This window comes from Girardinichthys multiradiatus, chromosome 8 (assembly GCF_021462225.1).
Source record: "Girardinichthys multiradiatus isolate DD_20200921_A chromosome 8, DD_fGirMul_XY1, whole genome shotgun sequence".
In the NCBI taxonomy this organism is placed as follows: domain Eukaryota; kingdom Metazoa; phylum Chordata; class Actinopteri; order Cyprinodontiformes; family Goodeidae; genus Girardinichthys; species Girardinichthys multiradiatus.
In genome coordinates, this window is record NC_061801.1 from 41009309 (window position 1) to 41151396 (window position 142088).

General features: G+C 42.4%; 6 protein-coding genes and 3 long non-coding RNA genes across 15 annotated transcripts in view; 3 read left to right on the forward strand and 6 right to left on the reverse strand.

The window, feature by feature from the left end:
• Positions 1 to 2486: 2486 nt before the first annotated feature.
• On the reverse strand, positions 2487 to 20589 carry LOC124872049 (leukemia inhibitory factor receptor-like). 2 transcript variants are annotated; one of them, XM_047371704.1, is made up of 19 exons: positions 20451 to 20589; positions 20207 to 20330; positions 16562 to 16713; positions 16331 to 16484; positions 15951 to 16229; positions 15736 to 15862; positions 11214 to 11246; positions 9803 to 9939; positions 9577 to 9716; positions 9334 to 9484; positions 8198 to 8259; positions 5862 to 6084; positions 5420 to 5599; positions 5213 to 5323; positions 4965 to 5126; positions 4617 to 4745; positions 3393 to 3486; positions 3232 to 3295; positions 2487 to 2895 (listed from the first exon to the last, which is right to left on the reverse strand). In XM_047371704.1, exons 2-19 carry the CDS (start codon positions 20292 to 20294, stop codon positions 2494 to 2496), a joined length of 2688 nt encoding a protein of 895 aa, XP_047227660.1. In that variant the 5' UTR covers positions 20295 to 20330; positions 20451 to 20589; the 3' UTR covers positions 2487 to 2493. The 2 variants fall into 2 exon arrangements, with proteins under 2 accessions (XP_047227660.1, XP_047227661.1); XM_047371705.1 differs by lacking the exon at positions 11214 to 11246 and having other exon boundaries at positions 20207 to 20517.
• A 3895-nt stretch (positions 20590 to 24484) lies between these two features.
• On the reverse strand, positions 24485 to 42254 carry crata (carnitine O-acetyltransferase a). Of its 3 annotated transcripts, none has more exons than XM_047373205.1 (14): positions 41870 to 42251; positions 39729 to 40019; positions 39082 to 39200; positions 37672 to 37725; positions 37344 to 37509; positions 36260 to 36434; positions 35668 to 35846; positions 35330 to 35430; positions 34961 to 35080; positions 34766 to 34888; positions 26681 to 26816; positions 26413 to 26475; positions 25778 to 25915; positions 24485 to 25704 (listed from the first exon to the last, which is right to left on the reverse strand). In XM_047373205.1, the coding sequence occupies exons 1-14, from the start codon at positions 41894 to 41896 to the stop codon at positions 25489 to 25491; spliced, it is 1908 nt and encodes a 635-aa protein (XP_047229161.1). In that variant the 5' UTR covers positions 41897 to 42251; the 3' UTR covers positions 24485 to 25488. The 3 variants fall into 3 exon arrangements, with proteins under 3 accessions (XP_047229161.1, XP_047229162.1, XP_047229163.1); XM_047373206.1 differs by lacking the exon at positions 41870 to 42251 and adding an exon at positions 41371 to 41580; XM_047373207.1 differs by lacking the exon at positions 34766 to 34888 and having other exon boundaries at positions 41870 to 42254.
• An 818-nt stretch (positions 42255 to 43072) lies between these two features.
• ptpa (protein phosphatase 2 phosphatase activator) lies at positions 43073 to 67933 on the forward strand. Its single transcript, XM_047372519.1, has 10 exons — positions 43073 to 43174; positions 47543 to 47646; positions 47799 to 47885; positions 48209 to 48334; positions 48418 to 48535; positions 48812 to 48911; positions 49586 to 49710; positions 51105 to 51205; positions 58285 to 58392; positions 67301 to 67933. Exons 1-10 carry the CDS (start codon positions 43150 to 43152, stop codon positions 67373 to 67375), a joined length of 969 nt encoding a protein of 322 aa, XP_047228475.1. The 5' UTR covers positions 43073 to 43149; the 3' UTR covers positions 67376 to 67933.
• LOC124872473 lies at positions 55491 to 92566 on the reverse strand. The gene is made up of 3 exons (XR_007039298.1): positions 91292 to 92566; positions 91117 to 91189; positions 55491 to 56256 (listed from the first exon to the last, which is right to left on the reverse strand). It is a non-coding gene; the product is annotated as an uncharacterized LOC124872473 (long non-coding RNA).
• On the reverse strand, positions 76620 to 79196 carry ier5l (immediate early response 5-like). Its single transcript, XM_047372520.1, has one exon. The coding sequence runs from the start codon at positions 79044 to 79046 to the stop codon at positions 78222 to 78224; it is 825 nt and encodes a 274-aa protein (XP_047228476.1). The 5' UTR covers positions 79047 to 79196; the 3' UTR covers positions 76620 to 78221.
• Positions 92567 to 101294: 8728 nt separating the features above from the next.
• On the reverse strand, positions 101295 to 110070 carry LOC124873009. 2 transcript variants are annotated; one of them, XR_007039417.1, is made up of 6 exons: positions 109983 to 110070; positions 109777 to 109907; positions 103828 to 104154; positions 103196 to 103273; positions 101411 to 101731; positions 101295 to 101338 (listed from the first exon to the last, which is right to left on the reverse strand). It is a non-coding gene; the product is annotated as an uncharacterized LOC124873009 (long non-coding RNA). The 2 variants fall into 2 exon arrangements; XR_007039416.1 differs by lacking the exon at positions 103828 to 104154.
• Positions 108394 to 110101, forward strand: LOC124873010. The gene is made up of 3 exons (XR_007039418.1): positions 108394 to 109535; positions 109697 to 109930; positions 110001 to 110101. It is a non-coding gene; the product is annotated as an uncharacterized LOC124873010 (long non-coding RNA).
• A 20639-nt stretch (positions 110102 to 130740) lies between these two features.
• Positions 130741 to 136272, forward strand: ntmt1 (N-terminal Xaa-Pro-Lys N-methyltransferase 1). 3 transcript variants are annotated; one of them, XM_047373237.1, is made up of 4 exons: positions 130741 to 131769; positions 132629 to 132798; positions 132865 to 133117; positions 134968 to 136272. In XM_047373237.1, exons 2-4 carry the CDS (start codon positions 132640 to 132642, stop codon positions 135222 to 135224), a joined length of 669 nt encoding a protein of 222 aa, XP_047229193.1. In that variant the 5' UTR covers positions 130741 to 131769; positions 132629 to 132639; the 3' UTR covers positions 135225 to 136272. The 3 variants fall into 3 exon arrangements, with proteins under 3 accessions (XP_047229193.1, XP_047229191.1, XP_047229192.1); XM_047373235.1 differs by having other exon boundaries at positions 130752 to 131769; positions 132639 to 132798; XM_047373236.1 differs by having other exon boundaries at positions 131769 to 131905; positions 132639 to 132798.
• Positions 136273 to 136422: 150 nt separating this feature from the next.
• ndor1 (NADPH dependent diflavin oxidoreductase 1) overlaps positions 136423 to 142088 on the reverse strand; it is a 7592-nt gene continuing 1926 nt past the window's right edge. Inside the window, exons 2-15 of the mRNA XM_047373233.1 lie at positions 141843 to 141982; positions 140597 to 140674; positions 140361 to 140458; positions 140025 to 140123; positions 139819 to 139920; positions 139532 to 139735; positions 139278 to 139405; positions 138914 to 139125; positions 138702 to 138809; positions 138500 to 138614; positions 137406 to 137552; positions 137213 to 137331; positions 136979 to 137073; positions 136423 to 136696 (exon numbers count right to left, since the gene is read on the reverse strand). Coding sequence (XP_047229189.1) covers positions 136552 to 136696; positions 136979 to 137073; positions 137213 to 137331; positions 137406 to 137552; positions 138500 to 138614; positions 138702 to 138809; positions 138914 to 139125; positions 139278 to 139405; positions 139532 to 139735; positions 139819 to 139920; positions 140025 to 140123; positions 140361 to 140458; positions 140597 to 140674; positions 141843 to 141977 — 1785 coding nt within the window. The 5' untranslated portion in view covers positions 141978 to 141982 and the 3' untranslated portion in view covers positions 136423 to 136551. The remainder of the gene's footprint in view (positions 136697 to 136978; positions 137074 to 137212; positions 137332 to 137405; positions 137553 to 138499; positions 138615 to 138701; positions 138810 to 138913; positions 139126 to 139277; positions 139406 to 139531; positions 139736 to 139818; positions 139921 to 140024; positions 140124 to 140360; positions 140459 to 140596; positions 140675 to 141842; positions 141983 to 142088) is intronic.

The following is a 142088-nucleotide window of genomic DNA, read 5'->3' on the forward strand; positions in this document are numbered from 1 at the left end:
TTTTTTAATGGGATTCTAACTAACTGGATATCAATTCAGTTCCTGTCTCAAATGGAGGAGTTCAGGTTATCTGTTCCTGGGTGATGGCAGAATGGAGTGGGGGATGGATGGATGTTTTCGCTCTTAATCTGGAGTAATGAGGCTGTTGGGGTGAAGAAGGAACTGAGCAGGAGGACCTCTGGATTTACAACTTTATGTTCCAGGCGTCACATTGATGAGATCCTGGATTACAAGCGGCTGGAATGAGCTTCCTCTTGGTGGCCGGGCTCTGCCATAAAAATAAGGTGAGGAGCTCAGTCTAAAGGAGTCATGTGAGATGGTTCATCTGATCATGATGACTCCCTTTTAGAGCTTTCAGGTTCCACTAGATGGAGACAGAGAAGAGTCAGAACTCACAGAGAGGACTTTATATCCCTCCTGGCTTGTAGAGCCTATAGGTTCTTCTCAGAGGTGAGCCGGTACGGTCCAGTTCTGCGTACCACTAAAAGATTCAGTGCCGGTACGCAGTAACGGCTGTCTGCTATGAAGCCGTCATCCAGAACCAGTTACAGCTGCAAAAATTCACGAGCAAACAAAGAAGATCAGATCCGCTTGTTATGATTTGGGGTTGTTTGGTTTTTGGTTTCTGGTTTTTTCTTTATGTTTTTTACTGCTCCAGTCTTTAATCATGTCTCTGTTTATTATTTTCCTAGTCATGCTTTAGATTTTGTCTTCTAGTTCATGTGCGGTCAAGTTAAGTTTTTGGATCTGGTTATGCTTTCGTTTCATGTTTTTCTAGTTATGTTTCTATTAGTTTGTTTCCTTGGATTTGCGTTCTGTTCAAGCCATGTTTTGCTCCAGTTACGTTTTGTTCTGTCAATTAAGTTTATTCGGTTCACCTGCACCATGTTAATCAGTTTTGTGTTCCACCTGTACGATGCTCCATTTAAACACACCTTGTTCAGTTAGTCGGCGCGGAAACATTTTTCATTTTCATGCTCATGTCCTGCTGTTCACACGAAGCCTGTCTTGCCAAGCCTGCCCATGTCTGTTTTTGCCGTCACCTCCTGTGAGTGAGTTTTTTTGTTATTAAATATTTTTCCATTTAACATCATGCTGCCTGCTAGTCTGCATTCTGGGTTCGTCCATTGCTCAAGCCGTAACACCGCTACCAATAGTCAGTCTAAAACACGACTTAATCTGTTTATAAATATAATTATTTTCCCCTCATTCCAGATAGTTTCTGAACTGTTCTGCTATGCTAGAGCTTCAATGCTCTTGCTTTGCTTCTCTCCCCTCAGAGCTCGAGGTTTTTATGAACGACCAGCCTTTAAAACGAGCACCGCTACGTTTAATGTCTGTCTGCTCGCTGCTAAATACCCCAGTTAAAAGCAAAGGGAGAGAAACTAGTTGTGTTTCATGTTATTTTGGAGAATTACAACAACACAGTGCAGCTCGAAAACATCGCTTATGACCAGAGATTTCACATACGATACATGAGAGCGCATGCGCGCTTACCTCCAAAACAGAACGGTTACCAAAGAGATCAACGCGTTCGATTTAATGGACGGGGAGATTTTACACAGGCGGTGCACAGACATAAAAAACCTCCGCTTGCATTAGGACAGAACAATAAATCACTTACCATCTACAGACTTTTAAATAAAAACTGTGAAAACAACCGAACTGTCCAATTTTTAATTTAAATGAAATCAAAACTTGACCAAAAAGAACAGAACAATAACTTCTTTATTCAAAAGAAAAGACAGAAACTGAAGATGAAAAGTTATGCATCAGAAAATGGTTTATCATTGTTTCATACATGGAAGTTCTTTAACAATTGAAATATATATTCTACATTGTCAAGTGATTCTAATTTCTGCCTTATACAGACAGCCTACAGTAAACTAAAATATTGATACGTTTTAATTAGTTTGAGTTTGGACTTTGCTGAGAGAGAGAGATCTCGAGGGGGCCACAGATGAGAGTAACAACACACACACACACACACACACACACACACACACACATCGAGAGGAGTCAGTTGAGGTGGCTCGGGCATCTATACAGGATGTCTCCTGGACGCCTTCCTCGGGAGGTGTTCCAGGCACGTCCCACCAGGAGGAGGCCCAGGGGACGGCCCAGGACACGCTGGAGGGACTATGTCTCTCGGCTGGCCTGGGAACGCCTTGGGCTCCCCTTGGAGGAACTGGAGGAGGTGTCTGGAGAGAGGGACGTCTGGGCGTCTCTGCTGAGTCTGCTGCCCCCGCGACCCGGTCCCGGATAAGCAGAAGACGACGAGTACGGGTATATATATATCTATATAGATATATATATATATATGTGCATGCATATATGCCCCCAGTGCCTCCCCAGCCCCCCCTCTAGCTCCGGCCCTAAGTACCGGCAAGAATTTAAAACTACTTTCACCCCTGGTTATTCTTTAGGTCCTCATTTTGTTTTAGCTGTAATGTTCCATCATCACTGATGGATCCGACCAAACTTTAAGCTGATTCATGTCGTCTCATTGTGACGTGTCATGATGTACTCCGAAACAAAGGAGATAGGATCCTGGTCCGTTTGGTTCTGACGAAATATCTCAGCCAGACTTTGAGGCTGGTATTCATTCTTCACCTGAAGCTTCAGCTCCGAGGTGGGGGTCCGATCCTCACCCAGCATCGGCAGGTTATACATCGGGTTGGAAAACACTGGCAGAGACGGGATGTTTGGGTTGGACGTGTCCAAATGTAAGTTCTGGTAACCCTGGGGAGTTTGTGAAGAAATCAAAGCCATTTGCTTCCGGTGGGTGTTATTGTTCAGTGGTTCTCCAGATTTATAAAGAAGTTGTGGGATGTCCATGTGCTCCTCAGCGTGATGACTTGAGTCTTTGAGCAGATAAGGATGAACGTTTGTAACCTGGAAAATATCACAGATGATGACTCTCAATTATCTTCATACTAAACAACAATGAAAGTTCACAGCATCTTCGAAACATTTTGTCACTTTACAGCCATAAATCTGACTGATGAAAAATGACCAAAAGACCTGCAGCTGGACCAGGCGGTTCTACCAGATACTGACTCAGGGTGCTGAACAGAAAGGCATGCCACATTTTTCAGAATTGTATTTGTAAATATTGTTTTAAACCATAAATCATTTTCCTTCCTTGTCACAGTTCACTACTTTCATGCAACGGGACAAACTGCAGAACTGCTAAAGGGGAGTAAATACTTTTTGTCTGTGAGAACTTACAGATGATGTGAGCCAATCAGTCATGTCTGGCTTGGGGATCTGAGGATAAACTTTCTGCTTGATGCTGTTGGATCAGAAAAGAAAGTCAAAACTAAATCAAAAGACAATTAGAGACAAGTTCCTTAGAAAGCAGACGGGTCAGGTCGGGTCGGGGCGCTTACCATGACCAGTGTCTGTAACAGAGGACTGTGATGAGAAGAAGGAGGATGGATACCGCACCCAGGGAAATGAAGAAAGTCTTGATGAAGCTGTCAGCTGGAGAAGAAAAATGGTTCAGGTCTGCAGGTTAAGTCAGTCAGGTTAGAATGTGAGATACATGATGTTAGCAGGACGAACATTTTACAGTTTAAACAACCTGATTATCTTTCATTTCAGGATCAGAAAAGATGAATCTGGTTTTCTTATAACTGATGTACAAATCAAACTAATTCCAACTTTTCAGCTTCATCTTTAAATTAAAGGGGCCGATTAATTCAGCTTACAAAGTTTACTTTTAGCCCGAACTGATGAGCTAACTTCATGTCAGTGCAGTCATATGATCAGCAGAGGTTCTATGAAGTCCAGCTGAAATCACCTTCATCCATCTAATCAGCAGGCTGATGGCTGTAGAACAGGAGTAGATGAGCTGAATCATTCTCTTCCAAAGAAAACCTGCTGCAGCAGCAGTTTGCAAAGAAACCGCCTCACATGCAGGACAAGAACAGTTTTCTGGATCATCGAGAACTTCCAGCTGAGAGCTTCAGCTGCAGAAAGGAAGGTTTCAGGACGTCCAAGATAGTTAGCTTCAGGAGCATCTCCTCCTTAGAAGGCCACCAAAAAATCATGCTGCCGTTAGTGCAGAGCATCCCCAGCATGGGCAGGAGGTGGAGTTGAGAAGAAGGGCAACAGAGAAGCCACTTCTGTCCAAGAAAACCATCAAGGACAGAATGAAGCTCTGTGGGAAGTACAAGGATGGACAGCTGGAGGCTGAAGCTAGGCTAATTTCTCAAATGAATCCTCCTGGTTTTTGGTATATCTGGAGAAGGAAACCTGAGAGCCACCATGAGTTTAACAGTTAAACCTCCTGATACAATCAATGCATGGTGTTGCTTCTCCTTCATGGGTGTGGGCTTCCTCCCAGATCCGCTCCAAGGACACTTCCATGAATGAAGAGTGGGATCACAAGGTTCAAGAGTAACTTCTTCTGACAACCCAGGAAGAGTTTGATGATACACTGATTTTCCAGCTTGATGGAGCATCTGGTGACAAGGCTAATGTGATAAAGAAGTTGCTCAAAGTTCAGAACGGTCCTGTAGTCAGGAAACCCTCCAGATCTGAACCCCACTGAGACCATGGAAATAGTCAAGACAACAATTTCTGTCTGAAAGAAAAAGGAAGTGACGTACTCTGGAAATTTAAGGCGGCTGTGATAGACGTGTTGCCACATTCTCCGACTGCGGTCCGGGCCACCACTGTGAAGGTGTAGGAGCTGATCTTCAGGTTCTTCGCTGTCAGGCTGGTGTCCTCAGGGTTGTCTAAACCAAGACATAAAAAAGCTCCTGTTAAAAACTCAACAGATTTCTAAATACTGGATTTCCACTTGAAATCCTTTTAGGACGTATTCCTGTTCATGGCCTTATGGGCATCTGCAGATGTTTGAAATGCCTTGAGGAACCATGATGTGTAGGTCCTCATCTCCTCTGTTCTTGCAGAAGCACAGCATGACTCAGTGCACTTTCACAGGGTAACATTACCTGAGGTCACGCGGATGCTGTGGCTGCTTTTATCCTGGCAGTACAGAACATATCCACGGATAAAAGCGGACTGCTGTTTCAGAGGAACTGGATCCCAGGATATCTCCACATCAGCTCCGTTCCATTTAAACTTCAGTGAGTTAAACAGATTCTCTTGGATTCCTGGAACAGATTGATGAAGGTGAAGCATCAATGGACAAATTCTCCCAGCTGTTCGGCCAAAACACTGCAAATAAATGTAGCCTCACGTGTCTCTGAGATGTAGCCCTCCTTCTTCTCCAGAAGCACTGGAGATGTTTGGGTGCAGGCGTAGATTGATAACGAGTATCTCAGCCCATCTACGAGGTTCTCTGAGGATACTAAAGAGGATATCTAAACTGAGGATGAAGTCATAGACACTGGTTTGACACACCAGAGTAGTGGTGGACATAAGTGGATTATGGACAGAATCTCACTTGATGTTATCCTGATGCTGGTCTGACTGGGACGCAGTTTTTGCCAGTCCACAGGCCCATCCCCGACTGCAGGAACCCAGTCCACAATGTAGCCACAACTCGCTTTTGGACTGCCAAACCAGGACAGGTTGAATCCCCCATTACTTCCAGTGATCCAAGAGGTGTTCATACTGGTTTTATCTAAATATAGACTGAAGGTTAGATTTGGAGAAGAAATAACTTTGATCAGTGAAGAACTGGTCCGACTAAATGAAGAAACGAACAGCCTGGTCATTTCTCTGCAGTCACAGCTGAATGACTCGAATCCTGTAGAAAGTGAAACTTTTTTATCTGGATATAAAACTGCCTCTCAACACAGGAACATCTTCATCAATAGTTCCCTTTAATCACATTTTAAAACCATCTGAGGTCTGGTATTCCACCATAGGTGTTTCTGTCTTACTTGGACTGATGACAGGGATGGTGATGTTTGACGGTGGGGAACTGCCATGTTTGTTCCTCGCCGTAACCGTGACGACGTGTTCTCCACTGGTGTCCGCACAGAGGGTGTATCTGTGAACGCTGGGATGCACTCTGGTCTTGTTCAGTTGATTTAGGTCCCCAGTTGTGGCCCAGGTTACTTCATATTCTGTGATGTCTCCGTGGCTCTGCTTGTCCAAAGGCATCTGAGAAACAGGAGGACTTCAGGTGACCACATGCAGGAGAAACATCCCTTTATAGATGCAGCTGTGAGCTGCTGCACTTATGTTCAAAGTCAAGAGAGTTTTTAAGGTTTAAAGGACATGAAAGGGTGAAGTGAGTTTGGTTTGTTGGGGTTTCACCACTGCCAGAAATCACCGGAGGGTTTTATAATGACCAAAGGTGGTTGTGTAGACATGCAGGTAGAGCTTCAGCTGGCAGAGAAGTTACGACCTCTTTAACGGAGAAAGCCTGATCTTTGTCACAGAAAGGCAGCTGTTATTAGGGTCTGATTATGATTTTTAATGACTGGGAGGAAACGTGTGAGCAGTCTAAGTATGTTCATAGAGACATTCAATGCTCTAAAAGTGAGAAATATAAATATAAAACTAGCATAGAGCCAAAGAGGGGAGATGGGTTTTTTAGTCCTGGTTGGAAGTTTAGCAGCAGGTGGATGGATGGGAGGATGAATGGACGGCTGGGTGGGTGGGTGGGTGGATGGATGGATGGATGGACGGCTGGGTGGGTGGGTGGAGGGATGGATGGATGGATGGACGGCTGGGTGGGTGGGTGGAGGGATGGATGGATGGATGGACGGCTGGGTGGGTGGGTGGATGAATGGGAGGACGGATGGGTGGGTGGGTGGAGGGATGGATGGATGGATGGACGGCTGGGTGGGTGGAGGGATGGGAGGACGGATGGGTGGGTGGAGGGATGGGAGGACGGATGGATGGATGGATGGACGGCTGGGTGGGTGGGTGGATGGATGGACGGCTGGGTGGGTGGAGGGATGGGAGGACGGATGGGTGAGTGGAGGGATGGATGGATGGATGGGTGGGTGGCTGGGTGGGTGGAGGGATGGATGGAAAACAAGCCTCAACATGTTTGTAGAGTAGAATAATTCTCTTTAGGTTCTACAGTCTGGATGATATTTGGTGCCGTGAAAATGCTCTGGTTCTGTTTTTTTTTAAAGGGGCCTGAAGTTTGCAGGTCTGTGTACCATTTATTCAGTCAGTCATTTTCTACCGCTTATTCCATAGTGGGTCACGGGGAAGCTGGTGCCTATCTCCAGCAGTCTATGGGCGAGAGGCAGGGTACATCCTGGACAGGTCGCCAGTCCATCACAGGACAACACAGAAACAACCATGTACACACTCATTCATACACCTAAGGACAATTTAGAGAGACCAATTAACCTAACAGGCATGTCTTTGGACTGGGAGGAAGCCGGAGTACCTGGTGAGAACCCACACATGCACGGGGAGAACATGCAAACCCCATGCAGAAAGATCCCTGGCCGGGAATTGAACCCAGGACCTTCTTGCTGCAAGGCAACAGTGCTACAAAATGCGCCACCGTGCAGCCGACCATTTATTCAAATATCTTTAATTTAGAATCAAAAATTAAAATGACTTATTTCATTTTTCATTTTCACTTGATTAAAAAAATAAACACATCGATGTTTTTTGTATTTTTAATTTATCCTCACATCAAAAATCAAACATTTATAAAGGCACAAAATTACATAATTTATGTTCTTGATGTTTTTCCCTTATATTTGCCCTCACCAGTTATGTTTTAACATGTATTTACAAAAACATTTGAGAAGCATGTCTGTACTGTAATCCAGAATTATTTGTAATCCAATAGAGGAATTTTAGCCCAAACGCTTAAAAACAGTTGATGAAGACAGATTGAGCAAAATGCAGACCTGCCATCTTCTGGTGGAAAACCAAATTACTTCGGTGATGCCTGCTTGCAGGGGTCCCCCTCTGGTGGGGAAACAGATTATGTTGGGGATACTTTCCTCACCATGGTGTGTGTGTGATACGCAAAATCACACACACAGTCAACCTCCGGGTCACATATATCAGTGAAATATGAAAATCAGAATCAAATGAGGTCGCAGGGCGTTTTATAAATCAAAAATACAAAAAACATTGATGTGTTGTATCTTTTAAAAGGAATTTAAACATTTTTTGATTCTAAATTAAAAAACAATTGAGTGAATGGTAGATGGACCTTTAGAGATCTTTGTGTTGAAGAACTCTAGGCTTTAGGAGAGCTTCACTCACCGATGATCAGAAACGACAGACTCACCTTCCAAACAATCACAGTCTGGTTTTCCTCCTTCTTCATCCACACATCAAGAGCATCTGGAACTGTGTTACAAACAGGGCAAATTCAGATTTTAGCATTATTTAAGTTTGTTTGCCTTTTCTTCACTGTAGCTGTTGGACATTAAACTATCTTTACTGGTTAGAATTAAATCCACTAAAATGAAGGATACATTTTTATACCCAGGGAAGTGAATCATCAAAATAATATTAATTAAACTTAAAGATTTAAAACTAAGGACTTATCAAGAGTTTATCGGCTTCCACCAACACAGCACCAAGCGTTGATGATGATACTTGATTCCCAAAACTGGTGAGAACACACATCAGTGCTCAACCAAACACCAAAGTTCGAAGGCATCTGAACAGAATCGGTTGAAGAACAAGAACAAGTTCTTTCGGTGGAAAAACGCTATCAGTAGCCCAAGGACACTCACAGCCCAATTTAAAGTTTAAATCTTCGTTCTAATATATGAGGTAAAAATTAATAAAAAGTTAAGGGAAAGACTCTGAGCCACTTTGGATCCGTAAACTTTCAACACCAGAACCGACAGGGATAGAATTGCAAAGAATTTCCTTCCTCTGGGTCAGATAGGGCTGTAACTCGCAACCAAGTAAAGGGGGACCAAAAATGTCGACAGTCTTTCAATCTACATCTATCTCACTCACTTAACACAGCAATAATCATCTCATGGTGGATTCTGGGTTATTTTAAAGCCCTTTGGCTTTCTATATTGCCAGAATAAAATAATTATTTTAGAGAACATTTTGACATTTATTAACAATCATTAAAACAGCATCGCAAAGGCAGGTTCATAAAAACGTTCATTACTTGAACATAATGCATCTTATACTGCTCTATATTTACTCTCACTCACTTAAAACTGTGCACATATATTTATATTATATTGTAGATATGTTTATACTGTTTCATTTGTATTGTATTGCACCGACTACGCCAAAACAAATTCCTTGTATGTCCAAAAACGTACTTGGCAATAAAGCTTTTCTGATTCTGATTCTGATTCTGATATCAGGACAGTGTCTGCTGAACAAGATAAAAAGTGAAGTAAAATGGCTGAATCTGAGGTGTTTGTGTCCTCTACATCAGATGCCCACCATCACCCTCGGTGTGGAAGGTCACACTTTGGCTCCAGTCGCCCCATTTCCAGAAATGTTGAGCTGTTCTGCACCGGACTTTCACTTTATATTTCCAGTTTGGTCTCAGATTAATTAGAACTGTAGCATTCAGTCCGACTCCATGTTCCATCTGGGGAAACAATGTGGACAAAACAGAGTTTAAATGTAACATTTCTACAAATGGATGTGTCATCTTCCATTTTTCCATCACTTAAGACGTACATATCGCTGTGTGTGTGTGATGTTTATTTGGCACGTTAGGTCCAGGTTACTGTACTGCTGCACCCTCCACCTCCAGGTAAGGCTGGCATTCCTGGCATTGACATCAGCAACTGTGAGTTCATGTGGAGCCAACATGTGAACTGAAACAAACAGAAACTGTGACAGTTAGCTGAATTTGTTTTAAGAAGTCAGAAGATTTCAGCTTCCAAACGGCTGTTAAAGGTACCTCTTTTTGTCAGATCTGCAGCGTCTTGGATCTCCACCTTTCCAAGCTTATTCCAAGCTGTTAAAGTCCAGTTCTTCTTACCACCTTCAACTTTGAACTTTTTCTTGCATGTTCTGTTGGATTTGGAGTCACATGTGCTGCAAGACAAAAATATGAGTCTAATCTGAGATGGTTTTAATTACAGCTGTAAAACATGAACAAGGTGAGCAACATATGACGCATTACATGTTCATTAACAACAACTCCTCAAACAGAGTTCAGAAATATCGTGTAAAATCCAAAGCCAACCCCTTGATCCAGTAGCTCTTAGAACTACGTTTAACAGCAGTAACTCTCAGCAGTAATTTATCAGTTTCTCACATCCTTCTGGATGATTCTTTGACTTTTTTCATTCTTTAGTTAACTGAGGTTTCTATACAACTCCCTGAAGGCTCCACTGCTGCGTTTCAATCAGGTTGAGGTTCGGACTTTGACTGGGTCATTGCAAATGTTGGAATAATTGTATATAGATTTATCTTATATTTTTCCTTTTTTATTAACTTGACTATTTGATCTTTATAACCTTTCATGATGTATGTGTGAGTAAGGATGTGATGAGTTGTCTGCAGCCAAGGATCAAAGGTGGAGAAAAGAAATGGAGTAAAAAGAGAAGGTGGAAGGTTTTTGTTTTGTACTGATGAGGCTGTGACAGGATTGGATGGGCTAAAATGAGTCCCTTTGGTTTGTATGTTTTATTTGTGTTTATTGTTTGAGACACTGGAGGCTATTGATACAACTTGTTGCGGAGGTTCATGGCATGACACGTTTTTTCTGTGTAACCTTAGAAAATATTTAACTCTTTTAAAAACAGCACAAATACTGGAGATTTCAGAGTATAAAATGATGCACTACATGCTGGTTCCAGGGATGCAATTAATACCTGGGTAAGGAGACATTTTATAGGGTTCCCCACAGCAAATCTAGAAGACTATGTTAATCATGCCCTCCATGCAGAAAAAGTTATGAAGTATAACAAACAGAAAAAGATAGTCAGCACCTTTTTTCAGCAAGAAGAAGAAGAACAGATTCATTATCAAAACAACAGAGGAAGAGGAGGATCTAGAGGCAGAGGACAAAACCGCAGGGGTCAGAGAGGAGGAGTGAGCAGAGGAAACTACACACAATACACCTCAGGGTGTTGGTGTTGTGGGAAAGAAGGACATCTGGCCAGAGACTGTCCTGAGAGGAGAAATAATAATTCAGAATGACTAGGACAGAAAACAAGTGAAATTGTTCCTAGTACCTCAGACTCTGATGAAAACAAAAAACCAAAAACACAGGGGCAGGATGTCCTCCTAAATTTCTAGGACCTTCTCTCCCTAGATAGCATAAAACCTGAAGTTACCTTACTGTTGAATGGAATATCAATTACTTTTCTTTGTGATACCGGAGCATGCAGGACCACCTGTAGAGAAACAACCCCAAATTCCAGACTTAGTGATCAGCAAATAACAGTAAGGTCAGCTAGTGGGAAATTGACACAAGTCTGTGAGTCTGAACCAGTTTGGATAAGAGCTCCCAATGGACAGTCATGTCAGCTATCTATTCTAATGTTCCAAACAAACCACCCCTAGACGTAGGGACAGCTTTATTAACAGAAGGAAGAAATGTCATTACTCGACTACAAGATCAGATGACACCAGATGATCTACATATTACCATGTGGTATAAAAATACTCCTGGACCAGATAAAACTTATGAAGAAGAATTAACTAAAGTAACCCCTACCAAAGTCATGGTAACTTATGTTTATACAGATGGGAACAGTACGTCAGTTGCTGAAGTAGTGTTAGAGGAAGACACTAAGAAGCTCTATAAAATGTGGACACCTCCACACATATCTTTATTCAAGGATAAAGAACTCAAGTAGCAGGATATGAGAAGAATAGTGCAGAAGGTAAAAGATGCCACAGACTGGTTTGCAACAACAATGAATACAGAAACTAGTGCATCCACAGGATTAACTAGGAAACCATTATTCTGGACAGTGACAGTGCAGGAAGGGATACATTTGCATACAAAACAACAATGAGAAATATTCCTTACTGAACAGGAGGAACAGTTCTTGAGTAAAGTCCCTGATAAGTTATGGTCAAAAGACCCTACTGACGTAGGCCTAGTAAAAGCAGCGTTACCTGTTTAAATTAGAGCAAAAACAGAATACAGGCCCAGTGTAAAACAATACCCTTTGAAACATGATGCACGTGAAGGAATAAAACCAGTAATAAAGGATTTAATAACTGCAGGGGTGATAATAAAATACGAGGACTCACCATGTAACACCCCCATTTTTCCAGTTAAAAAACAAGCTCCATCAACAGGATGGCGCTTGGTACAAGACTTACAGGCAGTTAATAATGCAGTTGTTCAGAGAGCACCGTGTGTTCCTGATCCTTATACATTATTAAATTCCCTAAGACCAGATGCTAGAATATTTACTGTAGTTGATATAAGTAATGCATTTTTCTCTGTACCTGTAGATAATGATAGTCAGTTCTGGTTTGCATTCACCTTTGAGGGACAAAGATATACTTATACCAGACTACCTCAAGGTTACTGTGAAAGTCCAACTATATACTCTCAGGTAATGAGTGCACGTATGGCCAAGTTTGACCCTCCAGGAGGTAGTCAGGTTTTACTATATGTTGATGATGTGCTATTAGCCTCTCCTGATGAGGAGACTTGTAAAAATGACACAATAGCATTTTTAAAACATTTAGCAGAAGAAGGACACAAAGTCAGTAAAATAAACTTCAGTTGTGTAAAAATGAGGTTAAATACTTAGGTCACAATCTTAGCGCAGGGGGACGCACAATTGTAGAAGAAAGAAAGACTGTAATATTACAAGTTCTAAAACCAGTAACAAAAACGCAAATGATGTCCTTCCTTAGACTAACTAATTATTGTAGAAACTGGGTGCCAAATTATGCAGAAATAGTAGCTCCATTAAACAAACTAATGTATGAGGAAGAGCTGAAAATGACGTCTGAACTGAAATGGAGTGTAGAAGCTGAAGAAGCATTTACCAACATAAAACAAGTTCTAGTTTCCAGTACTGCTTTAGCATTACCAGATTATAGTAAACCGTTTGTTCAGATGGTAGATTGTAAGAGACATTTTATGACTTCAGTTCTGGTTCAACAACATGGAGATAAAATGAAACCAATAGCCTATTTGTCTTCAAAACAGACAGTGTTGCGTGTGCGTAACCATATTATGTGAGAGCTGTAATTGCAGCCTCCATGGCAGTTGAAGTCAGTGCTACAATAGTGTTGTTTCACCTTTTAATCTTAAGAGTTCCCCATGCAGTTTCAGCATTATTACTGCAAACAAATATGACCTTTCTATCACCTGCCAGACATTTGTCCTGCATGTCAACTTTACTGTCACAACCACACTTAACTATAGAAAGGTGCACCACTTTAAACTCAGCAACATTGTTACCCACACATGAAGATGGAATTCAACATGATTGTCAAGAATTAGCAGATAAGACAGCAAAAGCAGTTGCAGCAGGACAAATCAAAATATTAGTAATGGAAAAACAACATAATATAGACAATATTGTGTTAAAAGAAATGCAACAACAAAGCCCCCCACAGGAGATAGAAATGTGGAAAAAACATGGAGCTGCATTAAAAGATGAAATCTATATTTGACCAGATAATAAACCTGTCCTACCAAAGAACCTATATAAATGGGCGGCAATATTGAGCCATCGTGTTTCATAATGTCTCAACAGGGAGGAATGGTAGGACAGATATATTAATATTACATAACATATGGATTTAATTCTTATTCAAAACATTTTTGTAAAACACGTTTAACATGTGTAAAACGTTATCCACAAGGGAATTTAAGACCACGAAGGGGACAATTTCCAAAACCAAAATACCCCTTTCCAAACAATTCATATGGATTTTATTGAGTTAAATCACAGTGAAGGGAAAAAGTTCTGTTTAGTCATTATAGATGCATTTTCTAAATGGATAGAACTATTTCCAACTAAACATCCAGATGCCTTGACTGTAGCAAAAGCACTGTGTAAAGATATTATTCCCAGATATGGGATTCCAGAGAAAATATATAGTGATAATGGAAATCAAATCAAATAATAAAGAAAATAGGAATTATGTTTCTGAGAAACTATTGCGCTTACCACCCTCAAAGTGCTGGATTAGTGGAAAGGATTAATGTGACTATAAAGAACCGCCTGAAAAAGTGTATTGAAGAGACAGGAAGACCATGGACACAGTGTCTGGATCTAGTAAAACTATATATAAACATTACAAGCACCTCAGGGCTAACACCCTATGAAACGTTATGTGGAAGACCATACAGATTACCACAGTTAAAAAATAAGTGGGAGTTAGATGAAGAAGCTAACCTAGTTGATTATATGAGGAGTATGTTAGAAACCAACAGAAACAAATTTAAACTAATGAGGAATGTTCTATTTCCCAGCAGGAAAACCAACTAGTGAAACCAGGAGACTGGGTGTTAATAAGGAGTGTAAAGAAGAAGCATTGTTATTCACCTAAGTGGGAGGATCCATATTAGGTATTATTAACCACTCCTTCAGTAGTAAAATAGCTGAGAGATCAACCTGGATTCACCTTACACATTGTAAAAAGATCATTTCGGTTGAAAGCTCCGTCAGGGGAAGTGATTTATAGACTGATAATAGGGTGGACCCAGACATTTAGAGGCTGGAGAGACCCGAAAGTCAGTGAAGACAATTAAGACACTGGAACCACTTAGAGGAGTCAACATTTCAGCCAAAATGACTTTTAGATGGATGAACAATGCTTTCCGATGCTGGGCATTTATATTTTTTCTCATATTGATTTTCTTATTTTTCTGGTACTTCTGGGAACCAGTCAAGATAAATAAGAATGTAACAACATCTGCTATGAGTCATATGAAACAAGTAGCGCTAAATCAAGGAAGGCAAGATAACCTAACTATGTGCACTAAACAAACTTCTTATACTTATGGTATTCAAGTGTGCGTGAAATCTAAAACCATAGCTGTGGTGCTGATCCCACTCATTAGCTTGACCAAATGAGGAAGGAAAGGACAGGAGCGGGGTTGTTTGAACCTGACAGCAACAGCTTGCTTTTTGTTTTTAGGCATTCTGTTGCAGAATTGTTTGGGATCATTTTTCTGTTTCACGTTACCGTGGAAACTTTGTATTCATCGGTTTAGGTTTCCATGTCAACATGCTAACATGCTATTTTGCAAGTTTGATATATTAGTACATACCTAGTTAGGTACTGATGGTTTTGTCCATCATGGTCAAACATCTCAACTTTGGTTTCTTCTGTCCAGAGGATATTGTCTGAGACGTTTTGTCTTACGTTCAGAAGCAGCTTTGCGAACCTAAGTCCTGCTGCCATCTTGGTTTTAGAGAGAACATGCTTTCTCCTTCAACACTTCCAAACAGTCATAGTGGTTCAGTGTTTTTTAACCTGCCAAGTGAGGCCTGTAGAGTCTGAGATGGAACTCCTGGGTTTTTGGTAATTTCTCTGAGCTTCACACTGTGACCTTGGGCTGAATCTCCTTGGATGTCCACTCCTGGGGAGATTGGCAGCTGTATGAGATGTTTTCCACTTGGGAATAATCTTTCTCTCTGTCGGATGATGGACTTCAGATGGTTTGGAGATGACTATATAACCCTTCCCAGATTGATGAGCAGCAATGGTTGGTTCTCTGAGTTCATTGCTGATGTCTTTCTGCCTTGGCATTATGTTAACACACTCCTGTATGCTCCAGGGCAACAAACTGCTAGAACTCTTGCTTTCATAGAGATTCTCACACTGATTATAATCACTTAAGACCCTGTGGTTCTTTCTTGTTTTCTACACAGATTTATTTAGAAAATTTCCTTTCACCTTTCATTCAGCTGATAAACTGTCGGACTCTTGACTTTCACCATTGTGTCTCTTCCTTCCTTCCAGAGGCATTCCACTGATTCCAGATCACGGGTTTCACACTGAAGATCTCTCACATCAGGAGGGTCTAATTCAGAGAACATACTGATCAAACATCTCAGTTTATTCACCCGTAAAAACAATTTCATAAAACCTATATTCTACATCCAACTTACAGCCAACATAAACACAAGATCCGTATTGTCTTTTTGTAGGTTCTTTGGTTTCACATAAGACGTCCACACAGCGATCCCAAACTTCCTCCAGCTGCACAGTCAGGGTGTATCTCTGCTCACTGATCTGGGTGGTGCTCATGTTTCTGCCTGTAGATCCACTCAGATACATTTTGTCGAACTGTTCACCATCTGGGACAATACAGCAGAAGGTGGCCATGCTGCCAACTTCAAGCACCGCATCCTGGGGGAAGACTTTCTCCAAACCAGAGCCGGTTTCACCTGCAGAAGCACAAAAGTGACATTACAGCATGGTAATTACAGTCCTACAGCATGACGTCTAGGACTGATTAGCTGAGATGTAACCTGAGGTTGTTACTGACCACGGAGAGTGTTTTCTTGTTCCAGCAGGCTCATCTGGCTGTTGATTTGAGATTTAAGCCTGAAGGTGTGAGAAGCACACTGCAATGGCATATGAGACGTCCAGTTCCAGGAATGAGTCGACCCGATGTCGCCTGGCGTCACTGAGACTTCATCCTGAAACATTTCCACAGCCATGTCAGAGGCAGAGTATTTATGTGGGATTATTGGTAAACCATGGCAAACAAACTCACAGAATAAACCTCCTTGTTTTCAATGAGAACCGCCATCTTGTAGAGGATTGGTTCATTCAAAGTCAAGCAGGAGGCATTGTCTTTCCACTCTGCCAGGAGCATCTGGTCCAGACTCCTGACTATTAGATTCTGAGGCCCGCATTGTGAAACACCTGAGAATAGGACAGTTAATGTTGCAGAGCTCCTTCTTTTGATCATGAACAGAAAAAAAACTGACAGACACGTGATGATTACTGAAGCATCATCCATTTTGGGGGCAGGTGGAGTTCGTCCTGTAACTGATGGGTTGCAGGTTCCATCCCCAGCTCTGTCCATCTCAGTCATTGTGTCCTCGGGCAAGACATTTCACCCGACTTGCCTGCTGATGGTGGTCAGAGGGCTCGGTGGTGCCTGTGTATGGCAGCCTCACCTCTGTCAGCTGTGGCTACATTGTAGCTCCCCACTTTGACTGCGTGGATGGGTGGATGACGGATTCCAGTGTGAAGTCCTTTGTTGTCTCTGGGGACTTGATAAAGCGCTATACAAGTGCAGACCATTTACCATTTATATTCAGCCACTTTAACTCTGATGTTGCTAGGGTCCATCTGTCTTAATTTAATCTGGTTCCGGTCTCAGAGGTTTGTTAGAGAACATTAGAGAACAACCAGCACCATGAAGACCAAGGAACACAGCAGACAGGTCAGGGTGAAAGTTCTGGTTCTGTTCAAAGCAGGGTTAGGTTCTTCAACTACATCCCAATCTTTGAAAATCTCCCAAAGCTCTGTTCAATTCATCATCTGAACATGGAGAGAGGGTGGACCACATTCAACTTCCAACCAAGACAAGGACGTCCAACTGAACTCACAGGCTGGACAAGGAGAGCATTGATCAGAGAAGCAACCAGGAGGCCCATGGTAACTCTGGAGGAGTTGCAGAGACCCACACCTCAGGTAGGACAATCGTTCCATAGGACAACTACTAGCCATGCACTCCACATATCTGACCTTAATGGAAGAGTGGCAAAAAGAAAGTCACAGTAAGTTCTGTTCAGTGTGTTACAAGCCACGTAGAAGACATAGCAAAGATGAGGAACTTGGAGCTCCGACCAAAACTGGACTTTCTGGTCTGCATACAAGATGCATGCGGCACATCACCCTGAACATACCATCCCCACAGTGAAACACAACAGTGGCAGCATCATGCTGGGGGAATGCTTTTTTTCAGCAGGAACAGGGAAGCTGGTCAGAGTTGATGGGAAGATGGATGGAGCTAAATCCAAGACAATCCTCGAAGAAAGCCTATTAGAGGCTGCAGAAGACTGGAGGCTGGGGTGGAGGTTCATCTTCCAGCAGTACAACCACCCTAAATATACAGCCAGAGATACAATGGATGGTTGAGCTCAAAGTAGATTCATGTTTTAGAATGACCAGTCGAAGTCCAGACCTAAATCTAACTGAGACTCTGTAGCCAGACTTGAAAACTAATGTTCACAGATGTTCTCCATCCAGTCAGACTGAGCTGGAGATGTTTTACAAAGAAGAGTTAGAGTTGTCAGTCTGTTATGGAGAGCCGTTTGATTCAAAATTAAATAAATAAATACTGCTATTGATAAATTATTCATAAATATTCCATGAAATAAATAAATATCCCCATGAAATAAAACAAAATAATTATGTTAAAATAAATGTTCATCTTATTTTATTTAGTTCATTTCAAAATTGATTTAATTTACTTAAATATTTATTTAATTTACTTAAAGATTTATTCCAAATGAGGGGGCGGAGTTTTATCTGTGGGCCGAGCTCAGTTCATGGCTGAGGCCGCTAGAAGCATGGCGCTGCCTGCCAGAAGACAGCATGCCGGAGGGAGTCAGGGGATTCTCCGAGGATGCCCCTGACTCCCTCCCCTGGCTCCGGCCGTAGAAGCCTTTCACGGCAGTTGCCGCTGTTTTTGTGGAAGCTGTTTGTCCAATAAGTCTTCGTCATCCTTTCAGCACGTCATACACGCACTATTTATTTTCCATCTCAAGTAAATACAGCCACCTTATGTTATGGGTCTAACGCTGTTTATTAAATAAAAACCAATAAAGACATCATAACAGCCTATAACAATAATGACATCCGGTTTGCCGATAATCACCATTGGTTTCCACAAAAACAGCGGCAACCGCCGTGGCAGCATGTTAAAGGCTTCTACGGCCGGAGCCAGGGGAGGGAGCCAGGGGAGGGAGCCAGGGGGAGGGAGTCAGGGGAGGGAGCCATTGGAGAGAGCCAGGGGGAGGGAGTCAGGGGAGGGAGCCATTGGAGAGAGCCAGGGGGAGGGAGTCAGGGGAGGGAGCCATTGGAGGGAGCCAGGGGGAGGGAGTCAGGGGAGGGAGCCAGGGGGAGAGAGCCAGGGGAGGGAGCCAGGGGGAGGGAGTCAGGGGAGGGAGCCAGGGGGAGGGAGTCAGGGGAGGGAGCCATTGGAGGGAGCCAGGGGGAGGGAGTCAGGGGAGGGAGCCAGGGGGAGAGAGCCAGGGGAGGGAGCCAGGGGGAGGGAGTCAGGGGAGGGAGCCAGGGGGAGGGAGTCAGGGGAGGGAGCCATTGGAGAGAGCCAGGGGGAGGGAGTCAGGGGAGGGAGCCATTGGAGGGAGCCAGGGGGAGGGAGTCAGGGGAGGGAGCCAGGGGGAGAGAGCCAGGGGAGGGAGCCATTGGAGGGAGCCAGGGGGAGGGAGTCAGGGGAGGGAGCCAGGGGGAGAGAGCCAGGGGAGGGAGCCAGGGGAGGGAGCCATTGGAGGGAGCCAGGGGGAGGGAGTCAGGGGAGGGAGCCATTGGAGGGAGCCAGGGGGAGGGAGTCAGGGGAGGGAGCCAGGGGGAGAGAGCCAGGGGAGGGAGCCATTGGAGGGAGCCAGGGGGAGGGAGTCAGGGGAGGGAGCCAGGGGGAGAGAGCCAGGGGAGGGAGCCATTGGAGGGAGCCAGGGGGAGGGAGTCAGGGGAGGGAGCCATTGGAGGGAGCCAGGGGGAGGGAGTCAGGGGAGGGAGCCAGGGGGAGAGAGCCAGGGGAGGGAGCCATTGGAGGGAGCCAGGGGGAGGGAGTCAGGGGAGGGAGCCAGGGGGAGAGAGCCAGGGGAGGGAGCCATTGGAGGGAGCCAGGGGGAGTGAGCCATTGGAGGGAGCCAGGGGGAGAGAGCCAGGGGAGGGAGCCAGGGGGAGGGTGTCAGGGGTGTCATTATGAAATAAATAAATTAATTTATCTCTAAGTAAATTAAATAAATATTTATGTAAATTAAATTAATGTTGAAATGAATTAAATAAAATAAGATGAAAATTTATTTTAACATAATTATTTTGTTTTATTTCATGAAATATTTATTAATAATTTATCAATAGCAGTATTTATTTATTTAATTTAGAATGAAACGGGTTTCCATAGTCTGTAGATGTTTGAAGCTGGTCTGGATGTTTTTCATTCAGTGTCAAGGATTTAAAGAAACCTGACATCAGTTCATTAATCAACTAGTGCAAACATGTCTGATCCATTTTAAACTCTTCGCTGGTTTGTAATTCTGTCACTCTGAGCATTTCACTGAAACCTGAAAAGATTTTAATCCATTAATGCAAAAAGCTGGTTTTGTGCAGAAAGTTTAAAGTTAGAAATAAACCCAGAGTTAGAGAGAAGGAAACTCACCTGTTTGTTGTCCATCCTGTTCACTTAGACTGAACAGAATCAGAAACAAAAAACACCACATGATCATTTTTATCCTCCCGATCCTCATCTACTCCCAATGTTGTCATTCCATAACAGGGAACGCCTGCAGGGATTCAGATGTTAGTGGGAAACATGTGGCAAGATAAGGAAGGTCCATTTAAAACCAACCATTAAACCATCTGATCCTGACCCGTTTTTGATCAAATTAAATACAAACGCTCACATAAAGAGGTCCAGATCGTTCAGGGGATCCAGCTTACAGACTGTGAGTCAAACAGAAGAAACCTGGACTACTCCCTGAAGCAGCCCTCCCTGCAGAAGTAGCCAATCAAACATTCTGTGGAAATTTATGTGACTTCGTGTTGATTGTGAAATCCATGAGGACCTCAGTGCAGGAAACAGAGCAGCTGCATTCCAGTAACTGTTAGTCAGAGTGGCCAGATCAGACATGCAATCAGAGCGCCCGGTTGCTTGGAAATTACTTCAGAAGAAAAAACAACAGCAGCAGGTTTAATGGGGGCTGCAGCTGAAACAAAACCACAAGCAGAAAGTTTTATTCCATGGAAAGCACACTGTGGCATAATCAGGGCAAACAGAGGCTGGGAATCAAAGCATATTGTAAATTTGTATATTCTGTAATGCAAAAACAGAACAAAAGAGCAAAGTGTACCGGAGGCACATTCCTTGTTTGTATGTACGAACTTGGCAATAAAGCTGATTCTGAGTCTGATTCTGATAAAGCGTTTAATGAATTCTGCAGTTCAGGATCAGTTCATCCAGCATGTTTTTCTAAAAACAGAAAACCAGAAGAAGAAGCTGAGGTCAGAAAAGTACATTTCCTCCTACACACTGATGATGGCTCAGGAAAACTGAGAAAACTGAAGATAAGCAGAACCTTTAAGAACATTTCCACATTCTGTCCTATTTTTCTTTTCAGTTTACAGCAAACAATTAAAGTTCTTTGAAATTCAATTCAATTCCGTTTTATTTATATAGCGCCAATTCACAACGCATGTTGTCACAACAGTCAGGTTCATACATTCCTATTAATCCTAATCATTGAATAGTTCAGACGGATTCAGTTATTTATTCAAATTGGATAAAACGTTTTTCTATCTAATGAAACCCAGCAGATTGCATCCAGTCAGTGACTTGCAGCATTCACTCCTCCTGGATGAGCATGTAGAGACAGTGGACAGTCACTGGTGTTGACTTTCAATTCAATTCAAAGATACTTTATTGATCCCTGAGGGGAAATTAGAAGTCCAGTACAACCCATCCAAACATACATCATGACACAAGACAATGGGGAGACGGGTCACCGAGGCTTTGCTGCCCACTCACAGGCGCTGCCCTTGCTAGATGAGAAAAGAGGCCACATTAGGTAAGTAGAGGGAAAAAATAATATTTCACACTTTATCCTTAGCAGGATACAGTTTGAGATTGTAAAAAACCTCAACACAAAGAAGCAACAAGTTTACAAAACAACATCATGCCGGGAACGGTGAAGGTGGTGTGAGGGGTGCATATGTTTATCTTGAGGATGTGTGTGTGTGCAAGTGTGTGTGTGGAAGTAAGTCCATGAAGCACTGTCACAGAGGCCATTGTCCTTGATGGTTCGTTGGAATGTACATCAACCGGCCACAAAGTTCTGAGCAGGTCCACAGATGTCCTCAGGGAAGGGAGGGGGCAGAGGGAGCAGAGCGTCATGGTTACATAACTTCCAGGAGAAGTTGAAGATAACCAGCCATCAAGGCCGTGCAGGGGAGCCAGATTCAGAAAAACAATAATTATTTGGGTTAGGCTGACTCTTAATTTTCCATCAGCCTTGAGAGTCTCACTGGTGCTTCTCAAAAACGAATCCAAACAGCCAAATTATTTGCAGCAATCCCTCATACTGAGCATACATGTAGCGACAGCGGAGAGGAAAAACTCCCTTTTAACAGGAAGAAACCTCCAGCAGAACCAGAACCAGGCTCAGTGTGAGCGGCCATCTGCCACGACCGACTGGAGGTTTGAGAGAACAGAGCAGAGACACAAAGAGAACAAAGAAGCACTGATCCAGGAGTACTTTCTATGGGAAGGAAAGGTAAATGTTAATGGATGTAGCTCCTTTAGTCGTTTCATCTAGAAAGAAAGAACAGATAAACTCTGAGCCAGTTTTCAAGGTTAGAGTCTGAAAGAGAGAACATAGAGTTAGTTACAGTAGAAGCTCAGTCAGTAGCCATGTCTAGGAGAGAGAAAGGGTTAAACACTGAAAGACAGGGCCATGTGGATCATCGGTAGAGGGTGAGCATTAAGTTGTTGCCAGCAGAAGCTTGGATGATGCTTCTCTCCAGAAAGGTGTCACAGGTAGACACAGAGTCAGGCCAGGTGTAGCTTCTAGGAAGAGAAAAGAGAGAACAAAGTTAAAAGCTGAAATAACAGCAAATAATGCAGAATTGGAGAGTAGTATGAGAATGTAGTGAAGAGGGTGAAAGTGTTCATTATGTCCACCAGCAGCCTAAGCCTATAGCAGCATAACTACACAGATAGTTCAGGATAAACTAAGCCACTCTAACTATAAGCTTTATCAAAAAGGAGAGTTTTAAGCCTAGCCTTAAAAGTAGACAGTTTGTCCATCTAGAGCCCACTGATGGTCATTGTTATACTAAAAACCACAAGGATTGGAAAAGAGAGGGGGTCACATTTATGCATCATATCAGTGCAGGAAGTTAGTTTGATATTATTCAAAGTTTATTTAATGACTCTCGACTAGGGCTGAGCTGGAAAATTTTACATGGGAATTAACACGAGTTACAAGCCCAGAAATGAAAATGTTGAAGGTTGGTATTTAGGAGTGACTTTAAATATAATTGGGGAAACATATTTTCAGCATAACTGTAAATAAAACATTTAATTTTGTGCAAGTGCACTGGAGTATCTGTGCTATCCCTCCTTTACGGAAAGAGATGATTTCTGGAACCCTGGACTGTTTGAGTCCAGAGCACCAGGTTGTTGATGGATGGTATTAATGTCACAAATGTTGCCTTGCAGCAACAAGGTCCTAGGTTCGATTCCCAGCCGGGGGTCTTTCTGCATGGAGTTAGCATGTTCTCCCTATGCATACATGGGTTCTCACCGGGTACTCCGACTTCCTCCCATAGTCCAAAAACCCGACTGTTAGGTTTACTAGTCTCTCTAAATTGTGAATGAGTGAGTGCTTGGTTGATTGTCCTGTATGTCTCTGTGTTGCCCTGTGATGGACTGGTGACCTGTCCAGGGTGGACCCCACCTCTCACCTGTAGACTGCTGAAGGCTTCAGCTTCCCCATGACCCACTATGGAAGAAACAGTATAGAAGATTAATGAATGAATGTTATTCTCAGATGGCCAATATAATTTACAGCAACATTATATATGTACACTGCACACTGTTTGGAGATGAAAAAGTTAAAAGTTAAACGGTTGGTTCATCAGCATTGGTGTGAAGATTAACGCCAAGTCTCCTGCTGATCTTTCACAGTAGCATTATGTTAAAATGAAAAAGTTTAGGACCTAAAATTGGGCCTTGCGAGACTCCATATCCAACTTGTAGATGCAGAGAAACAAGGGCTTACCAAACGCCCATGTCTGTCAGATATGATTTCAAACGTGAAGAACACAACACCGTAACGTGAGTCTTTTCAGTAAAATGTTGTGGTCAACTGCATCAAAGGCTGTATAATTATACTCGTACCGATGGTTTGTTCAGATCCAGGTTACACTTTTAAACATATTAATGGTGAGAAAATAGCTGAATTGATTAAAATAAAATATTTAGCTTAAAATGGTCAATTAGAACTTTAATTATAAGGCATGGAGTAACTGAGGTTACTTTAAAGCAGTGGGAAAAATCTCTACTGGAAGAAAATAATGCTGAGCAAAACCTTTGTAGAAAAAGGCTAGAGAAATGAAAAAATATGAAGCTAAACAAGCTGTTTGTTTTAACTTTGATATTGGATTTGAAGAATCCAAGGCAGTAAAATATCCCTTCTGGAGCTGGGTGGCATGAAACCATCTGCAGTGAGCAGCAAACTCTTTAAACATTTACAACTGGTGAACATAATGGTGGATATTATGGGAACCAGTTTAATTTTAAAGCTTTTAAAAACTGAGAACAGAGTTTGTATTGTCTTTATCTTCAGGATCTTCGTAGAAAAATGAGACACAGATGATATTATTCTGCTCGGTAGTTTCCATGTTTTCTTAAAAAAATGAAACAATAAATGCAACAAACTAGTAGAAATAATGCATCTGTTTATTTTTAGCAGAAAGGGTCAATCTATGAAATGATTTTCAGACCAGACAATCTTCATGTTCAAAATTTCTCGTTAAAATAATAATTGCATTAAATCTGCTGCATGAACAGACAGGCCAACCAATAATTTACTTCTTGATGCAGTTGTGCTACAACCTGTCATTAAGAAGAAAACATGGTGGTTGTAAACCAGGAAACATTTTCTAAAAAGAAAGAAAGAGAAACCTTCATGATTAACGGCAGATCTGAGCTCTGACTGGCGTGAAGCAAACTGTCTGAAGGCACCAGGAGAATCCAACTAAAACACAGCAGTGGCTGGTCGGATCAGGTTAAAGATCATCAGGACGCAGTCAGAACACTGATCACATCAGGAACAATCTGTGCTTTTCTCCTGAAGGCCTCCTAACAGAACTCCAAATTAGTCCATCGCTTCATAGAAACAGTATTCCCCGATGTCCGTGTCCATCTTCCCTGCTCCAGTGCAGAAGAGCTTCCAGAACAGTTTGAGGAACATAAACAGATTGAATCGTCTGTTTCAGATTCTCCAGAACCCTGTTCAAACCAGCCACTGGTGGATGTTAAATGAAAGGATGATTTCAAACAGAAAATATCAGAAGGTTCAAAAATGTTTATGGACCAACGGTCCTGAAGGCCAACAGTCTTTTACTTCGAAAATGATCAACTTTATCTGATTGTTTTTGCAACATTTAAATCTTTTTATCCAAACAATTATTAAAAAACAGGTTGAATAATTCATTGTGTTTGTTGAATTTGAATCGTTTCCAGCGGATGGTTCTGTTGTGCTTCAGAGTTAAAATTTGAGAATCATATTCATGCGATTGTTAATATCAAACAGAACCTCCCAGCCAGGGTTACTGGATCTTAAAGTGCACAGTGGTGAACAATAAGATGATTAGAGAGCTAAATACTCCGAGTCCTCCTGCAGGACCTGGAAATGTCTCGTCTCAAAGCCTTGAGGGATTTCACAGTTTGGATCTGGGAGTTTGCTCCAATAGCCTCCTCAGATCCAGCAGAGCTTCCTCCACGGCGCCAGCCAGATCTCCTGTGTCTGTTTCCTTGCAGCTGTTGAAGGACGACACGGCGAAGTTGATGTGATCCTCCATGGGGTTGTAGCAGAAGCCGTAACCGTCGGGCACCACCGGACCGAAACACATGACGCAGTCGGTCTTTGACGGGACCTTGGGAGGAAAGCAGAGAGCAGTCAGGCTCTGCCAGAGTTCACAACTCTCAGCAGTCTGAGTCCAGCAGTACCTGGCTGGTGGACAGATGGTAGTGTAGAGCTTTAGCGTAGGCTGGATCCCTGAAGATGGCGGGGACAGAAAGTTTCTCCTCCGCAGCCTGCAGCTTCAGACCCAGCAGGTGTCTGTCGATGGCCTGCCCGCTGATTGCCTGGATAAAAAACAGAAATCATCACGTCAGGTCATGTTGAGGCTGAACTGGGAGGAACTGGACTTGTTCAATTCTGACTGGTGAACAGTTCAAGGTTCAGACGTTCAGATCGAAGCCAGTAATTAGTGAAAATGTGACATATTTGTGAGACATGGTGAAAACGATGTTTAATCTATGATCTGAGGCACGATGAGGCAGAGTTTCTGCTGTGATGTTTAAACTCTTCCCTCAGATTTATGAAGCTGCAGATATGGAGATGATCAGAATCTATTATTAAATAAAAACTCTATTTCCCAGTCTGCCTTGTGGTTTTATCTGATCATTAGATTTAAAACTGCGTCTGAATTGATAAATTAAAGACTTTTTCCCAAATAAAAACATATTTAGTGACAACAATAAATGATATGAAAAAGCATCTATGGAAGTTAACCCCATTAAAGCTACAGGCAGAAAACACATCAGTTTCCATGCAGAGAGAAAATGTCTGTGAAACTCACCATGTTGGTGTAGGATCTGTGGGCCTTCACAGCTTTCTCCATCAAATCTAGTTTCTCCAGGTTCTGTCCAGAACAGGAAGCAGATGTTTAAAAGCTTCACTTCAGTTTATTCACATAAATACATGATTAAACCATAAAGATTTTTGGTTTTATCTGTTATTAGGAACGGCCTGACCAGCTGAGCTACAATCACAACCAGATGGATCAAACCAATAAAACGAGGGAGTTTGGATCAGACGGCCCGCTTAGTGACGGCCCGGCTGCAGACCTGTTTGCTGGAATCATCGAAGCTCTTAACGAAGGAAGCCGAGGCGTTCGAAGCGGATCGGATCGTATCCGTCCGACCCAGTCTGAACATCCGCAGGGAGGCGCTTTCATACGTGGCACAGCAGCGCCGGTACTTCCTGCAAACAAGGAAAAGAAAACTGTGAGGAACCTGTAGAACCTGAACAGCACAGAGGTCCAGTTGGATCAGCTGAATTCTGGCAATGCTAAAACAATGTAGAGGTAAATACTTTAAGACTCTGTCTAATCGCAGCAGATGTTTTTCTCCAATGAACCAACATCAGACCTTCAGTCAGATGATGCAGATATCTGAGGAGACTTTCTAAAGGTAGGAGGTGTTTGTCCAACTAAAACATCTCAAACTGATCTGTTATCACCTAAACCTCAGGATCGCTGGTTTGATATAAGACCAGAACTTTCATTTTGGGTTTTTCTTATACTATCTACACATGTTTGAACCTATCTAAGGCTCAATAAAGGCCTGTTCTGTAATTTGGTTTAGACTTTAAGGTGGAACCAACTGAACAGAGTCATGCGGTTTAAGTTTTACAAAAGTAACATTTAAATTCTGGGAAAACAACCTTTAAAGTCCAGATTTTACCCAGTAAGTTCTAGAAAATGACCATGTCAGTTTTAAGAAAGGCAATATGTAAGTGAACAAAAAAGGTTTCAAGACTGTAGCCCTCATGTACCAGAAACTATACCTTAAGAACAGAGAAAGTATCCTGTAATCAGAGAAAAAGAACCCTGTAAGTAACTTGTGAATTTTAAGTCACATTTAAATCACCAGTCACCAGATTTTCAAAAGTATTCTGTAAATTCCCAAAAAGTACCTTTAAAGTTCACATTGTAGCCTTTATGTTATGGAAGTATTCTATCATTTCTGGTAAAGTACCCCTAAGCAGCAGTGAAAGTACTCCAGGATAGTAGAAAGCAACCTTTAAGTTTCAAGAGCCTAACCTTTAAGTTCTGGAAAGTACTCCAAGGTCAGAGGCCTGTAGAAGTAATTTGTGGAAAACTATCCTGTAAGTACCAGAATTGTACCACAGGCTGCTTCGGTCCTGAAGCGGAACTAAGACCCAGCCACTTTCATGCCTGTAGGAATTAGACTTTTAAATGACCTGCAGTGATTTGATGGAGATGGTGTCATGCATGTTTGTTTCATGGTTCTGCCAGCTGTGGAACCAACCACCCCTGGGGAATAATGAAGCTTCTTGAACATGAACCTAGGTTTTAGAAAGGTACCCTGTAGGCTTCTGTGGTTCTCCTGTAACAGAGGTGTCCAAGTCCAGTTCTGGAGAGCTACCATCAGGGTTCCTACACTTTTCTCACAGTAAAATTCAAGCACTTAAACATTTTCAAGGTAAATTTTCAAACTTTTCCAGCACGAAACGTCGGAGCAGTCTGTATCTCTGTGCTCCTTTTCTACTTTAAGCTTTATAACCCCGGCACACGGCTATGTGAAGGAATGCATCAATCTAAAATACTGGGCAACGGATTAAACTTCTCCAGGTTATAGTATTAATATGAAATGGATGTATACAGTGCCTTGTGAAAGTACTCGGCTCCCTTGAACGTTTCAACTTTTTGCCACATTTCAAGCTTCAAACATAAAGATATAAAATTCAACTTTTTTTGTGAAGAATCAACAAGTGGGACACAATCGTGAAGTGGAATGAAATTTATTGGATGTGTCAAACGTTTTTAACAAATAAAAAACTGAAAAGTGGGGCGTGTAATATTATTCAGCACCTTTACTTTCAGTGCAGCAAACTCTCTCCAGAAGTTCAGTGAGGATCTCTGAATGATCCAATGTTGTCCCAAATGACTGATGATGATAAATAGAATCCACCTGTGTGTAATCAAGTCTCCGTATAAATGCACCTGCTCTGTGATAGTCTCAGGGTTCTGTTCAAAGCGCAGAGAGCATCATGAAGACCAAGGAACACAACAGGCAGGTCCAAGATACTGTTGTGGAGAAGTTTAAAGCCGGATTTGGATACAAAAAGATTTCCCAAGCTTTAAACATCCCAAGGAGCACTGAGCAAGCAATCATATTGAAATGGAAGGAGTATCAGACCACTACAAATCTACCAGGACCCGGCCGTCCCTCTAAACTTTCATCTCGAACAAGGAGAAGACTGATCAGAGATGCAGCCAAGAGGCCCATGATCACTCTGGATGAACTGCAGAGATCTACAGCTGAGGTGTGAGAGTCTGTCCATAGGACAACAATCAGTCGTACACTGCACAAATCTGGCCTTTATGGAAGAGTGGCAAGAAGAAAACCATTTCTCAAAGATATCCATAAAAAGTCTCGTTTAAAGTTTACCACAAGCCACCTGGGAGACACACCAAACATGTGGAAGAAGGTGCTCTGGTCAGATGAAACCAAAATCCAACTGTTTGGCCACAATGCAAAACGATATGTTTGGTGTAAAAGCAACACAGCTCATCACCCTGAACACACCATCCCCACTGTCAAACATGGTGGTGGCAGCATCATGGTTTGGGCCTGCTTTTCATCAGCAGGGACAGAGAAGATGGTCAAAATTGATGGGAAGATGGATGGGGCCAAATACAGAACCATTCTGGAAGAAAACCTGTTGGAGTCTGCAAGAGACCTGAGACTGGGACGGAGATTTATCTTCCAACAAGACAATGATCCAAAACATAAAGCCTAATCTACAATGGAATGGTTCACAGATAAATGTATCCAGGTGTTGGAATGGCCAAGTCAAAGTCCAGACCTGAATCCAATCGAGAATCTGTGGAAAGAGCTGAAGACTGATGTTCATGAACGCTCTCCATCCAACCTCACTGAGCTCCAGCTGTTTTGCAAGGAAGAATGGGCAAGAATTTCAGTCTCTTGATGTGAAAACTGATAGAAACAAACCCCAAGAGACTTGCAGCTGTAATTGCAGCAAAGGGTGGAGCTACAAAGTATTAATGCAAGGGGGCTGAATAATATTACACGCCCCACTTTTCAGTTTTTTATTTGTTAAACAAGTTTGACACATCCAATAAATTTCTTTCCACTTCATGATTGTGTCCCACTTGTTGTTGATTCTTCACAAAAAATTTGAATTTTATATCTTTATGTTTGAAGCCTGAAATGTGGCAAGAGGTTGAAAAGTTAAAGGGGGCCGAATACGTTCGCAAGGGACTGTACAGGAGCCTAAAGACATCAGAGGCTCAGAACGCATGACAGAAAATTGAAGAGCCACAGCTGCTTTTTGTGTAATAAACCATTAGCTAACCACCTTTACTGGCATTTTCAATAAAATATTTTGTTGTTGCACATTTTAAAGTACAGTAAATAACATAAAACCCCAGCTCAATCCATCCCTTAAACAATCAATTTGCAATTTACTTGCAAAGTTGTAAACTAGCTTAAATTTAAGTTTGTGTTTGGGGTCATTGTCCTGTTGAAATATAAATGATGGTCCAACTAAACGTAAACCAGATGGAATAGCATGCCGCTGCAAGATGCTGTGGTAGCCATGCTGGTTCAGTATGCCTTCAATTTTAAATAAATCCCCAACAGTGTCACCAGCAAAGCACCCCCACACCATCACACCTCCTCCTCCATGCTTCACGGTGGGAACCAGGCATGTAGAGTCCATCCGTTCACCTCTTCTGTGCCGCATAAAGACACGGTGGTTGGAACCAAAGATCTCAAACTTGGACTCATCAGACCAAAGCACAGATTTCCACTGGTCTAATGTCCATTCCTTGTGTTCTTTAGCCCAAACAAGTCTCTTCTTGTTGCCTGTCCTCAGCAGTGGTTTCCTAGCAGCTATTTTACCATAAAGGCCTGATTCACACAGTCTCCTCTTAACAGTTGTTCTAGAGATGTGTCTGCTGCTAGAACTCTGTGTGGCATTGACCTGTTCTCTAATCTGAGCTGATGTTAACCTGCGATTTCTGAGACTAGTGACTCGGATGAACTTATCGTCCGCAGCAGAGGTGACTCTTGGTCTTCCTTTCCTGGGGCGGTCCTCATGTGAGCCAGTTTCTTTGTAGCGCTTGATGGTTTTTGCGACTGCACTTGGGGACACTTTTAAAGTTTTCCCAATTGTTCGGACTGACTGACCTTCATTTCTTAAAGTAATGATGGCCACTCGTTTTTCTTTACTTAGCTGCTTTTTTCTTGCCATAATACAAATTCTAACAGTCAATTCAGTAGGACTATCAGCTGTGTACTGTATCCACCTCCTACACAACACAACTGATGGTCCCAACCCCATTTATAAGGCTTGAAATCCCACTTATTAAACCTGACAGGGCACACCTGTGAAGTGAAAACCATTTCAGGTGACTACCTCTTGAAGCTCATCAACAGAATACCAAGAGTGTTTGGAGCAGTAATCAAAGCAAAAGGTGGCTACTTTGAAGAATCTAGAATATAAGACGTATTTTCAGTTGTTTCACACTTTTTTGTTCAGTATATAATTCCACATGTGTTAATTCATAGTTTTGATGCCTTCAGTGTGAAGCTACAATATTCATATTCATGAAAATAAAGAAAACGTTTTGAATGAAAAGGTGTGTCCAAACGTCTGGTCTGTACTGTATGATCAGAGATATAACTTTCTAAAAAAACTTTCAGAATAAACATCACATGAGTAATATCATTAAAAACAGAAAAGAAACAAAGCAAACAGCTGTTTTTACTGAAGCATCTAATGTCAGTACTGATGAGAACAAGCACTGGAATATGTGCAGTGATGGTTTATTTTCATTGGGTTTTCTTCCACATTTGAAGAAATGTGCCATCATTCCCTCTTTTGACCAAACCATGTGTGAACTTTGCATAATGTGGAAAGAAGTGTTTGGGAAGACATGGTTTATCGGTCGGGCCCATCCAAACACCATCAGTGCATTTCGCTCTTGCAGAAGCCCACAGGCGCCTCTCCCCCACAGAAGCAAAGCTCTGCAGCGCTTTCAGGTCATACAGGTGGTGGGGGAGGAGGGGTATCCTTGTGTGTGCAAAGCAGTGAAAAGAGGAGCAGAAGAAGCTGCTAGTCTCGCTGTTAAATCCGCTCGGCTGTTTCCCTGTGAAACAACATCTGTCGAAGGTGTGTGTGCTGCGCATTAACACACAGAGATGGCTTTTGGTAAAAGAATTGCTCCGAGCAGGTTAGAAACCTGAACATGGTTCAAAATGGGTTTTCCATCGGTTTTAAGAAACTTTCTGTGTTTCCACAATGCCCTGAAATCATGGACTATACCAAATCCGTACCTCGAGTCTGTGTAAATGTTTACAGTTTGATTTTCAGCTAATTTGCAAGCTTCAGTCAGGGCCACAAGCTCAGCAGCCTGGGCAGAAAATGTTTTGGCAGTGAGCCTGAAACAAGTGTTTCATGGGAAGAACACACTGCAAAACCCACCTGATTCCTACCAGTGTCAGGGCTTCGAGAAGCTGAACCATCAACAAATAAAATCATCTCTGGATTCTCCAGAGGTATCTCAGAAAGGTCAGGCCGGGGTGTGCAAACTTCCTCCAACATTGAAACACAGTGATGAGGCTCCCCATCTTCTGGCGTTAGGAGAAGTGTTGCTGGATTGAGCACAACACCTTTTAACAGTTATATTTGGCATATCCAGAAGAATTGATGTTTAGCGAGCAGCAGAAAGGTGTGATGTTTTTTGTTCAAGCAGAATAAGAGTGTGGAACCAAAACAGTGAGGTCTGCATATCGACAATGTCTCTAGAAGCCAACACAGCTTTTTCTGCAGCTGCCAGAGCACAAAGGCAGTTAGGGAGTCCCATAGCCACGGGATCCAAATTTGCAGAAAAATAAGCAACAGGTTGCAGATTATCTCCATGATCTTGGAGGAGAACTGATGTCATGCATCCATGCTTTTCATCAACAGCCTGAAAAAAGGTTTGTTAGGATTCAGTAATCCTAAAGTAGGAGCCTTCTGCAAAGCCAGCTTAAGTTGTATGAAAGCTGCTTCTGCTTCAGGTGTCCAAACAATTTTGTCCTGAGATTGAAGACCTTTACCATGCATGAGAGCACCCAACGGGGCTTCCATACAGGAATAATTAGGAATAACATTCCTGCAATATGAAGTCATGCCCAAAAATGACATCAACTGTTTTTTGTAACAGGTTTTGGAATGTTTTGCACTGCATTCACACGCTTTGAGGAAAGAGTTTTACCTTCAGCAGAAATAACATGACCTAAAAAGGTTACTTGTAGCTGGACAAGCTGAAGTTTAGAAAGAGAGGCCTTGTGCTCCTCTGAATGCAAATGTTTCAACAGTGTTACAGTGTCCTTCTCACATTGCTCCTTAGTAGGACAGAAAAGCAGAAGATCATCAACATACTGCAATAAAGCAGAGCCTGAGGTCAACTCCAATGACTCAAAACTAGCTTTCAATGCAGCATTATATATATTCGGACTTTCACAATAATCTTGACACAGACGAGTGAAAGTGTACGGTTTTCCTTCAAACTCAAAAGCAAACCAAAATTGGCTCTGCTTATCAACAGGTACACTAAAAAACACATTTGAAAGATCAACAACAGAAAAAAACTTTGCATTTGGAGGAACTTGTGACATAATAATGTGCTGGTTTGGAAAGGTAGGAGCTCTGGCTTCTACTGGAGCATTTACAACTCGTAAATCTTGCTCCATTCAACAGGTTCTGCTTTACTCCTGATCTTTTTAACAGGAAAAAGAGGAGTTCTTACAGGAGAACTTTCACAAGGAACAATAATTCCTTCTTTCAGAAGTGATTCAAAAACAGGTTTGATTCCTGCAATGGCTTCTGGTTTGAGTGGTCATTGTTTCACACACGGTCTGTAGTTTGATTTTCGAGTCACAACAACAGGTTCATAACCTTTTATGAGTCCCACACCATATTTACTTTTTGCCCACAGGCCAGGAGGCACCTGGACCAACAATGGACGTGAAGTGATGTCAATTTCAACAAATGAGCCATTTTGGGAAAACAGTTCATTTTCTGGGATCAACTGAACAGTTCTTTGGCAGCGCAGTGTGCTAAGAAAAGGTCTTTTAAATGCAGAAAGTCTCTTAGAAAACATAAAATTAGAATTTGTTGGTACCACAGTCCAATCAGGTACTTTTTCACACTGCAACATAAAATAGTTCACATCTGTCCACTTTTGTGTTACAGATTTTGCCAAAGCGATGTGTGGGACAGTGTCTCTTGTTTTGAAAAGCTGCAGCTCGTGTGAGTTCAGACAAACAGGAACCACGGCTGTATTAGCATTCCAATACAACATAGACGTGGTTAGTTTTTCACAAGAAATGCAAAACCAAGCTTCCTCATATTCTTTGTCAGAACCCAACAACATATGAGCAATACAGTTTAAATCAACAGCTTGCATAAAATCACAGGAGGGGTTAACAACTGATCTAACATCCTTCAGCAACTGTTGTGAACACAATGAATTTTGGACTTTCCACTCATAGTTTAATGCTTGTGGACTGAACTGTACTGCAGTGAACACTATGTCAGCCTGAGTAGAAACCCTTTACCCCCTCTGAGGCGGACATTAGAATGATCCCTAGCTTGCACATCAAATCTCTACCCATCAAATTTACAGGACACAATGATGATAAAAGGAAACAATGTTTGAAAGTAAACCCATCAGGTGTTACACATGCGATGGGCTTAATAACATGTGCCCTGATGCTGACAGAGAAAAAACATGGTTTCTGCTGAGTTTTGGGTGTGTTAAAAATTCCTCTGCCTTAACAACAGAAGAAGTTGCTTCTGAGTCTACCATAAATGATATTTTCTTTTCTGAGACTATAAGATCAAACACTGGGAAAGCTTTATATGCCTCTGAGGTAAAATGAGCATAAGTTGGTTAAATTGTAATATCAGTTCATCACCTGTAGGTTCCTCTGAAAGTAGCCTATAGGTTCATGGGAATATGGACAGTCTGATGGAACGCTATTAAAACTACATCTTAAATAAAGGCAGTGAAGTCTCAGGAGAAAAGATGTTTCTGGTTCTTCTCTGCTGTCTTCATGCAGCAGAATAAAGAGGATTATTGTGACAGCTAACAGATCTAATCCTGCTCTCACCTGTAGTAGGCCAGCTGCAGGGCAATCTGTATAAAAGCATCTGGACTCATCTTGTGAGCTTTTGGGACATTTTTGCCAAAGTGTCCAAACACCTTCACCCTCATGTCCAGGTCCTGCGCCAGTCTGTGGAGGGACACAGGTTGAGTCCGTATGGCTGTGGATCAGATTTAAAGCAGGTAAACAAGCTGCTCTCACGTGTTCATGCTGAGTTTGGCCTCCTCGATGTCCTGCTTTATCTCAGGCGTGATGTTGAAGAGCAGCCTTCGAGGGACAGGTAGAGACCCTGCAGGAGACTCGGCTGTCTCAGCTTTCCTCCTGTTTCCAAGAAAACAGAAGAAAAACACACAAAACTAAGATGATAAGATTTACTTTAAATATTTGCGCCTAATTCTTCACACATTCTGCTAGAATTTCCCTCTAACGGCTTAAATTCTGATCCAAGTTGGATGTAGTCATTTCAGAGCTTCATCTCAGTCAGCTTTTATGTTTGTTGCATTCAGTCAGCAGCTGCCTCTGTCTGTCTGGGTGGGTTCTGGTTTTAATGCGGGTCAGGGGATCACTGACGTGTACTCCACCACGTGGTCGATCAGCGCCACGATGGGCGGGCCCTCGGCGGGAGCGTGCTCGTAGTTCGCACCACATGTTCCATCTTCTCCAACGATAAACTGAAGGAAAGACCAGAAATAAAATAAGTTTGCTTCAGATCCCAAACAGAGAAGAAAAATCAACTGTTCAGGGCAAAATTTAGTCCACTTTTAGACACTTCACTGCTCAGTTTTCTTTCTTTGTTTAATATTCCAGATGAGCTGCAGTGATTCAGGGTGAAGAGACGGTTCTCTGTGATTTCAGCCTTTTAATAAACGCCTAAGCCTGATTTGGACCGTGTGGTGTCGTACGGCTACCTGCAGCGTCTTGTCGAACCAGCGGTTTCCGCTGTAGCTCTGGCCGCCTCCTCCATGCAGCATCTGGACGGCTGCACAGCTGCGGTAAAGCTCACCAGCTGCTTCAGGCGTGGCTCCATCCAGACACAACGTGAAGATGCTCCTCTGGATCGCTGAGACCGACTCTTTGTTCGTCTTATCTGGACACATGAGGCCATGGAGGTACTTCAGATTTAAAGACTTTATGGTAATTGTTTGCATGTTTTAGAAGAAAGAAACCTCCTGGTCACATTTGTTCAGTAACTGAGGTCTGAATTCTTCAGCTGCTATGAAGACAGACTTCACTAAAATGTTTGGACACAGTTTAGCTTCAGTTATGCCTTTTAAACATCTGAGTCCTCATAAATCTCTATTTGTCTATATTATGACTGACCTCTAGTGGTAGGTGCTGTGCATTACAATATATTGTGGAAATTAACCTTTTCTGTGCCTTTCTAATCAAAGTGTGATTGGACGGCTGCAGAGGAGCTTCTTTCAAATATCTGAGTAGACAATAATCCAGGGTTTAGAGTCCATGCTGTGTCATGGATGTTGCTCCTCTCTGTGAACCCACCTTTAATGAGATTGAGGTAGGATTTTCCCCAGACGTCTCGGTGCTGGGTGGTGAGGATACCGACAGGTTCAGTGTTGGTCTCCTGTGAGGCTCTGCAGATTTTCTCCAGCTGAACACAGAGCTGATCTGCTGTCAGTGGAGTCCCATCCCTGTTGTACACATCCAACTGGAAGAACTGGGAGGAACACAGACAGGTTGCAAACACCAGTCAGGTTGTTCATCATGTAGGAGAATCTTGTATGGTGCTTATTGTTTCCAAACAGAAATCAGAGAACTTCTGACACTCTGATCCTCATTTACTCTGATGCCCCAAAATAAAATACAGTGGAACCAACTACCATTAAACGCCCCTTAATTAGTGACCAGACTGTTCTGTTTCCTGCCTCAGAGGTTTGTTGGACAACATTAGTGAACAAACAGCATCATGAAGACCAAGGAACATAGCAGACAGGTCAAAGGTAAAGCTGGCCTCACATTGTTTGTCCCCCTTAGCAAACCAAGATAAAAATCACAAGGTGCTCCAACGTAAAACAACACAAGATGCAAAGATAAAATATGTCTAATGATATTAAAACTTTGGCAACACAATGAGGTTCAGACATCATAAAAAGCTGACTGTTCTCAGCATAGCAGTGAGACAATACAAAACCGACCTTATAAGGAGATATGAGGGGCACAAAAATAGGTCCAAGAACAGAACCCTGTGGAACTCCATGCCTCTAATCCAGAGCTGCAACAAATAGGAAACCAGTCCTGAAACTAGAAGCAGTTTGGTGAAAAGAGCCCAGAATGGCAGCAGAGGTCCTACATTTCACCTCTTGTAACAAAGGTTACAGAGGAGGTACCAGTTTATGCCAGTAGATGGCAGTGTTGAACCAATTAGAGGGAGTTTATCTAAATGTTTAGATAAATAAAAACTAGAATTATTCAGACTTTATTAACGTATTTTCTATTCTATTGTATACATGTCTGTACCAGAAACTAGATCTATCAAAGCCCAGAAAGAAATGACACCCAGTGTCAGCAGGTTTCCAGTAGCCGTGTGTTTTCCAGTAGCCGTGTGTTTTCCAGCAGCGTTCCTCACCTGGAAGTTGTGAACCACTGTGATATGTCTGGGGGGCTGTGAGCTCTTGGCGTGGTTTACCACAGAGTCTCTCTTCAAACCGGGGATCCTGCAGGATGACAGCACCTCATAGTACTGGTTCATACACAGGGGCTTCTCTCCCAGGTACTCCACCGGAAGAGTTTCACTGGAAAACAAATAGGTTCTGTCTTTAAACGGTTGGTTTACGACAGGAAACAGGATGGAGATGCTGAGATGGAGGCAGGAAAAGTTCCAGGAGGTGTGAATCCCAAACAAATCAGTAGCAAATGTAACTTCACAGTTTAACCTTCAGGGCTGCAGCACTTACTTGTCGATCATCGTCTTAAAGTCTAAAACACCTGCGATCAGTTTGGAAGCAAACCTACAGACAGAGAGAACTGGGTTATTCACAAAGTCCGAGTTATAGTTATATTTGGTTCTGAAAGCTTGGCAATAAAAATTACAGGTCCGCTCACAGTTTGAGTCTTTATTTCCATTTAAACATCAAGCAAAATTGAAGCTTTAAAGGGTGTTTTGGAGTCTGAGAAATATGGCAGAAGATTAGGAGATGACTGGGAACACAGGCTGAGACCATTTATAACAACAGGAAATGTCAGCAGAACCTGCAGGGACCGGTTCTCTGAGTGGATCAAATCATTCAAAGGCAGGTTTTATAAGAGGCTAATTTAACCATTTCTGATGTCAGGATCACCATAAACTTCCTGCTTGTGTTTCCTTTGGTGAATAATTAGGATGTTTTAGTTTCCTTAAAGATCACAGCATGATGCTGCCACCACCATGTTTCACTGTAGGGATGGTGTGTTCATGGTGATCTGTAGTGTGTGTTCGGATCTCCTCTGATCAGAGTATCTTCTTCCATGTGTTGCTGTGTCTCCTGCATGACATAGCAGACTGGACTTCTTGTCTTCCTCCAACAATGTCTATCTTCTTGCCACTGTTCCATAAAGGATGGATTTGTGGAGAGAAGGAAAAATAGCTCTCCGTGGAAAAAGATTCTGTCACATGACCCGCGGATCTCTGCAGTTCCTCCAGAGTTACCATGGACCTCTTGGTTGCTCCTTTGATTGACGCTCTCCTTGTCCAGCCTGTCAGTTTAGGTGGACGTCCATGTCTTGGTAGGTCTGTAGCTGGTCCATCTTCTCTCCATGTTCAGATGATGGATTGAACAGAACTCTGTGAGATGTTTCAAGCTTGGGTATTGTTTTAGAAACTAACCTTGGTTTCTCCAGAACTTTCTCACTGACCCGTCTGCGGTGTACCTTGGTCTTCATGATGCGGACTGTTCTCTAAAGAATCTCTGAGGCCTGAAAAAACATCTGCAGCTAGACTCAGATTAAATGGCACACAACTGGACTCTCTTGAAAAGAACTGGCTGCACTGGATGTTATTTAGGGGTATGAGAGTAAAGTGGGCTGAATATAAAAAACTCGCCACCATGAATCATTTTCCTTCCACGTCACATCTGAGAACTGCTTGGTGTTCATCTGGAACATGAAATCTATACATAAAGCGCATTAAATTTCCGGGGGTTGGAACGTGATGAAATAGAAAAGGTTCAAGGGGTGTTAATACTTTTGACTCATAAACCAGTATGATTCCAGAACCAAACCATCACACTGATGAGTCTGATGAAACTGCAGGGACTGGCAGAACCACAGATGTGATCAACAGAGTATCTGAGAGCAAGAAGCATGTTTGCATCCATGTGTTCGGTCACCTGATTTGGCCATCTTTATCTCTGAAGTCCATCCTGGGCAACACCAGTCCTGGACTGGAATGGACCACCACAGGCATCCGATAGTCAAGGTAAGCGACCTGAACCCACCACTGGGACAGCTACAAAGAGATGAGGAGGAAGTTTAGAAGGGTCCAAGTACGTCTGGATCACAGCAAGCAAAGTTCTTACACATGTAGAAATTCAAGCACTTTCAAGGTCACTTTCCAGGATGGGTTCTGTCATTTCAACACAAACCGACAAATATCACCTGCAGGGTCTAAAGTTCAGGTGAAAATAAAGCAGCAAGGCAGGAACTTATTTGATTTGTAAGTGAATCTATTATTTGTTGGAGTTTAATGAATTGTGATGAAAATGTGCGTTTAAAACTGGTTGGAACTGAACCTGTTAATTAAACGTCTCTTCTATCAGTGAAACTCTTTAAAACGAGAAGCTGTTGGCAGGTCAGGATGTCAACACAAAACTAATTCAGTAACAGTTTCAAGGACCTTTAAAACCGTGACAAAAACCACATTAGTGTTCAAGGATTTCAAGCACCTGTAAGGACCCTGAGCAAGGAAAACGGAACGGATCTGAGCAGATTTAAAGACACTGATCCAGACAGACATGTTACCGGCTTCGGGTCGTACCCAGTTCTCCGTTTCACCTGCTCTCTTCTCCAGGCCTCTCTGCAGCTGCTCTCCAACTCCTCCAGCCTCCTGGAACTCCTGAATGACCCGCCTGGTGTGCGTCAGCTCGTCTGCCTCCAAGATGGGCTCCAGGGCTGTGATGTAACGCTCACAGGTCTGCTGCAGGGGGGGCACAGGCAGACCTGGCAGCCCTCTCTGATGGGTCAGGTATCTGCCAGCGACCCGGGTTGCTGAAACGGGCTTCACCAAGTGACGGGGCCTCCCGAGGGCACATGTTTTCACCATTCCCGCCTTGCCAGAGAGGAAACAAGACGTTCTGGCTCAAGGATTGGTGGTGCAATACAAAAATAATACCTGACACTGAGATCAGAGCTACCTGATGTGGTTGATGCTTTAAGATTAGATAAATCTGGAAATTATGATTCAGTTTTCCCAACTGCAGGTTTAAGGAAGCATTTGGCCTGAATTTTCTCTGCACTTTATGTGCAACGTTCCAAGATTAACCTTCAGGAAAACTTTAGGAGTCGTTCCCTGAAAGCTCCTGGCAACTTCTTCATGTCAATGCCAGGAAACCTTTTGAGAACCTTCACTGAAGACTAAGCATGATGTGACCTTTAGTGAACCTTTTCCTAGGGTGCAAAAGGTGAATCACAATTATCCTACAGGAAAAATTCATAGAAGGTTCCCTGAAGGTTAAAGAATAAAGCTTAAGCTATGAACATGTTAACATTTCTACTGTTACTATTGGTATCATGTGTTCAAATAAACATTCATTCATTTATAAAAGTACTTAGCTGAGAACATTCAACCTTTAAACGATGTTTCCTGAATCTTATAGCCTGTGGAGTCTTTCACCGAGCGTTCCCAAAAGGTTCCCTGATTGCCAGTATAAGCAAGTAAACATTCAGGGAACTCCTTGAAAATTCACAGGAAGTTATAAAATGTTCAACATTTGTTTTAAGAAACTTTCAATTAACTTTCAGACAAATTTCAGACATTCATTGAAACATTTCTGAATGTTAAATATGTATCACCTAAATAAATCAACCTTCAGACAATATTCCCTGAATTTGAGGTAACCTTCTGGGAATGTTCCCTGATCATTTCCCAAAGGTCATGTAGCTGAATAAAACTTTAAAACAAATTCAGTAAAATTTCTATAAATGTTGAATGAATGTGCAACAAAGAACATTTATGAGACGTAACCTAAATGTTGACCATAAAACATTCCCTAACGATTCCCACTGTGACCTCTAAGTAACCTTTCAGTAACTATGAAAGCAGCTGAATGTTCTACAGATGTTTAAATGGTAAATGGACTGAACTTATATAGAGCTTTTCCAGTCATACAGACCGCTCAAAGCGCTTTACACTAGAGCCACATTCACCCAATCACACATTCATACACCAATACGCAGATTGGTAGGCAACTTGAGGTTAAGTGCCTTGCTCAGGGGCACATCGACATATGGCAGGAGGAAGCTGGAATTGAACCCATAACCTTCTGATTGCAAGACGACTACTCTTCCTACTGAGCCACAGTCGCCTTAGTGAAGGTTATTCACATTAATTCAAAAATACTTTATTAATGCCGAAGGGAAATAAAAATATGAAAGCCTGAGCTGAAGAAGGGAACATTTACCTGAAGGTTCCTGTTTGATGAAGACTGCAGAGGAATTAGATTTAAAATAATCCAACAGGAACTACATCAAAGTTCCTGTTCTTAAAACCAGACAAATATTTGAAATGATTATGTTATAAATGCTGCTGTTCTTAATAGTGACGCGTTTTGGACTTTACCAACACCAGCCAGATAAAACATAAAGTTCTGGAGGTGTTCTAGCTATTTATTCCCAGCTAACCCAGTTTAACTGACCTTTCACCCAGTTGGGCTGGTAGCATGAGTTAATCATTAGCCACCTGAGCTAACTAGCTCCGTTTGCTTTAAAGGAAGCTAAGCTAACAGCTAGAAAACTGTTTCATTCAGAAAACATTAAAAACCAAACTGTCACATAAAGCTGCTAAAATCAACCAGAACTACTGAAGAAATGTCACAGACGCGGTTCATGTGGGTTAGCCGCAGATTTTTAAGCAGATGTCAACGTTTCTCTGCTAAATTAGTTTGTTCTGGTTTTACTCACCACAGTTCTGCTGCAAAAAGCCAACATTCTGACTTAGAAACGCCCACAAACCGTGATCTGAATCCGGGGAGGATCAGCTCCTCAGCTCGGTGTTTTATCTCTGATGAACCTTCAGAGCAACTGTGAGACATCTGCTGAGCCAAAGGCAGATGAATGCTCCTCAGCTGTCATCATATCATCATAGGAGCTGGACGGGACCGAGCGCAGATCCTTCTCGTTGCTTTTGTTGTTTTTACTTATCTGAAAGATCATAAAAAATATGTTTGGATTTCTGTCTGTGGATGGACAATGCCAGATTTAATTAGTCATTTTAGTAAATGAAAATAGTTTTTTCATATATATGTAAATATATCCTGGGTTTGATTCCCGGCCAGGGATCTTTCTGCATGGAGTTTGCATGTTCTTCCCGTGCATGCGTGGGTTCTCACCGGGTACTCCAGCTTCCTCCCACAGTCCAAAGACATGCCTGTTAGGTTAATTGGTAACTCTAAATTGACCTTAGGTGTATGAATGAGTGTGTGCATGGTTGTTTGTGTGTTGTCCTGTGATGGACTAGCAACCTGTCCAGGGTGTACCCCGCCTCTTGCCCATAGACTGCTGGAGATAGACACCAGCTTCCCTGCGACCCACTATGGAACAAGCGGTAGAAAATGACTGACTGACTGTAAATATTTTATGGTACATTCATAAACCTTTTCTGAGTTTTTTTTATTACAAATTAATAATTAACTTTTGCCTTTTGCCTTTTTTTTTGTCCATACATTTTCCAAGTTGAATCTGTTGTTTTTTTTTTTTTTCAGTTTAATTTTAAGCGGATTTCTTTATTTTGTTTTTATTGACTTTTCTGGAATATTTTAAAATGATTGATTTATTAGTTGTTGGTTTTTTGTTTTTTTTTATTGTTGGGGTGAGCTTCAGTTGTTTCACCAAGAGACAATGACACATTTTATTACATTATTTTATTACATAAAAAATCCATACATTTTCTTGGGTTCATACAAAAAAATCAAGGAACGTCCCCTAAGCTTTGTGAGTTTTTTGTTTCTTTCTATACTTTTGTCAGTATTTTGCACGGTAATTTACTGTGAGACCTTTAATCAATTATTTAGCCAGGATCTATTCTGAGAATATTACTGAAAAGGTTTTGCAGATTTAAATTAATGTTTATTTGTGCAAATCTTTGCGCTTCTAGAACTAGTGGCGGGTGTTTACCACTTGGGGGCAGTGCTGAGCTGTTTAAAACTTTGTGACCAGACCGTAGAAGAAGAGTGCGGCTCGCCATGGCGGAAACAGGGGAGCAGTCAGGTAAAGATGTGTTTCTGCTGTCTGTTAAACTGGGAACACTGGTTCTACTCCCAGCAGCTCAAGAACTTTACTGGGAATAACTGACCGCTGAAAGCTAAAACTGGTTCATTTGGAGCCGAACCTGACTTCATATTCCCAGTTTTAGACTCCTAGATGTTTTGACCTGAACTGGTTCAGTAAATATTTAAATTTTTAGCATTTCTTACAGGCCATTAATAACTCTTTCCGACCAATTAGGAAGTATCGATGCTGAATATGCGCTTTTTATTCGTTAGTACTGTGATTTTAATATCTCTGGTTTGTAAACCGAGCGGCTGCTGCAGCTTGTAGGAAAACAAACAGCTAATGGAGAACATTAATAGTTTGGCTGGAAAGAAACGCTTTCAGCTTGAATTCTGCAGCAATTAAAACACCAACACAACATGCATTAAAATAACCTTTTATACACATTTTAATTTTATATGCTGCCTTATTTATTTTGTTTTATTTTCTGTTAAATTGATTGATTAGGCTTCCTCTGGATGGAAATCTTACTTCAAACTGCTAAATATATTAGTTTTGTTGGAATTTTTCTTCAGATTTCCGGGTTATTTTTGATGACATGCTTGAAATGATGATTACAGATGGAAACTTTTACGAGTTGGCTCTATGTGACTCTTCCGGTTCTGTTGGGTTATAATTAAGGTTTTATTGGACCTGGAACTGGGTCTGAATGGGACTGTAGGATTGGATACATTTGAACTGAACATGATCCCTTATAAGCAGATATGAATTGGATATTTGTGGTATTTTGATGCTATATAAATAAAACAATCAAAATGAAACCATTTAGGATTTATTTGTAAAATAATTTTTATATCACTAAAATGTTCTGACTCAGAACCTAAATGGCTAAACTGGCTTCCCATCCTGCTAATCTGTTCTAAATATTCAAAACCCTTTTAGAAAATAGAGAAATATAAATGACACATAAAAATCCCTTTTCAGTAGAAGCATCAATGATGTCTAATGATTTTTAGCAGGCTGAATGTTCTGGTCATCTTTAATAAAACATTTAGAATTTAAATATATGTTAAATGGGATCAGAAACAATCTTTGGCTTTAAAAATAACCAAATGGCTTATTTATTTAAATAATCTTTGTTCTTTGTGTTTTTCAGGTTTTTATGATACATCTAAGTATTATAAAATTCATAAAATCAAAATGTTCACTTATTTAGAGTTTTGTTCAAAATGTTTTTATTTCTTCTCCAATCAGGTTTCTGAAAGCTCCTAAAAAATCTTAAAATAATTCTCTTCAGAATCAGAATCAGAGAAGCTTTATTGCCAAGTACGTTTTTGGACATACAAGGAATTTGTTTTGGTGTAGTCGGTGCAATACAGTACAAATGAAACAGTATAAACATATCTACAATATAATATAAATATATGTGCACAGTTTTAAGTGAGTGAGAGTAAATATAGAGCAGTATAACAGTGCAGGTGATCATTGTGCAAGTAAAGCAGGAGTCCAAGCTGAGCGTTAATGTAACGCATAGAGTTACAGGTTACAAGTGTCCTGTCAGCAAAAAAAGGGGGGGTGTGGGGGAAAGGGGGAGTGTCAGGGTGGTTTCTGGGCTTTGTTAACCAGGCTGGTGGCAGATGGGAAAAAACTGTTCTTGTGGCGTGAGGTTTTGGTCCGGATGGACCGCAGCCTCCTGCCAGAGGGGAGAGTTTCAAAGAGTCTGTGACCGGGGTGGGAGGGATCAGCCAGAATCTTCCCTGCCCGCTTCAGGGTCCTGGAGGTGTACAGTTCCTGGAGCGACAGTAGACTGCAGCCAATCACCTTCTCAGCAGACCGAATGACACGCTGCAGCCTGCCCTTATCCTTGGCTGTAGCAGCGGCGTACCAGATGGTGATGGAGGAGGTGAGGATGGACTCAATGATGGCTGTGTAGAAGTGCACCATCATAGTCTTTGGCAGGTTGAATTTCTTCAGCTGCCGCAGGAAGAACATCCTCTGCTGGGCTTTCTTGATGAGAGGAGCTGATGTTTGGCTCCCACTTGAGATCCTGGGAGATGATGGTTCCCAGGAAGCGGAAAGATTCCACAGTGTCAATTGTGGAGTCACAGAGGCTGATGGGGGCAGGTGGGGCTGGGTTCTGCCTGAAGTCCACAACCATCTCCACTGTCTTTAGAGCGTTGAGCTCAAGGTTGTTCTGGCTGCACCAGTCCAACAGATGGTCCACCTCCCATCTATACGCGGACTCGTCACCATCAGAGATGAGTCCGATCAGGGTGGTGTCGTCCGCAAACTTCAGAAGCTTGACAGACTGGTGACTGGAGGTGCAGCTGTTGGTGTACAGGGAGAAGAGCAGAGGAGAGAGAACACAGCCTTGGGGGGAACCGGTGCTGATGGTCAGGGAGTCAGAGACGTGCTTCCCCAGCCTCACGCGCTGCTTCCTGTCAGACAGGAAGTCAGTGATCCACCTGCAGGTGGAGTCGGGCACACTCAGCTGGGAGAGCTTCTCCTGTAGCAGAACTGGGACGATGGTGTTGAAGGCAGAGCTGAAATCCACAAACAGGATCCTGGCATAGGTTCCTGTGGAGTCCAGGTGCCGGAGGATGAAGTGAAGGGCTAGGTTGACTGCATCATCTACAGACCTGTTGGCTCTGTAGGCAAACTGCAGGGGGTCCAGGAGGGGGTCGGTGATGTCTTTTAGGTGTGAGAGCACAAGGCGCTCAAAGGACTTCATCACCACAGAGGTCAGGGTGACGGGTCTGAAGTCATTAAGCCTTGTGGTCCTTGGCTTCTTGGGAACAGGGACGATGGTGGAGGACTTGAAGCAGGCTGGCACATGACATGTCTCCAGTGAGGTGTTAAAAATGTCTGTGAAGACTAGAGACAGCTGATCAGCGCAGTGCTTCAGGCTGGCTGGTGAGACAGAATCCGGACCAGCAGCTTTCCGGGGGTTCTGTCTCCTGAAGAGTTTGTTGACGTCCCTCTCCTGGATGGAAAGAGCCGTCCTCGGCGTGGGTAGGGGGCTGGTGGGGGGGAACTTCAGGGTGGGGGTTGGAGGTGCCAAGGCCCCTCTTGAGGTTGGGGAGGTGGGGGTGGAGGATTGTGGCTGCAGCTGTTGGGGGGCGTCGTGGGGGATGGTTGCAGGACTGTCCCTTTGTCTTCATTTTAAACCTTAACTACGCCCATCGCTAGGTCTCAAATTATATTTGGTTACTGTAGAAACAAGACTAATATAATAAGAATGATAATAATAAGAAATAGAAAAGTAAAACAATCGAGTTTGTTCAACCATTGCATTTTATGTCAGAAATAATTTGGCAGCATTGGTTTATTCTTGGTTTTGTAACTCAGGATGATGAATTCAGGTTTAATTATGCTGGGGAAAAGAACTACAAGCCCCATAATGCATGGGGAAACAAGAAACCCTGTCAAATGAAATCCTTCCACAGACGTTTAGCTTTCTGCAGAAGAATCTGCAATCAAATAAACCGTCCTGTTATATTAGAAGCCATGTCCTGATGGGAAACGGCAGATTTAACCTGAAACCAGTAAACCGTTGCCTGAAACCAGTGTTCAGCAACTGCTTTGAAACCTGCTGCAGCTGCTGAAGGTTGGGAACCTGGGGGTAAAAGTATTGAAAAACACTAACTTAGGTTAACAGAGTTATTTCATTTCCTTTGCATGTAAGTCAGGAAAAAGTTATCAGGTTAAACGAGTTTTCAGAATTTATGTAGGTCTTGAATTTAAAGCGTGATGGTCCTAAAACAGCCTCAAAAGTCAGAAACTAATTAGTATCAACAGGACCCCACTTTAAAAACTCTCTAATTCAATATCATTTCTAAACCTTTTTCATTAAATGAATGAAAAACGGACACAACATTTAAAGAAATGTTTGACCACAGATGAATCATCAGTAATCAGCAGTTTTACAGCAGTGAACCACTTTGTTTGGATCAAAGTGATGTTTGGGGTTAGCAGTGCTGAAGGGCCTTTTAATGAGACCAGTAACGGGTTCTGGTTCTTCCAGATGTAAATCTGAGTCCATTATATCAGATTTAACACATTTATGAAACATCTTTGCATGACTTTATAAAACATGATCAGAAATCAGGAGGAAGAATCTGATCTGGGTACAGTTTGGTCCACATGCAGACCAGAGACGTTTGTTTTACAACCAGAAGTTCAGTCTGATTTAACTGTTTAACTGTTTCCTGTCTTCTTATACGTTTAAACATCTGTTTTCTTCCCTGTTTATGTTGTTTTCAGTCAGGCTGAACCTGTTAATGAGATAAAGTTCTGTATAAATCCAGTTTTGGATCCATTTTTGCCTGAATCCTCTGATAATAAAGATTAAATGGACCTTTTTAGCATCTAGTCCTGAAGATGAAGCACCTGAAGCTGCGACCATCTACATCATCCCCAAGAAGGAAATCAGCATGGTTCCGGATATGGGGAAGTGGAAAAGGTCGCAGGTACGATTCCTTCCAGAAACCAGAACCATTCAGAATCTTACAGTGAAGTGGGTTAAAACCCAGAGACAGCAACTAAAACAGCTGGATTTAAAGGGTTCATATCCTGGTTCTGTGTGGTGACCCATCCTAAAGCGCCTCCATGCTCCTTCCAGGCCTACGCTGACTACATGGGCTTCATCCTGACCCTGAATGAAGGAGTGAAGGGGAAGAAGCTGACGTCTGATTATGACGTTTCTGAGGTCGGTTTCCTTCATTATCTGTGGTTTCAGATGTTCTTCAGGAAGGTTTGGAGACTTTTTCTGAACACATTTCATAATTTTATTTTTCTATAAAAGAGATGGGGCACATCTTTGGGTCCATCTGCACACTCCAGAAACAGTTGGTTCTGAGAAGTTCTTCCTACTTTCTAATGTTTCTGGTCCTCCTCTAAACACTAGGAGGGCAGGAGGCCATGAAGAGTTTCATGTGTTATTTATTCACTACCAGGTTATGGGTCAGAACTGACCCCAAACCTTCCAGACAGGGTTCTGGTGTTCTAAAAGCTGACATGTTGGTGTTACAGACAGTGGAGAAGCTGTTAGATCTTCTGGGAACTCTGGACCAATGGATAAATGAAACACCTCCCGTCGACCAGCCGTCTCGCTTCGGCAACAAGGCCTACAGAACCTGGTTCTCCAAATTGGAGCAGGTTGGGTCCATACTGGCTCACAAACATCTGTACATTTACCCTGCTCGATGCTGTGCACGGATCATGTTCTGTCTGTGTGCCAGGAAGCCGAGGCCTTGGTGTCGGCCGTTCTTCCTGCAGAGAAAGCTGCTGCAGCTCCAGAGATCGCCGTCTACCTGAAGGAATCTGTCGGGAATCCGACCCGGATAGACTATGGAACAGGTAGCTCCCCTTTAACTGTCCTGATCCAAACTTTGGTTCTTCATACTTTCCTTTCAAACTGCCAGAATTGGCTGATCAGAAGTTCTCAACATGTTCTGATGGAGTCTTTCATTGCATTTTGGCTGCGGTGTTGTTTAATATATTCTTCATATTTGTAGCCTGAAACATTTTCCATCCTTCAGTCTTTCCTCGTTAAAAGTCAAAGTAAATGTAAGAATTCCTGCATGTTTCCAGCTTCAGGACAGAAACCTCCTGAGGGTTTCTTTGTCTCCTCAGGTCATGAAGCGGCCTTCGCAGCGTTCCTCTGCTGCCTCTGTAAAGTCGGAGCTCTGAGAATATCCGATCAGCTGGCTATCGTCTTTAAGGTTTTCAATAGGTGAGCCGTCTTTCTGCTACCGATGCGTGATTACTGCACACTGATCCAATCGGACCAAGCATCAGTTTATACGTTACAGCTGTGATAAAGTTCTGACTCCCTCAGATTTCTGCTGTTTTTACTTTTTGTCAAACTAAAATGTTTCAGATCATCAGACGAAGATAACTTGATTATTAGAGATTAAATACTATCCAGACCAACCTGGATCTATGTGAACAAGTAATTACTCCCTTGTTAAATCACAAATAACGTGAATCAATCAAACTTTTTGGACAGCTGAGTTCTGTTTTTAAGCATGACCTGTCTGACACCATGAAGTAGGTTGATCTCAAATAGCCACACATCCTGCTCCCATCTAAAGAAACTCAAGAACAGATCAGAAACAAAGTCAGTAAAATCTTTCAGTCTGGAAAGGGTTACAAACCCTAGAGAACCACAGGGAGAACCATCATCATAGTAAATGAAAATATTGTTTGAAAATTATTTCTTAGGTTTACTCAGATTATCTTTGGGATTAACATTTGTTTGATGATGTGTGACAAAAAAAGCAAAGAGAAATTAAATCTGTGTGGGAGTGAATACTTTTCCACAGCTTTGTATGTTGAGTTTATTGTGGGATTAGATTCTGCTTTAACATCCAGAACATCCGTCTGCGTCTGTGTGGTTTTTTCCAGATATCTCCAGGTGATGCGGAAGCTGCAGAGGACCTACAGAATGGAGCCGGCTGGGAGCCAAGGTGTGTGGGGACTGGACGACTTCCAGTTCCTGCCCTTCATCTGGGGCAGCTCCCAGTTTATAGGTAAGAACATCAGGAGTGATGACACGCTGGAGGGAGGCTGTCTGCACAGGAAGATGAAGCATGGAGGAAATGACATAATTTAGGGACACAAACGGAGAACAACAGAGCTTGTCTGAAGCAGCTGCAGAGGCTCATATAAAAACAGAAACCAGGTTTTATCCCCAATCAAAATGCCCCTGATAGGCCAGGTTAACATTTAAAGTAATGTGTCTTTTCAAGCTGGAGGTCCTGGAGTCTGTATTACACACTCACATGGGACACCATGAAGGTCTGCTGAAGGTAAACTCCAAACTGAGAAGAAACATATTTTTTTGATGATTAATTAGACTGCACTAGGCTGGATTGTTTCTTCTGTTTGCCCTTGAAGATGAAAACCGATGTAGTAAATGTTTCTGTACAGTAGGGGGCACCAGTCCCATGCAATTCACACACTGACGCCAACATCTTTGCAGCTGCTTGTGCTCTAAATATCAGTGGGTCAAAACTCAAAGTTATATTCATCAAACTCAACCACAAACTAAGTACACCCCATGATCCACCAGCTTGTGGAACCTCCAGAAGCAGCAGTAGTAACTCTCCACAGTGGACTTTATCATCTCTCACATTGTGTTGGAGGAATTCTGGTCCACTCTTCTTTCCAACATTGCTTCAGTTTATTTAGGTTACTGCACAGCTTTCTGGAGGTCTTACCACAGTATATCAATCAGGTTGAGGCCTGGACTTTGATTGGACCGTTGCAGCACCTTGATTCTTTTCTTCTTCAGTCATTCTGCTGTAGACCTGCTGCTGTGTTTAGGATGGTTGTCCTGACCAGACGTCAGCCGTTGGACAGATTAACCCTAGAATACTTTGGTCTACCGAGGAGTTCATGTTCAACTCAGTGTAAACTGTTGTATTGCCAGCCCAGATCATGAGCCCCCACCATCGTGCTTGACAGCTGGTATGAGGTCATTTTGCTGACGTGTTTGTGGAGAAACCGAACACAGCATGGTGCTGAGCATTATGGTTGCACATCTCTACTTTGGTCTCATCTGACCAGAGGACTTTGTTCCAGACCTTTTAACCTTTAACCTGCTGTCTGAGGCCTGTAGAGTCGAGCTCCTGGGTTTGGTCAGTTCTCTAAACTGTAATTATCTAAATTTGTACTTTAACACAGTTATTTCTGCCATAAAGACAAAAAGTGTGCCTGCCCATTAAATACAACATCATTACCACAATGCCAAACCCAGATTTAATGGCGGCGTTTTAAAACATATAACCTTTTTAATTCAAACCAAGTTAATTGAAATGTAACAGAGGGACCAGTCGTTAGAAAACTGAGCCTAGATTCTAGATCTGCTGAATGGCGCCACCTGATGGTGACCATGGAGACTAACATGGTGATCTCTCCTCAGATCACCCAACGCTGGAGCCTCGGCACTTCATCGATGAGAGGGTTGTTAACGAGCACCATCAGGACTACATCTTCCTGGACAGCATCAGGTTCATAAACGAGGTGGGGAAATCACACTTGGTCCATAAAACACGACTTGTCCCTTTCGGTTTGTCAGTAACCTGTGTGATCCGGGACTGGGCCGTCATATTTATTTAGCCCCTAAAAATCCTAAACACAGATCAGAAATTCTGTTTATATTTCAGATCTTCACAGACAACCTCTCGATAGGTATTCACAACTTCAAAACTAAAACCTAAACTTATGGTTGTGTTTAATGGACATTTTAGCATTGAATGCTGTGGTCCAGTCAGGTTAAACGAACCTTCAGGTCCAGTTTCTACAGAACCATTCAGAGCTGAATTCTACTGGGAGTGGATGAGATTGGGGGCGTGTCTCTCTGGGCTCTGATTGGTCAGAAAACTGTAAGTCCTCCAGCAGAGGGAGACAACCTGGCTGGAAGGAGACAGAAACACCTACGACTGGATGGAGAACCTGGACACATGGAGATGAAGCTGTGGCCATGAAAGGAGGTTACATCCAAAAGGTTCTGGATATTTCACCGGGTCAGAACCATCATCACACTCTAAACGGAACATTCTGTAAAATCTAAAGGTTAAACCGTGATTGTGTCAAAATTATAAAAGAGATCAAAAATGATAATTCAGTCAGAACCATCGTTCATCATCAGTTGAATGATGGTTCTGCTGGAAAGGGCGGCTGAGATATGGTGGTCCAAACAGGGCTGGGTTTATCACTGCTTTCATCAGAATCAGAATTATCCTGTAAGATATTGGTATCTAAAGTGATATCAAACTTTTCCAAATCAAACTGTTTTTCATTTATTTTTCATTATGGTCCAAACCAAAAGTCTTAATATAAACTGAAGAATAAATATGAAATATGTTTTATAGTAATCTTTCAGTACTCATTGACCCCCCCAAATGAATCTTAATATTAAACCAATTTATTTATCGTTTGTTTTTATTAAATACAAGTTTTTTCTGCTGTTTCTATGTGAGCTTAATTGAGCTCATGTTTCACAGTAATTATTTTATTTCAATTTATAAATATAAACATTTTATGAGTGAACTTTCTACAGATTCAGATGGTGGAAATGAATGGTTGGACCGCAGCTGAATGTGGTTTTATCCAGGAAGTGTGTGTGTGTGTGTGTGTGTGTGTGTGTGTGGGCAGATGGACTGTGTTGGTAGTTTGCCAGAGCAGGAACTATTCGCTTTGTTTTGGGAATTTTGGAGGAAAAAGGAGGGGAGGGAAGTCGGAGTGGGAGTCAGTGGAGCAGCTACATCCTTTTTCCTTTTTCCCAGTGCACATGGGACACCTCCCTCACCTTTTTTTCTGCTCCTCCTCCTGCCTTAACCTGACCTTTCCCCTTGTCTCGGTCATGAAAATATATTTTTGTTGGTTGATTCTTGTTATCAAGGCAGATTTATTTCCAGCGTTAATAGGCAGTTTAATTCAATCACACTTCTGTTGCTGTTTTGACTTTTCTTTCACAGGTAGTGTCCTGCCTTTTTCTCCCTAGTGTGTGGCTTTTTCCAGTTTTACCTTGTACAGACACAGTAATTCAATCAAGCTTATTTAAGCTGAACAGATTTACAACTGATCATTTTAGCATTTTTTCCAGTTTATTTAAAATCTGATTTGGATGTAATCTGATCCACATGTGGACCGGTGATGGGAGTTGTCTCGGATGGCCACCAGAGGGCGTGAGTGCGGGCATTAGGAGTGGAGAGATATTGTTATCAGGCAGTAATCATAGCCTCTGACAGTCAGTCAGAACAGTGCGATATTTTACAGATGTGTTTGACGGTATTACCAACAGCTCTCAGTGTTCTACAGACATCCCACTTCTTCATGTCTTACCTGTCCTCAGACTACACCGTGAAACAGTCCACAACAAGACACCCATGCATCTATGAACTGTGTGAACCATGTTGAGGTCCTCCTCACAAAATATCTGAGAGATTAGCTCTGACACAGTAGAGGATATAAACAACTCTATGACTCAGTTCTGCTCAGAATCACTGGGATTGTGATGAGTTACGGACGGTTAGAAGGTCCGTTCCTACGTTTGTCTGTTCATCCATTCATTCAGCTTATCTAAGATCGGGTCACAGGGCTATAAGGTCCAGCATGAAACTCCAGACATTACTCAGCCCAGCAACAATGTTCTGTTCATTCTGCATGAACCTTGGCGCATTCCCACTCAAGGTCTTTGCCAGAAGACACTAATAGAGCCACATTATCAATAAAACACCAAGATTCAATTCAATTCAAAAATACTTTATTAATCACAAAGGGAAATTAAATGTTGTTGTAGCTCATTATGAGGGTTTCTTGAAAGAGCAATTCAACGATAACGGCAATTTCTTCAAAGAGAAAATGCCACAAAAGCATTGGGGTTTTGTGCCTGTAGCTTAGCAACAACTGAGCTGATGGCATCAGCTCATCACCATCAGCTTAGACCCTGAGGTTCCTAAACACCTGTTCTCCATGACCACGCTCCTTAAATCCCATCCATAAACACCACAAACAGGATCAGGAACAAGATCAGGGCCGTGCTGGTGGAGTCCAACCCCTACCAGCAATAAGTTGTACTGAGAATCCAGACACAGCTTTTAGTTTGGTTTCCATGACTGTAAAGATCTGGTCATCTTTTGTACAGCCAGGTTGGGACCCACACTGTTCCTGCTGAATCCATGGTTCAACAATGTGTTGGAGCTTTATTTCCAACAAGGTAGGTTAAAATATCTAAGGGAGAGAGAAATGAGATCCCTCGATAGCTGGAGCACATTCTCCAGTCCGCTTTCTTAAAGTTTAGGACTGGCATCCTGTCTGCCACGCCACATGTGCTGTCCTAGCCCTTCATGTGACTTTAAAGAGGCGTGTCAACCAATGGGAGAACTATAACATCCAGAGCCTTACGCTTGCAGAGTGAATATTGTCACCTTCTGATGCGCTGCTACTGGGGAACATTTTCACCACCTCAGCAACCTCTGGTGTGGTGATAATACTCTCCATCCTCTGAATCCTCAGGCTTTGCCTTTTCCACGGAAGACATGTAACCTTGGATTCTTTATTTTGTTTTGCTTGTTTTTTTATCTACCTCACTGGTTGGTCATTCAACGTATCCTGACTTGGTCACACTTCAGCAGTTCACCAGCTTGGCAAGGGATCTCCCAAGGCTCAGTTCTGGGACCTCTTCTCTTTGCAATATACTCCACCTCACTGGGCCAAATAATCCGTTCACATGGCTTCTCATACCACTGCTATGCTGATGATATCCAGCTTTATCTGTCATTCCCACCTGACGACCACATGATCTCTGCACGAATCTTAGACTGTGTTTCTGACATATCGACACAGATGATAGCCCATCATCTCCAGCTAAACCTCTCTAAAACAAACAATGTCGGCATCTGAAGCTCTTGCACCATCAAAGGTAAACTTGAGTATCATGATTGATAACCCGCTGACCTTTAAAGATCATGTTTCCTCTGTCGCTCACTCATACTGCTTTGTATGTAAGTAAAATCAGACTGTACCTAACCCAGAAAGCCACTGCATCCCGTCTTCAATCAGCCTTAAAGAACACGCCTCATCAATTTATTTGTTGAGCTCCTTTGGCTACCCTTAGCTGCCCACATCAAATTCAAGACACTGATGTTGGCCCACAAAGTGCTTCATGGAATGGCGTCTATCTACTTGAATGCTCGTGCTTATGTCATGACTGGATCACTCCAGTCATCAAGGGATTGTCATCTAGCACTGCCCACACCAGCCTGAAGACAATCCAGACTCTTTCCACGCGTCGTTCCACAATGCTGGAATGACCTACCGAGCGCTACCAGAACAGGATCGCCCCTGTCCATCTTCAAACAACTCTTAAAGATCCAGCTCTTCAGAGAGCATCTCCTACCCCCGCTACTGCACTTCCCTCTATACCTGCACAATTTCTACACTGTCATCTCGAACTGAACCTAGCTTATTGTTAGCTTTCATATGAACTGCATTGTTAAAGCGTCTGCCAAATGCAGAAACAGACACAGTTTTTGTATTCTTACAAAGTATTTCTTAAAATATGGTCTTATTTTGGTAAGGTGAAAGTGACGTAAGAGTTTTACGAATCACCATTTGTCACAGCCATCTGGTCAGATGATGTAACTATTATAACAGACCTTTTAAAAATGTGCAGTTTTATTTCTATTTGTCTCCTTTGAAACTTTGCTATCAGTGAGGATAGAAAGAAATAAGTTCTGGCACCGGGCTTTTGCAAAGGTTTTACCAATGATTTCTATGTTCTACAATAAAACTTTGTAGTTTCAGAATTTTTTGTCTGAAATTGTAACTTCTGCCGTCAAACGAGCCTTAAAACCTGCATTCTGACTCTAAAGCAGCAGACGTTTTCCTTAGACTCACAGTGTAGATTAACTTTCAATTAACTCATTGTCAAAAACTTCATTTTTCAGCTTCTGGTTCATTTATCACTTTTATTTAAGCACTGGTAACCATAGCAACATTACTATTTGTTAAAGTGAAGCTGACTGCTAAAAGAATTAAAAGCTTTTTTTGCCGGGAAGCAGGTCCACTTGATGACACAGAGGTAGTTTTTTTTTTGTTCCTCAGATCTTTTGCTGGTCCTGTTTGGACCTGACTTCCAGCTTGTTTGCTATCCTTGGTTTACGGTTTCAGACAAGCCTTTGAAAGCATAAACATACCGTCCTCTTTGCGTGCATGCCCGGGACTTTTTCCTACCATCAACATATGTGGCCATTTCCAACTCATGCCCTTATTTCTTTTTTTTTAACGTCAGACACGGGGCTTGTGTGCGAGCGCGAGCCCCAAACGTGAGTCACTTCCTTCCCCACATGCTGCTGTGAATCACTCTTTCCTCCAGGGAATATGGGCTGTCTCCTCCTCCTCGCTTTCCTCCCTCCTCCTTGCCCTTCCCCCCGTCTTCTCATGCAAGGCCCTGGAAAGTGTCTGCAACAGCGTTCAGTCGGGGTGGGATGGAAAAAGGAGGGTTTTTTTTTATAAGATTGATGCCCCAGGGTCTGGATTCGGGTTGCTCAGCCTCTCCGGGGAATCTGCTGGGAAAACCAAGCACAATCCTCAGTTCTTCATTCAGACGTTCAGAAATTTAACAGTCATTTGTCCATCTGCAATCTTATACGGTGTTATGGCTCTAGAATGGATTGTTTTATTAACTTGAAATTAGTTATTTGTTCTTTTAGATTAATTGTTGAAGGAATGTGAAAAAGTTAGCATCACAAGTTTTCCTCCCAAACCACCAGACTTTCCTTCAGTGGTTCTCATCAGTAGTTCTTCAGGCTTTCTGTACCTCTTTCAAAGTTTTTCTTTGGACTTTGGCTCTTTTTTTTATTGAAATCATTCTTGTGTGATTCATTTACTAAAAATATTGATGTTCTAAAGTTTGTTGGGAGATCACAAGGGTTCTGCATAACTTAGAACATCTAAAGATCAAGTGGACAAACCAAAGTACCAAATTCTAGATTGTAGTAAGATTAAAAACAATAGTTAAATTTAGTAGCAATGATTTAGTTTGACATAGTTCTGATAGAAGGACTGTAACTGATGTTCTGTACAGTCAGTTGGTAGCTAGGAGAAAAAAAACAGCATTTCAGATTGAAAGCTTTGTCTAATCAGTCGTGTTTCTAATGTATGAGTTATTCTGCTCTGCCCAGATGAGGATGGCTTCATTAAATATCCAACAAAGAAATCAGATTTATTGCATTAGATTTAAAAAAAAAAAAGTCCATTATGTGAAATAAATATCAAACAATCAAGTGAAATGTTGTCTCTATGGAAAGAAGGTGATATTTTAAAACAGGTGAGGTAAAAGTTGACTACCAAATAGATCACTCACTTACTAGCTTAATAGTCCATATATTCAGCTATTTTGTGGCAGTGTTTTAAATTTAATGGTACTTTTTTCATTTACTAAACAGTGCATTTAATATTTTTCTCTTGATATAAAACCCCTGCATGTAGGAACAGGATCATAATAAACAGTTTGCCACCTGATCCAAATCAATATAATGTGAAAGTTAGCATGGTAATGCTACCATCCCCAACGTAATTTTACATTTACTGACCATTTGGTGTCTCAAATCAAACAAGGCAATCATTATGGGAAATAGTGTTGATGTATAACTGAGCATTAAACAATCTCCAGTTTTTTTTATTCAAACAGAAATACCTTGTAGCATGATCTAACTGAACATGCTAGCAATGTTAAAAGGTAACTTTTGCATGTCCAAATCTTTTATTTTATTAAACATTCCATATAAAATTGACAACTAGCTCTCAATTACAGAACTTAAACACACAGAGTTGATATATAACTGCACATTAACATAAATATCCCAAGCTAAATATTCGGATACAGTTTGTTCTCTTTATACTCGGGATTCGGATCTGAGTTCTCTGTCTGAAATAGCCCACCAAACCACTCACTGAAGTCGGTATTCCAACTGGGAAAGTTGGATCTTGTAGAGCAGTACTGTGTTTGGTATCAAAAATGGCTACAGCTGATAGAGAATGTAGTAAAATGTGTTGGTATAAAATGTTTCTCAGCATTTTTGATGGTTTGTATCACATTAAATCTGTGGCGTACACAGTGCTGTAAATTATTTACTGGTAAACATGTTCCTTTGGCATTAAATGAAAAGGAATATTGGCTCATTTTGGAAATATTAGTACAACATTCATCCTTCATTATGAAAAGTTGTACCTTTTATATAATAGTTCTTCCTGTCCCATTTGTTTGATCAAACTCAAATCTCTATACAAAAATCATGAAATGCTGAACCGGATTTTAAAGGCTTGGTTAACGTTATCTGTCAGAAAGTAAAATAAATATAATGTTAAAGTTGATTAATAATTGAAATATGTAATTTGAATCGTTAGTTTTTGTGGGTTTTTAACATTTCAAAAATGTTAAGACTGCATTGTGTGGCTCTTATTTAATTTCCTTATTTGAACTTTCATTTTCTAATGTAGTTAATGATAACTTGAATCTTTAAAGTATGCATTAGTTATAGCAGGTGGGTCTCTTCAACATTTTATCAGCTCATCTTCATCTCTTTGGTCTGCAGATGAAGACGGGTCCATTTGCTGAGCACTCCAACCAGCTGTGGAACATCAGTGCTGTTCCTTCTTGGTCCAAAGTCAACCAAGGCCTGATCAGGATGTACAAAGCAGAGGTAAAACAAATCATTGTCCCTCTTTCATTTTCACTGATGAGCCTTTAATGGTTCATTAGGCTGACAAAAGGTTTGTTGGGGAGCCAAAACATCTTCTACCCAAAGAATAAAGAAAAGTTCATCGCCATGGACCATCCATGCAGAACTCCGTTTATATGTAGGTGGTTCATTTCATACATAAACATTATTCATCATTGGGCTTTAAGATGATATCTACGGTCGGGATTGCTGAAAAAATCATCACAAGCATCACCATAAAGAACATGACAGGAACTCTTCGGTATGAACTGGCTTCTAATATATAAAGATTATGTTCATGGATTATCTGGAATACACACTAGAACAGACTTTACCCATGAAAATCAAGACCCAAATGATTCAACATTCAAGATATTACGAGACATCTCCAGAGTTCCTGTGTCTCTTCTCCAGTTTCTCGGAAATGTTTTGGATGTTGAGAGTTTAGCTTTGCCAAAAAAAGAGGTTATTTTTGGTAAAATTGCTCAATCCTGCACAAGCAGCGTTCTGAACCTAACTTCGTGGCCTCTAATTGCGACAGGGAAAAAAGTCAGGAGCAGTGCATCACTTAAACATTCCCTCCAACTACACATAAATGTGGCAATGAAAGAAAAGAAATCAGATATAAATGTTTATAAAATGTTGTCTGAATGCAATAAGAGAGTCAGGACTGTATTCACTGCAGATAAATATCAAATCAGGAAGAGTCTGTGGTTAAAGGAGGCCATTTTTCTGCATCCACATTGCTTGGGTTAGTTTTGAACTCCAAAGTAAGTCTTTGAGTCAATGCATGACCTGAAGAGAAGGTGCATAAACGTGGCTGTTTACTGGATTTCTGTCTCTCTCGAGTGAGGCAGTCAACTATGAGTCTATTGAATTATCTTGTCTGAGTGAAACCAACTAGTTTCTTTGTCATGTTGTGATTTAAAGCCTTCCAGTCTACATTTTCAGAAGCGTTTGAAGCATTTATCTTCAATGTTAGCTTTTTGACAATCAGCTTTAAATTAAACAAACTTTTTTTTTTGATCATCACTATAAAAATAAACATCATTTAAATTTGGTGAATGTATTTATGTACGATTTTTATGATTACTTGGGTCCACCTGTAGGTGGCACTATAATCGGGGTCAATGCACTTTGGCTTTTAACTCTTTTTACATCCCCTCAGTCCCTGGCCCTGTCCCAATACCCACACTACACCCTACACCCCTCTATGAAGTGTTTACTTTGTACAAGTGCATGTAGGAGTTGAAGTGCGCAGGTTACAACCTGCAAAATTGGAGAATTGGGACAGTAGGAGTTACATCATCGACTTGCACCGCTGCACCGTAACTGCAACATCAAATAGAGCGGGAACCAGCGCTGTTTTCAGTCTTGTTGCTAAAAAAAAACTATTTAAAACTGCAACAAGCAATTGTTTTGAGGAGAATAAAGTGCAGGAAGCGAAGGAGGCTTTCACACCAGACTCTCACCGCGCCAGTGTTTGTTTGAAAGTTAACTTCAGTGTTATGACCTAATGACTGCCCAGACTCACTCTGAACCCACTGGTTTCTTACAATGTTGAGTCTGGAAAACCAGTAAAAAAATATATTTGTTGGCTTGCTGTCTAAAGTTTACGCAGTTCTTATTATTCTGATTTGATGGCTGGTTACGTTGACGGTTGTGATTGGTTTTTGCTCAGAACATCATCTGCAGCAGTGAATTGTGGGTAATATACTTCGGCGAAGTCCGCTTCGATGCGGGCTTCACCGGAGGGCGGATGTGGGGCACAAAGGACCACTCTGGAGAATTGGGTCACACTAGGGACTCGAACCCATCAACGGGAACGCGTAATTCAGGGACACAAGGGTGGAAGTGCGAGTATTGGGACCACACCTATTTAATTTTTTTCTTCTGATAGCTTGTTTTGGTGTCTTCTCCGACAGTTCAAGCCCAGTTTCCATAAAACTTTGCATCTTATATTAATGACTGATATTTGGAAAAGCTGAGGAGGAATTTCTTGAAATCTGAGTTTTGTGCAAGTTATGTCCAAAGAAACTTACCTGTTGCTGGGTAAAAAGTTGTTTTATTTTCCTCATTAAATGATGCAACTCTGAATATCTACTTTGCAGATAGATATTCTGATAGTTTGTTACTGAAAAAGGAGCCAGATGAAGTAAATATCTTTAAGAGCAACCACAGCAGATTTTTCAGTGCTTTAGGTAAGTCTTATTTAAATATAACTCTTAAAATCAAATCGCTGAGTCCACAGAGCCCTTTTATTTTGATTTGTTTTATTTTAAATTAAATATTTAGAAGGGAATAATCATTTTCTGAGAATGTTTTATCATAATTATTCTAAACTACATGACCTGATAAACACGTTGTTGGTTCATTCTCTGACATCCATGTTTTGTGAAATTCTTGTTCTTCTTTTATTGGGATATAAACAGGTTAACTGAATGTATTTTATTCACACAACTAGCAGAAAAAAGGAAACTGTGTTTACAGGAGTTCATGTTCTGCAGATGAGGAACTTCTAGCTTTTACAGCCTGAGTAACTGAGTTTCTGAAGGCAGCTGAAGAACAGGATCCACCCAGACAAACTGGTTCTTAGTGCTGTAGAGGCGAGAGGCAGGAAAGGGTTAAAGCAGGAATGGAGAGAATGGGAGTGTGTGTGTGTGTGTGTGTGTGTGTGTGTGTGTGTGTGTGTGTGTGTGTGTGTGTGTGTGTGGGCGGGCGGGCGGTTGGGGGTGGGATAGGGGGGATGTCTAAGCCCATTCTCCCCGCCTGCATGCCCACATCCTGTGTTTTCCAGAGCAGCCTGCTAGTCTTCCCAAAGAGCTGAGGGGCCAAGCTGTCTGCCTTTCCCTTCCCCCTCCCAGTTCCCTTCATTAAATCCTCCCTCCCTCTGTCCCAACCTTCCTCCAAGCCTGAAGCAACCATCAGCAGACTCGCATTCCTCTCTCCCTTTCCCTGGCCCCACACAAGGTTTTGGGCTGAGCTGTAGACCAAGAAGACCAAAGTTGTCCAACAGGAGTCCATTCTAAGTCCTGATGCAAAACTAGAGGAAGAAGAACGTTGTTATTAGCTGATTTTAGCTAATAACAAAAACACTGCCGTCACTCTTCCTGTTTGTAAATCATAGAAAGTGAATCAGAATTAGAAAAGAAAATAAGAAATGCCACATTTTAACAGCAGCAACTCTCCTTGCATTCAGACCAAAACATACTGAGGGTTCTTTTCAATGTTTTTTTTCCAATGGAAATTAAAGCGTCAACATCAAAAAAACGTACCACAGTTTACTCAAAAAAGTAAACAGCCAGTCTGATTGAACCAGGACTTCTGGAAACGCTACACATCAGCCAATGGCCGGCTTGGTGGATGAGGCATTTAATGGCTCACTAAGTGATTAAAGAGCTAAAAGAACAAACATTTACATTAAATCAAAGTTCCGAATATATATATTATTCATTTATTATTTTCTCAAGTTTGCCTACCTCAAACCAAAGTAGGCTAAAACTGTTTTGGAGGCTAAAAGATCTATAACAATTTCTATAGACATTTCTTTGTTCACCTTTTTGTGTTTGTTGTAAATATAGGTTTGTTTACTTGTTTTACATGAGCAAAACAAGTAAACAAAGCTATATAATCAACTCCAATTACCCAGCCTATCACAGAAAATAATAAAATCCTGTACTAGTGGCTGGTAAGATCAGCTGGGCTCTTAGCTAGGCTAATATGTAGCCTGAAGTAAATGGGAATGTTAAGATTAATGGAATATTTTTCATACGGCTCTGTTGAAAGTAAAGCTGGAGTAAGTTGCAGATGTGAAAAATCTGTTTAAAAGTCATTCTTTAGTAATTAAATTTATTAAATCACATCTAACGAAGCTAATGCTATGCTCAATTTCAAACTATCCATGCCAGAGTTTATCTAACTATAGCTTTGTTTAGTTTTATGTGTTTCAGTATAAATTTTATTATCAACTTGAAATAGTGTTTGTTAAAAACTAGTAGCTGCTAAGATGAACTAAGCTAGTAGCTAAACTGAATTGAATAGCAACATTTAAATATGTGATTCACAGCTGGAGTTCACTGCAGATGTCAAAAAGCTAAGTTAACATCTGGTCTGTAGAATTTAAATATTTTAAATTACATTAAGCTAGGCTAAAACCAAGCTGGATGATAAAAATTAAGCAGCCAATGCCAGAATTGATACAACTCTCAATGTTTTTTGTAGCTTTTGAATAGGTCAGTTTAGCTAAGATAACTGAGCTATTAGCTAAAACACTGTTAAGCCTAAAGGAAATAGTTACCATTGGCTTTGTTTTGATTACCAACTGGATCTGCAGATCTACAGTTCACTGTTGATGTACAAAAGCAGTTCATAACCTCTTATTTTGAGTTTAAATACATCAGATTACATCTAACTGAGCTAAAATGAAATTAGGGGCTAAAAACTAAGCATTTAATGGACAGAATTTCTTTTTGTGCCTTTGGGAATTATATATAGCCTTATAATCAATGCAAATGATTTAATATGTGTAAGAAATACCTCAGTTCTGCACATATCTCTTCCAATATAAGCTTAGGTTTTAGCTAAGTTAGGAGCTAGGCTATCAAGTGGTGTGAAGCTAGCAAAATTGGTATATATTAGCTGTGTTTTAATTAGCAACTGAATATAGTAAAGTCATTTGAAGGTAGAGCTAGAGTCCACGGCTGATATGAAACAGTTTTTATTGTCTTTAAATCACTAATTCACTTAAAGTATGTTTGATGCTAAATGTTAGGATTAACAATGACCAGAAGTAAACCTGGTCTTTAGAGTTTAAATATTTTTTCTAACTTACTGAGTTGTGTTTAGCTTTGTTATCAATCTCAAAACAGTGAGCCTAGGTAATAAAATTGTAAATGATTCACATGTAGCAGCCAGGATAAGCTAAGCTGTTAGCAAGGCTAACAGCCTGAATCTAAGTAAATTAGAATTGATTTGCCGTTCTGTGATTAACAGCAGTATCAGCTCTTCTGTAAATTAGTTTTAGAAAGACGGGACATTCTGCTTAAGAGCAAATTTGTTAGTTTAGGAACAATATTCACAACAAACTAATGTAAAACCCTTAGATGCTAATTAACCTGATGGATAATTTTCAGTTAATTTTCTTGATCAATTTTCTTTAACGGCGTTTTTGAATAAGAGTAGGAGTATGTAGCAGATGTTAAAATCTTGTTAAATTAGAAAAATTAAACAGTGACCAAATAATGGGCAGTTTGATCTTTTAGGATATTATTTAATCTTTGTGAGAATAAACCTTGTCTACTCTGTGACCCTTTGATTTTACAAACATAACATTGATCAAATATCAGTTCAGCCAGACGGTCTCTGAGGCGTGCTTTTCCACCCGGTTCTGCTTCGATGATCATGACCTACAGTGTCACCCCACAGTCAGCGTTCAGTTCTGCCGTGTTCCCCCAGCCGAGCCTCCCCGCCCCCACTGCAGCCACCCAACCCGACAGACCCCCGCTGCTGCTCCCCAATAAAATGGGTCTGTGGCAGTCCACACAAAGAGTTTCCTTTGGGCTGCTCTGCAGACGGTTTGAACACAGTCAAAGTGAAAGACAAGTGAGACCAGTAACACCAGCCACAGGTCAGGGTTAACATGCTGGGCCGAAGGTTTCTTGTCACTGTTAACGAGACCTGATCCAGAACTTATTCTTTATATTTTCCTTTTAAAGCACTCAGGCTGTCCTTTAATTATATCAAATCATCTTGATTAATAGTTTTTAGGCTCTCTAAGGGCATTTCTGACTTTTTCTGAACTTTGGCTTTGCCCCTTGAGCCGTTTTCAGAGTAGTTTGTATTTTTACGCAATTTCACTCTCACCAATGGATCAGTCGGAGATAATAAGACTCTAAATTCAAAAGTAGGAACCAATGTTGTGTCCACATATAATGGACAGCCAGTTTTAAAAAGGATCTTTTGGTTGTTTAATCTCTGTAGCCGTTCATTTCCCATTTCCAGAGCAGATGATCAACAAAAGGAGGATGTATCTTCTGGTCTTAAACAGATTTACATTTTTTCTTCTTTAAGAAAAAATAAAAATTCCTGCTGATCAGCTGGGAATCACACTTGTGTCCTCCACTTGTGTGGTTTAAAAAAAGAAAATTATGGCTGCACAATATTGCATTGCTCATCGCAATATCAGTGGGTGCAGTATTAATAGAGCAAAGAACTGACTGGAGCACAATATATGAGGATATTTTATTCCAAGTGTGAGGACTAAACAGCTTGCAGGCCAATGAGATATCCAGTCTGTTGGATAGAGTCTCGCTGTAGTCTCTCACATGGTCCACATGCCAGTCGCCAACATGTTCAAGGTCACATGTAAGTTGGAAACATTGTAATAACAGATGAGAAAGAGAGGAGTCAGGAAAATGTGGACATATCGTAGATATATTCTAGCTGAAATCTTTGGCACAACAGTGGTGGAAATTCACTCCAATACATGGTTTTGTAACATCAGGGAGCCATAATCTTTTTCAGAATATATTGAATGCCATTTTCAGGGGTTTTTCTACTACACAGTCTGAGCTGAAAATTACAGACTGATGAGAAGTAGTCAGAACTTAAACGAAAAATCTTGAAACATTCTTGTTCCTCCTAAACATTTCCACCACATAAAGCAAAACCATTTGAAGAGTTGTCTAATTTTAATCTCTGATCCTGTTGGAGTTGTGCGGAAAAGAAGCCTGATGTTAACTTTGTCTACCGTCTACTTAGGCAGACCGTCACTCAGTGGGAATATGGACTGTGTGGTCAGATGGATCAGTACTCCAGGTGTTTTTTGGAAGAAATGGAGCAAAGAGCAAAAGTCTGTTGTCATCAACTAGTCCCTGCAGCCAGGCTCTGTGATTGGAAGTGGTTGTGTCATGGTATGGGCTTGTATCGGTGCTCTTGGTAAAGATCATATCCACTGCTGTGATGGCAGCATTAATGTAAAAAAAGGTCAGGCAGAGATATGGCACCACATTTCTTCCTAGGACGTCTGTGTATGTTTTCAGCCAGACAATGGAAAACCCCCTTCAAACACATTCCAGAGGCCTGACTGAGGAGACGGGGGTAAGGCTGCTGGACTGGTCTGTTCCCTGCAGAGAATGTTGAGGAGTTTAAAAGCTGTATGTTAAATGGTTAATAAACTAATCAGTCCCATATCCTCCTCTACATGGAAGGATCTTTATTACAGAATTAAATGAGAATCAGGAGCTTTTTATATTTTTCTCAGGGTAGGTGCTAGGGTAGAAGATGTTCTCTGAAGAGCTGGGTCTTCAAGAGCTTCTTGAAAATAGAAAGGGCTGCTCCTGTTCTGGTAGTGCTTAGTAGGTCATTCTTCCATCGTGAAATGATACATGGAAATACTCTAGATTGTCCACAGCTTGGTATGGACAATCCAGACAATCGGTGGAGTTCAATGAACAGAGGGCTAATATGTGCTCCTAGAGGCTGATTAAAGACCAAGATGCACCACCGTGTTCTGGAGCATCTCCAAAGGTTTCACAGCACAGCGTTGCAGGAGATGACCACAGACAGCACCAGGAATCTGGGTGGCTTGTTTGGTTAAATTATAAGAACCACCAAGTATAACTGATCCACATTATTAAGAATTAAGTTTATTATAAATGACACCCTAATATCTACTGAACGGCAGCAACACGAGTAAAAAACAAAAATGCTATATTAATTCTACTGCTCCGGGTCAGTTTGGCTTTTCTCAAATTCACAGGCTCAGTTCATAGCCACCTATAGTCATTTTATCACTTCCTCCTTCCATGTGGTACCTGTAAACAAACCAATGTATATACATGTAAACCATCGCCTGTAGGGTTGTTTGTCTTAATTAAGTATTTTTCTAAATGATTGAAATATGTTTTTATAAAAATGTTAAACCTTCCATTATTCACTTAAATTGTATATCATGTTTTGAATGCTTTGTATTTGATCTTATTTGAATTTCTCTTGGTTCTGACCTCAGTTTGGGCCAGTTGACAGCTCCCTGACAGGTCCAAATTGATGCATGGTCAATATAAATTGGTCTGGGAGGCGATGAGACCTTTTCACACCTGGAAAGTTGGTACAAAATGACTAAAACTGCAAAGCTATGAAAGGTCTAACGTTTATTAAGAGTTTATTGGTCTCTCTGGAGCCCAAAGACGGGTTTGTGGCCCAAAATAATAAAGACAACTTTATTAATAAAGCACAGTTTAACAGATCTAAAGCATAAAGAACTTTACTGTAGAAGACAACACAATAAGAGAAGAAATAAATAAAAACATTAAAAAGAACAAACAGAAGAAGGCAATCATAAAAAATAAGCTAAAACGTGTCTGATTTAAAATGTGAAGATAAAAACGGATGCATTCAGTCTCAGAACCATGGTCCTTCAGCTTTCATCACCAGAAGTATCATGGTGGAGCAGGAAGTGCCTTACAGTCCAGTCATGGTCCAGCTGGATGGTAACTAAAACACTGGGAGTTGTTTGGTTCTGGCCCCAGTCGTTGGATGTCTTGGTGGTTCCTTACTTTGGATTCCAAACCGGGTTGCGTATGTAGGGAGAAGGCTGAGACATCTGAGAGGAAAACCGGAGAGTTGTGAGGTCAGATATGAGGTGTTGGTAGGAAGGATGGTACAGAAGACCTCCAACCTTTCATGGACTGGTATCCTCAATGCCATAGTGGTTTTTAGATGTTAGGAGAAGGAGAAGCAACTTCACTGAAACAACTTCTTATGGAATATGGTGCAGCCTGAAATGCAGAAATGGATGTGGGCATCTCCCTTGCATTAGCATGTTCTCCTCCATAAGGAGCACTTTGAGCTCCTGGTGTTAAACTGTCTCCTTTCTCTGTTCTGCTTGCAGTGTTTGGAGAAGTTCCCTGTGATCCAGCATTTTAAGTTCGGCAGCCTGCTCTCCATCCAGCCAGCAAACCCTTGATGCTCCACAGAGGAAGAAAACAACCAAAATCACAACAGATTTCCCTCCAGCGTTTCCAAATCCGACAGCTGCATAGTCCGACACATGCGTTCCCTCATGAGCACGCATCCATGACTTTCCTGCTCAGCATGTTGTCGATGACCTCTGACTCTCAAACATCTGTGGATTTTTGTCTTATCTATAGGAAAGGCTCAAATATAAGTTTTATTTTGTATTATTTTCTGAATGTGTGATCAGGAATGCTGACTCCGGTTGGCTGTTAATATGGAGACTGTTTGAAAAATCTTCTTTCATAGTGTTTTTGCTTTGCTTTTAAGGCCAAAGGTTAAACTTTTGCTGAAATGTCATCCGACTACCGTTCACATGCTGACAACCGACTGTAGAAAGAACATCAATCTAGATTAGACATAAAGCATCTAGATTGGGAAAGTTTAGATGGAAAATCTCTGCATGGAATTCCACCTTTTAGTTTTCCCCCGACTGTCATTATGAAGCTCCAGCAAATGATATCAGCTCAGTTCTGATAAATGTTGTCATTAAAGATTCAAATGAATTTAATAGTTCTGTGTGCGGTTCTGCCTGTTTTAACACTCTGACCCAAACAGAAAAAAACAGTTTAGCTCCATTTCAACAACCTCCAGCTCTTCAGTCAGCATGGTTCAAACATTATGACAGATACTTCCTTTATTTAAAGAGAAAAACTATTTTTGTGAAGTGATTTTTGTAACATTTTCAGCTCTTTTTAATGCAACATAAAATTGGCACATGTCATATTACACAGTGTCATGCATGGAAAAAACGTGTCGGACAGGTCATAAAATGCTCCTATTCCCTCAAACAACCCACTCCAGCTCGGCCCAGCGATCCGTTCCGAACCTGTTTGGCTGCTTCTGATAAACCCGTCTCAGGCTGGAGTCCGGTAATCTCTCCTGTCTTGGTGCACTTCAGCACAAAGTGTCTAAATGTGTGAAGGTATTAATTGAGGCGTGTTGATTGATGAGATGCACCCCAGCGCTCCTGATGCTGCAGTTGCTGAACCTCAGAAGTTGGAGCTCAGATCTGGGAATGACATCACTCCCAACATATCCCTGTTTCAGTTGCAAGTTGAAAACCAGTGGCTCTGCTGTTGCTTTCTGTTGAACTCAAGAGGTCCGAAATTCAGCTGGAAGGTTTCCATCCATGTTCTGCCACTTATTCAACACCAGGTCCCGAGTCATGAGGCCAACCCTCAGATACCCCCTCCAGCTCATCTAGTGGGTTTTCCAGTCTGTTTCCAAGCCAGCCAGAGATTTGATCTTTCCACTGAGGCTCGTGTTTGCCTTGAGACCTCCTCTGAGAGGGATGGTCTTGAGAAGGCATCGGAGACCCAGCTCTTTGTCCTCTTACCTAAGGTGAGTCCAGCTCACTTATGCTGCTGTTTAATTTGTTTCAGCCAAGATTCACGACACATGGCCTGAGGTAAGTAACTGAGAAATTGACCTTTCTGCTCCACGACAGTCTGCAGCAACTTCCACATGTCTGCAGATACTGCTCCAATCCGTTTATGGAGCTCATTCATGAACAAGACCCATCTGTCCATAAGGTCATGGAGGCAGCAGGTCCAGAAGGGAAACCCAGACATCTTTTTTCCCAGTGACACTTTCCACCTCTTTCTTGCGGATTCCAGGCATTTCCAGGCCAGCAGGGAATGTAGTCTCTATTGGGATCTGGGTCTGCACCAGGATCTCCTCCCAGTATGACATTCCTAAAAAAACCACTGAAGGAGGTGTCCAGAAAACATCCTGAGAAGATGCCTGACCCCCTTCAACCGACTCCTTTTGATGTGGAGGAGCAGTGGCTTTTCTTAGGAGTAATACATGATTTTTAAACATTTAATAAAACTGAAATCACTGATTTTCTTTAAGGGAACAAAAATGCAGGTAACCAGTTCACATTAAATCTTTAGTCTTTTGAAATCATTGAAATTGAAGCTTTTTCTTATATTTTCAGCTTCTATACAAATTCTGCTCAAATCATCCATTTTCTGGTCTTCGGAACAAGCCTGTTTTTGGTTTGTATGAGTCCCTCTGCTTTGTATGAAACAGAGTTCGCTCTGCTGACCGAGAGATGAACCTACTGAGGCAGATGGACTCTGAGATGAACAGGGGAAAACTGTTGAATTTTACATGAGAACGTCTACTACAGTATTCTTTCATGTGGAGGAACATCTTTGGTTGTAGATGTGGTTACCAAAAATAAACTCCCCTTTACCAATCCTGTGTTGCTTTTTAAACTTTTCATTAGTCTTGAGAGAAAGAGTGGAAATCCCCCTGACTTACAGGATGTTGAACTGCTGAGGGAGAGGAGCTGAAAGCACTGACCCAATGTTACTGAGGGACTTTACACAAACGTTCATTCAAAACCTCAGATGTTTCATTTGAGATCAAACTTGTGTTGCAGAGCCATCAAACCGAGTGGAAACTGGAATGATCCTCTCAGATAAATTCCTGAACGGGGGTCCACCTAGGAGAAGTTTGACCTTGTCTAAATGTTTTACAGCATTTATCAGTCAGTTTCTGATGAGGCTGAACTTTCTACCTTCATTTAAAGAATAAATAATCTTTTATGGAATAAACAGATGTAAAAACTCATGTCTCCATATCAGAATCATTAAGGAACAAAGTGCAAGACGACACCACCAGATGAAATATGGAAACTTCTCTAAGACATGAACACCTCAGGGTGTTCATATTTAACCAGAATTTAAGGATTCTTATGTGAATACCAAATTTAAACAAGCTATAATAAAAGTGTAAAAAATGCTACTGAAAATTAAAAAACAAAATCAACAATGTTGGAGAGGCTTTTTAGAATTGAAGTGTCAAAATAAAAAAACATATTGTTTGTAAAGTGTAACAAATGGAATTAAGAACCAAAACTCAAGAAGCTAATTCTCACTTTTAGCAAAAATAATTAAGGCTTAGCTAATGATAACCAGTACATTTTCAGATGTAGTACTTCAGCATGTAGCTAAAGTCTAGGTAATCTTTAGTGCTAATGTTTTAGCTAAACCTCAGCGAATAACTTTAGCTGTCTGCTCAATTTCAGCACAAGGTGTTAAAATCATCAATGTTTTTGTTTCATATTTGTTCAAATATAAAATTCTTATAAGCTAACCTATTCTTAGCTAGCTTAAAAAACAATTTCTAACTAATTCTGTAACATTAATAATGGTGCTAACATTTTAGCCTAGCTATCTATTAAAATTCACGGTAATAATTCTAACATTTGTTAACGGGATTAAATTATTTGTTTGAACAGCTAAAATTCCAACTAACTTAAAAGAGAACGTATAGCTAACTGTTTAGCACGAGTTATAATTAAAGTTTAGCCAATGCTAATTGTTATAGTTTTAGCTCAGCGAACAGCAAATGTTTAACAAATATTTGCTGAAACGTAAGTTGCTTTAGCTAGCTGTAAAACTTGAGAATAATTTTTAGTTATTATATATTTAAAAATGTATTTTGGTGAAAGCACATAGAAGTTAAACAACTAACCTGTAGTTAACGCTTTACCACTAGGTTGAATTAGTTAAGCCTTAACTTTAGCTATCTGTTCAAATTCAGCACAATATTTTGAAATATGATCGGGTCATTTCTTTCAAAATACATTTTGATAAACACCACAGATTTATTCTTAACTATCATGATCACCGTCTTGACATGAGTTAGTTACAAAGTAACAAGTAGTAATTGGTAAACAGTTACCAAATTTGCTGAATTTTACACATGAACCCGATGAAATATAATGCAATAATCAGATTCAATTCAATTCAAAAATACTTTATTAATCCCAAAGGGAAATTAAATGTTGTTATAGCTCATTATGAAGGTTTCCTCAAAGAGTCGTTGTAGATGCTGATGGTTGTGGGCAGGAAGGATCTCCTGTAGCGCTCCGTCTTACAGCAGATCTGAAGAAGCCTCTGACTGAAGACACTCTGTTGTTGTAGGACAGTCTCATGAAGAGGATGCTCAGGGTTCTCCATAATGTTCTTCATTTTATAAAGAATCCGTCTTTCCACAATGATCTCCAGAGGTTCCAGAGGAGTCTTCAGAACAGAGCCAGCCTTCTTTATCAGCTTGTTGAGCTTTTTTAAGTCCCTGGTTCTGATGCTGCTTCCCCAGCAGATGATGGTAGAAGAGATCAGATTCTCCACAACAGACTTATAGAAGATATGCAGCATCTTGCTGCAAACACCAAAGGACCTAAGCTTCCTCAAGAAGTACAGTCTGCTCTGTCCCTTCTTGTAGATGGCTTCACAGTTGCATCTCCACTCTAGTCTGTTGTCCAGGTGAACACCAAGGTATTTATACTCCTCCACCACCTCCACTTCTTCTCCCATGATAGAAATAGTTTTTGACTTATTCCTGTTTCTCTTAAAATCTACAATCATCTCCTTTGTTTTATTCACGTTCAAGATGAGATGATTGTTTCCACAACATGCCACATGATGTGTCAAACTAAATAAAATGTTTTGTTTATGCATTAGATTTTTCATTCTAGAACCTTTTTTCTGTTTTGAAGTAATTAAGTATAGAAATCCTGAAGAGACCTAACCCAGAATAGTTGAATTTTATAAAAGAATCCAATCCAGTCCAACTTTATTTATAAAGCACTTTTGCACCACAGCAGACCAAAGTGCTGTACAGAAGCTAGATTCCAACACAGCTCATAATTCAAACAAAACACAACACCTTACACAGTGTCAAAAAAGCCAAAGAAAACAAGTAGGTTTTAAGATGCGTTTTAAAAACAGACATTGAAGGCGACTGTCTGAGATGGAGGGGCAGCTCGTTCCAAAGTTTAGGAGCTGTTGCAGCCAAAGAACATGTTAAGCATTTTGGCTGATCTCACCTGGACCAACCTGCTTGTCAAACCACTATGTAAACACATGAGAAACTAAAATCGGCATTAATAATGAAAGCTCCGAGGCCTCACTGTATCCCAGGAAACAAAACCTAAACACTAAAAGAAGCCAGACATCATCCCCTCCTTCAGTTGTTCCTGTCAACATGTTGCTCAACAGTGTTTGAGGCCTGCTTAGCTAATGTTCTGCTCTAAAAGTTGTGCTGGAGTGGCTGCATTTTCAGGGAACCCACAAGCTTTCCGTACACACAGACACATTTTTTAATTATTCTGCCAGTTTTCCCAGGTTTTCCAGCATCACATCTAGACCTACAGTAGGTAAAGGCTGCCTGAAATCCCACAGTTGTGGGATAAATGTCAGATGAATGTGAGCAGAGAGCAGAGTTTTGGGGCTCACTAGGAAGAATGTTTGGAATGGGACAGCTGCACCGACCTGTTTGGACTTGTCTGAGCTTGAACTGCTGTTTTCCAAGGAGGCAGAGTCTGAAACGGGATGCAACTGTAGTTGAAGATGGTGTTTAGCAGTCTTTCAGTTCAAAAGTGAATTAGGAACAAATTAAACTCAGTTCATTTAATTATATACTATGACATCTAAAGATAAAGACCAAGAACTGACTAAACATTAAAACATTTACTTTTCTAAAGTCCATATAAGTTATAACGCCTCTTATGTAATGATTTTACACTTTAAAAAAAATAAATGTACAGTAAAACTGAATAAAGACTTAAAAAAAAAAACTCAAAATTGTTTGAATAAAATTTAAAACTTAAAAAATTGTTAATAAAGTGCTGTTGTTATGTTCTCTCTGTTTCTGCTGAGCCATGTCATCATCATAGACTTCATTTTATTAGCTTCAGATTAATTATTAAACCTTAAACAATGTCCCTTCAGCTGATCCAATCTAACTTCGGCCTGTCTCCTCCTCCTGGGCGGACCAGCATGTCCACGACCCAATTAAGAAGCCGGCAGCATAGATTATCCTGGATATGCAAATGAGCTGCACCTGGTTTTCTGTATGCAATCAGGATTAAATGTGGGAGGAGTTTTCTGTTTCATGAATATTCATCAGCTGCTGTGTATTGAACTGCATGGGAGGCTGGGTGTGGTCTATTTGTTTTAACAGGCTAAATAATTTGAAGCTCATGTATTTTTTTGGGTTCATATTTAGAAAGAGGACCGGCCTGTAAAAAAAGTCAGGCAGTAAGTTTGCAGATCTTCTCTGCATCATATGAGTATTCATTAGATCAGTTGGTTTTCTGTTAGTTCTGGTTTTAAACAGGTTTTCATCGCCTGCATGGTCATCATCATGTTGACCTGACATGCAGCAGTAATAGATCAGTGAATATATATATAAACCAGTCAGACCATAATACTGTTCTAGTTATCCATTGCTTCCCAGTTTATCATGGAGTCAGCTTTCAGAGCCCTCACTGCAGCTCTCTGGGTCACCTGAAGGCCTTTTAATATGTTTAAACATTCAGACATTACAGAGTTGCCATAACTACGCATTTAAATACAGACTAGTTTTTCTGCTTCGCTTTGGGGAAAGAATATTCTTCATTTTTAACAAGTGGAAGAAGGATGTTTTAGAAACACATTTTATATGGTATATAAAAGACGCATCTTAGTCAAAGTTGTTGAGGCCAAGTTAATATGATCCGGAGTGGCTGATTAAACATTTTTCTAGATTGACAAAGACACTGCAATGGACAATGCTACACAACATGTCAGTTTTTAGGGCACAGATCAGAGTTTACAATAATGTTGACTTTATCAATAATTGAGGGAAAAGAAGCAGTTCAGTTTGGAAAGACGGGTTTTAAATCCGTTACTGAACCTTTCCCAGTATCTTTGACCTATCTTCAGTATTCACTGGTCTCCAGTTGTTCCCAGGGCAACGCAGAGGCACGCAGGACAAACAACCAAACACACACTTGTAACAATCAGTTAACAGAACAGTCGTGTTTTTGGACTGTGGGAGGAACCCGGAGTACCCAGAGAGAACCCACAGATGCATGGGGAGAACATGTAGACTCCATGCAGAAAGATCCCTGGCTGTTATTCAGACTCAGAACCTGCTTGCTGCAAGGCAGCAGGGCTTCCAACCGTCTATCCTAATAAACTGATTGTGGTTTGTGCTTATTCTTATTATGGTGAATTATAAAAACGTTCCAGCTTGGTGAAACATCTTCTCATACAATAATTTAATCGGTTCTTAGTAGATTAAATAAGATTTTTGTAAATTTGCTGAGTATAACCCCTCACCACCAATCTTCTCCTCATGGCTGACCAGTACAGTCTCCCCCTCCCAGTAAATCTACTCCCTGTAGCCCACCCCCACCTCATCACTCCTTTCTGCTGTCACATGTGGTCTCCTCCCCCCGCTATCAAACCCCCCTGTCTCCTTACAAACCCCCCCCCCCCCCCCCCCCTTCGCCTCTCTCTATTGTCTCCTCCACCTCCCCCCTCCGCCTTTCTTCAGCCCCTCCTCCCACAAACACCCCCCCCAGGCCACCTGGTGTCACCCCTCTGCCGGATCAGCTGATCAGCTAACAGGACTGATAAAAAATAAAACATATTTAGAGTTGATTGGTGTCAAAATGTTCTTTTTGATCATTTAGACTCCTTTGTTTGTGGATTTATTCGCTAAGCTATTTAATCTATGTTTATATACCTCTGTAAAAATAAAGCTATGGAGTAATTTGAAATAGATGCTTATAAAAAGGAGATTTGTCTGTATCTGTGTGTTTGGGTGTCAGTCTTTCCCGCTCCAGATGGAGGAGCTGTGAATTCACAGAGAAACAAAACAGCATCAGTTCACTAGAAGAACTGACCCAAGATATGCGTCTGATTTGATTCTGGTTTTAGCTGGGATCATCTTCATCATTTAAAGGTGAATTCAGAACAACATCCTTCATAATTCCTGCAGCACTTCTCTTCCATCCCAGCTGCAGAAAAGCCTGCGGAGCTGCAGGAAACAACGAGCAGCCACGGCTGAGACATGTTGGGATGAGAGGCGGAAAATAACCGGGCAGCCGAGAGGAAGAGGAAAAGGAGGAGGAGGGTGTGGAGCGTTAGAGGGAGGGTCAGCCTGAGGTGGCTCTGCTCCGTATACACGCTGATATCTTCATTCATTGATTTTAAAGAACACCACCAAGTGGCACAGAGCAGAGATAACAGCGCTCACAGGGAAAGAGCCGTGCAGTGCTGCTTGTGTCAAACATGTTCAAATAAAACTAAAATCACAGTTTTACCAGGAAGAATATTTAACATTAGTCACTATTTCAGCATTCTGTGTAATGAAGACTTTGTATCAGTTTAAAAACAAGATTTATCCCTATATTAGAAGTTTAATATGACCTGAAGGTGAGATAAAAATATCCTTAGATAAAAAACACACATGATGCGTCATATTTTATGCATGATACAAAATTCAGAAGACTTCAGCGGAAGAGCTAGTTCCCCCTTTAATGCTTCCACAGGATTCAAGACGGAGAGTATCATCCAGGAGCTGCTGGTCAGCTGCATTGATTACCTGATCATCATCAGTGTGATCACCTCTAACAGCAGAAGGTTTATCAGTTTGCTGCTCTGGAGCCAAACAGGTGTGTGTTAACACACCACCTGGATGGAAAGACATCAGCAATGGCCTTAGAGCAGCAACTGTTGCTGCCCATCAACCTGGGAAGGGTCATAAGGTCATTTAGACAGATGAGACCACGTTTGACCATAAAGTGCAGCATCAGAAACAGCATTTGAGCACAAACACCGTATACCTACTGTTAAGCATAGTGTGGAAGGCTGATTATCTGGGCCTTATCACCTCCAGTCATTACGTGACCCATCAACTACTCTGTAGACAAATGTGAGAACATCTACAACAAAATGTCTGGAAAAAAGAATTGAGATGTTTCAATGGCCTAGTCAAAGTCCAGGCCTCAATCAGATTGAAATGCTGGGGTGGAACCTTCCGAGAGCTGAGCAGACGTCAATGAGCTGAAACCATTAGTTCGGTTTTCCTCAAATAAATCATGACACTTTAATATATCATGTGTTGCTCATCTGAGGTTGATTAGCTTCTAAAAACAGATCAGTTTCATTTATTATGTACATCCTCACCAAACATGAGGGGATTTCTCATGTTTGCGGTTTATGTGTAAAGTTCTATTGAGATCCTTATAAATGTTCTCTGGGAGGTCCACTCATTGCTTGTAAAGTGCAGACATCTTGTTTATAACTATAAGTTTATAACTGATTAAAGGGTGTTAATAATGATGAGTTGCTGTCAGTATGTGTAACATCTTAACACGAAGACTGCAGAGAACTCAGACACAGCAGTTAAGATGAAAGACTTTCATTTTTTATTAAGATTATAAATTTTAACAAATACTTTCTCGAACAGTTTCACCCGGAGATATACAATTTATTAAGCACAAAAATACAAGAATAACAAAGAAAATATGTCGAGAATGGCTGAATACTCTCTTTATTTTGGTACACATAGTGCTCGTAAAGCTAACACATGGATCCTCGGGGTTATGGCTGAAATCAGGAGCTTCCCTTTTTAAAACAAAAGGACTATGATCGATCTTTTTTTTTTACAAAGTTTAAACTCACAAAACCAAGCTGGAGTAATAAACAATGGCGACAATAACTGAAAGGAAAAGAAAGCTTGTGATCACAGACGAGGTACAGAGCTGATCCAGAGTCTGTTTCTCATTAACATGCTGATAAACTGCTTAAACTCATCTCAAAGTGGACAGCAGAACATTCAGTCAATTCCATCGGAGCTAGCAGTAATGTGCATCAGGTTTAAGGCAACAGAAGTCCACCCATCCCTCAGATCCAGGTCTGCAGATATGGCACCAACATGTTCTGCTCCTTCTGCACAGATCTGCTCTGTTTGTCTGGATTTTGACTCTGAAGGAGGAGGCCGGGCTCATCTGCATTGCCTACATTTCCTCCAATAAGCTCTGAACGACACGCATGTCCCTCCTGTTCATGTTTATTTTAAGACACGTGTGCTCTGAGGTAAAATCTTGCATCAGTCCAACTCTCACACAGGACTGCATCACAGCTGTTGACATCAGGTGTGAAGATGGCTGAAACAGGAGACAGCGGCCTGAAATCCTCTAAAAACATCAAACCGGACACCTTATTTGATTTGTTTTGCTGTTTTAGCCTGGGTTCTGCAGACGTGTGCATCTGTGAGCAGATAAGTGGGACCTAACTCAGATTTTCTGCACAGCTGTATGTGTGCAAAGGAAAAAGTTCCCATTTTCTGGAGAACCCTCTGGTAGAGCTATGTCTGAGGAACAACTTCAGCCTCCTGGATGTGCAAAATGAAACCAACCCCCTCCCGTCCTAACTGCCAGGTGCGTAAACAGGAACAGGTTCAGAAATATTCCCACACAGAACAATTGAGCCCGGTCTCCCTTTAATCAGAAAAACTGTCTGAGTCAAGAACGGCTGCAGGTCATTTCGCCCCATCGCCATTTCGTACCTGGGTATGAAACAGAACTGCTCATACGGACCATGCGTCACTTCGTCCCCGTTTTGAAAACCAATAATTTTAAACTATATTAAGTTTGAAATTCTGCTCATTCGCTTCTGTAAGAAACTCGTTTTCAGACTCTAAAATCAGCAGGAGGTCAGTTAGTTGTTTAATCAGGGGTCATAATCTGTCAGATCTTACATGAAACAGCCGGATCAAACTGGGAACCAAAATGAATGGAAATAGTGTAATAGAAAGTTTTCTGGTAATTTCCAGTTAAATTAGAAGTAACATGTAACCACTGCATGACCGTTTATATTCATAATTGTCAAACGTTAAGACTAAACTCATTCGCCCTGATTCAACCACATGGGTACGAAATGGTTTCTTTACGGATACGAAACAGCGCTACGATTTGGTAAAGGGGCGAACCGACCCGGAGCCGTTCAGAACGCCACGATGGCCCGGGTCCAGGCTCCGAGGCTGGCCAGCGCCTGCTTGCTGCAGACCTGCTCCAGGTCTGCCTGCCGGCTCAGCAGCCCGGAGAAGCCGGAGCCGAAGATGGAGATCAGGTTGGAGATGTTGGACGTGTCCGTGTAGTCCGGGTTACAGTCCGGGCTAGAGCAGTCCTCCCGTTTCAACCGCTTGCGACCCACCGTGAAGTCCGACAGCTCCTCCGAGTCCAGGGCGCAACAACCGAAGTCTACCTTCCGCTTCCTGGCCGCTGCCCCCGGTGCGCCCGGTGCGCACTGCGGCGCGGCGCAGCAGCAGTCCTGGTGCAGGAAGCCGTTCTCCACCGTGGTCACCACATGCGTGTCCAGGTCCAGCACGGTGGTTTTGTTGCAGTGGGTGCTGCTGTTCTGGACGAACTGGTCGCAGGGGGAGCCCGGAGGAGCCTCCATGCAGCAGCTCCGGTAGTACTGCTGCTCCGGCTCTCTGCTGCTCGCCGTCCGGCTCTCCTCTCCGCAGCACGGAGCCCGTCCCTGCTCCTCCTCGTCCCCGTCCTCCGCGCCCAGGTCCAGCGGGTCCAGCTCCTGGATCTCGTTGCAGACCGCCATCACCTCCTCATACTGCTGCATCCTGTAGATCTCCGCATACTTCTCCTTGATGTAGACCTGCCGCGCGTTCCTCAGCACGTAGGAGACCAGCAGGTTCTTGTGCAGCTTGATGCCTCCTCTTTGCGTCCTGGAGTTGTGGATCTTCATTAAGGAGATGGAGATCAGGCTCTGCGCGTCCACAGCGCACTCCATGGCCCCCCGGTCTACCTCCATCCAGCTCCCGTCCGGGAAAACAGAACCGCCTGTCAGTGATCTGCTTTGGTTCTGTCAGAACTGTTCCAGTCAGCTGTGAGTGGAATCATTGGAGACACCGAGGCGCTGCTGAGAATCAGCACTCATTTACAGAATCTCAGACGGCAGAAACCTTTTATATAAACCTCCATAGAACCCGCCCCCATCCAAACCGGCCAATCAGCTCCCTGGATTCCTCTGAGCGACATGCAGCCTCTTAAAGAAAACGTCCCTGTAGACCAATCAGCTGCAGGCGGCTGCTCTGAACTATTCAAATTCCTGCCAGGCAGTCTGACAGGAATGTCCTCATTTCAGGAGCTTCACAGGAAAACTTGCTCTGCTGAAACTGAAACTTCCAGAGCAGATCCAAAAAGAAAGTTCAGAAAATACAAACATTCATCAGGGTTTTTTAAGGGTTGTTTTTGGATAGAAAGCTTCTATCTTCACTCAGAAGTCTATAAATTAAATGATGATGGCAGCCTAACAATGACATTAATGTGAGAAAAGTAAAGGTTGTAAGTAACATAATAAAAAAAAAAATGTGCATAAAGCTTTTTTAGATACTGCACGGATATAAAAGGTGTCTGCACGGAGCAGAGGTGAGGGCAGGAATGTCTGGGAGTGGGGGAGGAAATACTTTTCCTGGATAGGTTTAAGCAATCAGAGGGAAATTACCTCCTTTACATACTCATTCACCTCCTCATGTAGGTGGTCTGATTGTTATCCAGCTCTGACCCTGAATCAGCATCTTGTAAAATCAGATTTTAACCCCAAACTGATGATGAAATGTTCCAGTCAACACTTTCAGTCCAAATCTGAACGATAAAGGACCAACTTGACCCTCAGGAATCACACTTTCCTGCAGCATTTTTGCTATAACTGAAACAATATTTTCCTGTGATGCAGTTCATGCACTCAGTCAGGCCATTAGTCTGAAAATGATGCAGAAATTCCTGATGGCCACTAGATGGTGGCTCCTAAAAAGCCTTCTCTCAGTTCTGGAACATCCTGCCTCCTTGAATCTGAAGGAGGAGGATCTCTGAGGTCCTTTTGGTGTAAATGTGAAGCATGTCAACCAGACAGCTGTTTCAGCCAATCACAGGAAGCAGAAAAAAACCAAAATATTTCTGATTCTAACAGGATCACACACCTAGTCCTAATCAGAACAGAAAGATCCACTTGACTGTTCAGGACTCTGTGAGCTCTTCAGACTCTTGGAAAGTCAGATTCCTATCAGAGATGTTTAGGTACGAGTCTGAGCTCCCATATTGTGCTAGAGTCAACCTCTCTGTGGCCCCTGCAGGTTAATGCAGGATCAAAAGGCCCTCCATGTGACTGCAATAACCTGCACTGAACCTGTAGAGGCCAGTGCAGCACCAGTTTTCCTCCCTTTGTGATTAGTGTTTTTGTTATTGTCTGTAAATTTCAGCTTTGAGGTGGGACGGAGCTTCTGCAGCCTGCAGAGTGATATTTACTTTCACGCAGAATCAACTGGAAGTTCGCGGGCGAGCAGGAACTCCCCCAGGAAGAGACCTCGCTGAGGGACGAGGGGAAAACATCTGCTTGCAATGTTCTCTGTGGATGATGAATGCAGAGCATGACACACACTCATCTTTTCTTCCAGAGGAGGTAGCTGTTTGCAAAGAGGAGTGAAAGCAGAGAGTCTGCAGCTCTCAGTGTTGGCTGGGAAGAAAAGAGCTGCTGGAGCTCAGATTGGACATCTAATCACAGCAAGGTGTCAAAGTGTTGACTTTAATTAGGACAGATCTAGGTCAGGAATGATCTTTAAAGGACCTTTGTTAACTTTTTAGATGCCTGCATAAGATGTTTACATATTAAGTGTAGTTTATATACAGTCAGACAGACATTTGGTCTCAAATAACAGACTGTCCCCAGGCCATCTGCAGCACTTTTACAGGATTTTAATCAGAGTTATAAAACTAACAAATGTAGCAGATTTATTTATATGATCAAACCTTTAAGCTCTTCTTCATCAATTATAAACGATATGAGACATGCATGCTTGGAAGCGGCTGTAAGAAGGGGAGACTTTCAATATAATAGCAAACAAACAGAGTGAGGTTGATTGTTTTACAGAAACCTTTATTTAGCAGCTTTAAGACCTACATTATAAAGTAAAAGATTCAGATAATAAACTGAAGCCTATAGTTGGGATGGTAAATTAAAAAGTTGTGTCTCAGGGTCTGAATTAAAACATTTGCGAGATTATGAGCTAAAACCCACATATTAAGGTTTATAGATGAAAACTTCCTTCGATATGAAGAGTTAAAACCCAAAAGTTTAGGATTCTAAATGAAACTAACATGGGGTCATACGTACGTGTCAATCCTATCTGCAGCGTGCCACAATTGTGTTTTCAGTCCTCTGTAAGACTAGAAAGGTCATTAACAGAGTTTTATCTCCATTTCAAAAGCACGGAAAAGTATTTACACCCTTACTGATTTCAGTAAGGGGATATTTCAGATCAAACAAAGATAAATATCAGACACAGATAATCTGAATAAAGACAACAAGCTGTTTTCAGATGATAATTTCATTCATTAATTGTTCAAATCTCTCCAAACCAACCTGGCCCTCTGTTGTCAATGTGCCCCTGGCCAAGGCTCTTAACCTCAACTTGCCTTCCAATACGAATGTTCTTTCCATTTACCCTTACTGGTCAGAATTCTGACCCACTCTGCTTCACAGAATTGATTTAAATAAGACACAATGGAGGGTTTTCTAGCCTGTTTAAGATCAGGGTACAGCACCTGAAATAGATAGGCCAGACTTTGTTTAGGCCACTTCCGAATCAGAAGTGGACTTGCTGGTGTTCTTGTGATAATTTTCCCACTGCAGAACCCAAGTGAGTTTAGGTAAAAGGTCTCGAAGATCACAAATTGATGGCTAGACATTCTCCTTCAGAATTTTCTACTAGAGAGCAGAATTCATGGTTCCATTAATAACAGCAAGTCGTCCAGGTCCTGAAGCAGCAAAGCAGCCCCAGACCATCACACTGCCACCACCATGTCTGACTGTACATATTATGTTCTGTTTTTGAAATGCTGTGCTAAATTGACCCCAGAAGTAATGGAACACATACCTTCTATAAAGGTCCAGTTTCATCTCATCAAGCCACAGAATATTTTTCAATACGTCTTCGGGATCATCAAGATGTTTTTGGTAAATGCAAGACGGGCCTTTGTGTTCTTTTGGGTCAGCAGTTCTAGTCTTGGAGCTCTCCCACGGAGGCCATTTTTGCCCAGTCTCTCTTGCATATTGTTGAGTCATGACCTCTGACCTTAACTGAGGCAGTGAGGTCTGCAGAACTTTAGAAGTTGTTCTTTGTTCTTCAATTATCTCCTGGATGAGTCGTTGATGCGGTCTTGGAGTAATTTTGGTAGGTTGACCTTTCCTGGGTTCCATATTTTCTCCATGTCTGGATAATGGTTTTCTCTGTGGTTCTCTAACCAAGTCCCAAAACCTTAGAAATTGCTTGGTAACACTTTCCAGACGCACATATGTCAATTACTTAGTTTATCATCTGTTTTTGCATTTCTTCAGATCTTGACATTATGTGTTGCTTTTTATGATATATTAGCCTACTTCATGATGTCAAATAGGTTCTGTATGAACTTTTTTAGACAATTTCACTGAATCAACAGTTTTTGGTCTTAAGGCAGCCAAGTTGCCTATTGATGTATATTCATCACATTCCAGGAATCATATTAGAAGTACTTCTGCCACCCTCTAGTGGTAGAGTGTGAACAACTGCATTGATAGGTCAGAATGGACCAAACTGAAACTCGTTAGTTTAGCAACAGCAGCATCTATAATATAATCTGCGTACCTGCGACTGGAAAACTGGTATCATTACGATTCCATGAGTCACATCGTTCCTTCACAGTCGCACCTGTTCACAGTTACAGTGCTATGCTCAGATTAACAATTTCTGCTTGACTCAGCATCTGTTTGGCAGCAAGAATAGACAGACTTTAAGGTCTTAAAGGTGGTAGATCTATCTTTTTTGGATACTTTTTTAAAACTTTATTTTCTTTCTGTTAAAAGAGATCATTATGATATTTTACCTTTTAAGTCTTCTCCAGAGCTACAGATGCCCCCTTCTGGTCACTGCTGGTAGTAAAAATATTAGTGAAAATATCTGCCTTTGTATTAACTGTTTAAACACTAATGTCAGTCAGTCAGTCATTTTCTACCGCTTATTCCATAGTGGGTCGTGGGGGAGCTGGTGCCTATCTCCAGCAGTCTATGGGCGAGAGGCAGGGTACACCCTGGACAGGTCACCAGTCCTGGGTTCAATTCCCAGCTGGGGGTCTTTCTGCATGGAGTTTGCATGTTCTCCCTGTGCATGTGTGGGTTCTCACCGGGTACTCCAGCTTCCTCCCACAGTCCAAAGACATGCCTGTTAGGTTAATTGGTCACTCTAAATTGCCCTTAGGTGTATGAGTGTGTGCATGGTTGTTTGTGTGTTGCCCTGTGATGGACTGGCAACCTGTCCTGGGTGTACCCTGCCTCTCAACTGCTGGAGATAGGCACCAGCTTCGATGTGTCCCAGTATGGAATAAGCGGTAGAAACTGACTGACTGACCTTTTTAAATGATTAAACACTAAATTATCTCCTTATAATTAATCCAATTAGTTTCAGGAACAGAAATGAGAATATTATATTTTTCTTTTCTTGAAAAGTGAAAACAATAACATTAAAAATTGCACAACAAACATGAATATACATCAATTAAAACTGAGTTGTCATCAGTATTTTAAAGTATTAAGGTTCCAGTTTTTGCTGTAATGATCTCTGTTATACTGACTGCGTTCTCTTTATTAGAGCGTGTTCTCACAGAAAGCGCTCATTTCCCTGCGTTGCCATGCTTGCCTTCCCTCCCCACATTCTTGCATTATACTGCGGTGCGTTTCTATTTTCAGTCTGTCCTCGTTGGATCTGCACTCCCCTGCTCGCAGCCGTCCTCCCACCCTTGCCTCATCTTTTCAGCCTCACCGCTCCACACTCTCTCCTTTTTAACGCTCCTCTGTGTGCTCTCTTATTTTTCACCCCTTGGTGTCTTCCTAAGCATGTTTATTTCTCTCTCAGAGCAGGAGTGCAGCGCTGCAGCACAGTTGTAGGTGTCAGCAAAGCAGAGGTTGTTTTTGCTTCCTTTGCATGCACCAGAGAGCATCTTCACAGCTTTATGTGTGAACTGAAACATGCATCTATAAACACATTTGTTACTTTCTTTGTTCTAATTTTTCCCCATCTCTCTCTACTGCAGCCTAATTACTGCTCACCAGCATCTCCTCTGCTGTGTCTGATTCAGGCACAGCTACTGATATGGGAGAAGAGACATCTCCCAGAGAAGAAGGTTTGAAACTGTGAAAATCAAGAGTTCGATGATTAATTGATGAAAACTTGCGTCATGTTCTCCACCCGCCTGTTCATCTCCATCACACTGAGCTCATGTGAGATGCTGCACATTAGGTTTTAATGATGCTCTGAATCCATTTAATTTTCCTTTAGGATTAATAAAGTATATATTTGTGACAGTCCCACCATAGCATTTTAATCAGGTTGATGTCTAAACTTTGACTAGGCCATTAAAATGCCTTATTTAATTTATTTTTCAGTTATTCTGTTATAGAGCTGCTGCTCGATGACTCAGACCATGATACAGAGAAGTTCATGGTATGACAGCAAGGTGCCGAGGTCCTGTGGCAGCAGAACAACCCCACATCATTACCTCTCCACCACCATGTTTGGCAGATGATATAAGGTGTTTGTGCTGATATGCTTTTTTGGTTTCTACAAACATGGTGCTGATCATTATGGTCAAACATCTCTACTTTGGTCTCATCGGTCCAAAGGACGTTGTTCAAGATGTTTGCTTCATTCAGATCCAACATGATCCAACCCTTCCAAACAGCCATACTGGTTCAGTGTCATGACCTTTAACCTGCTAACTGAGGCCTGTAGAGTCTGAGATGGAGCTGTCAGGATTTTGGTCATTACTCACTTCACGCTCTGACCTTGGGCTGAATCTGCTGGGACCTCCACTCCTGGGAAGGCTGGAAGCTGTCTGAGATGTTTTCTACTTAAAAATCTGATGGTGGTCAGAGGGCTCGGTGGCACCTGTGTATGGCAGCCTCTCTTCTGTCAGTCTGCCCCAGGGCAGTTGTGGCTACAATGTAGCTCACCACTGTCAGTGTATGAATGGATGACTGAATGTAGTGTGAAGCGCGTTGGGGTCTCTGGAGACTTGATGAAGCGCTATACAAGTACAGGCCATTTACCATAATCTTTCTCTTTGTAGACTGATGGACTTTAGATTGTCTGGAGATGACCTTATAACCCTTCCCAGGTTGATGAGCAGCAGCAGCTACTTCTCTAAGGCCATTGCTGATGTCTGTCTGTCTTGGCATTATCTCAAGACCGGCGGTGTGACGAAATGTCAGGGTTTGATCTTAGACTGATCAAACCTGAACCTGATGGTTCGACACTGAACAGAGATTCATAAAAACAAATCTTGACCTTTATTTTAGCTTTGAAAAAACAAAGGGGAACATATTCAGTGATTCTTTAGCATAAAAAAAAAAACGTAGAATTAAACAAAAAACAACAAAAGGCCTAATGTACAAACTAGTCAAACCTGAATTGGATCCTTCTGCACCGATTACAGGTTTAATCCATTAAATTCTTGCTTTGATATGGTGAGCAAAGTTCTGATTCTGAGTTCTAGTGACTATCAACAGCTTAAAATGACTTTAATGTCTATAACTCAATCAGTTTCACTGGTTATCAAAGTAAAAATCATATCTTACCATAAAGAGGTATTCCATCTGAAGCAGGAGTTATACTTTCTCATTGAGTTAGCAACTGAACTCGTAAGAAGAACAGCAGATTTTTCTGATTATCATCTAAGATTTTACTAAATATTATGCAGACCAAATTAGTTCCGATGTCCAAAAAACAAATGATTCTACCTCTGGGCTGTACACTGTTTACTGAAGAAGAGTTTTTCACGAGATGAATGTTTGTGTCTTAGAATGCCTAAAAGTTATCAGGAGCCAGATTGGCTCTCAGAGGTCAAGAGAAAGATTATTTCTCAGATCTGGATCAGAGATTCATGGCCTATTTTAATCTTTAGGGTGAAAATTAAAATGAGAGACTGACATGTAAAGACCACAGGAGAAGCAGCCAACATTCACACCAGAATCCACTCAAGAAAAGGAGAAAACGCCCTTTTGAGGACTGACACTATGATGCCTCCGGTTCTGTTGCTAACACTACCGTTGGATCCCAGCGATATATGGTTTTCTTCTCTTTGTTTAGAGACCAAATATGAGCTTAGAGAGTTCAGATGGAGCTGCTTTTGTAGTCACTTTAAAATGGGACAGTTCAGGTGGTCTTTTTGCTCTGGGTTTAGATGTCTGGAGGTATTTCACATTTGATTCAAAGCAAGGTATTAATACAGAGCGGGCACACTTAAACACATGTCCCACATGTGAAAAACAAAGTGAAGTCCAGCAGAGGTCCTTAAGGGGTTGCTCCAAAGTTTAACCACTACATGCAGTCAAATGTCCACTGCACTACATACTGTTCAGAAGAGGGATTGCTGCAAAGTCTACAACTACATGCAATCAACTGTCCACTGACGCCACATTTCTATAAAAGAGGAAGGATTGCTGCACAGTTAAACACTACATGCAGTTGACTATCCACTGTCACCACATGCTCGTTCAGAAGGGGGATTGCTGCAAAGTCATCCACGCAATGGAAACAACTGAACTGCCTTAGATAGGAAACCTTTTACCAATTGCCATGATGAACTGAACCTGACTGCATTGTTTTCGAACTCTGTCAAATTAGGCACGACTTTGAATCTGTTTGCACGATTGGATTGAACAGCGTATTTATTTCTGTATATACAGTGCCTTGTGAAAGTATTCGGCCCCCTTGAACTTTTCAACCTTTTGCCACATTTCAGGCTTCAAACAAAAAGATATAAAATTAAATTTTTTTGTGAAGAATCAACAAGTGGGACACAATCGTGAAGTGGAATGAAATTTATTGGATGTGTCAAACTTTTTTAACAAATAAAAAACTGAAAAGTGGGACGTGCAATATTATTCAGCACCTTTACTTTCAGTGCAGCAAACTCACTCCAGAAGTTCAGTGAGGATCTCTGAATGATCCAATGTTGTCCCAAATGACTGATGATGATAAATAGAACCCACCTGTGTGTCATCAAGTCTCCGTATAAATGCACCTGCTCTGTGATAGTCTCAGGGTTCTGTTCAAAGCGCAGAGAGCATCAAGAAGACCAAGGAACACACCAGGCAGGTCCGAGATACTGTTGTGGAGAAGTTTAAAGCCGGATTTGGATACAAAAAGATTTCCCAAGCTTTAAACATCCCAAGAAGCACTGAGCAAGCAATCATATTGAAATGGAAGGAGTATCAGACCACTGCAAATCTACCAAGACCCGGCCGTCCCTCTAAACTTTCATCTCGAACAAGGAGAAGACTGATCAGAGATGCAGCCAAGAGGCCCATGATCACTCTGGATGAACTGCAGAGATCTACAGCTGAGGTGTGAGAGTCTGTCCATAGGACAACAATCAGTCGTACTCTGCACAAATCTGGCCTTTATGGAAGAGTGGCAAGAAGAAAGCCATTTCTCAAAGATATCCATAAAAAGTCTCGTTTAAAGTTTGTCACAAGCCACCTGGGAGACACACCAAACATGGAAGAAGGTGCTCTGGTCAGATGAAACCAAAATCAAACTGTTTGGTCACAATGCAAAACGATATGTTTGGTGTAAAAGCAACACAGCTCATCACCCTGAACACACCATCCCCACTGTCAAACATGGTGGTGGCAGCATCATGGTTTGGTCCTGCTTTTCATCAGCAGGGACAGGGAAGATGGTCAAAATTGATGGGAAGATGGATGGGGCCAAATACAGGACCATTCTGGAAGAAAACCTGTTGGAGTCTGCAAGAGACCTGAGACTGGGACGGAGATTTATCTTCCAACAAGACAATGATCCAAAACATAAAGCCTAATCTACAATGGAATGGTTCACAGATAAATGTATCCAGGTGTTGGAATGGCCAAGTCAAAGTCCAGACCTGAATCCAATCGAGAATCTGTGGAAAGAGCTGAAGACTTCTGTTCATGAACGCTCTCCATCCAACCTCACTGAGCTCCAGCTGTTTTGCAAGGAAGAATGAGCAAGAATTTCAGTCTCTCGATGTGAAAACTGATAGAAACAAACCCCAAGAGACTTACAGCTGTAATTGCAGCAAAGGGTGGCGCTACAAAGTATTAACGCAAGGGGGCTGAATAATATTACACGCCCCACTTTTCAGTTTTTTATTTGTTAAATAAGTTTGACACATCCAATAAACTTCATTCCACTTCACGATTGTGTCCCAGTTGTTGTTGATTCTTCACAAAAAATTAGAATTTTATATCTTTATGTTTGAAGCCTGAAATGTGGCAAAAGGTTGAAAAGTTCAAGGGGGCCGAAGGCACTGTACAGTACAGTCCAAAAGTTTGGACACACCTTCTCATTCAAAGAGTTGTCTTTATTTTCATGACTATGAATATTGTAGCTTCACACTGAAGGCATCAAAACTATGAATTAAATCATGTGGAATTATATACCGAACAAAAAAGTGTGAAACAACTGAAAATATGTCTTATATTCTAGGTTCTTCAAAGTAACCACCTTTTGCTTTGATTACTGCTCCACACACTCTTGGTATTCTGTTGATGAGCTTCAAGAGGTAGTCACCTGAAATGGTTTTCCAACAGTCTTGAAGGAGTTCCCAGAGATGCTTAGCACTTGTTGGCCCTTTTGCCTTCACTCTGCGGTCCAGCTCACCCCAAACTATCTCGATTGGGTTCAGGTCCGGTGACTGTGGAGGCCAGGTCATCTGGCGCAGCACCCCATCACTCTCCTTCTTGGTCAAATAGCCCTTACACAGCCTGGAGGTGTGTTTGGAGTCATTGTCCTGTTGAAAAATAAATGATGCTGCTGCAAGATGCTGTGGTAGCCATGCTGGTTCAGTATGCCTTCAATTTTGAATAAATCCCCAACAAAGACACGGTGGTTGGAACCAAAGATCTCAAACTTGGACTCATCAGACCAAAGCACAGATTTCCACTGGTCTAATGTCCATTCCTTGTGTTCTTTAGCCCAAACAAGTCTCTTCTGCTTGTTGCCTGTCCTCAGCAGTGGTTTCCTAGCAGCTATTTTACCATGAAGGCCTGATTCACACAGTCTCCTCTTAACAGTTGTTCTAGAGATGTGTCTGCTGCTAGAACTCTGTGTGGCATTGACCTGTTCTCTAATCTGAGCTGCTGTTAACCTGCGATTCCTGAGGCTGGTGACTTGGATGAACTTATCGTCCGCAGCAGAGGTGACTCTTGGTCTTCCTTTCCTGGGGCGGTCCTCATGTGAGCCAGTTTCTTTGTAGCCCTTGATGGTTTTTGCGACTGCACTTGGGGACACTTTCAAAGTTTTCCCAATTGTTCAGACTGACTGACCTTCATTTCTTAAAGTAATGATGGCCACTCGTTTTTCTTTACTTAGCTGCTTTTTTCTTGCCATAATACAAATTCTAACAGTCTATTCAGTAGGACTATCAGCTGTGTACTGTATCCACCTCCTGCACAACACAACTGATGGTCCCAACCCCATTTATAAGGCTTGAAATCCCCCTTATTAAACCTGACAGGGCACACCTGTGAAGTGAAAACCATTTCAGGTGACTACCTCTTGAAGCTCATCAACAGAATACCAAGAGTGTGTGGAGCAGTAATCAAAGCAAAAGGTGGCTACTTTGAAGAACCTAGAATATAAGACATATTTTCAGTTGTTTCACACTTTTTTGTTCAGTATATAATTCCACATGTGTTAATTCGTGGTTTTGATGCCTTCAGTGTGAAGCTACAATATTCATAGTCATGAAAATAAAGAAAACTCTTTGAATGAAAAGGTGTGTCCAAACATTTGGTCTGTACTGCAAACAGGATCTGTCTGTTTTATAAAGGGTCTTGAAACAACATTTGTTATGAATTAGTGCTATTGAAATAAACTGAATCAAATCACTCAAAGATAAGCAACTTATCGAAATTTATGACACAACATAAACAATTATCACAACCAAAGTCTAAACAGGTTAGATAAAACATCATGACTGGGTCGGTTCTATATTCTTCGATGGGCCAAAGCTTTCGTTAGGGGTTTGATTCAAAACCACTGATCCACGGGGGATTGATTCTTTGGCCTGGACTAAGTCAACCAATTAAAAAGTAGCTTTTAGGCAACATCAGAGCCGTGTCATACGATACAGTCGTAAGTTAAAAGTAGTCTAAAGATTGACCAGTCACCAAGAGTTCTTCTCTGTGATGTCAGCGAGATTTACAGATCAGCTCAGGGTTGTTCTGCACATTCAAGGTGTCTAATCTTACCACCGTGGTCAACCATCAGGAGGGCTTGTTTATCTCATATAAAAAAGTCCAGCTCAGCTACTGGCGGTTTTCAGATCAACAACAACACAACAACAGGCTTGAAGGACACAAACTCTGGGCCAGTTTGTCCCCTACTAATGCCATTTTTTACCAGTAAATAAACCATTTCATAGTCAGATGTCAGCAACTTTGGACTACAAATGCTACCGTTTAACATCTACATATTAACACATTTTTAACATTTTCATAGTTAATGATGTAGATGATTATTAAAGAATAACTGAAGAATAATAACTGAGTAAACATTTTTCTTTTTTCTTTAACTTGGTGTGTTTTTACTGTCTACAGAAGGCTCAAACTCTAAAGAAGTTAAATGACCGTACAACTTGAGAACCTGGTGAAAACCAGATCATTTTATTATAACCTCAGGACTGTAAAATCACAGAACTGAAGGAATCTTTACTTTTATTTAAGCATGAGTCCACCTTCTTGTTCTTTAGCTGAGTGGTGATACTGATCTTGATATAAACCCAGATTATCTTCACCCCTCTCTTACTGTTGATGATCATCATCATGGAGCCTGCAGCTCTTCCTGGCAGCTTCAGCATGCTGGACACTCAGATCCACATCTGATGTGATCATAAAGGAAGGAAAGAAAGTCCATCAAACTTACTGGATATATTATTGGCACGCAGAGTTTGAATGCATGTCAATTGAATGTTAGATCCTACCAAATATTACATCCAGATCCAGGCAGTCGAATGCCATCAAGATATTGTTAAGATTGATCTTGTGATGATAACTGGATTCTTGTGCTGCTCCAATTTTAAGGTAGTTTGGTTCTGTTGTGGGGAGCTGAGTAGCATTAGAGACATTTGGTTCTGGAAAAATCCAGAATTTCAGTAATTCCCAGTAAGGATTCGCACATGTGTAAATGTAATAAAAAAACTTAAAAACTGAAACTGATTAAACTGAAAAAAAAGGCTGAATTTCTGATGTAAACTCATCTGGAGCTTCTGCTGCAGCTTTTAGATCAACATAACAGAGAATAAAACACGTTTATCATTAGAAACAGATCAGCTGTGCCACAGTAAAAAATATGATAAATATTCCATCAAGATGATTTTCTATTGGGTCATAACTAATCCAACTATCAACCTTCACATTAGTGTAATGCTTCTTAAACAAGAAAGGCAGATTTACCTTCTTATTTTCACTTGTTTAAGTATATAGAATGCTATTAATTATTCATTCTCTTTAAGCCACTGCATTTTGTTCTGGTGTTCAGTGTGGTAGACGGTCTCACTAGAAAATACAATGTGTTTGCCTAAAAGTATAAATGCATGTAGGAATACAATTATTTTATAAATAATACATGTGCATAAAAAGATTTCCCGAGAGTAAACTTCCAGGTTGAACCCTTTTCTGGTTCCTCTCTCTAACACCACCTGTAGGCCAAACCCTGTCATTTACACATGATACCACTGCACAGTTTAAAGGATGCTGCTGCCTTAGCTCTCATGCTGTCTTTGTCTTGTCCTTTTTGTTCTTGTCCATAATTTAGCCTTGTGTTCTGTTGGGATCCGGACCTGAAACCCAGTTTGTATAAAACTCTCTCTGTCCTTCAGTTTTTCCTCCTGTTTGTTGTATAAAATCAGAAAAGCTTCCTTCTCTGCTGCCTCTAGAAAGAAAATCTGTTTTCTTTTTCTCTGTCTGGGTCCCTGCTGCTTTGCTGAGCTGCTCCCCTCTTCCTCTTCCTCTTCCTCCTCCTCCTCCTCCCTTCCTGTGCCGGCTCTGTTTTCATTCCATCCTCCCCCCTCGTCTTCCCTCTAGAGAATAGGGGTCATTGCACAAATGATTACTCAGACCCCGGTCTCCATGGCAATGCTGCCGTGTAACGGGTGACAGGCATGCATCGAGCACAGCAAAGACGCCGATTAGTGAGCTGGCGGTGGAGAAAGCGAGCGCTGCCTTTGTGTGGCTTCGTTTTGCCTCCATTTTTTTGTGTTTTCTGGGTGTCTCCAGCTAACTGTGGTGGAGGGAGGGGAGGTGAAACAGAAAGAGAGCCGGCAAACATTCTGCTCACAGCCCTCCAGCTTTGTCTGCTCCTCTTTCCTTGCCTTCTGTTTCTGAATGAGGTCTGCTGTTAGTTTAATTCACAAACGGTTCCAACGGTCCAGTTCGAATACATCAGATCTGTTCAGAACAGACACCTTATTGTTCCCTGACGTGTGTGAAAAAGGAACAAGTACAGGAAGGATTAAATGATGCATCCTGGTGCAATAGGTTTATCTGGTTTCTATCTTTTACTCTCTTCTCTGGAAGCCAGATACCTGCTCTGTTTGTCCAAGATTACCCATAAAACTCTCTGGTGGTATCAGTCCATACAGACAGTTTAGCTGTTAGATGTTTGGAAGCTCCGGGCTTTTGGCTGTGCCTCGTAGACCAGTGGTTCCAAGAGTCGAGCTTGGTACCCCACTTTGAGTTTGGAGGGACTTGAGATAACCTTCAGGAATTAATTTGAATTTGAAAAAATGTCCTATTAGAATATTTTCAATATTATTGTAACAAGACAAAGAGCAGTCGTTATGTACGTCCATTGGCGTCCAGTTATCCTTGATTGGGGCAGAGGTAACTATTCCGGATGGGACACCCAGACATTCCTCTCTCCAGCTCCTCCTGTGGTGTTCCAAGCTGTTCCCAGGCCTGATAGTGTCACGGTGTGACATTTTGGACTTTCTTTGTGGTTTTTGGTTTGTGTCTTTTTATTGTTAGTTAATCCATTTGCCCATGTTTAGTCTATGCATTAGTTTCACCTGTTCCTTCTGTCTCCCTGCCTCCTTGTCTCACCTGTTCCCTCTTCCTTTGATTACCTGCCCTTAGTATATTAGTTAGTCTGGTTCATGTGTTGATTGCTGGTTCCTCGTCTCTCAACTCGGGTCTCTACCCTTGACTGCCATGTGTTCCATGTTCCTGCAGAGCTCGGAGATGTAAGTTTGGGACTTTGACTCTGGTTAACTCCTGCAGTGATTTCTGTTTTGTTTTGGATACCTCTGAATAAAGCTGAAGATCATTCAACATGCGGCTACCCAGCTCTTACCTGCACTTTGGTCCGACAACAAATATTAATGCGACAGATAGTCCCTTAGAGAGTTCTGGATTTATACACTGGTGCCAAAACAGGATCAAAGGTTCTGCTCTAAGCTCCCCATGAATGGCAAAGGTCCTTCTCTTTGATCTCAGGTAGAATAAGGTGACACTACAGAGCTGGTGCACCTTTTCCTACCAAACCTTTCCCTTCCACTCAACTTTCTATGAATAGGCTTGGATACAGCACTCTGTGAACAACCAGCTTCTTTAGCAGTGACCTTTTGTGGCTTCTCCTCCTAGCAGAGGCTGTCCATGACCGTCTTCTGAAAATCTGTCCAGTCAGCAGTCTTCTCCATGATCGTGTGTCCTACTGACCAAGACTGAGAGACCATCTAGAGGCTCAGGAAACCTTTGCAGGGGTTAAGGGCTAATTTGTTGATTAGGGTGACACCAGGAGTTTCCAATAATTAACTTTTTCACAATATACAAATTTTCAGAGGCATTCAGTTTTAGGTTTTTATTGTCTGTTAGCCATAATCATTAAAATTACAAGAAATAAACACTTGAAATATTTTCCTCTGACTCTTTCTGAAGAACTTTATCTCTTAACATTATAGAGACATTATAGTTCTGAATTTCCCACTGTGGGACAATAAAGGGTGTTTCTATTCCTCTAAGAGAGGTTTTTTCATTGCTGTGTGAGTATTTCTTTCCATTTTGAGAATATCTGGCACAGACACAAGCTTACAAAGATGCCGTCTGTATTTTCAACATTATTTCCAGACTACAGTGTGTTCCCGGCTGCATTGTGAGAGCATTTTTAGCTTGTGCAAGACTTGGTGTATCAGGTTACTCGTCAAACCGCCTGAGAAGCAAAACATTCCCATTCTGAGTCAGGACAGACAACGTTGCGTCTCGACAGCTGCTTCTCCTCCCTGGATGGAGACAGTGATGCAAATGTCTGAAAATGTGGTCTCAGAAAACAAATATCTTAAATTATTAGTGACTGGAAAGTTCTTTGCATTCCCAGAGATGTTAAATAAATGTTTTGTGGCTAATTAAGAGGCTTATTGACAATGTTTAGTGATAGAACTGTATGTTTGCATGATAAAGTTTGAGTCCCGGGTGTCTGCCAATGTTATGCTCTGGATGAGATGGTAAAAAGTGCAGTTGGTCTACAGTGGACCAAACTATCTATCTATCTATCTATCTATCTATCTATCTATCTATCTATCTATCTATCTATCTATCTACGAAACATTTCCGTGAGGAATCAACAAAAAAGGTGTATATATATATATATATATATATATAAAATAATAATATCAAAGATAATCAGATAAAATATAGTTATACAGTTTTCAAATGATGATTTCATCCATCCATCCATCATCTATCTATCCATCCATCCATCCATTGCGGTCATTGGGTGAGAGGTGGGGTATACCTCAGATAGACTGCCAGACCATCACACATCCAAACTAACCTGCCCCTCAACAGGGGTGAGAAGAACGTACGTGTGAAGTAAATATTAAAAGTTCTGTCTAAGTACTTGTCTATGTAATTCCACTTTATGCACGTGGCTGTCATGATTTTTACAGCCGACTTAACCCACATGCAGAGACTTTCAGAGAACTTTGTAAAAGGAATACGTTTTTATTGAAAAATGATCAGGAACAACAGGAGCGATGAGTCTAATCTTCCTTACTGTGAAAACGCAAAGAGAAAAGATAAATAGCTGAACCTCAGAAACATGAACCAACATAAACGTATCTTACTGGAGATTCTGGAATAACCCGCCAGGGAGAGAATAAATGTCAGGAAAGGAGTTCAGCTTGCCATGCACAGATTAGATCAGGAAGTAGCCTTAGCCACTACGGAGGACTGGAACAGATCAGGTAGGATTCACACCTGGAACAGGTAACAAAGCAAGTTAGAGTTCGCAACAACAGATCCTTCAAAAGATATCCATGGTAAAAATCATGCAAAGATTTCAGAGCCGGCCAGAAATTACCACGGAGGCAAAAACACTCAGGCAACCTTCCTCTATATGCTTCCCAGCTGATGAGTAGATGCACGACACCTGTCGCCTCAGGTACACTCCTACTGGCGGCACCTAGTGTCGAAAAGGTGTAAGCAGCAGGCAGCAGAACTCCAAATCCTGACACCACTTCCCCTCAACGGCCGCCTCCTGGCGGCCCAGAAGACGCTGCTTGGTGGGCCCGGAAATCCCGGATCAAAGAGGGATCAACAATGAAGGAACCCGGAACCCAGGAGCGATCCTCCGGACCATACCCCTCCCAGTCAACGAGGTACTGATGTCCACGTCCCTGTCGTCGAGAGGCCACAATGCGGCGAACAGAGTAGACAGGGTGGCCCTGAAAGTCCCGGGCGGGCGGAGGGGGCAAGGCCGGAGGGCAGAGCGTGCTGGTCTGAACAGGTTTCAACTGAGAAACGTGAAAAACAGGGTGAACACGGAGACTAGGAGGCAGACGAAGGCGAACAGATGCAGGACCCACGAGAGAATCAATTACATAGGGTCCGATGAACCTGGGAGAGAGCTTTCTGGACAGGGATTGAGTGGAATGTCCCGTGCGGCGAGCCAAACCTTTTGACCAGGGAGGTAACTAGGAGCAGGCAGTCTTCGACGGTCTGCATAGCGCTTGTTTCGGGCAGCTGTCTGGTGAAGCGCCCGGCTGGCGGCATTCCAAACCCGTTTACATCTCCGTATGTGGCGTTGTACAGTAGGAACCGTGATGTCCTTCTCCTCCGACGGGAACAACGGAGGTTGGTATCCCAACAAAACCTCAAAAGGTGAATAACCGGTGGCTGAGGAGACATTAGAGTTGTGGGCGTATTCGATCCACCCCAAGTGGTCACTCCATTCAGCGGGGCAGGTGGACGTCACGCACCGCAGGGCCACCTCCAACTCCTGGTTAAGGCGCTCCACCTGGCCGTTAGTTCGGGGATGATGACCGGAAGTTAGCGCCACCTTCGCCACTAGGGCTTCACAGAAATGTCTCCAGACACGGGAAGTAAACTGAGGGCCCCTGTCGGACAACAGGCAACAGGGGATGCCATGCAGGCGAAAAACATGTTTGACCATCAATTTAGCAGTTTGGAGGGCCGATGGCAGCTTTCTGAGAGGAACCAGGTGGCAGGCCTTGGAGAATCGGTCAATAATGGTCATAATAACAGTCATTCCGTGAGAACATGGTATACCGTGACGAAGTCCAAGGCCACATGGGACCAGGGTCGACCAGGGATTCTGAGAGGCTGAAGTAAGCCTGCAGAGGGTCGATTAGAAGACTTACTTCTAGCGCATGTGGCGCAGGCCGTCACGTACTCCTTGACGTCTTTGTGAAGGGACGGCCACCAATAGCGTCTGGTGATTGCGGCAATAGTCCTGCTGACACCAGGGTGAGCGAAGAACTTGGACGAATGAAACCAGCCAATCACTCTGGATCGCACTGATGCTGGAACATAGGTCCTTCCAGGAGGTCCAGTTCCTGGCCCAGGATCATCAGGGAGAGCTTGCCGCACCAAGTCCTCTATCTCCCAGGTTAAAGAGCCCACGGTACAGCTAGGCGGCAGGATAGACTCGGTATGTTTCTCTGTATCTTCAGGTTCAAATTGGCAGGATAGAGCGTCTGGTTTGATGTTCTTGGTACCTGGTCTAAAAGAAATAGACAGATTAAATCGAGAAAAGAAAAGAGACCAACGTGATTGACGTGCATTGAGACGCTTAGCTGACTGAAGGTATGACAGATTTTTATGGTCTGTCCAGACCAACACAGGATGTTCAGCGCCCTCCAGCCAATGCCTCCACTCCTCTAGGGCCAACTTATTGGCCAGCAACTCTCTGTCTCCAACCTGGTAGTTTCGTTCAGCAGGGGTCAATCGACAGGAGAAAAAGGCGCATGGATGAAGCCTTCCATTCCGATTAGAAAGCTGGGAGAGCACCGCTCCCACCCCAGTATCCGAGGCGGCTACTTCCAGGGTAAACTGTTTCGTAGAATCTGGATGGATCAGAACAGGCGCTTGGGAGAACAGTCTTTTCAGCCGGGTGAAGGCGGTCTCAGCCTCCAAACCCCAGCTGAAGGTCGTCTTTGTGGAAGTTAGCGCATTCAATGGGGCCGCCACCTGGCTGTAATTCCTAATAAATCTTCGGTAGAAGTTGGCAAACCCCAAGAACTGCTGCAACTTCTTCCTCGAGTCAGGTACTGGCCAGTCCATTACTGCTCGGACCTTTCCTGGGTCGGCACGAACCTGTCCCTCCTCCAGAACAAAACCCAGGAAACTGATGGTTGACTGATGGAAGTCGCACTTTTCCATCTTAACAAACAGTCTGTTTTCAAGGAGACGCTGAAGAACCTGTCTCACATGGTGGTGGTGTTCCGCTAGACTCCTGGAAAAATTTTTAATATCGTCCAGGTACACAAATACAAAAATATTCAAAAAATCTCTCAACACGTCGTTGACAAGAGCTTGAAAAACTGCTGTGGCATTACTTAGGCCAAAAGGCATCACCAAGTACTCAAAATGCCCCAGAGGAGTCTTAAATGCTGTCTTCCACTCATCTCCCTGGCAGATTCTGACTAAGTGGTAGGCATTTCTGAGGTCCAGCTTAGAGAAAACAACAGCGCCATGTACAGGCTCAAACGCAGATGCTAGCTGAGGAAGAGGATATTTGTTTTTAACAGTAATCGCGTTCAAACCCCTGTAATCTATACAAGGGCGTAAACCTCCATCTTTCTTCCCCAGAAGAAACCTGCCCTTAAGGAGACGAAAAGGGACGAATAACCCCAGCAGCTTTAGACTCAGCAATATATTTTTCCATTACTTTTCTTTCCGTCCCGGAAATGCTGTAGAGCCGGCTGGAGGGTAAAGGGGCACCAGGAAGAAGATTAATAGCACAGTCGTATGGTCGATGAGGCGGTAGAGACAGGGCCCGAGACTTGCTAAAGACCATCTTAAGATCATGATACTCGGGGGGGAACTCTGGTTAAGTCTGAGAGTTCCTCCTCCATACCTTCCTCACCAGGAGTTGTAGGACAGATGGCTGACTGTAAACATGAATTGAGACATCCCTCAGACCACGCTTCTACCCGTAATTCTGCCCAATTTATGTGGGGATTATGGTGCTGGAGCCAGGGAAAACCAAGTACTAACGTACTCTGAGCTATGGGAAAAACAAAAAAAGATACCTTTTCTTGGTGATTACCGGACAAAACAAGCTCTAGAGGCAGTGTTTGATGGGTGATCTCATGAAGAGATAAACCATCCAAGGCCAAAACCCGACGTGGCTGGGTCAATCTTTCTGTGGGAATCCCTTTCTTTGAAACAAAATCAAAATCAATCAAGTTCAGATCACAACCTGAGTCAACTAGGGCAGATAAAACCTCAGAGTGATGGTTCACAAACAAAGTAGCCAGTAACGTGAAGCGTGGGGTCTTACTACTGGAGGATCAGTCCGTCGGTTGCCCCATCACAGCCGATGGACCCGCCCTTTTGGCCGAACCGGACAACCGGAAATAAAATGGTCGGAAGCACCACAATAGAAGCACTGGTTGGCCTCTCGACGTCGTTGTTGTTCTCCAGGCAGAAAGCTAGCTCTCCCAATCTGCATAGGTTCGGTCTCGGGGTGGCGGATTTGAGGCCCTAATGACACTGGTAACGGGGACGGAGGAAACGGAGAGGTTCGCTCCAACGCTCTCTCGGAGCGATTCCTCCTCCTTTCCTGTAGGCGAGAATCAATGCGGATAGCTAAATCAATGTACTTATCTAATTCTTCTGGTTCATCTACAAGGACTAGTTCGTCCTTTATGGGCTCGTTCAAAGACTGGAAAAACACCGCCTTTAACGCGCTTGCGTTCCAGCCTGAGGATACAGCTAATGTACGAAAGTCGATAGAAAAGTCCGCTAAAGGACAATTCTGCTGTTTCAACGCCCACAATTTGCGGGCAATACAGGACTGATCTGAAGCTACATCAAACGTCTGTTTAAACTCCTTAATGAAATCCTCATATGACAACCCGAAACCAGTGCAGTTGGAAAACCTTGCCTCCGCCCATCGGAGCGCCCTTCCAGTTAACAAACTCAAAACATAAGATATCTTACCCTCAGCATGCAAAAAAGCTCGAGGTGACTGATTAAACACCAACCTACACTGAAGTAAAAAACCACGACATCCACCCATCTCTCCGGAAAACCTTTCAGGATGAGGAGAAGAAACATCTCGAAAAGGTGGTGGATGTTGGGCCTTCAGTGGCTCAGCAGCACCCCCAATGGGTGCGGCAGACTCAGAACTACAAGCACCTTGAAACAGTGATGCCAAATGTTCCAGCTGCTGGTTTGTTTGCAGCTGTCTATCTAGGAGGGTTTGGAGAGTAGAACTGTGCATATGAATTTGCTGACTATGTTCAGCTAAAGTTCTCTGAAGGTTCTCCGCTGGGTTAGGCTGGCCTGAGTGTTCTGTCATGATTTTTACAGCCGACTTAACCCACATGCAGAGACTCTCAGAGAACTTTGTAAAAGGAATACATTTTTATTAAAAGATGATCAGGAACAACAGGAGCGACGAGTCTAATCTTCCTTACTGTGAAAACGCAAAGAGAAAAGATAAATAGCTGAACCTCAGAAACATGAACCAACATAAACGTATCTTACTGGAGATTCTGGAATAACTCGCCAGGGAGAGAATAAATGTCAGGAAAGGAGTTCAGCTTGCCATGCACAGATTAGATCAGGAAGTAGCCTTAGCCACTACGGAGGACTGGAACAGATCAGGTAGGATTCACACCTGGAACAGGTAACAAAGCAAGTTAGAGTTTGCAACAACAGATCCTTCAAAAGATATCCATGGTAAAAATCATGCAAAGATTTCAGAGCCGGCCAGAAATTACCACGGAGGCAAAAACACTCAGGTGCCGAGGTGTTGGCAACCTTCCTCTATATGCTTCCCAGCTGATGAGTAGATGCACGACACCTGTCGCCTCAGGTACACTCCTACTGGCGGCACCTAGTGTCGAAAAGGTGTAAGCAGCAGGCAGCAGAACTCCAAATCCTGACAGTGGCTTTGGAAACCTTAGAAAAAATCTAAATTCAGAGACATATTTAAACCTAAAAAAAGTAACGCAATAGTTGCTTTCCATTAACTAGTTACTTTTATAGTAGAGTAACTCCGTTAATTTTCAGGAGAAGTAACTAGTAGCTATAACTAATTATTTTTATAAAGTAACTTGTCCAACACGGCTGTTAACATTAGATTCATTAGATCAGGCTTACTGTAGATGTTTGTTGCTCCACAGAATCGAACAATAGGCAACACACAGAAAAGCTTAGAGCCTCTGCCACAGTGTGTGCCGCCATTAGAGTCTGAATCGCCATTGCTAGTTGAACAGCTCGTCCATTTATTTATTTCAGCATCTTACCAGATACACATAAAACATCCAAATCGGTTGATAGCACCTTGCTGCTTCAGCCCCTTCAGGGTGGAACACCTAACCCAACAAGGAAGGGTTCCTACCAGATATATGACCGCTAATTACCCATGAGTCCTGATCAATTACTTCACCTTCTGCTCCTTCATATCACTGGATGACACTTAGGAGATCGAACAGTGTTTCTTTTTCGTTTAAGCTGGTTTATTGAAAATAAGGTTTTTTCTGGAACCGGGAAATTGCCAACTGTGAGGAGATGAAGAACAGGTGAGTAATGCTGTTGACAAAATGGATTATTATATAAGTTGTCTTTCTTACTAGGAGTTTGAAGTGAATCGCCAGGGGGAGAAGAGGGATGGAGAGTGCCGACAGAGGTCGACTGGAGGAGTGAGCTTGATCCCGGTAAGTTGAACCACTTGATCCTTGGCAGTGAGTTCCAGGAGGTCTTAGTTTGGCTCAGTACTCGACGTGATGGCGAGGAGCTCAGGGTGGAGAGATCTGTGGATGTGTGTGAGCCAGGTAGCCGCCAGCTTGGGTTTAATTCAGAGAAATTGCAGTAGGCTTGGATTTTGGTCTTTGAACGAGGATCACTCTGAGACCAGACAACGGGCAGGAACAATTCCAGCATCAGAGCTTGGCCTGTGAATGAAGACACACGAGGTTAGACTTAGTCACGCAAACAAGAAACTTAGTCTTGGCGTGAGTTTAGTGCCACTAAGGGCAAACACTCCAGCGATGAGATGCTGGCAGCATCCTGCTTAAGTACGCCTTCCGTGATGACAAGATGCCGAACACCCATGATCTCCAGCGCCATCTATAGACCAAGCACAGTAAGCAGCAGGCAGGAAAACAATATATCAACCTTCAGACTCCAACACTTCAATTCTAATGTGTTGAGCTGAACCTGTACAGAGCAAAGTAATAACCAGACTCTGCTGCTGGAGCAACTCCGTTGAGTTTAAAAGTAAAATCAAGTTTCTGAGCTGTTGCAAACAGAGGCAACGACGAAGAGATGAGATGAAAAATGTCCTGGTCACAAATAGAGATGAATTAACAGAAATTAAGACGGAAAGGGTCTGGTTGTCATAAAATACTCCCACAGGTACACGTGGATTCAACACTGCACCATGTACTCATCTGCTTGTCTAAATTCATGTCAGGTTAATTTAGTACTGTCATTTTTTCTGTAATTTATTGTGTTTTTTGGACGGCACCGGGTCGATACTTGGACTAGTCCAGAGATCTGCATCCTTTACAAACCAAAGAGACATTTGTGCCTTCAGTCCAGCTAAAAAAATCTTTTAGACCCTCTAACGTTACAGAACCATTTGAGAAAAGACAACTAATAATTTATGATAAATATCTACTATAGGAAATTTGTTGCTATTTTTAAAGAACCACCGTTTTATTTTTCAGTTTCAAAATAAAGAAACTAAAATGACATTTTAAAATATGACATGTTTAAGAACTATAGACAAAGTTTTTAAAATTTAGATATTAACAGAAATATATTATTGGTTAGTATATTAAAGCAAAATTGGAAAGATTTTGTTTCTTTTGAAAAATGAAATCATTATTTCAGGTTGTCTTTGTCTGATAATATTTGTTCGATATGCAGGTAGAGCTGCACAGTTTATCAACCCGCAGCCATCAGCCCAGTGCCACTGTTTAAATACTGCAATGTTAAAAGACTTCTGGGATGCAGCATTTGGTAGGAAATGATATTTGAAGTGTCAGACATTCATGCTCTGCATGCCTGTTATGTGTTTGGCGGGTTGGACTCCGACTGTCCCTAATGTTGATGTCTAGTAGGTCTTTACTGGCTGAGATGCTAACTCTCACAGAGGGTGGTGGGGACATTTATATGTTAATCATTAATGGTAGGTTAATAATAAGCCATGTTTTCATCGCAATGTACAGCAACAGAGTCACTATTTCATACTAACATGCAGCGATATCTGAAGGTGACAAAAAAGCAAAAAACTGAAATATTCTCTAAGGGGTAAATACTTTTTCACAGCTATGTATTTATCTGTTATTTTGAAGATATAATGAAGTATAGAAGTGTGTCAGATAGTTCCTTGATGCCACAGATTTACCAACCTTTAGGTCAAGAAAGGAAGCCCGGTTTGGGTCTTCATCAGAACAGGGTCCGGTGTAACAGTGTTCCTCATGGTATTACTGTAAGAAACACAGTGTTCATGCCCTCTAATGCTGATTTACAAGAAAACCAACATAGCTTAAAAATGCAGAGCAACACAGGAGAAGCTAATCCAATAAAAACAAACTACTTAAATTCAGTTTATCCAGTAGGATGAATGCAGAGGAGAAAGATCTGTTGATTAAGAATGTTCTGATTGGTTACTGTCCAATTCGAAGGTTGTGAGTTTGATCCCCAACATTTTTATGTGCCGAGGTGTCTGAGCTGCACACCGAGCTTGTTACTGCCCCCTACAGTTAGACTGATGCATGCAGATGTAATCATAATTTGGGTTTTATTGCTGCAGCCCTGAATGAAACCTGCAAAGCAAACTTTACAAATAGTGCATTGATTTCTCGTTCTCCTGTTCTCACTACAATCTACAACATTCATCTAATTGATACCTGAAGATAATAATAAGTCAGTGTTAACACCCCCAGCAGCATTGTGGGAAGTGTGGGTTGTGTTTGATCATTCCTAATTGATCCCTCTTTCTGTGACCATATGGAAGCGTGACATTAAACTGGTGGAGTACCTTTTTAAGTGGGTAATTAAAGCGATCCAGGAATACAATCTCGTCCCCGACTCAAATCAGGTATGAAGAAAGATGTAAAAAATTGAGATAATGAGAAAGAGAGATGGAGTGAGGATATGGTGGTGCATAGCTTGCACGTCCTTTTTCCACATTTACTGTTTAGTTGGTGCTCGCTGTATTTGTCTGTGTGCGGTTCTGTCAGCTTTGTCCCTCAAAGAGCTCTTTTTCTCCAGCTTTTTTCTTCTTCGGGAGAGAAAGAGGAGCGAGATGGAGGAGGGGAGGCTGGCGGTGGTGTTGGTGGTGGTGGTGGGGGCTGGAGCCAGCAGTCTGGAACAAGCATGACAGAATTTGAATTATAGAAGCAGCACAGCAGAGAAGAGGGAGCAGGAGGAGGAGGGCTGGGCTGATGCTGTTCAGAGAGAGGGAGAGAGAGAGTGTGTGTGTGTGTGTGTGTGTGTGTGTGTGTGTGTGTGTGTGTGTGTGTGTGTGTGTGTGTGTGTGTGTGTGTGTGTGTGTGTGTGTGTGTGGCAGAGAGCAGAGAGGAAGAAAAGACGGAGAATCATTTTCAGCAGCAGAGGCTGTTATTTTGAAGGTATTGTTGAGAAGCTGTGTTTCAGAGCTAATTTTTCATTTAGATGCAGCTGCTTCTCATCCTGATATAATGAAGTAAAGAATGTTAGACCTGAATGTCCTTAGTATGAGGCAGAAAACAGTTCAAAACTAAAAAAAAGTGTGTACACAGTCATGGGGGAAAGAAAGTACACCCTCGTTCAGGGTTTTATCAGGAAATAATACAAAAATAATGTTTTAACAAGTTCTAAAATGATTTAAACTTGACCTAAAGTACACAAAAACACACAAACAACTCAACACTCTAAATTAGAAAAAAACTAAGTACACCCTTGTAGCCAATTGCTGCGGATCAAATGCACTGATTAACTGATCATCATCAGTGTGAGCAGCTCTATAAAAGCCGGACTTCAGGCAGTTTGTTGCCCTGGAGCATTCACGTATGTGAGTTACCACAATGCCAAGATGGAAATACATCAGCAATGACTTTACAGATGCAACTGTTGGGGCCATAAGGGCATTTCCAAACTGTCTGAGGTCCATTGTTCTACAGAAAGAAAGATTATTCATAATAGCAACAGGAACTCCGGCTCTTTTTCGGGAACTGGTTCTTATGGCTCAATGACCTTTCAGCTCCCAAGTGACTCCTCAGATTTTTAAATGAATTTATTTCCATAAATAATGTCGACCTGTACGTAAAATAAATTATATCAACTGTTTATTATTTATATGGTTTATTAAACTCAACATGGAACAGAAATAAAAATATAATAAATATGTGAAGTCTGCTAGATGTGAGATTTGACCTTTGAATATAATCTGCCTTTTTATTATTGATGTTACCTAAACAACCAAATGTAATGTTTTCCAGCTTGTTTCTTCTATAGTGGCGGTTCTCCTGATTGGATGTGCTGTATCTGTAAGCCCGGCCCATCTACTTCCTGCTCAGGGCCGACATACAAACACCACCTCACATCATTTTCATAATAGCCAGTCATTTGCAGATTGAATAAAAAATAGACAGATTTTCAGTCTACCTCTATATGCCACAATGGCGTTTATAATACCCATCTTCCAAAATATCGATCTTAATGTGGACAGGATCTAAACCTTAGAGTCTGTTGTTCTAATATTTCATTCATTATGCCAAAGTTCATCCTTACAACAAACAAACTTCTATGTCTTTTGCACGTCATTCAGACATGTCCTAGAAGGTGTTAGTGTACAGAACGGTGCTCCTATGTATGACTAAAGCGCTCAAAGTAAGATTATTTGGGTTTATCTCTGTGTTTTAATTTACATTTGTCCTGCAGTAGGGTTCACTTGTATTTCTGTGGCTGCAGAAACCCCCTGAACCATATGTAGAGAACCCTGCCAAGGATAGACAATAATTTGAGAACGAAAAACGATCGGAAGGATTAGGAATTAGGATTAACTACTTCTGAAGCAAACTGGGTAACTACTCATTTGGCTCACTGGACCTTCAACAGAACCAAGTTATTTTAGGACATCCAAGAGAAATTGGTGGAAGTGTTGTGTTAGAAATTTAAAGGTTACCCCATTTTTGTTTTTAGGGAAATATTTTAACCAATTCCTTGTATTGAAGGACCAAGGAGAAAACCAGAGGTTTGTGCTTGCAGTAGTAAATCGGATCAGAACATACAGGCTGTGAATGTTTTAGCAGGGATAAAAATGTATTCAGCTGAGTGTTAACTGAGAAGAATGTTTCATAAATGTCAAATTTTGACAAAAGTTTTCAGTGTGATCCATTCAGGGTTCAGATCTGGAGAGTTTCCTGCCCACAGGTCCAACATGTCTGGATTCTGATCTCTGATCCACTTTATCACATTAGTCTTGTGACTCGGTGCTCCATCATGCTGGAAAATTCACAGGTCATCCAACTGTTCATGGATTGTTGGAAGAAGTTCCTCTTGGAGGACGTTTTGATCCAGCTCTTTCATGGCAGTGCTCTTGGGCAGCAGGAGGAGGAAGCCAACTCCCTATAAGAAACAACCCCACACATGATTGCATCAGGATTCTTCACTGTTGGTACCATGCAAGACCCGTGGTAGCTCTCAGATTTTCTTCTCCAGATGTCTCAAACAATCAGAAGGAGGACTCATCAGTGGAAATATTGCTGCTCTAGTTTTCTGCTGTCCATCATTTTTCTCTCCTCAGTGTCAGTGTGTCTTTGATGGGTTTTTTTTTTAGAAAAAAGGGACCTTTATCTGCTTCTGCAAAGGTCCTCACCTCACTTTGCATGTAGAGGCTCTCACAACTACCTTATACCAACACTGAGCAAATTCTGCAATGGTGGCATCATAGTAATTTAACACATTTCTCTTACTGAGACCGGTGTAGCATGAATGCATCCTGCAAAGTAGAAGGGGGTTGGTTATAAAGGGGCTGGGAGGTTGGAAGGACTTTAAACTGAAACACTAAAGGATGGGATCAGTGAAGGTTCTGAACAACTTAAGGCCCGGGGGATTGATCTCTGGTGCTGGTGGAGGTGAGAAGATGATCCAGCCATTTAGGGAACAAGGTCTGAACTAAACACAGAACCAAAAAGACTGCAGAATGCACAGTGTAAACCAATTCTAAAGCTACCAGGAAGGGGAATCACAGCTGTTTCCCAGAGTATGTCATAGTCTGCAGCTGAGTTTGATTGCTCTTTGAGTCAATAAACGTTTTCGCCACTATCTTGATGGTCCATCACTCCAGGCAATCAGTCACTATGAGGGCTATTTAACACGACATTAAGTGGAAATGGAGTCGTTGGTTCTTCCGAGACCGAGACCAAGACCACACCTTCCAAGGCCAAGATCAAGACCGGACCTTCCAAGACCGTGCTCGAATCTTTAGAATTAGACTAATATTTTGGGACATTGCCTTTTTGTTGTTTAATTCTACACCACAAAATGCAGAAACTAATGAAAAATGTTTAACTAATCAACCAAAACAACTTCTTGATATTAAACTAATAATCTTCATGAAAAACGAATTAAGTTCTGAACTGAATTCATCAGCTTGTGTTGCACAGTAGTTGTAAAAAACTTTGTAGGTTTCCAAAAGGTTTTGTTAAAAATATGTAAGACTTACTGTTATGAGAGCGAGGTTGCAAAATAAAATTTGTTTTTACTTCCCGTCACAATAGAAATAAAAAGACAAAGAGATTTTTGTCAACTAATGTATTTATCTGTGTTTTGTCATGTTCATTTAAATGGACACCAGACCTAAATAAGCATAAAATGTCATGAAGCTCGAGGTAAGAAGAAGACCATGTTTTTAATGATGTGGTCATCTGGAATGGCCAGAACATCTAGAACTTGACACACACATGTACTAGAGGAACAAACCGTGCTATCAAAATGTTATTGATGTCTAATTCAGTAAATGGTTTTTGAAACATTACTTTATGAAAATAGTGTTTTTGTTTCCTTCTCTTCTGCATTGTGGACTGGTTGATTGAACACCTGTTGTCCTCAGTTGGCTTTTAAAGCTAATTAGACTTCATTCCCAATTCCTCAAAACAAACCCAGTCATATTCATACTGAACCATGACATGAGTTTGTTTAGTTTTATTAATTTTTCCTGTACTTTCTTTGTTGTTCTGTTTCTTTTCATTTTGAATGGCAGTTCAGTTGAATGTTTCTTACCCAGTTAAAGAGTTTGTTGACTGAAGTATTATATCTGGAAGTATTCTGTTCATAAATGTTTGTATTTTAGAGAGAAGTTGTTTATTCTGTATGTGTGTCCAGGGCTGTTTGAGAACACCAGAGCATGAATTCACTCCTTCATCTATTGTTGTATAACACCACACCTCAGCAGGCAGGTATTCATAGAGCAACAACTGACAGACTGAGAGCTGATTGGTTGTTGATTCCTGATAGTAAGGTAGTGCCCTGACTTGGTAATTTTGATAGAAAATTCCTAACTTTATTAATAAGTGCCTTTGGCACTTATTAATAGTTATTCATAGCCAAATCAAACCTGTTGCTCAACATGTGCGGCTGAATTCTGGACGTCCTGGAGTTTGGAGGCTGAACCATGGAGGAAACTGTTATCTAATCAAGCCATGAATCATGGTTTCAGAGGCAGAGAAGGAAAGTGGATCACAAAGGCAGGCAATGTTTTTGAGTTTAAAAAATGCAGTTCTGATGGTTGCTGATGTGGTTCAGGATTGTGATGACTGTTGAAAATGACTCTAAGGACTCTAAAGGGGTTAGTTTGGAGTGGTTGAAAGTGCGCCAAAAGTTGTGAGAAATTTCAGTGACAGATTCAGGTTGATATTAGTTGAGCTGAAGAAAATTGGTGGGCTTCTTTATTTTCTTCTGTGAGTGGTGCAGGTTACTTTTTTGGCAGAGCTGTAGATCTGTATGTTCTTTGCATAGCGATGAAGGTGGAGTCTGTGTCAAATGATGCCAACAAGGAGACGAGATTCAAACAAAGAAGACCAAGTACAGAACCTTGGGGAATGCCATGGCTGTCCCATGTGGCCCTGGGAGGTGGAGTTTTTTTTACATAAATTAACGTTTGACTTTTAGAGACACATTCCTCAAGAAGAGAAGGTCCTAGAGTTTGCTGGATCTTCCAGAACATCTCCTCATTTTCTGTAATCAGCAGGCTAGCTGGACTGAAAGAGAGGTTTTGTCAGGCCACAAAGCTGTGTGCAGGTTTGTTGTGTGGTGTGGTGTAGTGTTTCTCATTCTCTCCACCAGGGTGCAGCTGCACAGCTGTTAGCCCAGAGGTCTCCCTAGATCTCACGAACCTCAGTCTGGAAGGAGAGAGAGCGCGCTAATGTCTCTTTCCGGGCAAACAGACATAACTCTTCAAACTGGATCCAAGAGTGTCATATGATCAGGTGATCATACGCACTAAGTTATGTAGGAATTAATTGCTGTTTGTGTATCTGGTATTCATTCATGAACGGAGTAATTAAGGTACAAGCGTTGCTTGACTTTCTCTCTGAGGTCTACAGAAGCAAATTGTGTTCCAAAGAGTTCCCGGCAGAGACCCTGTCTCTACGACACCAAGTGGAGCAGTTTTTCCTGGTCTGAAGGTGTCAGAGTCTGGACTCTCTGCTACTAACTATTTTCAGCCACTAGGTGTCGCCTGAGACCGTTCTCGGAGGGTAACAGGTGGGGCGGATTGAGATGATTACTAGGGGAGGTATAAAGAGGATGGATTGCCAGTACATCGTCGCCTGAGTGTTTGCCTATGCGCTATTTCAACCTGGCCAGAATTATCTTGTCTGTTACAAGTTACCTGTCCTTGTGAAGTAACTCTTGTCTTTGTTTAGAGCTTTGATTCCGCCTCGCTTCCTGGAGAACTGGAGATCATACCCAACCAAAACAAAGAAGAAGAACCTGGACTACTTACCAGCTGGCAATCCGTCTGAGCCCCGCCGAGCCAAACCTGTCTGCCCTCCAACGGTCTTCCAGTCTCCAGCCTTCGAAACCCTGGTGGCCTAGAACACAGCTATCCGCAAGTCTGGACTCACCTCTCTCTCCCTGGTGGATCAGAACCCAGCTAAGTCCGTACTACAGCCTGTTAATTTCCAATTATCCTGCAAGACCATTTCTTACCATCCCTCTCTGTTGCAGTTTCCAGGCCCGAGCAGCGGCTGTCGTTTGCCACTCCAGTCTGTTAATAAACTTCCTAAACGGTTCTTTGGGTGCTTCTGTTTATGTGGGTCAGATCGGCCTTTAACACTGACAGAAGGAAGGACAACAGGACCGCAATACAAAGCTGCTCTGCATGCAGTTCTAAACTTTTAATAACTAATTAAACACCATTTATCCAGAAAGATTTGGTTCTTATTCAAAGTAATATTTCCTTTAAATATTTTAATATTTCTTTGAATATTAATAAATTAAGGCAGCTAATTAAACACTGTTGAGAATTGGTCATCCAGAATGTTGTTTTTATTCAGCAAATCATTCTTTAAAATATTTTTATAAAATATTTTATCTGATCTTGCATTGTGAATGGTTGTCTAAACGTTTGCTGATTATTTCCTAAGTTGGTTCCAAGACTAACTTAACTTCACTTCCAGATTCTTCAAGATAATCCTTGGTTCTCAAACATAAACATTGCATGATAATGTTGCATCACTCTTTTGGTCATAATTATCAATCATCTTTAATCAACTTGTTTATATTGAACATAGTTCATTAGTCTTCATTATTCTTTAATTCTGCTTGGTAGTTTAGTTGGATTGTTTTAGCATAGTTAGGAGTTTGTTGATATATGTTTGACTTTGAGTTGACTTATTTTTGTTAAATTCTTGTATTTTAAGAAATTGTGTGAATTCATTCTGTGTGTGTTCAGAGTTTTCTGTTCAATAATGCCAGAGCTTGGCTCATCCCTTTCAATTTTGTCCTAATACCACTGCCTTATTGGGCTGGTATTCACAGGACAACTCTTAACAGACCGATATATTTAATAAGATATTAAAGTAATATTAAATAATTCATAATCACAACACTTCAGATCATAACCTCCAGTGTGCTGGAGCTGGGAACAGCCAAGTGTGGCGTGGCTGGCTGGGAGTTCAAGGCCATGGTTATCAACCAGAAAAATGGTGGAATCCTCCATCTGGGTTGGGGCACATCTCTGCCTCGAGAAGAGGAATTCAAATATGTTGTCATATTAATCACAGGTGATCACAGGATGGACAGATGGTTTGGTGCATCTTGACGAAGGATGAAGGCTTTTAGTTTGAATGTTCTTTGCAGTTCAAGCTCAATGCAATGACTTAAATGGCACCTGATCTTTAAGCACAATAATCTGAAGACACACATTCCTTACCAAAACCCTTTGATCCTTCATCAGAGGAACCAGCACTTTTCTCCTCACCGTCCCAATAAAACCATTCTCAATGAGACACCTGAGCTTCTTTATGTTTTATCACCGTCACCCTGACTAAGACGGATGGGAGGTGAAGTATAGAGGTAACCAGCTGGAGTCTCTCCCTCTGTTCGCAGTTTGTCCTGAAAACACACGTCCAACTACCAGCCCCTCAACCCTGGAGCTGTTCCCTCACATTTTCTCTGAGTGGAATGCTAGGCTAGGTGTGTGTGTTGGAGATGCATTCCAGAGAATGAAGACAAAAAGAGAAAGAAAGAGGGATACACATCATTATAATGACTGCATGCAACTCGATACTCTTGCATACTGAATATTCCCCCAGAGGGCTTCTTTCCATTATCCCTGAACGGGGGAGTCGTTTAGCTGATCCAGCCCAGCTTTGCCTTTCTTTATTCTTTTTTTTCCACTCTCTCCCTCTTCTTTGCTGGGTTTTTTTCCACAGACACATTGTGCAAATGTAACCTTTTGCAAGGCCCAACCCCCTACCCTACCGCTCCCCATCCCCAGGAAGTTGGCTCGCCACTTTGCTGCCAAGAAATATGAAAAACTGGCAGGCTGCCCGTTTCATCTGCAAACACACAGCGGAAAAAAAGGGAAGGGTGGATGGAAGCAGCAGGAGGCGGAGGGGAAGGAGGGAGTGGAGGTGACACAGAGGCGAAGGAAACGCTGCTGCTGTGCTCGCCACGAGGAAGAAAAAGAGACTCTAAAAGCAGAGCAGAGCAGAGAGAAAGCAGGCTGCAGAGAGATAAGGATGAATTTTACTTGCATGAAAAGAGGCCACATTACTGACTGAAGATAAATCTTATGTGGACATTTTCTCAGCGCACAGCCAGAGATGAGCTGGGTTTACACACAGACATGCACCTCCACATGCAAATTAACTAGCTGCCATGCCCGTTCCCTCAGCTAGTTCTATAGATGGAGGGTTTATTTTTACTAATACCTGGAGGAAGTTGAGACTCAGCAGCACCGCTGATCAGATGTTCTATATCAGTAAGATTGAGCTGGGTCTGAATAATTAGCTTTATTCAGTTGGGCTGGTTAGACCAACATCACTACTGAATCCAAGTAAAGATTGAATGTAATTAATTGACTTCTATGGCTAAAAGCTTTCTGCTGCCTGGTGTCTTATGGGTAAAGATGTAACTGGATGTAACCTGAGATGGATTAAGTTGAACTCTATGTAATCCATTTATTTTCTATACCTTTGCAATGGGCCTATCTCCAACAGTGAATGGATGACACGTGGCTTCGAACTTAAGGGTCATCCAGTACTTTGGACTAGGGCAGGAAGCTGGAACTCCCAGGGAAAATCCAGGCATGGATGAGGAGAACATGGAAACCTTACCCAGCTCTGACTGGGACCTTCTTTCAACAACACTAACAACTGTTCCTCCATTCAGCCGGATTCTGTGTACCTGGTTTTGCATTGGACCAGTTTTACCATTTTGGAATGCCTTCTTTGGATGGGTTTTGTTGTGATTTGACTCTGTTGGACTTTGTCTAGAACTTCGTATGGAATTAGGAGAACCATGACACCTAGTATTGATTAGTTCATATTTTAACCAACAAATCCTCCATGATCCATCCCCTCATGGTCTCCTCTGGACTTCCAAAGAACTGCTGTGGTTTTTGGCTTCAAGCCACCAGCAGCAGATGCTTTATGTCCTGGAAATGTGGAGGTGGTCTCACCATAGATCGGACTAGTTTAGCCAAAACCTCATACAGAGTGGGATTGAGATATTATACTAATTAGTTGTCCCTTTTCCTTCCAAATCCTGCCTGATCTGTCTCCTCGTGGACTCCTTTGGACCTCTGAAGGGCTGCTGGGATTCTGTTTCCAAGCCATTTGCAGCAGATTCTTCAAGTCCTAGAAGTTCAAAGATGAAAACTCCATGAATTGGTTGCTTGGATTGAGATCTGGAGAAGTTGGAGACCAAGTTAGAATTTCTGTAGGATATTAAGGAGCATTTTCCTGCTGGAAGAATCTAATTTCCCTGTGGGAGTATTGTTTCTATAACTGGCTGAACTGGTCAGCTACAGTGTTTACATGGATGCTTGGAGAATGGCAGAACCTAAGGAGGAATGCTTCTTCATCCTGGGTCTGGCTTTCTTTCTCAAGTGGAGAAATTCAGGCATTTCTGTTTCTCCTTCATATACGTTGAAATGGAGAATGAAATGACAGATCAAGGCTTCTTCTGCAGTAATGAGGCTGTTGAGCTGAAAGTTAAAGCTCTGGATTTATTGCTCCATCAGTGTTCTGAGATACGGATCATCGAAGGATCCAGGGAACAAGCTGATGAAATGAGCTTCCTCCATAAGGGGGCAGTAGGGATGGGAGATGTGGAATTTTTTGCATTATGATAAAAGTGATGATAATAAGTTTTTAAACATTTATTGCTATCTTTGGTGCTATTAATAGTTTGGTTGTGACATCACTGCAGTCAGAGGTAACAGAAATAATGCTCTTAAAAACCAAACCAGAAAAATCACCAAAGAGCAACTTATTGATAATTGAATATGCTTCTTCAGGACACTGCTGACATTAAGTAGGGGAAACTTATAACTAAACAGAACAAAATAATTAACATTTTTAAAGCGCTAATTCAAAGTCAAAGTAACAATCCCAACAATACTTTTAGTTTTTGGTGGTTTGTTAACATCATTGTGCAGAATTTATCATTAAATAAATCTAAATTCTTATAACCATAAAAAGAAAGATCTTGATAATAGAAACGGTTCGATGATTTTCTATGACTAGTGTTCAGGCTCTGCTTTACAGATGAAGTGAGGAGCTCCATCCTCCAGGAGGAGCCCAGAGTAGACCCAGAGGAGGTTCATCTGATCAGGATGCTTCCTGGATGCCTAACTGTGGAGGTTTTCTGGACACGTCTTATTGCAAGGAGACAGTAGAGCAGAACTTTCTAGAGAAATTACTGGATATAATACTGATTACAGACTGAACTAATAAATCATTCATCTAAATCCGAATGAAGTGGATTTATTTATATGATTTAGGACCGAACTGTGTTGAACCTACAGTGGCTTGAAAAATTATTTATAATTTTAAGAACTTTTCACATTTTGATGCTACAATCACAGATTTCTACATATTAAAGCTATATATTTTATGTGACAAAACACCTGCGTTTTTGATGGACTAAAATGCAGGGAAGAACTCCTGAAACTTGAGGTTTTCAGGTAAAATGAGTCTTTATTATCCATGGCAGGACACAGACAGGGTAGCAAACACACGAGATCGCACATACACATAACATAAGGAAACAAACGGGCTTAAATACAAAAACTCAACAGCAGGGGGAACCAATGACAAACGTGACAAGACAATCAGGGGAAAACACAGAACAGGTGAGGGCTTGGGGTGCAGGGAGACAGAAAATAAAGGACTAGACCAGGTAATATAACAAAAACACAAGCAGGTATGACATAGCCCCTCCTGTTAAGGGTGGATCCCAGACGCCCACAAAACAAAAACAAAACAAACATCCGACCAGGGTGGGTGGAGGGGTCCTCGGAAGGAGGGCAAGAGTTCAGGCAGCCGGCCCGGAGGCCATCCCCGGCAGATCCGGCGATCAGCAGGTTGGCGACGTAGGGGCAGAAATCGCTGGGCCCCTTGGCGAGGCCGTGGAGATCTGCGGCGGAGCCACCGAGGCACAGCGGGTGGAGAGGGTGCGTCCTCGCACCCCTCAAAGACAGAAACAGGAAGTGGAGACAGCTCCTCCACGAACTCCTCTGGAACGGGAACCAGGGGATGGAGGCAGTTCGTCCTCGGAGACCTCCAGGACAGGACCAGGAACAGGAGCAGGGAGTGGAGGCAGTCCATCCACGAGCCACTCCGGAACAGGACCAGAAACAGGATCGGGGTGTGGAGGCGGTTCATCCATGAACCCCTCCTGAGCTGGACCAGGAGCAGGATTAGGAGTCGGAACCAGTGGCGATGGCTAATTAGGAGCTAAACCATGAGCCAGAAAACCGCCTCCAGCTTCAGTGGAGAGGCGGGTGGAGGAGGGGGCAGGAGGCCTCCTCATTGAAGTGGCGATTTCTCCCAGGGCCCTTTGTTGCTCAGCCTCGATGGTGTGGTGGATCCGAGGATCAGGGAAAAAATCCTTCCTTGCCTCAAGCCAGTCTTGGAGGCTGCCAGCTATCTCCACCTGGGAGCTGGGAGAGGTAGCAAGGTGGGTAAACAATTTGACCAGAATCTCACCCCTCTTGAATTCCCTCACCATTCCTCCCGCTTGGTACCGTTGGCTAGTTCCTTCTGTCATAAAGTGGATTTTTTGATGGACCAAAATGCAGGGAAGAACTCCTGAAGCTCAAGGTTTTCAGGTAAAATGAGTCTTTATTATCCATGGCAGGACACAGACAGGGTAGTCAACACACGAGATCACACATACACATAACATAAGGAACCAGTGGGGAACAAAGGAAACAAACGGGCTTAAATACAAAAACTGAACAGCAGGGGGAACCAATGACAAACGTGACCAGACAATCAGCGGAAAACACAAAACAGATGTGGGCTTGGGGTGCAGGGAGACAGAAAACAAAGGACTAGACAAGGTAATATAACAAAAACACAAGCAGGTATGACACAGAGTTTATTAGGCGGTTATGACTTTGTGCTCTTTCATTGCAACCCGTCTGCTAATGTCCAGAGATCGTGTTAAATATACACCCAATCTCTCCAAATGATCCTACTACATGTTTATCCATAATTACCTTCCGCTCAGACTGTTTTTTTCTCTGTGTCTGAGCTAAATGAAGGAGAGAACATTTGACTGCAGCTGCTTCTGAGGATTTAACTTTCCTTATCTCCACCGTGGTTGGTAAGAGTTTGAATTGACTTTTTAGGGTCAAACTAACGGGAGATATGCTCACAGCTACAGACACTGAAAGCTACATTACTGTTACACCATCACAAGTAAAACATGGACTGATGATGTGGAGGCTAGTTTGGCAGCACAAGGGACAAATGGTACAGCAGAAAATTGCTGGCAAAGTCACAATGCTGGTCGGAACTGGAGCAGAAACGTCCTAAACGCTATATAATTTTAGTGATCATGTCACCAGTGGAACAGGTGACCCATATATCTACCAGTGGATAGATGGGTTCTAGAAAGAGAGCTTTAAAAGGCCTCCAAAGGATGCCGGATTGTTTGGTCTCCAAGCAACAGCTCGCAGGCAGCATGTCTCCAGACTTCCTCCTTCTCATTGGATAAACTGTATAAATCAACATAGAAATCTTTACTTTACTTTCTAAACTCAAATTAGAGAAGCAGATTTCGCTATGTTCACCTTTGTCTCAGTTGGAAATTTTACAAACCAACATCTTCAACTTTCAACTGTGTTATCGGCTCTTTTCACGCTTTTTAAACATATTTCTTCATTTTGGACAAGGAAGTGGACACATCTGGCATGATCTACAAGCTGGAACACTACTGTAAATGAAAAGTTGCAAAATGTATGACATAAGTCCTTGAAACAATGGCAGGAATCTTCTCAAGAGTCCAGAAGAGCCTCCACCAGAATTTATAAATTAGTAGAACTGCATAACTGCATGGAGAACATTTTACTCCTACAACACTTCCTTACATGACTGTTTGAAGTGGAAGTGACCAAACAAATGTTTTATGGTGCTTGCAGTCATTAAAGCTCATAAACCTCCCTGAGATGTCTCCTGGACCTCCACAGAGAACAGAGATGTTGCTTTTTCAGGTATGCTAAGACTCTCTGGATGCTTTTCTTCAACCTGAAGTGTCTTTCTGGGAGCTCTTCCTGTGGATTTGACGTCTCCAAGTGATGTTCTTCCTGTCTGTTGCCTAGCAACAGAGGAGGGAAAAAATAGATGAGGTGATGAGTGAAGGTGATCCCGAGGGAGTTTGGAGGAGAGGAAGGAGAAGGCTGGGAGGAGGGAGAGTGAAGCGATGTTTTCTTTTCAGAAACCTTTCACAGATTGTTCTGCTTCTGTTCTGTACTGGTTTACGTTTTAGTAAAATAAAAATAACCTTCAGTTCTGAATGTGAAAGAACAGATTGTTTATGTTTATTACTGCAAAGAAATCCATATATCAGTGGATTCAGCTGCGATTGTGTCTCTAATCTGCGCCACCTCAGCTGTTTAACGGATGTATTTTAAAAAAATAAACTCAGTGAGGAAAATATGAATTCATTTGGTGTAAAACTCAGAGTAAGACAGAAATAATTTGATGTGTCACAGAATGACAGGAATGCTGGTCCACAGCGGAAAAACACTCAGTCTGTTCAACTAAATTATCTTTTTTCATACAGTGACCTGCAAAAATTTTCATACACAAATTCTTTTCAATTTTGCAGCGTTTCAACCGCAAACTTTCAAATATTTTATTAGGATTTTTAGTGACAGACCAACAATTAGTGAGGAAATAAAATTATGTTTTTGACATGTTTTACTAATAAAAATCGAAAAAGTGACATGCATTTGTATTCAACACCTTTCAGGCTGATACCCCTAAATACATTGCCACCAAAAAGTAATTACACCCCTTCTCGTCTAGACATTGTGTCATGTTACAAACATATTCAAAAACTGAACTGAGTATATTTTTATTTAAGAAAATCTATGGAGAATACTTCAGAAAGGCAAAATGAAACAGGTTTTCAGACATTATTCTAAGTTTATATAGAAAAAAGTCAATTTAAACAATATTCAAACATCATCAAACCCTTCGCTGTGATACCCGAAATTGAGGTCAGGTGCTTCTGATTTCCACTGATTATCCTTGAGATGTTTCTACAACCACATTGAGTCCGTCTGTGGTAAATTCAGTTAACTGAACATGATCCAGCATGGAAGACGCTGTCTATGAAAGGTCTCACAATTCACAGAGGATATCAGGGCCAGAACTAGGGCTGCACAATACACCGTCATCACAACATGAGTGTGTGCAGTATTCATAATGCAGTGGTTGTTGGGTAATTTATTCCAAATGTTATGAACTTGCATCTCCAAGCTAATTTAATATTTATCCAGTTGGAAAGTCACATGGCAGCAGATGCTCACAGATGACACAAATGACATCACCCAAAAACCTTGGAAACAGAGATGAGAAAAAGAGGAAGGAAGAAAATAGGCAGATATTACAGTTGATATCGCCATTTTCTAATATTGTGCAGCTCTGGCAGAAACCAAGGAAAAAGTCAGAGGAACTGTCCATGGACCTCCAAGACCACACTGAGTCAAAGCTCTAATCTAGGAAAGAAGGCAGTTGTGTGCTGTGATCTCCATTATTTGGAAACAAAAGAGGTTTGAAACCACCAGGACCCTTGCTAGATCAGTCAGGCCAAACAAACCGAGTCATCAGGGAAGAAGGGCCTTGGTCTGAGAGGAGACCAAGAACCCATTGGTCACATAGGCAGATCTGCAGGGTTCCCTTGTGGAGACAGGAGAACTATCCGGAAGGTCAGTTATTGCTAATGAAGTCCATCAGTCAGGCCAGAAACTACTATGCATTGAAACACTCTCTGAAAAGCACCTTGTAGAGCTTCAGAGCAGGAGAAATAAAGTCCTCTGGTCTGATGGAACCAAAATATAACTTTCTGGCCTGAACTCCAAGCATCATATCAGAAGATGAACAGGCGCTGCTCGTCAAGTGGCTAACACCACCCCTACTGTGAAGCATGGTGGTGGCAGCATCATGCCGTGAGGATGTTTTCCTGTGACAGGAACCTGAAAGCTAGCGGTAAGATGACAGCCGCCAGAAAAGATGTTTCGGTAAAACCTGCTGCAGAGCTCTGGACCTCAGACTAAGGAGGCGTACCTGGAGGTTCACCTTCCAGCAGGAAAACCAGCCTAAACATACAGCCAGAAAATACAATTGGATGGTTTAGATCAAAGCAGATTTGTGTGTCAGAATGGCCTAGTCAAAGTCTAGACCTAAATCTAACTGACAATATGTGGCAAGACTTAAAAATTGATGTTCCCAGATGTTTTCCATCCAGTCTGACTAAGCTGGAGATGTTTAACAAGGAACTAAAGGTGGTTATACAAAGTGTTCAGTTGGAGCTGAACACAAAGACCTGCTGGACCTCAGCATTTCTGTCTGGAAGAAATCTTTTCTTTCTACTTCTCAATTAAACACCAGTTTTTGTTGGTCTAATTTTTTATTTTTTGCTTATTTTTCCATATTTGTTTCAGACTCAAATTTCCATTTTAAAGTTAATTCTTTAAAAAATGTTTCACCTTCAGATTGACATCATTATTCACAAGTTGCAAAGCTCCAATGATTCAATTTGTTTTACTGTTTCTTCTACTATTGGCTGCAGACAAGGTTGGTTCTGTTGGGTCCTATCAGATGACCCAACAGAACCAACCAACATTGACCTTTACATCTATTAGCAACCCTGTATAAAAGTACTTCAACAAATTCATCTGTTATTGCAGCAGCAACATATCACGCTGAAAGTTTCAGTGAAATCCAGAAGATTTATTCAGTGGGTAACCTCCCAACAAAATCCATGATTACTGTTTAAACTTCCTTTGCCAATAGGAAAACACTTAGTGTTCCTCTGTAGCATTTTGTTGATGCAACCAAATGATCTGGATCATTTCCTTACTGAAAGACCCAATGATGACCCATTTTCAGTTCTGGGAGAGGTGAAATGTCCGGGGGTTTAAAAGAGTTTGTACACTCCAACAAGGTTTCCGGGTGCTTTAGAAGAGAACAAGGCCCACAGCATCTCAGATACCTGTGAAAAAGCACAAGAGACTTTCCCACATTCTCATCCTGCTTCAAGCAGAGTTACCTGGAGAGTTTTTAATCTTAGCCTCATCTGACCAAAGCTCACAGTTCCACTAGAGTTCAGCAACGACCAAATGTTTTACATTTGTGGTAAGAAAGTTCCATTTGTTTTCAGCATTTTTTAAATATTGATCTCCTGTAGATATGGGCCAGTTCAGACATGTTGTTGTGACCATCATCTGATTTAAGAAGATCAACACATCTGCTTTACCTTCATGATGTGTTCTATTTCCCATGTTGAAGAGTGGCAAAGGGAAAAGAGCATTTGCTGCTCCCATCATGTCTAGTTAATGTCGCAGTGATGACTCCTGTGTTAGTTTAAAATCTACAAAAGCTGATAATTTAAGGAATGTAATCTGAGTTTATCCATGTGCTCAGACCCAAACTGAACAAAGAGCAGCCGCAGCTTCAGCGGTGTAGTCATAATGTCAGAGATCGAGCAGAGATCAATAAGCACATCACAAAGTGTCAGATCATCTCTGCATTGTGTAGCATCAGCATCGTGGCTCATTGAAGCTGAGCTAAGCAGGAATATTTCAGGCTTCATGGGCCAAAAATTTCATAATAACCTTTTAGTTTAAGTGGTTGGAGAGGAAAGCTGGGTGTGTGTACCTCCTCCTGGTTGCTTCCAGGCTTCAGAAGATCCTGTCAGGAATGGAGGTAAGGAAATACCAGAGATACAGGATTCCCTGAATGTCGGGGTTTTGGAGTCTGCCTTTGTTTTGATTTTTTGCCTGCTGCTTACACTGTTCCACCACTAGACGCCCTCTGAGCTTCGGAGGTGAGAAGGAACAGGTGCTCGCAATTGCTCATCAGTGAGGAGGAGGATAAGAGAGCAGCTCGCCAGCACTCCTACGCCTGAGTGTTTGCCTATTGTGGTAACCAATGCCGGCCAAACCTACCTTAGCTTTCTGAAGCTCCTTTGTGATTCCAAAGTAACCTGCCTCGTCTTTAGATTTTTCTCCAGGCTTGACTCCAGTCTGGTTACGGTTCTGTTGATTCCTCGTTTGTGCTGATTTCCTCATCTCAAGTTCCAAGTTAAGTTCCTGGATTCCTTCTCCAGCTGGCGGCTGCTAAAACCTCCTCCTTTCTGGTTCAATAACCAAGTGAACCCTGTCCACCCTCTGACGTACTTACCTCCGAGCCCGGCACCGATATTCATCACTCGGTAAGAAAACAAACCTCAGAGAAACCGCACCACTGGGTGTTCTGTGTGAAGGAACTAACCCTGTATGCTGTGTGAAGGATCTAGTGGAATTCAACTTCAAGCAGGCACAGAATTCATCCATCCAACCCCGCTTTGTCTCTCTCTCCAAAGCTCCATCCATCCAACCAGTAAGTCTGAAAGAGTTCATCAAGAAAGTCTGATTACTAATTCCCATCACTTACCAAGCCTTCTCTCCATACAGTTGGTGCAAACCGGTGCCAGTTCCTGTTATCATATCACTACATCAAAAATAAACTCTTTAACTTTTTCTCTGTCTCCTGAGTGTTCTCTGCATGTGGGTCAGATCCTTAAACGAAAAGATGACAGAACACTCAGGCCAAATTGACCCAGCAGAGACTCTCAGGAGAACAATTTCAGAACACAGCCACCAGATCCAGTCCCACGAATCCACCCTCCGAGCCTTATTTGAGCAACAGAAACAAACTAACCTCCAGCTGGAACAGATGGCCTCTCTCCTACAGCAAACCCAGCTTCCCAAGACTGCCACTCCATCAGGGGGCGCTGTAGGACCTCCTGCGATACAGAAACTTCCTCCGGGACGTGACATAACTCCTCCTAACCCAGATAATTTCTCTGGCAAGGTGGGTAATTGTCGTGGCTTTTTGCTTCAATGCTCTCTTGTGTTCAACTGGTCCCAACCCTCATTTCCTCATGACGATGCAAAGATATCTTACATTTTAGGGCTATTGACAGGTAAAGCTCTCCATTGGGCAGAGGCCAGATTCCCAGATTGTAACCAGTTCGCCAGTTCTTTTGAGAACTCTATCCAAGAGTTTAAGTTAACTTTTTCTTCTGAGTCTGATCCAACTAATGAGAGTTGCCACATGTGGACACTGAAACAGTGAAATAGACCACTAACTGAATTCACAATAGAATTCCGAACCATGGCAGCAGCTTCGGGCTGGGACTCCAACACCTTAAAGCTGTGTTTTTTCTATCCTTGGATGAAGCATTAAAAGATGAACTAGCTTTATTGGCTGAACCCAAGGAACTCAATGACTTTATTGCATTGGCAAACCGCATAGACAACCGAATGAGGGACAGAAAAAGGTCTCGATCTGAAAGAATAACCATAAGACCACAAGCCAGCTCTGTGACTCCTACCCACACTCCTCGTTCTCCACCTACTAGCCATTCTGAACCTGAGCCCATGCAACTGGGACATGCCAGACTCACCATTGAAGAGCGACTGACACGCAGAGACTCGAAGTTATGTTTATATTGTGGGTCTCCAGATCACTTTATCACCCATTGTCATGTACGGCCAAAAGATCGGGTCCGTCGGCAGTAGAAGGAGGCCAGGCAGACCATTCTCACTTAAACCCTTCTTCTAGGTTTACTTTACCTGCTACCTTGTTTAACAATCAAGAAGCCTTAAAACTGTCTGCATTCATTGACTCAGGGTGTGGGCAAAATCTAATAGACCAGTCATTGGTCAATCAAGCACACATCGAGGTGGAACCACTCCAAACCCTGTTTCTGGTTCAGGCATTGCATGGAAGGTCTCTTCACCGCATTACTCATCGCACCAAGAGTATGGAACTTGTCCTTTCAGGCAATCACAGAGAGTACATTACATTTTTTGTTTTTCCCATCCGTCACAATTCTCTAGTTGTAGGTTTTCCCTGGCTCCAAATACATAACCCACAATTAAACTGGTCTGAGTTACGTGTTACTTCCTGGTCCGCTAAATGCCTCTCTTCTTGTTTACAGTCAGCTGTCTCCCCTAAGTGGTCTCTAGTGGATTCTGTGGAGGACGAGCCGCCTGATCTAACTCAGATCCCTGAAGAATATCATCACCTGAGAACGGTGTTTAGTAAGTCCAAAGCTCGGACTCTTCCACCTCATCAAAGGAAGAAGCTCACAGCAGTGGAGATTGGGCGTGGTACAGGCAGGCCAGGAACAAACTAACAAAAGAGATCAAAGCAGTCAAGAGAAGCTACAGTGAGAAGCTGAAGAACAACCTTTCTACTTGTGACACTTCAGCTGTATGGACCGGTCCGAGAAACCTGACTGCCTATAGGAGCCCCTCCACCCATCCTGAACAGAGTCGTCTCCTGGCCAACCGTCTGAATGGCTTCTACTGCAGACATGACAAGAAGCCATTCACACCTCAAACCATCTCCTCCACATCCCATTCAGGAACAAGTTCTTCCCACAAAGCTACCAACCCCCTACCTTTAGATCCTCTGCCTGCACTAAAGATCTCCGAGGAAGATGTAAATAGGCTCTTTCAGCGCATGAAAACAAAGAAAGCTGGAGGACCTGATAACATCTCCCCATCATGCCTGAAAGCCTGCGCACATCAACTCGCTCCGATCTTCACAAGGATCTCCAACAAGTCACTGGAGAAATGTGAGGTCCCCTCCTGCCTCAAATGATCCACCATCATCCCGGTTCCCAAGAAACCCACCATCCTAAGATTAAATGACTACAGGCCTGTAGCCCTGACGTCTATGGTCATGAAATCCTTTGAGCGGCTGGTGTTGAAGCACCTGAAAGACATCACAGGCCCCCTGCTGGACCCCTTGCAGTTTGCTTACCGAGCAAACAGGTTGGCAGATGATGCTGTTAACTTAGGTCTACACTTCATCCTGCAACACCTCGACCACCCAGGGACGTACGCCAGGATCCTGTTTGTAGACTTCGCCCATCCTCATCCCTATTAGGAGCTGGATTTTTCTTCGTGGAAAAAAAAGATGGATCCCTCTGTCCCTGCATTGATTATAGAGGTTTGAACCAAATGACAATCAAAAATATCAACTGCCTTTACTATCCTCTGCTTTTGAACCAGTCCAGAATTCAACCATCTTCACCAAATAAGATCTTCGGAATGCCTACCATCTTGTCCGAATCCGAGAGGGAGACGAGTGGAAAACCGCCTTCAAGACACCACTTGGCCACTTCGAGTACCTGGTAATGCCGTTCAGCCTCTGCAATGCACCTGCAGTCTTCCAAGCCCTGGTAAATGATATCCTCCGTGATTTCTTAAACATATATGTCTTTGTATATCTTGATGATATACTAATCTACTCCAAAGATATCTCTGAACACCGCCATCACGTCCGTTTGGTCCTTCTGCGACTTCTGGAAAACCAACTGTTTGTAAAGGCAGAAAAATACGAGTTTCACAAACCTTCCGTCACATTTCTGGGGTTTATTCACGAGGGTGGACAGGTTCGCTCAGATCCGGAGAAAGTCAAAGCAGTGTTAGAATGGCCTGTCCCTGACTCTCGCAAGCAACTTCAACGTTTCTTAGGCTGTGCTAATTTTTATAGATGTTTATTCGAAACTGCAGCTCCCCTGAATGCTCTGACCTCATCCAAGACTCATTTCCGGTAGACCCCCGAGGCAGAGGAAGCATTCAGTTCACTTAAGGAGAAGTTCTCTCAAGCCCCCATTCTGACCCATCCAGACTCTACCAAACAGTTCATCCTCGAAGTGGATGCGTCAGATACCGGTGTGGGGGCAGTTCTGTCTCAACGATCCAGCAAAGATGATGAGGTTCACCCTTGTGCCTTTTTTTTCCCGCAGACTGTCCAGTGCTGAGCGCAACTACGATGTGGGGGACAGAGAACTGCTGGCAATTAAATTAGCCTTGAAGGAACGGAGGCATTGGCTGCAGGGAATCGTTCACCCTGTATTGGTATGGACCGACCATAAAAACTTATACATTCAATCTGCCAAACGTCTAAATTCTCGACAGTCCCGTTGGTCCCTGTTTTTCTCTCGCTTCAATCTCTCCATCTCCTACAGACCCGGTTCTAAGAACCAAAAACCCGATGCCCTGTCTCGCCAGTTTTCTCCGGACGATTATGACAAGCAGCCTGCTCCTATTCTTCCTCCAAGTTGCACTGTGGGAGCTCTAACATGGGAGATAGGAGATATTGTTAATCAGGCTCTCATAAACGAACCTGATCCCAAGACCTGGCCACCTAACCGAACCTATGTACCATCCACCGTCCGAGCTCGTCTTTTTCACTGTTTTCATTCAGCCAAGTTTTCCACTCATTCTGGAATTAGTCGAACTGTCGCCTTAATATCCAGACAGTTTTGGTGGCCCACCATTCATCAGGACGTCAAGGACCATATGAAAACATGTTCAGTTTGTGCAAGAAATAAATCATCCAACCAACCACCAGCCGGTCTCCTCCAACCCCTTGAGGTACCAAACGCCCCTGGTCCCACATCGCACTTGACTTCGTCACTGGACTTCCCGTATCGAAAGGTATGACCACCATCCAAACTATTGTTGACAGATTTTCCAAAGCCTGCCATCTCATCCCTCTCAGGAAGCTTCCCTCAGCCTTTCAAACAGCCCAGTTACTCATCAAACATGTTTTCCGACTACACGGAATTCCACAGGACATACTCTCTGATCGGGGTCCCCAGTTCATCTCCAAGGTATGGAAACAGTTTTGTTCAGCACTAGAAGCCAAAGTGTGACTCACCTCAGGTTACCACCCACAATCCAATGGACAGACAGAAGAATGAATCAGGAACTAGAGGCGACTCTCAGATGCTTCACGTCATTCAATCTGATACTGTGGAGCACACCGGCTCCACAGTATCACCCCGGAGAGAAGGTTTGGTTATCCTCACGAGACATACCCTTTAAGTCCTTGTCAAAGAAACTCTCCCCCAGGTTCATTGGACCATATGAAATCGAATCAGTAATCAGTCCCACCACAGTCAAACTTTGTCTCCCATCCTCCTTTCGTATACATCCAGTTTTCCATGTTTCTCAGCTAAAACCTGCATCGTCCAGTCTACTGTGCCCTCCAGCCGAACCCCTCTACCTGCCCGGGATTTCCAGGGGCATCCAGTGTACACTGTTCGGTGGATTGTGGACTCCCGTCGGCGAGGTGGAGGCCGGCAGTACCTCGTTGACTGGGAGGGTTACGGTCCAGAGGACCGTTCTTGGATCCCTCGCTCCTTCATCTGCGATCCGTCTCTGATTACTGATTACCATTCTTCTGCTTGTTCATCTTTTGGGCCGCCAGGCGGCGGCTGTTGAGGGGGTTCCCTGAATGTCGGGGTTTTGGAGTCTGTCTGTTTTTTTTTTGCCTGCTGCTTACACTAGATGCCGTCTGAGCTTCGGAGGTGAGAAGGAACAGGTGCTCGCAATTGCTCATCAGTGACGAGGAGGATAAGAGAGCTGGTTTATTTTTTCTGTCTGCTTGAATTTTCTAGGACAAGTTTTAGCTTTAATCTTATTCATTGTTACATAATTCTAGGTTCGTATCCCACAGATTACCACTCTGGGTCCCTGAACAAGACCCTTAGCCCCAGAATGCTCCCCGGGCGCCGCACAATGGCAGCCCACTGCTCCCTATAAGGGATGGGTTGAATGCAGAGGACAAATTTCATTGTAATGTACATGTGCAGTGACCAATAAAGATAAATATTATTAAAAATACAAATTTAATTTCTATTATACTGTAAACCACTGAATTACAAATCATTATCATAATAAAGTGATAAATATTTTATAAGTATAAATTATCTAAAGTTAGTTATTAAATAAAATAAATTATTAATGCAAATAATATTTATCAACATAATCAAAGTAAACACTTAAAAGGCCTCCTATAGTCTTATAAAATATCCTTTATTAAGTACATTTTTGGAACTGGTGCTATTCCAGCTTAGCCAGTCTCACACCCCTCCTCCTGTTCTATATGGGAGGATACCAGTGATGGAAGCCAGGATGCATAAATGAGAAGAATCCCAATTAAATGGATCCCAGGAGTGACAGAGAGAAGGAGAGCAGGTCTAAATGAAAGAGAAGGGATCACCAGAAGGGAACGTGTGGAGCACCAAAGCCAGGGAGGGGGGAGGAGGTGGAAGGATCAATATCTAATTTCAGTGCTGAGCTCACGCTGGACGCTTTTCCAATAAGGCCGGGATAAAAACACCCAAGCCTGAATAGGTGTGTGTCTGTGGCTGTCTGCAGACCACACATCCATCTGCTGCTGCTGCTGAGAAACCGTCACGAGCTTCTACAAAGACTTACAGCAGCTGAGTGGAGTCAGAGGCTGAGCAGGAGAGTTAATGGTAGCAACCGTTGGTGTGTGCCAGCTGATTTAAAGCCCAGTCTGAGCTGACGTCCACCTCCAACAGCTGCTGCCACACAGTTTGGAAATTTACTCCCAAACTAATCCCAACATTTAAAAGTTCATTTTATTTCACTGTTGGGATCATTTAATGATCCTAATATCTCCAAACACCTGCACTAGCACCACTGTACTGCAAAGTATTCTAGTTATAGATGTGAGTCCATCTGTGCCAGATCTGAAGCTTGGACCAACCTGGGTCATCAACAGAATAATGAACCCAACACAGCAAACAACGCTTCTTCTAGGAAAATAGTGAGAACCAACAGTGAAGATGGTTCAGATGCCTTCTATGTTCTTTCTGTCTCTGCAGTCCAAACGTCAGCAGGTAGAGCAGAAACTGGACCAATGTTCTGCTGGGCTACTGTGGAGCGTTTGGGTGAGAAACCTTTCAAACAAGAACTAAACATCACCTGTCAGGCTCTACGAATACAACCTTACATTTAATCACCTGGAAATCTTCCTCATTCAGCCGCTGAAATGAAATGTTGATAAAATAAGGCTTATGGGAGCTTAAGATTTAACTCTTTACGTTCAGATTTCCAACATGTAATTCCTCAGATCTTCTTTGTACCCAGGAACCAGCAACAGTATCATCCTCAAACCAACGTTAGACTGAGCAAACATCTTTTTCACTGCAGGGGTTGTAGGTTTAGTCAACAGAAAAGTCTGATTAGCCATTTCAAGGAGGCATCAACACAGCTCCCCAGACCATAACACTGCCTCCACCGAACCTTTGTTGAATGGTGCAACAAAGCAGCTGCAGATGATTCCTCTCCATCCACACTGATGTGAGTTGGTAGAATGTCCATGAATCAGGTAAGCATCGTGGAGTCAAGCATGATTGTAATAGTTCATCACACTGCAATGGTGTGTTGTTTTTTGAGATTTTGTAGCCTTCTTCATTTAAATATTTTTTGTCATTTATTTGTTTTTACTCAGATTATCCTTGTCTAATATTGAAACTTGTTTGATAATTTAAATGTGACAAAGAAAAGCTAAATCTGTAAAGGGGGAAATACTATTTCTGCCCCCTGGTGGCTGTTCTAGATGTCCAAGGTCTCTGTAAATCATGAGTACTGATCACTGATCTCCAGGAGATGGTTTGATTAGTTTAACTGACTCAGAACAATTAAAGAGATTATTTCTGAGGCATGTTCTCCAGCAGCTGAACAGTGTGACTTTAATAAACACGCCTCAGCTTGTTTGATTTCTGGGACAAAATGTGGAGATCAGCTTTTAATTTCTGAAAGAGAGTGTTCTATGTTCTATGTCCTGCTGCCAGCTATAAACCTACTTGCTGAACCTTTGGGGTCTTTAAACAAACAGGATTTAAGTTCAGAAAAGGCCAACTATGACCTTTAAATGGATCTTAAACTGGAGAAAGCAAGGTTCCACTTGGCTGAAGAGACAAAGCCAAGAACTGTTGAAGATTACCAGTCTGCACTGACCAAGGAGAAGATACTGGAACTTCATTATGTGGGGAAACCAGGACATTTCCACAGTCACTGATGATGTGCAGCTGGATGTGTGGTAAAGGAGCAGGAAGGATGGCAGCCAGAACCTCTGCAAGAAATCACCAGGTGGACATTTAGTCCCTAATGAGTGGAGAGGAGTTTATTGATATCAGGATGCATCCGTCCAACGAGCATAGAAAGCTCAAAGTTTTCAGCTGGATCTCAGTCCCACTGAACATTCATGGAGGAAACTAGAAAACTGACCAATCTGGCTCATCTGAAGACAGGAGCTGGAACCTGATTAAATGAGTTTTCATCTGAGAAATTCAGTAAAATCAGAGCAAAAATTGCATTAGTGATTGAAGTTTCTCTCATTTTTCTCTCTTTATGAAGAGAAGGACACCTAAGGTTTATAAGTCATGTATGTTAAGCTGTTTTCCTACAAAATAAAAGCCCAGAATGACCCTTTTCAAAGTCAGGGGAGCTCTGGGATCAAATGTTCTGATAGGAACAATCCAGTCACAGTGATCCGTAACAAGAATCTTGTTGGCCCTGCTGCAGATTACTGAAATGTAGGAACACAACAGATTGTTATAAAATATTTTCATTATTTTTATCTTTAATAAGTCAATAAATCTTTAGCTCAACCGTGTTTTAGTTTGATGGACGATCAGTTTTCTCTTGCTCTTGTGTGGATTTCCCCTCCTTTAAGTTGAGTGTTGGAATGAAAACAGAACCACCGAGCTGGGCTGAGTTTTCTCCGAAGATTTATTTATTATTTTTAGTTTTTATTTCTGCCCTGGAGCTCCCCCCAGTGGAACCTTGAAGGAACGACACTCACGTCATCTGTTGGTAGAAACAAGGTGCTCTCCATCCTGGAAGATTCAGAGGTGATAAATCTGAGAGGAAGTTCTAGTCTGAGAGTTTAAAACAGAAAATCTGTGACTTTCTGCTCAGGTTCTGTTGGAGAACCGCAGAGAGGATTCTGGAGTCAGCAGGATACAGTTTCACAAAGAAACAAACTCAAACACTGAGAGGAAACTTCTCCAGATCCACACAGGACCCCCGCCGCTGGCCTAAACTCGGTGCTACACTGCCACCATGTGGTTGTGTTGCAATAGTACAGCTGCTTCCTACGGTTCTGGCTCTTCATCAGGATGTTTCACTGAAGAGATCAGTGATTGGACAGGAAGATCCAGAACTTTTATTGTAACAGTTCGGCGTTTCTCTGATGCACTGAGGAACAAATAGAAGCATTTTTTACGTTTAACAGCTTTTATAAGCAGATTCAGACCACTTGTACACAGAGGGAATATTTCCACTCACTCTTCATACCTTCTGACATGCTTGACATCAACATCTGGACCACATTCTGCCTGAAGGGAAGTCCTTCTTGGTGTTTGGAGTTGATCCCAGTTTGTTGGCTTCTGTTTCTGAAGAATTTCAGGCTTTTCTTAATGTCGCCTGAAGGTCTCTTCCTTACAGTGTGCGTAAATGTTCTCATGCTAATTCCTGCCTATGCTGAGCAAGCTCTGCGCTGGTGGCAACATAATCCTGTAGCGCCCTCTGGAGAATCTTGCCAGCAGGTCCTGAAGCCTTCTTCTCTAAACTGAACCCCTCAGGTTGAAGTTCTTGATGATCCAGAAAACTGAGCGACTTCTCTTATTGGTCAGTCCTTAAAAATATTTTTTTTAATTAAAGAATAAAAATAAGCATTAAAAAATTGAAAGAAAACATTATTATGAAAAACATTTATTTTCCAATAAATTCGAACATTTATCAGAAAAAGGGATCATGATTTTACAAAAAATTTTTATTTGTCTGTTAGCTGAGAAGTTCTCCTCACTGCGGAGCAGAACGAAGACATGAACATGTTAGATAGCAGAAAAATCTGTAAACGTCTAAAGACTTTAAAAAACATCAGAGAATAAAGTCCAGGGACTGAAGGAAAGCAAGACAGTATGAACGGATATGTGTTGCACATTAATAGAATAGAATAGAAAAGTCCTTTATTGCCTCTCAGTGGGAAAATTCAGGCGTACGATACAGGAAGGGTAAACTTGCAGCAAAGGAAAAAAATTACTCTACAGTTATTAAAAATAGCAAACTCAGATGAAAGGACATGTGCAGCTGAGAGAGAAATGTGCTTGTGTGTTGTATTAATTGTATCTTATGTGGAACATTGGACAGTTGTGGTCTGCTGGGTGCACTGATTGTTGCAGAGACTGAGAGCTGCTCAGAGATAATCTACATTTCACACCTTATATCATTTATTTACTTATTCCAGTGCAGGACACGTAACAAAATTTCTTTATTTATTGGTTTTTATTATCCAAATGAACAACGAGGGCAGATTTATTGTTAAAGATGTAGAAAATTCAGCTTTTATTGGAGAAACAGCATTTTATAGAAAATCCAATGTTAAAAATAACCACACGAACACAGAAATTGTTCAGCTTTACTGGCAAAAAGGGGATTAATAATAATAATAATGATAATAACATTAACAGCAGGGGTTATAATAGTTGCTCCACCCGTGATTGTGTTGAAAAATAGTATTTCTTAAATACTGATTAAATATTCAGTGAGAAAATTAAAGGCTGTATTTTCCCATTAAGTTGTAACTTTTCTTGTGAGATTATATCACATCAATAAAAATGAATCTAACTTCAGGTTTTTACACGTTTACCAAGGAGGTCAATGAACCTGGATGGTTCTGATACTGCTGCTCCATCCCATCAGAACAGGACATTCTCAGACCCGCCAGCAGAGGGAGCTACTGTCCGTCATTTCCCAGGAAGACCAAATAAGGAAATGACGTACTGTCCGTGTGGCGATGTCCTGAAATAGAAAGTGTCTGAAACACGTTGAGGACTGTCAGAGTTTCAGCGGACACTGACCCAGGTTAGTCTTCGTGTTTATCCCGGGTTAAAGCCGTTTAGAGTCGGACAGCTGGTGGTTTCCACCGCAGGGAGGGAAGCTAACGGCGGCTAACAGCTAAAACCGGCAGTTTGCTGTTAAATCAGCAGGAATTCAAGAGGTTTTGATGGTTTTTTTTTTCCCTGCTGTAGTTTTCTTAAACTGTTAACTATCAGTAACTATTCAGAATGACGTCTGATGCTTGTAGTTGTGTTAAATTTGCATGTTGTTTAACGGAGCTATGAGCGAAACCAACAGTTTACTGCAGCATATTTAAACCTAATAGTGGTTTAAAGTCTCTGGAAGCTCAGATTATATCAGAAAAATGACCTGAAATTCACTGAAGCTCAACAAGATTTGCAGCTTCTGCGCTGCTCAGAAAGTCTGATCTCATGATGGTTGAGGACATCAGAGCTGCTGGCAACTGTGGGGAAGGTCAATGCTGCCACTTCCTGACAGTAACAGGTTCCAGTCCCACCTGTCAGAGGGCGGTGGTCCAGGAAACTGGATCCAAACTGGTTCAGAGCATCTACACAGCTGTAGCGTTCATCCACCAAACCATCTTTCCCTCCCTCCTTCCAGGTTCCAGATGTAGATCCTGACCTCCGCAGGAATACCTGTGATAGACCCATAGGGAACTTTTTATTTCTGCTTTTTAAATGATCTAAAAAGGATGAAAGAAGTATGAAAAGTATGGTTGAATCCCGTCTGTGGGATGTTTCCTGACCTGTAATTATTGATTATCAGCTCCAATCTGCTGAGTTGAAATCAGACATCTGATGGTCTCTAACGCTCCTGGGATTATATTCATGAGTATTTCCCACCCGTGTCTCTCTATGTGTGGATTTTGACAGGATGGAGGACATTGCAGAGGACAAGGCCAGCTTTTATTCCAATGCTGAGGGCTACTGGAAGGAGGTCCCACCCACTGTGGACGGGATGCTGGGGGGATATGGCGGCATCTCCAGCATCGACATCAACGGATCAAAGGCCTTCCTGAAGAAATTCCTTGGGGTAAGATGTTAACATTCAGTCCGGACCGTAAGGATTTCCTGTCATAACATGTTATGGCGTCTGCAGGAAGGTCAGGGGAAAACGGGAACAGGCTGCGCTCTGGACTGCGGAGCAGGAATTGGAAGGATCACCAAGCGGCTGCTGCTCCCTCTGTTCAAAACCGTGGACCTGGTGGACGTGACGAAGGAGTTCCTGGATAAAGCCCGGTCATACCTGGGGGACGATGGCAAGAGAGTGGGGAACTACTTCTGCTGTGGCCTGCAGGAGTTTGTCCCGGAGACAGGACGATATGATGTCATCTGGATCCAGTGGGTCATCGGTGAGTCATCGAAAACTGGACTCCACTAAGCTCCTGATCCAGTCTTCAGGTCTTCCTTCCACCAGACTGTTTTGATCTGTTAAATTGTGATCAGGTAAAGTGGTCTTCATCCCTCACTAGATAACAGGAAGGGAAATTAAATGAAGACCGGGTCAGAACTTTCACACTTGGCTGCAGATTTGTTTGATTAAAACCGGTCCAATCTTCCTTCGGTGGTCACCTCTTTCAATCACAAACTTCCATCGATTTTATTGAGATTTTTATGACAAACCAACAGAAAATAGTTAAATAACTGAAGTGGAAGGAAAATTATTTATGGTTTTTAAACTTTTTACTGATGGAAATCTGAAAAGTGTGGCATGTGTTTATAGTCAGATTGAACAAATTAGATCATTGAAAAATTCATTTATTTGAAACGCATATAGATGAATTCTTCAGGCTGTTTTATTCCTGTTAATTAGGATGATTTCCTGCTTCCAGAAAACACGACATTTAAGGTCAGAATATTTCATCAGACCAATAAAAAACATTTAATACAGGGATGTGGGATTAATGAGAAGTATGTTTAATATCTGCTCAAAGGTTATTGTCAAGAGGTTCTTTTAATCTGTCAAACGGGCCTCATCAGAACCAGATTCTCATTTTTTTAAATGTGTGGCTGTATATTCTGCCCATCTGAGTCAGTTCTCCGTGGAACCAATGTTCTCTGCAGGTCTTCTGTGGTTTGTCTCTACCAACTTTGAACATCTACAGATGTTTCCTCCATTCTTCTTCGTAAAACATCTCCAGCTCAGTTAGATTGGATTGAGAACATCTGGGAACATCAGTTTTCAAGTCTTGCCACAGATTCTCAGTTAGATTAAGATCTGGACTTTGACTAGGCCATTCAAACAAATGAATCTGCTTTGATTTAAACCATCCACCGTATCTCTGGCTTTATGTTTAGGCTGGTTCTCCTGCTGGAAGATGAACCTCCACCCCAGTCTCAGGTCTTCTCCAGCCTCTAACAGGTTTTCTTCCAGGATTCTCCTGGATTTATCTCCATGTTTCACTGTAGACCAAAAAGTTCAGTTTTGATCTCTTCTGATCAGAGCTTCTTCTTCTACATGTGTGCTGTGTCTCCTACATGGCTTGTAGCAAAGATGTTTTTTCTTTCAACAGTGTCTTTCTTCTTCTCACTCTTCTATAAAAGCCAGACTAGTGAAGTCCACCACTAATAGATGTCCTGTGGGCAGATTCTCCTACCTGAGCTGTGGATCTCTGCAGCTTCTCTAGAGTGACAGCTCCTCCTCCTCTAATTAATGCTCTCCTTGCCCAGCCTGTCAGTTTAGGTGGACCACCATGTCTTGGTAGGTCTGCAGGTGGTCCATCCTCTCTCCATGTTCAGATGAATTGAACAGAACTCTGGGAGACGTTCAAAGCTTGGGATGTTGTTGTAGAACCTAACCCAGCTCCCTGACCCGTCTGACCTCAGTCTTCATGATGCTGTTTGTTCTCTAAAGAACCTCTGAGGCCTTCAGAGAACAGCTGCAGTTAGACTCAGATCCAGTCATGCACATTTGACTATTTAATAATGACTTCTGATGTTGATTGTTTTCTCTGGCCTTAATTAAGGGGTATTGGAGTAAAAGGAGGAATTCAGCTGTATGCCACACTTTTCAGATTTTATTTGTAAAAATGTTTAATCATGAATCATTTTCCTTCAGCTTCAGTTAAACAAGAAGTTCTATTGGTCTGTGTGTAGTTTCTAGGGGTGTGAATACTTGTAGCACCCATCCTGTACTGTTGGGCTTCAGTTCAGGCTGTTGGTCACCTGAAGACCTGATTGGATTCTCCTGCTTCTCCTTCAGGTCACCTGACGGACGACCACCTGGTGGAGTTCCTGCGGTGCTGCCAGAAAGCCCTTCGGCCCAACGGCCTCATCATCATCAAAGACAACGTGTCGTACGAAGGCGTCGTCCCCGACGAGGTGGACAGCAGCGTGTGCCGAGACCTGGAGATCGTCCGCCGCCTGGTGGGCCAGGCGGGCCTCTGGATCGTCCACGAGGAACAGCAGATGAACTTCCCCACGGAGATCTACCAAGTCCACACCCTGGCCCTCAGATAGGAGGGCGGGGCCTGGCCCTACTGAGCATGTCTGTCTGGAAGCTGGGTCGGACCTCGGACCGTAGCGTCAGGTCTTCATCTCTCTGCACACAAACATCCTAGACTGCTGACGAAGCAGAGCTGATCTCAGGTCTGTAGGACGAGGAAACATCACCATGGCAACCCATGCTTGAAACCCAACCCGCTTCAGCTCAGTTTAGCTTTTGGGATGAGAGGAACCAGCAGGTTCTGGATTTGGTGCAAAAACGTTTAAAAGTTTTTAATCGGATTTCTTGTCAGAAATCAATTCATCAGATATTTAAATCCGTTCTTTGTCAGTTTAGTCTCTGATTTCATGTCTGTCAGAAGGTTCCTGCTGCTGTCATCAGAAATCTGGTACCAGATCCAATGTTTTCCGTGAACTGGGCCAGAACCAGAGTCAGGAGCGCTAGCTGGACTTCCTGTTTACTGGCTGCTTCATGGTACAGGCCTCTGATGGTGAATCACCAGAAAAAGGATTCATATTGTAGAGACAGAACGGGTCTTACCCGGCGGCACCGCTGTCCTACAGGCTGCATTCAACATGTTCCTCTCATGAACGGGTTTGGATCGTCCAGAGACTAGAGGGCTGCTGCTGATGGATGAGATGATTGGATCCTGCTGGTTGGACCAGATAAACCGCAGGGAACTTGATCACGTGTTTGGAGCAGGAAATCCCTTTAGATGTTGATCTGTGGAGCTTCTCTGATCTTCAGCAGCTTCTCAAACTAAACCAGAACCTTTACAAACTGGGCTGGACTTTGTCTCACAGATCGATGCAGAGGAAGGTCCAACCACAGCATTTTAATCGGGGTGAGGTCTGGACTTTGATTAGGCCATTGCAACATCTTTATTATTTTCTTTTTCAGTCATTCTGATGTAGATCTATCTGCTCCTGTGTTTGGGATCATGGTTCTGATGATCCAGTTTGGTCCAAACTTCAGTTCTTGGACAGATGGACTCACATTTGACTCCAGAGGTCAGAGGAGTTCATGGTGTCCAGATCCTGTGGTTGCAAAACAAGCCCACACCATCAGCCCTCCACCACCGTGCTTGACAGTTGGTACGGAGTGTTTGGTTTGGTCTCGACCTGCATTATGACAAACATCTAGAACGGTTCTGGTTCTGAAACTGAAGCTTGATGTGAACATTAAGGGAGTAAAGAAACCAGACACTGCAGAGATGTTCTGAAATGGCTTCATTAAGGCAAACAGCAGAAACTAAAGCAGAGCCCCAGCTCATAGATGTTTCCCAGCAGGCAACAGGAGCAGAAATATGGAACATCTGAATCCTGATTGTTGGAGTCTGGATCAGGACCAGGTCTCGCTCTGCAGACGGCCCGTCTTCTCCATGGCTGCCAGCATCTGCTCAGCTTCCTCAGCAGAAACGCCTCCTTCCTGCTGGAGTGCCTCCTTCAGAGCGTCGCACACGGCAGCCGGCATCTGCTTGGCATTCCTGCACAGAACCAAACAACTGGATCAACGAGGTTGGTTCTTCAGAAATATAAGCTGAGGACCAACTACTTCAGTCTAAAGAGTCTTCAGTTGCAGATGTTCCAGATCATCTGATTTAAATAAACAGAGAAACAAGTTTCTGGTGTTTTGGTCTCTTCATCTGGCAGGAAGTGGAAGTGTGGAAATCCGTCTGTAACTGCAGGTTTTATTCCTAGCAATGAACCTGCTGGTCAGAACCAACCCTTCAGAACATCAGTGAAGACTGGATCTTCTCTGGACTCACCCAGCGATGTAGAAGCAGGCATTTTTATTGGTCATCAGCTCCCAGAGGAGCGCTGTGTTCTCCTGCACACGGTGCTGAACGTACACCTTCTCCTCCTGAACACAAACACATTCACCTTTCTTAAAACCTGAGGAATCCACCACCACACACTTCTACTGGGTCAGAACCAGACCACGGCTGGGATAATCCCTCCATTCTCAGGGTAAAGACAGGATTTTTAGGAGCGTTTCGGACCTGGTCTCGAGAGAAGGCAGTGAAGAGTCGCAGATTCCCAGCCTTCATCATGTCTTCCCACTCGGAGCGGAAGTAGAAGTCTTTGGACTCGGAGCGACAGCCGAAGAACAGAACGTTGGCTGGAGAGAAGGAAAGAGTCTCAGAAGGATGATGAGAACATGTGGAGAACTGATCTCAGAAACAAAGATCTCACCTGTTTTTCCCTCAGAAACTCTTTCCTGCAGGGCCGACCTGAAGGGAGCTACTCCTGTTCCAGGTCCGACCAGGATCACCGGAGTTTCCAGCTCCTTAGGGAACCGGAGGCTGCCCTTCTTCACCCACAGATGGACCCGGACCTCCCCTACAGGAACATCAGACAGTCTTCATCAGGGTCAATGAAATGCTACGAACACAGACAGCCTGGAACCATCTCCTCCAGATGTTTTACATCACGGATCTGATTGAGAAACGATTCAACTCATAAAATCTTGATTTTCCTGAACTGTTTTTTACTTTAAACAAATCAAATAATTACAAAACAAAATGTAGATGAAAATATTATGTAATAAAAATGATTAAATCGCCTAAAACTTTGTTCACTTCATATAAAATAAAGGCAGATCTGCTTTTTCATCCTTCAATAAAGTTTTTAAAAATGGAATCAAATAAAAAGTGTTTTTATGGAATAAATTAAATGTTTGGTTCTGCTAGATGTTTGTGTAGAAACCAGGTCCAACAGGCTGCTGGACAGGAAGTGCTGGTGTGGGTCAACCTGGGTTCTGTGATCATTAGGTTCTGGCGGGAAGTTCCTGAGCCATGCAGACCAGGTTTAACTCTGCACTGAAGCCATGCAGAGTTTCTTCTTTAACCTCCAGAATCTATCTGGTTCTGGTTCTACTGGACTCCTCTCTGCACAGACAGGAAGCTCCTGCTGTGTTACCACGACTACCACAAAGTCCAGAAAAGTCGCACCCAATAAAATGAGTAAATGTGTTAAAAGATGCACATTTAGAAGTGGACCTAATCACACTCAGTCTAGGTCCAGATAAGACCTGGTTTGGGTCCAGACCCAGAAGACCAAACCAGTTGGGGACCTCTGTATATAGAACCTGGGCTCTCCTGCCACCACACGTTCTACATCCACATTCAGGCGTTCATCTACTGGACCATCGTTGTGGTAGAACACACTGTTTCATTTCTGCCTCCGTCCATCTGGTTCTGGTTCCAGAACTGTGAGTGAGTCTCAGATCTTCTAAGGTTATTATGCAGTTATTACTGATCTGACTCAGCGTTAGGATGCGAGGAGACCTTGTTCAGGGTCCAGAGAGGCCAACCATGAGGAGCAGAGGCCTCTTCTGGGTTTGAACAGCTTGGATCTGTACAGAACCACAGCGACCAGGATCTGCAACCTGTTTGGGTGGACCTGCAGGGAGATAGAGGACACAGAGGCCTCTAATGGATGTCAGGTTTTCAACAGAGGAAGTCCTGCTGCGTTTGGACAAGGAGATACCTTAAGAGAAGAGGCGATGGAGAAGGAGCGCGGCTGGATCTCAGGGAACAGATCCAGAAGATGATCCACTTTGATTTCTGCGGTGGTGTGCGGAAAATCTGACAGAACCTGCAACAACAAGATCCCAGCTGTTTTTATACGTGAGGTTCAACAAAAAGTCTGGATCACAAGAAGGAAGCTGGAATGAAACAAGGATCAGTTCTGCGGGTCACCTCCAGCGCCGTGCGTCTCAGCCGGTTGCAGTAACTGTGCAGCTGGTCCTGTCCGGCCGCTGAGCTGAACTCCGCCAGTTTGTCCTGCTCCAGCTCATTGGTGGCAAAGCCAGACAGCAGCTCGAAGAAGGAGCGGCGAGGCACAGCGGCGATGTCCAGGTAACGCTCCACCAGGTGGCGCACAGAGCAGGGCTGAGGTAGCCGGGCTGGAACTGAGTCAGAACCACGTCAGTGTTCAACAACCGCAATGAGTCAGAGGTTTCCACAGACGGCAACATTAACCACACCGGGATTTTTTTCTGGTTGAAGTTGGAATAAAACCCTAAGGAGCAACAATTTTCTTCAGAATGTTTTCCAGAACTACCTGGAACGTCGTCTGTGGCTCTCAGAGTGAACCTGGAGTCTGGATCCAACCGAAGAAGCTGACAGAAGAGCTGCACGTCCTCCGCCGAGTTCTGAGGACGAATCCTCACAATGTCTCCAGCTGCAAACCTGCTCAATGAAACCACAGCAGGTTACTGGTCAGATCCAGGCACCACTTCTCCATTTAGCAACGTTTTCCTTTAGAATTTATGACAGATATTCATGCCTGGACCGGACCGGCCCGAGAACACGTACTCAATGTTGGACCCGCTGATGTCAAACTCCATGAGTCTGACGTCCTGGAAGTGTGACGGCTCCGTGACTCTCCTGTTGGACAACATTCTGGCAGGAAACGGACAGAACTCCGAGGGGCCAGTCGGCTCGGAGTTAATCCTCAGCAGAACCTCGGTCTGATCCGTCTCTTCATCCAGGAACTGGAAGGTGTATGATGGAGGGAGTCTGGGGGAGAAACAGGAGAACCATGACACAAACTTTGAAACTCCACCTCAGAACCAGCTGTTGGATCAGTCTGGATCACTTACGGTTCATCTTCCCTCAGAGGCTCCATGTTGGATACAGACGGATACAGAACCAGGACCTTTTCCCAAAAAGATCTGAGCCACGGGTCGATCACAGCATCTGGCCTGTTTCAGACATGATGCAGAAAAACAACAACAGGAAGATTTCAATCCCATCTGGTGATGTTCTCCAGATGCTTTGTTCCATGATCAAGATGGGAACATCTCACCCCAGGTCATGCTGATCATCTCCCAGACCCACAGGGATCAGCATTCCAGCTCCCAGCTGCAGGAGGCGCTTGTGGAGCTTCTTGGCAACAAAATTAAACCTGAAGAAGAAAAACAGAAGATGGTGTTTAGAATTCTGACTCAGATGAAGATGAAGCCATCAAATAATCCATGTTGGTCTCATTGGCCTAATTTCAGTCCTGATCCGGACACTTTCCAGGCCTGCCTGCAGTTCTGACCCGTCACCAGGATGAAAACCCAGTGCTTCAGGCCGCAGCAACACCGAATTTAGCTTCTCATGTGGGATAAAACTGACGAGTGTTTTCAGACGGACTAACTTCGGATACGAGGAGTCTCCCAGGCCCAGAACTGCACAGTCCAGGCAGCTCAGAGATCCAACAGGCAGAGACTTCCTGAAGAGGAACCTCCAGAAGTTCTGGGAAAAAACAGAAGAACGACAGAGAAACATGTTTCTTCTTCCATGTGGAGACGATTCTGAGACAGATCATCAGAAATATCTCCAGGGTTCTAAACGGTGCTTCAGTGATCACTGAAATGATGCTTCAATAAGTACCTTCATGTTGTCTGGAGGATCTCCCTGTCCAGTGGTGGAACACACAAAGACCACCAGAGACTCTGAGATCAGTTCGGCCTGGAAGGAGGATAAAAAAAAACATGGATGGTTGCTGGTCCAAACGCAGGAGAAGCAGTAAGAGACCCATCTACATGACTAAAGACCATTTTAGGTCAAACTCATCACAGCTTGGATTTCTGCTCAAACCAACGTTCCTTCACTTGTTTCAAGGTTCAAATTCCCATGAATTTATGGAAGATACATAGAAAAAGTCAGGAATAAGATGGGAGCCTGCAAAGAAAGTACAGAGCCTTACAAAAGTATTCACACCTCTTAAACTTTTCTGCATTTCATAAAACTTCAGTGTATTTATCGGGAATTTATGTGACAAACCAACACAATGTAGGACTGAATTAGGACAGAAAATTAGACGTTTCAACATTTTTTATTAATAAAAATCTGAAAACTGTTTAAAAACTTAAAATTCAGCCTCCTGTACTCTGATACCCCTAAAGAAATCCAGTGTAACCAACTGCAAGCCTACCAAGAAATGGCTGCCCACCTAAACTCACCAATGTGAGAAGCAGCCTGGAGGCCCATGGGAACTCTGAAGGAGCTACAGAGACACACAGCTCAGGTGGGACAATCTGCTTTAGTGCAAAAACTAACAACGTACATCACCCTGAACCTACCATCCCCACAGTGAAGCATGGTGGTGATAGCATCATGCTGCGGGGATACTTTCCTTCAGCTGGATCAGGGAAGCTGGTCAGAGGTGATGGGAAGATGGATGGAGCTAAATCCAAGACAATCCTGGAAGAAAACCTGTTAGAGGCTGAAGACCTGAGACTGGGGTGGAGGTTCACCTTCCAGCAGAAGAACCACCCTGAACATGCAGCCAGAGATACAATGGATGGTTTAGATCAAGGCAGATTCATGTGTTAGAATGGCCTAGTCAAAGTCCAGACCTTAATCTAACTGAAAATGTGTGGCAAGACTTGAAAACTGATGTTCCCAGATGTTCTCCATCTAAGCTAACTGAGGTGAAGATGTTAAAACAAACAGACTAACAGGGAGTCTTAGGATCCACCTTTAAACGGGTTCTTTTATAGGTTGTCAGTAAACATCATGAGAACTCAGAAGGCTTATTTGGGCTGAACCTGATGAAGAAAACTCCTCTGAGCTTCGCAGACCAGCAGCTTTGTGTAGAAATCAATTCAGAGAGATGTAACAGAACCAGACTCACCACATTGTAACCGTCTAGAGGCAGCACCCGGACCTTCAGATGCCTCCTCTGGGCCTGCCGGCCGATCCTGTAGGCCGTGTCCTGGGCGGTTCCAGTCTGACTTCCATACAGAACCAGCAGACTGGGACCCGACATGATTTCTGGACCAAACCACAGAAAAACTGGTTGATTTCAAAGAATTTTGACCCCTGAGGAACAAACGGACCACTGAAGCCTCCCAGATCTACTTGAACATGATGTTCCTCT

Bases quoted from the DNA above. Each gene is read 5' to 3' on its own strand.
- crata (XM_047373205.1), bottom strand. From the start codon at position 41,896: ATGTTGGCTTTTTGCAGCAGAACTGTG. The intron at 36,435-37,343 runs GTGAGGAACGCT...TGTTCCTCCCAG, and splicing joins CAGTGGTTCACAACTTCCAG to TTCTTCCAGTTGGATGTGTA. The intron at 25,705-25,777 runs GTACTGCTGGAC...TTTCCTCCCAAG, and splicing joins ACCATCTGTCCACCAGCCAG to GTCCCGTCAAAGACCGACTG.
- ptpa (XM_047372519.1), top strand. From the start codon at position 43,150: ATGGCGGAAACAGGGGAGCAGTCAG. The intron at 48,536-48,811 runs GTAGCTCCCCTT...TTGTCTCCTCAG, and splicing joins CCGGATAGACTATGGAACAG to GTCATGAAGCGGCCTTCGCA. The intron at 51,206-58,284 runs GTGGGGAAATCA...TTTGGTCTGCAG, and splicing joins GCATCAGGTTCATAAACGAG to ATGAAGACGGGTCCATTTGC.
- ier5l (XM_047372520.1), bottom strand. From the start codon at position 79,046: ATGGAGGTAGACCGGGGGGCCATGGAGTGCGCTGTGGACGCGCAGAGC.
- ntmt1 (XM_047373237.1), top strand. From the start codon at position 132,640: ATGGAGGACATTGCAGAGGACAAGGCCAGCTTTTATTCCAATGCTGAG. The intron at 132,799-132,864 runs GTAAGATGTTAA...TGGCGTCTGCAG, and splicing joins TCCTGAAGAAATTCCTTGGG to GAAGGTCAGGGGAAAACGGG. The intron at 133,118-134,967 runs GTGAGTCATCGA...CTTCTCCTTCAG, and splicing joins CTGGATCCAGTGGGTCATCG to GTCACCTGACGGACGACCAC.
- LOC124872049 (XM_047371704.1), bottom strand. From the start codon at position 20,294: ATGAGGATCGGGAGGATAAAAATGATCATGTGGTGTTTTTTGTTTCTG. The intron at 5,600-5,861 runs GTAAGACAGAAA...GTCTATATTTAG, and splicing joins CATCCCTGTCATCAGTCCAA to ATAAAACCAGTATGAACACC. The intron at 3,296-3,392 runs GTAAGCGCCCCG...CTGATCCAACAG, and splicing joins TGTTACAGACACTGGTCATG to CATCAAGCAGAAAGTTTATC.